At 40.4% G+C, this 144,179-nt stretch overlaps 4 protein-coding genes across 8 annotated transcripts in view; 3 read left to right on the forward strand and 1 right to left on the reverse strand.

Moving 5' to 3' along the window:
• The window catches only part of LOC140996810 (lysosomal membrane ascorbate-dependent ferrireductase CYB561A3-like), a 4,504-nt gene extending 3,590 nt beyond the window's left edge, over positions 1-914 (forward strand). For all 3 annotated transcript variants that reach the window (XM_073467304.1, XM_073467305.1, XM_073467306.1), the window contains 2 exons: positions 387-549; positions 640-914. In XM_073467304.1, the coding sequence (XP_073323405.1) occupies positions 387-549; positions 640-666 (190 nt within the window). In that variant the 3' untranslated portion in view covers positions 667-914. The remainder of the gene's footprint in view (positions 1-386; positions 550-639) is intronic.
• A 5,430-nt stretch (positions 915-6,344) lies between these two features.
• Positions 6,345-40,440, forward strand: loxl2b (lysyl oxidase-like 2b). The gene is made up of 14 exons (XM_073466505.1): positions 6,345-6,481; positions 10,375-10,731; positions 11,065-11,240; positions 21,698-21,909; positions 25,615-25,831; positions 28,030-28,213; positions 30,225-30,376; positions 30,785-30,952; positions 32,829-32,994; positions 33,349-33,589; positions 34,911-35,026; positions 35,337-35,473; positions 37,006-37,117; positions 37,733-40,440. The coding sequence occupies exons 2-14, from the start codon at positions 10,386-10,388 to the stop codon at positions 37,801-37,803; spliced, it is 2,298 nt and encodes a 765-aa protein (XP_073322606.1). The 5' UTR covers positions 6,345-6,481; positions 10,375-10,385; the 3' UTR covers positions 37,804-40,440.
• A 19,583-nt stretch (positions 40,441-60,023) lies between these two features.
• LOC140996803 (golgin subfamily A member 7) lies at positions 60,024-80,515 on the reverse strand. Of its 3 annotated transcripts, none has more exons than XM_073467296.1 (6): positions 80,428-80,515; positions 78,552-78,677; positions 74,304-74,456; positions 70,207-70,308; positions 68,481-68,533; positions 60,024-62,030 (listed from the first exon to the last, which is right to left on the reverse strand). In XM_073467296.1, exons 1-5 carry the CDS (start codon positions 80,434-80,436, stop codon positions 68,492-68,494), a joined length of 432 nt encoding a protein of 143 aa, XP_073323397.1. In that variant the 5' UTR covers positions 80,437-80,515; the 3' UTR covers positions 60,024-62,030; positions 68,481-68,491. The 3 variants fall into 3 exon arrangements, with proteins under 3 accessions (XP_073323397.1, XP_073323396.1, XP_073323398.1); XM_073467295.1 differs by having other exon boundaries at positions 60,024-62,033; XM_073467297.1 differs by lacking the exon at positions 80,428-80,515 and adding an exon at positions 79,848-79,934 and having other exon boundaries at positions 60,024-62,033.
• Positions 80,516-106,178: 25,663 nt separating this feature from the next.
• On the forward strand, positions 106,179-121,524 carry sfrp1a (secreted frizzled-related protein 1a). The gene is made up of 3 exons (XM_073466932.1): positions 106,179-107,022; positions 111,552-111,632; positions 118,272-121,524. The coding sequence occupies exons 1-3, from the start codon at positions 106,500-106,502 to the stop codon at positions 118,592-118,594; spliced, it is 927 nt and encodes a 308-aa protein (XP_073323033.1). The 5' UTR covers positions 106,179-106,499; the 3' UTR covers positions 118,595-121,524.
• The last annotated feature ends 22,655 nt before the right edge of the window (positions 121,525-144,179 follow it).

The following is a 144,179-nucleotide window of genomic DNA, read 5'->3' on the forward strand; positions in this document are numbered from 1 at the left end:
TTACTTCCTGCAACATTTCAAACTGATCCGCTGCCAACAAATGCTGCAAAATGACAGTTGTCTTGTTTTGTTGAAGCATTTTTGATTAATGAGAGTGGTTAAGTGACAAACACTCTGCATTTCTTAATAATAAAGTCAACTTGTGTTTCGCCAGTGAAATGCTTCTAATGTAAAAGGAGGAAATGTTTGGTTTGCATGAGCAATAACTTAATACAGCATGTCACTGCAGATACTGCAGATATATAAATGTTGCAATACATTCGTCAGTGGTCAATAGGCTCTGTCACCATTGTGATTTGGCAGTTATTTATTTAAATAAAATCTTGGAGATTGTTACTTTAAAGATAAACTGATAACATTTCCCTTCATAATGTGTTTTTCCACAGCAACGGAAAAAACAATGCAAGTTATTCTAACCTCCCATCTGAGGCTGTGTTAGGAAATTCATCAGGAGTTTTGATCGTAGCTTTCGGCTTGGTTGTCCTGAAGATTTTGTCCAACCACGAATGGCAGCGACCAGACTCCAGGCCTGAGGATATGGCTTACGCGGTGAGAATTATCAGTGCAGTTGATGTGGATTTGATAGGATTTATTTTAATCAAGTATTTCACAACCATCCTTATCTCCTCTCTCCCACAGCCGTTGCTTCAAGAAGAAAATGAGTGAAGGAAATTTGAAAAAATGCTCACTGCATCACACCCGTCCATGCAAAATCAGCTCAATCATCACAGATTACAAGTGGCCTTTTAAAATTTAAAAAGATTAGTTAAAGTTAAAAGCTTTGTTTTTGAATGTACAAGCAGCTGTCTGTACAGTGAGATTATCTATGTCTGTTGTGGATGTAAATATTTATTTGAAATTATATTTAAGAAAGCTTTTGTTGCCAAAGAATAAAAAAAATATGTTTGATCAAAGCTGTGACACTTTCCTCTCTAACACTGTGTAATGATGCACTGTAGCTTTTACATCATGCAGTAAGGCTCTAACTGGGCAAAGGTATTAAAGTTTGTAACAGTATACTGTCGGATTTACTGGCCCGGCTGTTCCCAAAAGGACTTTTGGAAGCACAGTTTGTCAATAGCTGGAACAAATATGAAGATTGCTTTAACGCCGCTTTATCATCTCAGAGTTTAATGTGGTTATATTACTTTTCAGTTTGAAGGAAGTTCACAAATGACTTCTTGTGTCATTATTGTCATTTAGTATGTGACTTTTACAGAATCATTGAACTCAAAGTGAAAGAAAAACAGATTCATTCTGATAAAATATTTTCTCGTGCAGTCCTTGTGAACAAGTGAGTAGGAGAATGGCGTAATGCATAAAAACATCATGAACTTACAATACATAATACATTTATACACAGTACATAATCACCTAACATGTAGGCATTATGAAGTAAACACACCCTCCACACATGTATTAAGGCATGCATAAAAACTGAGTTCCCGCCCCAGACAGCTTAACAACCATTCACACCTGGGCTCACCTAGCCCTAACAACCCACGTGAAGGCCGGTCGGGTCAACAACCCACAAGTGGCCCTAACGACTCTAAAACTCAGAGCTCACGTGTCCTTAACGACTCTGTAAGGACACTCCTCCCACACAGAGTTTAAAAGCCTGCAGCTCCCCTCCAGGTAGTTAGAACTGAAGAAGCCTCTTTTGATGAGAGGTGAAAGGCAAAGTCCAGTTGCCTACAATACAGCACCTAGAAGTTATAAATAATATAAAATAAATGTTTTTTGTCTTACACCAATCTGGAAATGTAAATGTTCTTATCCCTCTTGATTCTGTATTCATCACATTGTCCCATGAAAAGCGAACAGCTGCAGGCAAATACCACCTTCTTTCATTCTCTAAGGTGTTTCATGCACTGAGATCAATAAACCATATGAAGCCCACTTAAAGGAGTTTGTTCAAATGCCTTTCATCAGATTTGGGGCCATCTGCCTGAAGCATGCAATGTTTAGGACTTCCCAGAAAACCACGGAAACAGCGTTCATCTGCTTCCCACAAATATCATGAAAGCCAACAAGGATTTTCATATATGAGGCAGACTAGTGTTGAGACTCATGTACAGCTGATATCATCCTCTCAAAACTCCTGTCAGTGTTCCCCTCATCGTGAGACGGACTCAAGCTGTATAGTCAAACGTAACGACAGAACAAGGACAAGGTAACCTGAGGTTTGATTCTCTTCCAGGACATTTCCTGGTCCACCACAAGGAAACTAAAAAAGAGAGGAAGAGTCATTACATCAACGAATCTTGACCTACTCTCTCAAGTGTGGTCTTTCTTTTTCTGGAGGCCTCTCTTCATCAGAAGTCAAACCACGTAGATATGTCTGGTTTTAGTGTGTCTCTCCATGCATGTCCCATTGACTTCAATACAACTGTCACTGCAGCCCGGCCCCCAAAGCAAGATTCAGTAATGAACCTTCTTTCTTTTTTAGGTTCTCTGGTCCACCACACACATGCTGTCCAGAGTCTGCAGTAACAGCTGACCTTGATAACAAATCACTGCTGTGATACTTTGTTTACCAAAACCTCAAAAAGACAGAAGTGCAAAAAACCCCCAGAGGGGAAGTCTGCAATGAATGTGTTCACCACAGGGCACAACGTACGATTGTTTGAGTGCAACCACTGAAACACATCAGATGTCACGCTGACACTGAGATATCTATACATAGATATGATGTTGGACCAACTGACAATAGGGTTACGTGCTCTGTCTCTCAACCAGGTGCAGTGGCTTCCTGAAAACTTGTTGTGATTGTAGTATTGCCTGACAGCCAGTTTAGACGAGCAGCTTCCTCTGTAAAACCACAACTTGTCCTTTATTTTGCAGGAGATTCTGATTATAACGGCTGTGTAATGGGAAATCTGGCGTAGGTGCGATGCAGATTTGTGTTACATGTTCCTCTTGATCAGAAAAACCCCCTGTAAAATACGTAGCTATGCAGACATGAAAGATGAAAAGATGAATTGAATTCATGCAACGTTGATCCTGATCAGTCACGGCTTGATGTGTCATCCTGTTAACAGAATAACAACACACTGTCAAAGCTACATCGCAGAGTCACTAAAGTCTCACCTTACACATAATTATCACATTAAATAGAACATCTGCTGGAAATTGTTATACGTTGTTTGCCACATTGTTGAAGAAAAGAAATGTCTTGTCCTGTTAAACACAAGGTGGCAGCAGAGTCGAGGTCAGTCCGGTGAAGAGTTCACATTAAGGATACTTGTGCTGTACTGTAACATCATGCTGTAAGTCACGTACAAAATTTGCTACCAATGAGAGTCAAATGGGGAGCAGAAATACTCTTACCCATGGTGACGGGTTGAAGTCACCTCCATGTACTTTAACAAATATCGTTGAGGACAAATATAGGAAAATGATCATGTGTGATGTAACCTGCAGAGATATGACATAACAGACAGAGAGAGAACAGTGTTTATCAATTGATAGTTAAAGTGTTTTTTTAGTTGTTATTAATGTTAGTCATGTATTATGCCATAAATATTATTCAGTAGGAAGTAATCATTAAACTGCACGCCCGTTCTTACAGCTGAGCTCTGTGCCTCTAATTTCTAAAATGAGGCAGAAGCTAAAATAAGAACAAACTCCATTAGTTTAATTATCATCTTTCAGCCAGAAGCACTTGAAAATCCAACAAAGAATAATCAGAATGTGTTATTGTTTTTATGCTGTGTTATAATTAGTTAAGAGGGATCAAATTTCTTTTTAAAAAAAGAACAGAAATTCATACCAAATGTTTTCTTAACTGGACAGCGTTTTGTTTTTCTAGCTCGTACCAACCACTCACTTTTTTTTACACTGGTGGCAGAAGATACCATGCAAGGTGCCAGATACTCAATCATATGCACACTCACACACCAGTGTGAACAGCCACTGGGAGCATGTTGGGGTTCGGTATCTCGCCCAAGAACACTCCGACATGTAGACTGCAGGTGGACGACCATCTGCCTCGAGCCTGTGCCCAAAACAGACGGATGAAACTATCGCCAGGCTTATTTAAATACTGTTATTTAGATGTAAAGTTAAATGTTGATATGTTTTTTCCAATGTTAAGAAGGATAGTTCCCACGGTTTTAAAGGATCTGTGTGTTTTGGTATATACAGGAGAGAAAAAGAAAACCAATGAGGAAATGATCGTGCAGAATTAGCCTTTTTAACTTATGGATCAAATTATGAAATAGATTTTATTCTGTGATTTTTGTTGACACGCAATAGAGAACTAAGACTATAATATTTCTATAAAAGGAAACAGGTCTAGTGAGTCTAACTTGTTTGCTCACAGAAACAATCTACTAAGAAAAAAAAAACTGGGAATTAAAAAAACATAATTTCTTTACTTTTCTTTTGAACATAAACCATGTCAAATTAAACTTCATCACTAGATTAAGCCGACAATACATATATTTATTTTCATCTTTTAAGCTGATATGGCAAACTTGTTAGCAAACAGCTTTAGATTTACATATCCAGCAACCTGGACAGGAGGTAAACACTTGTCCCTGGCCCTGGGTCATTGGAGGGCCAAGAACGGGCCCTCTAACCCTAAAAATAATCAGCTGGGGGGCCTCAGGAGATCGTCATGTCGTCTGGCACAAGCAAGACTATCGGTGGCTCAGCTAGCAATCATTTTGATTTCATTTGTAGCCACCTGATTAACGACATTTCTTTGGCTGCCAGCGTTAAAATCTTCACTATTAGTTCACCTCCTAGTCACTAACTTTGTTGTTTGGTGCTGAGCAGGTAGTGTAGGTCGGCCTGCAGCGGTGCTAACACAAGCCTCAGTGAACCGAAACAATGCGCTGAAAGATGCTAAAATCAAACTACACCAAATTTTGTTTTCTGCAACCAGTTTTTGTAAAATGACACATAAAAGAACCCTGTAACCTTGTAGACGGTGGGTTCCCCATTATGAGTGACTCCTTAGTGTCAGAACAAGGGGCATCTTTAAAGGTGCACTACGTAGTTTTTCCTGCACAACTGCCGGCTTGGCTCTGTTCAGTTTGAGTCGATCACTTGTCTCGATCTCCGCAGTACTATCGAAGATTCTCCTCTAACAAAGTGGCTCCAATAATTCAGTTACAAACACGTTTCATTACCTGTAACTTCTTCACAATAAAACCCCTCTTTCATGTAGTCATTTAACAGCTTTTATTATGAAGGAGCATTACAGGAAACGTTGCGTTTTCACCAGCAATAACTTAACACGACTCCCTATGAAACAGTAAAACACAGCAGCTGTTCGAAAGTGAAACTAAAGAGATTCAGTTAGAAACTACACAAGTACTGAGAGCTGAACACACTGACTTTTAAAAAAGTCTATCTGTCAGGTTTCCTGCACAGACATGAGATGAGTTTTGATTTGCAACTTAAAAGTGTTTGAGGAAGAGACGGGGGCTTGTAAAAAATCAAAAAATGTAATATTTACAATATTAATGAGGTAACATCATAAATTCAGAAATATGTATTTTTTCCATCAGTGAATAAACCAGCTGTTCTCAGAGGAAAATAAGGTCCCAGAACACTGTTTGAAGCTAGAAAGATGGCAGGGTCCGCCACATATAAACAAAGTAAAACAGTATAAACTGTGTTGTCCTTTAAGGTCAGTTTGTTTATTCAGTTTATTCAGTCATAAAAACAAAAAGAGGTTGTTTATTTAGTGTGTTTAGGCAGAAAAAGATCTTTCTCTTCTGATTAAATTTTCTTCCCCCAAAACTACATAATGCTCCTTTAAGAGAATGATATTTGCCAATTTTATAAATAAAGTGACTTGTTCCTTTTTAGAAGTACATTTATTGTTTCTTATATAATCTTATGTGGAGAAAAGTTAATGAGAATAATACAGTTAAAGACAATTTCACTGTTTTAAAGTAGAGAGAGAGTTTGTTGAGGTATAAAACAGCTGTTTCTTGTAGTAAAAAAAAAAAAAAAACTTCCCCAAAACTACAGAGTGCTCCTTTAATTTTACCTACTTTTTTTTTTTATTTCCCAAATATCCCAAAAAATCAATTTAATGACCCCAGAATACAAAGTCTTATTCCCCTGAGGTCCCATCTCATATTTTTTACATTTTCTCTTCGGAGGCACTATTGTCGCTCTAACTTTCAGCGCTGTGTTCGGGTTGTGTTCGGGTTCTGGTCGGGTCCGTTATTTCCACGTCCCGGGCCATCTCCGGTGAGGTCATCGTAAAAAGGTGGGCGTCAGTGGGCGGGGCCAGCGCAGCTCCGGACCCGAGCCTGGTGGGTTCTTCATGAGAGAGGGAGTGAAAGTTTCTGGAGAAGGAAGAAGAAGTAGAAGAAGAAGAAGAAGAAGAAGCAGCTGACTTTGTGTCTCTGGTCCGCTCACACTGAGCCACAGTGAGTGTGTGTGGGAGCGTGTGTGTGTGTGTGTGTGTGTGCAGCCTCAGGACGGACAGACCTCAGCAGCAGCAGCGAGAGGAAAAGTAAGTTTAACAAGAGGCTGAGAATATGCGACAGTCAGCTGAACTCTGTCACTGTGTTACTCTGACTGACTGCAGCTCTGTGGTGTGTTTGTGGGCTTACAGCAGGTTTGTCTTTGTGTCAGGAGACTCTGAAATCTGTGCTGGTGTTAGTTTTATTAGTAGTTTGTCAGGATTTGATCAAATGTGAGTTATGGAAAACTTCTGTCCTCAGGCTTTTAATCATTTAATCATGTCTGTCAGTCAATCAGTGCGTTACATGTGTGCATTACATATACACTGTGCATCTACAGTAGATCTATATTTAGTCAATAGTCAGCAGTTTTGATTCTGGACTATTTCCTTTGTCGAGCACAAATATCCCAAAATTCATAACGAAGGTTTGCTGCTTTTCTCATATCAAAAACAAAATGACCGATCTGATGGCGTCACCTCAGCCTCCAGGAACTTGGATTAACCTTTATTTCACCAATTTTGAGTAAATGATAAGTAGATCAATTAGAAAAATAATCAATAGAGGACTTGATAATGAAAGTAATCATTAGCTGCAGGCTTTGTTGCATCATCAGACAGAAGTTGCATTGATTACAGGTGTTTGTATCGTATCTACATGCATCTATACAGTCTTCTCCCCCGTATGAAGGAGCTCCTTTGTTCTGCTTGTGTTGGTCAATGGAGAAAATGTTACAGTCCAAACCTTCAGTCTCTGAGTCCACTCTCCTCTGAGTGCTGCAGAGAAAAGGGCAACGAGAAGAGCAGTCGACTTTACATTAACTGATATTCTGACCTTTTCAACCGAAGCATTGATCCCCTGCAGCAGCAGCAGCAGCAGGTGGGATCCATGTGTCTGACTTCCATGAAGGTGAAGGCAGTTGTGGGCTTCCTTACAGCGTGGTGTCACTGGCACGAGGCTTTTTTAAAAAGAGGGGTTCATCAACAAAATATAGAAAGACCTGTCAGAGGTTTCAGATTTCAAGTTTTCTGCTTCGCTGAGGTTCTTGACATTTTGCTTTGTGCTTAAAGCAAAGAGGAGCCGGTGCATCGTGGATGTGTTGCTCTGTTTGAGGAGGCATTGCTAAGGGTCCTCGTCGTGTCTTTATGACTGAGAAGAGCTCATTTATACTTTGAGCTCGTGCAGTTGCGTGTGCATCGCCTGAGCTGAACCTTAGTTGTTGATATACATGCTGACGATGCTTTCTAATGACAACACCGCTGTTGGACACATTGCAGGCAGACCCAGAGGCTGAGGGCTTCATTCCATCTGCTCATTCTGTAATGTGTGTGTTGTTTCTAGCTTGTGTAACCACTGCCACGTTACAATGAGGAAAGTAGGAACCCTGCAGTTGAAGGATCATCTGTCTTCTGCCAGATGTTTTTTTTTACACAACACAAGATTTTTTAACTTCGAACACTTAATAAGTTGTGGGAACACAGCTGTTGATAAGTTTCAGTACTCTTTATATCAGTGTTTTACTTGGAGTTATGATTTATTCTTTTTCCTTAAAGGCAGCAGTAGTGGTCTACACATATATCAGTGGGAGTCTGGCATTACATCACCCTGCAGGTGTCGGGTTCAGGCCACCTTTTCCTCGACTCTTTTTCTGAACGTAGCTCAAAGAAATCTATTGGATGATCACCTCCTGACGCGCAGTAATTTGTGCAACTGTTTCGAACATATTCATATTTAGCTTCTCTATAATCTGTTGATATATCAGCATAATGATTCAGCTCCTAGCCACTTACAGAAATGTTTCCATTTCCAACTCTATCCCTCCAAAACTCCTCTACTGCATAGAAGTTACACAACCTGCAGTTTCTAGAAAAGCAACATGTATGAACGTTGTTACCACATGATCATCCATAAACAACAGAGACACAGATTAGCAGATTATTACTTTAAAGCTGAATTTCTGTTAGCAAATAATTGTATTTTTACGCTGCCAGCGGACACAGAGCAATGTTAGCATTTATAAGAAGCTGTCTGAGTCCAATATTCACTCTCCTTTTAGCTTTATTGTGGTTTCTGCCGACTCCTCGGGACAATATTTGGCTTTTTTTTGTAGCCTGTGTTCCTCAGCTAAGTTGCTAACTTTGTCTGCTGTTTGGAGCTGGGCCGGAAGCGTACAGCTGGTTTATCAGAGCCTTTTTCATCAGAAACAGCTGCCTGCTGCTGCTGGAAGTGATGTTGATGCGGGCGGAGTAAGGAATCCAAAAAACAGCACATTTGTGGGCTCTAACACCCCGGGGTGTCATGACTCTGCATCTGTGTTGGGCAAGTTACTTTCAAAATGCAATGTATTACATATTACTAGTTACCTTCATTTTACAGTGATATATTATGTTACAATGTTACTATCTGTGTAGAGTAATATATTACTTATTACACTACTTTTTAGTTACTTTCAACAAAATGCCCAAATAACCTATAGAACAGTTAAATAGCCGAGATCTTTTTACATTAAGGATGAGCAGGCAGACAGAGGATCACAGTCTGATATATTATGAGACAGGAATAAATATTTTTAATTGTAGGCTCAGTCATATGAAACACAGCAGACCTACACCTTCTATATTGTAACCTATAATGACACGACAAGACAAACATCTCTTCCTCTATGCCTTTTTATTTTAGTCCACAGAAGAAGGAACACATGGTGTGATTCATGAATGTAAATTAAAGTGTGCTCGGAGGATCAGGCTTCATCATTGGGCTCATTTCAGTCACACAGACTGAACACAGAACTTAGAGGCTCGGCTTTATTAAACATGAACAGCCTATATTAATGTGGTCATGTTGGTTTGGATGGGTTCTTAAAAAAACAACAATAAACGCTTCACTTCGGTCGGTAACGCTGATTGTAACACGTTACATGACATAACTGTAGTAATATATATCTGAAATAGTATTAGTAAGCCGTTATATTACTCTGTTACTACTAAAATAAATATATTACTGTAACCCCTGTTGTGGAAATTTGAGTTACTTGTGAGATATCTGAAATAAACTTGTAAGAAATATCAGTTTTAAGGATTTTATTCTTTATAAAGAAGGTTCAACAATCAACAGAGTGGCACGCAGTCTGCAGAAAGAAGAGCCATGAGAGACAGTTGACAGCCCTTTTTGATAGGGAGATAGGAATGCCCTGTGTCCCTCTCACACCTGTGACAGGTGCTGTTATCTGTGGCTAGACAACAACAAGGCCAGAGACGAGAGTCTTCAGTGGGCAACCTTCTGGCTTTCCATACATAGAAATAACAGTCTCTCATTATGCAGGTAGTACAAATACAACCTTCAAGGATCAGGATTCAGGATCTAAGAGTCTAATCATTTCTCATACAAGAGTCTAGTAATATAATTTTCCATTACACCCCCAACACTGTTCTCCATATCCATGTTTCAGTTTGACTTGCGATGTTAAAGGTGCACAACGAGTTTTGGAGAAGAAATTTAAACTCAAAATTTGACTCATTCATTGTCTGAGAAATGTTAATCAGAAGAGAAAGATCTTTTTTTTATGTCTAAACAAACTAAATAAACAAACTCTTTTTGTTTTCATGACTGAATAAACTGAATAAACAAACTGACCTTAGAGGACAACACAGTTGCATACTGTTTTACTTTGTTTATATGTGGCGGACCCTGCCACCTTTCTAGCCTCAAACAGTGTTTAAAGGGGCACTGATTGATAAAAAGGATTGGTCAAAATGGAAGAGGAAGTGCTTTCCAGACTTTTAGTATCCAACACACACCTGAGAGCCTCTTTAATGTTCCCTCCCGTGCTCGTTCTTCAGTCTGATTCCTTTCTAATAAACAGTAAGTACCATTGTGAAGAACCATCTGAGACAGCAGCCAAGAAATGTTAATGACTGTTCTTCTCTTTTCATCCTTTCATCAGTTCCCACCAAAATGTCGGCCACCCGGCGTCTGCCCTGCTTCGTTCTGTTCGTGCTATTAGAGCTGGCTCTCGCCCAGTATGAACACCTCGGCTACCCGCCGGGCTACCCCAACCCTGAAGCACAGGAACAGTACACCGCCCCGCAGCTGGCACCGGACACGCCGAGGATTCAGCTCCGACTGGCAGGAGACAAGAGGAAACACAATGAGGGCCGCGTGGAGGTTTTCTACAACAGTGAATGGGGCACTGTCTGTGATGACGACTTCAACCTCCACGCTGCTCAGGTCGTGTGCAGGGAGCTGGGCTACCTGGAGGCAGTCTCGTGGTCACCATCATCGAAATATGGGAAAGGAGAAGGTAGGTGTATTAATGCACAGCCGGGGCAATATTTGTCCTCTTTCAATATTGTCTTCCTCACAATAAAATGTGTAACATCTCAGTTTTGAATGTGAGGTCAGTACTGGCTGAACATCCAGTATAGTGATGTCACTCCTGCACATGATCTTTCAGTTTATGACTCTTCTGGACTTTCACTCCCAGGAAACTGGTTCATGGTAAATGCGTCTCAGCTTTCAGAGAAACTAGCTGAGCATTTATGAGAAATCTATTTTCCTTTGTAGTTTCCACTACTAAAGGGAAAATATTCCTCCCAAGGGAAGAACTGATGAATTTTTCTTTTGTCCGGTTCAGGACCCATCTGGTTTGACAATCTCCACTGCACTGGCAAAGAGAGGACCTTGGCGCTGTGTCCTTCCAACGGGATCGGTGTTTCAGACTGCAAACACACTGAAGACGTAGGCGTGGTGTGCAGCGACAAGAGGATCCCCGGATTCAAATTTGTCAACACCCTGCCCAACCACGTCGAGGTAAACATGCACTGAAATCTGAAATCCTGGTGAATGCCCTCACTTTTCAAACTCCACACACACATTTTGTAATGTAGACTTTGTAGGCTTCAAACTGAGATCATCCTGATGACATGAGCAGAGTTTTCTCTCAGACTTGACAAGAGATTCACAGAAAACATTATACAGTTGTTTTAGTAGACTTAGTAGTGCTCATAGTGCCTCTTTACATGATAAATCTTTCCTTGTTCTGGGCTGGAAACAGTCAATGACCCTTCTGCTTTAATGACAGTCCTGTCTGAACAGCCTGCAGTAAAAGTGTGTCAGTGAAAGTGCAGTTAAACTGGTAATTGTTAGTGTGCTGCACTCGTAAGTGTCAGGGTTGTCTGGTCAGATCATTGACGGGCTCTGCTGAACCTCTTCTTTCTGGGCTGGGCCAATAATCTTCCAGCTAATTGCCACCAAACAGCAGAATGTTATCTTTCTGCTCGCTGTGCCGACCTCATGAATCCACATTCCAATGTTCTGAGCAAACTGCAGAGCAGAGCTGCCTCTCAGCCTCTGTCTCTCTTCCTGACCCCACTCCTCGGCCTCTTTGCCTCTTTCAGCGAGTCCCCAACATTATCAGATTACTCTCTCTGACTCCAGAGTTTGTTAAAGCAGCTGTTATATATAGTTTTATAATGATGCTGCACAACCCTGATTCCAGAAAAGCTGGGATGCTGTGGTTCTTCTCACTCTGTTGCAGATGTCAAGTGAGATATATATATTGTCTCTGTACTGTATTTAGTTGCATATATGTTGGAAAGGATTTGCAGGTCATTGCATTCTGTTTTAATTTACGTTTTACACAGCGTCCCAACTTTTTTTGGAGTCAGTGTATCAGAATTATCACCTGAATCTGCAGCTCTTCAGCTTTACAGAGGGTTTTACAGTGAGTTTCAGCTCATTGTTTAGCCGCCTGGCTGCAACTAAACTGTTTTTGATTCACTCTCTCTGCTCTCCTAGTGATTTTCAGCCACAGCAGGCAGCTATTTTTTTGAGAAATTCCTCCAAAAACTCCCCTGGTTGAACACAGAGGAGCTTATAGCAGTTAAAGAGTCAAATATTTGCCTTGGCAGAGTTGGTAGAGACCAAAAACTGAACCAAAAGAGACTTAAATTCATCAGATGGACAGACACATGAATGATAATTGTCTCCATATCTACTGGTACTTGTGTTTGCATCACAGCCAATCACAGCTGGTGGCAATAAACACCCGTGACTGCAGAGTGAACACTGCAGAGTGAACACATTCATATTAAAGGCAAAAGATAAATGTTCTTGGGTATTTTTCCAGTGTGAAAGTGGAATCAGTGATATCATCTTTTTTATTCCACACATTTTGCTTCCATGTCAAGATCTGGCACCTGCTTTACCCACAATGCAACCCAATTGCTTACAGTTTTGTCGTGAGATCCGGGTGTGGTATAGGCTCGAGGGCACTCTATTCTCAAGAAGGCTTGTAGTCTGCAGCCCCTGCCGAGGCCGACTCGTGTGACATCACTTGACTTCACTCGGCTCCTTCTGTACAGTTTTTTTTCGCACAGTACCGTCGAGACTTGTAAACAGACTTGCGGACGCATCTAGCCGACTTCCCGTGCAGAGGTTTAGGACAAACAGTACAGATTATGATTCTCCAGAGAGCGCGGCTGGAGAGGTCTAGACGTCTGGAGTCAAGCTGGGATCAACAACTCAGCTTTTCCATTCACCGAAAGAAGGCATGTGGGCGCAGAGTTTGTAAAAAAAAGGCAGGCAACCGGGCCGGGGCCTCGCTGCCACACAGCCGGGCCTTATCATCTGGAAGTGGTAATCTGGTGACTCACCCGGGCAGTAATGGCATTCATGACGACATGTCGCTGGGGGGTTTTGTGGTATAGGATGATTAGTAGGTTTTCAGAGTGCTTAGGAGCCAACATACACAGGCAACGCTGCCTTCTCAGGTGATGGTGAGCTCAGTACAATGGGGCAGCCAGTCCAGCACTGAGGAAATACCTAGAGAGTGAGGTCAGAGGGAGGAGAAACATGAAGCCGGGCATGCACGTGTTGCTGACCTTCGACCTCTGCTCTCAGATTCCTCTCTGTGACCGCTTTGTCTTGTGTTACATTTTAAGCATTGCCAGTTTTTTTTCTGACGGACTTGTAAACTCGCATGCTGTGTATATTTAACACTGTGTCTCAGTCAGCTGCACTGTAAACAACACAGATTGGCACCCAGTGTCTCCCCGCTGTTTATTTATGTGCCGCTGTCGTGCTTTGAGGAAGTATTCTGCCTCGCCTCAACATTTCAGCGAATGCAGGAGCGGCTGCAGAGGACTCCTGAGGTCCGACCTGCGATCACGCGAATGCATTACATTCCACTTCAAACCAATTTCAACATGAAGAAAATTCCAGGGTTTATGAAATGTGATGTTTGGCATGGCCCTTTTCCACACGGGTCCAACAAGGACCCGCCTCATTTATCCAAATTATACGAACAGTGATGCAGTCAGGATCCTCAACCTGATTTATTCAAGTCAACACGAAAACAACCGTTAGACACATGTGAGGAACAGTGTGTGAAAGAGGAATATTGTTAGTCATCTTGACTTTATGGGGGGAAAATGTCAACTGATGTGGAGACTGGCTACACAATGGAGCATTATAGAAATGTCTGTCAGCTGTGAAGAAAAGCTGGAGGGATGTAATTAGAGCTGAGTATTGTAATCGTAGCCATTTTTGGTTCAAACGTCCGCAATTAAAAGTCATCAAATACTTTTTTAAAAAGGGGGAGAAAATGGGTCATAATGTCGGACTCACAGTCTTCTCTCACAAACAGTGACATTTTGAAGAAGGCTCTTGGATTTACGCTTGAAGTTTAAGCCTTAAGATCATTTCTGTGCTTAAGTTTGATTCATAAAGATACTGAGCCTTGCTTAAAGGAGCACTATGTAGTTTTGTGGAAGACTTTTCAATCAGAAGAGAAATGAATAAACAAACTGACCTCAGAGGACAACGCAGTTTCATACTGTTTTACTTTGTTTACATGTGGCGGACCCTGCCACCTATTTCTAGCTTCCAACAGTGTTCTGGGACCTTATTTTTCTCTGAGAACAGCTTGTTTATTCACTTACTGTAAAAAAATAAATGTTTCTGAGTTTGTATTATTGTAAATAGTAAAGTTCTGAGTTTGAATTTATTTTCCAGAACTACACAGTGCCCCTCTGAGATTATTTCTGTGCGGTTCGGTGCGCTCATGTTTGATTCATAAAGACTATCGAGCAGCTTCTTTCCTCAGGCGGTGAGAGTATTCAATTCATCCTCTGCACTCATGAAAATAAAAGTTTGGTGTATTAAATGGCCCATTGGACCTTTGATAATGAGCGGCATTTTATATTTGAGTGAACTGTTCCTTTAAGTTATAGTCATGTGCGTTGATTGGACAGAACAAGCAATTTGATAACATCACATTGGGTTGGAGACGCTGCGAAAGGCATCGTCATCATTTTCTGACGTTTGATAATTTAAATGATTAACTAATACCACATGACTAATTCTTTTGTAAGACTCAGCTGTAGTGAGAGCCATGTAGCATGTGATCGTAGCTCTTTTGGACGGTGGAAGAAGATGCAGATGCCTACAGGCCCACTCTGCTCCGCTCTGTTAGTTTGCTCTCTTGCTCTGACAAATCTTCTGCGGTTTGTCGTGCTAGAACAGGTAGCGATGTAATCTGGCTGTGGGGATTAGCAGAACCAAAGCTCGCCTCTCCAATTGCATTTTTCTCTTCTCTATTTCTTTTTTTCTTCTTTGACTGCAGCTTTTCTCTCCCTTCCCCTCCTTCCTCTCCTCCTCTGCTGTGCGCTCTCTCTCTCTCATAAGCAGATTACAAGCAGCCATGAAGTCACCCCAAGCAGAGTTTACAACTCCCATTTTCCTCCTCTGCAGTCATTTTTTCCCCTCTGAGGGCCCTAAGGTCAAATCTTCCACTTTCCTCCCTGTAAACCTCCGTGAATCGAGGCGCGGCTGCTGTAAATTGCCTCGTCAGCCCTTCAGCGCGTTTGCACTGTGATCTCGGATTAATACGCGGCTGCCCTTTGTGTCACCATTTCAAAAATGCTTTTAACTATTTAATCTTTTCTTTTCCCACCCAGCTGGTAGATGTTTCTGCAGCTAGGTAAAGGTTTTCAACCCGAGGCATCACATTCCCACGGTGCAACGCAGGCGGATGTTTAGCCTCTGGAGACTAAAATTAAGCGCTCCATCTGACATCAGTGTGAGCGGAGGATCTCACTCCAGGCAGAGCTTGCTTTCACAAGCAGTGGAATTTTTCTTATGTTAAAGTAGGAAACGTGAATTTGTAGGTCTTTTGTCTGTGTTAAGGCAGTAAAAGTACAGTTTGATCTTGAAGGGCTGACAAACAGGCATTATGTCAAAGGAAGTAATCCCTTTGATTAGTCTGACTGCTTTTATGTCCATGTGCAGAACAGATTTGTCAATATTAATTGGCTGCGCTGTGAGAGAGGAATGCAGTGTTGTCATTTGTCTGCTTGTTTTTTTTTACGCCTCTTCTCCACAGCTGGGTTCCTTTTGTTTTCTGCCACAATGTGTAACATGTGCTGACAGGAAAATACACGTGATACCTGACCATTGTATACAGTTTAAATTATATTTAAAACTCAGCTTCAAGGTTCATTCTTGGACGTTATTACCTTACTTTCTGTATTGGCAGATACAGAGTAATGATCTGATATCAATCCATTAAAAATAAACATTATAAGTATATGCCGTTATGAATATTGGCTACTTGTGTTGGGAAGTAGCAGGGTCCCATTTACTTCTGATTTGTGCACGCTGTGTATCACCAATAGCAAATCCAGCATTTAAGGCGGTATTGGAGGCGTTGTCAGATACTGGTGTCGGTATCAGAGCACCGGCACTGAGCAAAAACATATCCAAAAGACGACAATCCAACATCTTTGACGATGTTGTAAAGGCTTCCACTGGAGAGCCTGAACAAACGTTTTTTTAGACGCCTTTTCAGCGTTTGATGTCCATGTGACATCCTAACGGTTCAAAATTTACAATGTAATGTTAGGAAAAAGACTCCCGCACACTGTCCACTTCACTTGCAGTGAAGTTTAACCTAATTGCATGTGAAGTGGACATGTTTTTTTCGGCCTTTGGTGTGCAAAAGCTGCACTCTGACAGTGTAATATTCAGACGTCTGAAGAAGTTATTGTGGCTCAAACTTAAAGTTTTTATGACGGCCAAATTTTTTACTTCATGCAGCAAAAACTACAGGGTGGATTTGGCGTGTACGTTACCAGGAGAGCTTTTCATCAGCTTTGTTACCGTTACGACGACTGTAATGAAGAGATTAAGAGTGGCGGGGTCCGCCAAACATAAACAGAGCAAATGAGGAAAACACTACAGCAGTATGGATTGATTTCTGAATCATGGTACATCTGTCTAAACAGCTGTTGTTCATTCAGTAGGTGTGTTACTCTGTAAGCTTTGCTAAGAACAATGCTAAGAACTTTTACTTTGAAAAAACAAAATGAGATTGGCAGAACCACCAGCCAAATCCTTGTACTCTGAAATCACTCCCCAGCGTGTTTTTTATGTCAATTCAGCTTTAATGCCATTTATGAGCAGCTCATTTCCATTAAATCATTGTCTTTGGTAATTTACGCTCCAGCGTGGGGTTTGTCACGACTTGTTGAAACATCTGCTTCCAGTTTGTTAACAAAAAGCTCCTTTTAATGGGTCTGAAGGAGGAACTGCACACTTTGCCGCACAGTTTTTGTCTGCATTTCTGAACACACCGTCTCCGTAAACACATAATCCTCAATTTGTGTCGTAGCTGCTGTGATAATCAGCTCACAAGAATAGACTGTGCATTAATTAGACATGTTTTCATATCGGGACTAACTTGTTGACAACAGGAATACCTGCAAAAAAAAAAATGACTGCAGGCTCATTGAAATCCACAGAATGCGGTTACACACCACACTGCACATGAACCCAGTTTCTTGGTATTTTGCAGTGGATGTGAGGTGATTTCTGCTGGCAGAGAGTCGTTGAAGACCTCTATTGGAACCATATGTTCCTGAGCTCCTTGCACTCTTATTTTTGCTGGCAAATATAGTCTGTACTCCGCAGAGAAGTTATGGACTGTGTAACTTAAAACTGTGGTATATTCTGGGTTCATGCTTTTCTCTAGTAATCACACATGACTTTGGGCAAGATATGGTAACCAAAACAACAGTTTGTTAGTATGTAGGGTATTTATATTTTCTATTTTCGATGTTTAGCCATGTGGTTTGAATCCAAAGAACTGACCAGGACTGTAAGTGTTGATGGGCCTCTTCTGGCTTTAGCCCGATCCCCCTCATCCTGGTGTAGCTCGAGGGAACCTGCCCCCTTCAGGGTCACCTTTTGTCGAACTTTTTGCAAACACTTGACAAACAGTATGAGACCTCTTTTCATGTGTAAAACAAACAGGTTCCTGATCAGAGCATTGTTAATATTCCAATTAAGAGGAAGAATGGGGTCAGATGAATATTATTTCAATCATGCCGTTCCTGTTAAACTAAAAAAAAAGAAGATATTTTCTTGCTTTGTCCTTAAATGACTTTATTTTTGGAGTACACCCTCTTGGCTATCTCAGATGTGGATCATGGCCCCACCTCTTAAAGGAACAGTACATGTCAAAAATTATGAATTATCTACTCTCCCTCATGCTGGTGGAAAGTCTGATGAAGTTTCATAGTCCACAAAGTGTCGCAGCGTTCAGCTGAAGTAGACAGGGACCTGTTTTAAAACGTAAAACGACAACTTAAAAAAATGGCTCCATACAGCTCGTCCGGAGTAATCCAAGTTTCCGGATGCGCTGAGATCTCAAATTGATTTGAGAAAAATGAAATCCATAAGCAATAAAAGCTGTAGTACCGTGTGTGGCCACTGGGCAAGCCTGAGCAGCAGCCTATTATCCAGGTCTATATTACATTCAAGCAGCAGAGACCAGAAACAGACTGGACTTCAAATAAGTGTTAAAGTTGCTCCATGTCTGCAACTATAAGCTAACATGTTAGATCATGATCAATTAATGCTGCTTTAACATACAGATGTGTAACTACAGACTGTGCTACCACTACTTTAGTCTTAAGATTCAGAACGACTTCTCACAGAGCCACTATTTTCTTTCCATTTCTAATTTAATGTGACACGACAGCTGCAGTGTTTTAGGAAAACAACGGTTTGCAGCTTGTACCTTTGGCTTCATTTCTGCATATGGAAAGCTCAAAAAGTTTAGCGAAAGAGATCACATTACCACAGCGTTAGTGGTAAATCCAAAATCGAGGGGAACTGAGGCTCGAAGCAATAAAGAAGCTTGTGTAGAAAAATGTGTATTACAAAACCTCGATGTTGCAACAGATTGAGGCTCCTCTAACCTCCAGTACAACTCATCCCACTGATGGCTTTTCCATCTGTGCCACTTTTCATCCTGGACAAGCAAACGACTCAGGAAAGGCCTCCCCCCTTCCCCAGAGTGTGCTGGAAACAAGACACATGTTAGAAATGTCTCCTTTTCTGCTCTCAAATACCCGTTTTTGTCTGATAAAGAGACACGTGAGGACAATCTCAAGCTGCTTTTCTCAGGCTCTTATATAAGTTCTCTCTTATATGCAGAGTTAAGTGTTTGGCGTGGACGTTGTTTATCTCAACGAGATCTAGACTCATCTGTTAGAGTATTTTGTTCCTGTGTTTATCAGACACTCCATCTCAATATATGAGCACAACCCCATCTATAGCAGTCTCCGTCAGAACCCCGGCGTCCTGTTTGGTTGAATGCTTAAACAGTCTGGATTTAATCGCAGCGTTTGGCTCTGACTTGTTTTTCTGCATGTCAGCCACCGAGTCAAGTACTGTACATGCCGTAAACCCCAGACATGGTCACCCATCATCGCATTTCCAGTCATTATCATGTTCCATGATTTCAGCCTGTATACAGTTTTATATCCTCCTGCAGTCCAGACCTCATTGCCTCTGACCACAGTGATTAATGTGGTTGATCTCTGGGAGAAAATAGCAGAGAGACTGATGATTGGTAGTTTTCACTCTGGTGGCATCTGCCCTTCTCCCGGCAGCAAATGCCAATTTGGGAAACCCTTACTTTCTCATTATTTGATGTCTAGGTTCCTCTTGGCTGTATATGAGAGCAGTCTGTACCAGCCCATCTGTTGAGCGAAGCGAACGTATCCCCCCCCCTACAGCCAGCCAGACTGAGCTCCCTCCCCTCCGCCTGCACTGTCACGTAGCACAAGAATGTGGGTTTGGTCTATGGGAGAGGAAAATGTTTATTTAATCCCTGCTAAAAAGTCCAAGAGGAAAATCTCTGAGCTGAGTTTTGACAGCCTCACGCTGCCGGCGAGCTAAAAGGCCACAGACGAAGTTTTGTTTAGACACCCAGAGGACTCTTTTCTACACTTACATTCATAGTCTCTCCATTGGTTTCAGTCACAAACTAAGATTTAAAATACTCTCTAAAGTCATCCATGTTTCACTGGTGGACTGATATTCATGTCATACAGTGTAGTGAAGGTAGACGCCTTGCTAACACGTGCACCACTGGGTGAAACAGGGGCCCCTATCTGAGCATGGACCATGTTGAGTGCACATGTTAGCACTGCTGCACGGTCAAACAGTTATGGGTGTATTAAGATTTACAGTGATACATCAGTGATAAAACAGGATGTTACCAGGCACCTCTCCCTGCTGGTTTTAAGTGACTATTGTGAACGCTCTGATTAATAAATGTAAATAAATAATGCTCAGTTTGTGGTGACAGTTAGCCCACAGGCGTTGTCCATTGTATTATGGACGCAGAGTGAATGATGAAGAAGAAGAATCGATATTTGATCACATACAATGTAAAACATAGTGAAACTGGTACTGGTACATCTAACCCATCCCGAGGGAGCAGCAGGCGCCCGTACTCGCCCGGCGACCAACTCCAGGTCTTCACCAGTGCCTTTGGTCAAGGAGCTCAAGCACTGACCCAGGCCTTCTCATTTCATCATATCACAGCACGAACACCCACTTACTTGTGGGGTTTACTGTCATCACTTGCCAAATATAGACACTAAAAAGCATAAAACCACATGCCGGTTTAGCTTGCCTTATGTGCACAAAACTCCCAGCTTTAATTATGCTTCTGGCATCACTGTGCGACAGGACCGCTCCCTCTGTCTCAGATTCAAATGCATGCAAAAGAGGCAAACAAGCGATTTTTGAGGAACTTCGGTGGGAAATAAAAGAAGGACAACCTCGGAGGTCCTGGATCCTGTTTCGGCAGGACACTTGCACTTAGAGTCACTTACACTATTTTGTATTTACGATCAACCAAACATATGCACTCCATCAACATCGTTTGAAAGATGCTAAAATCATATAGAAATGGTGCACATACAGGCCTTAAGGAAGTCTCTTTTCACCACTGGAGAACAAAAGTGAACCCCCTTAGGGACACATGGAGGATCCTGGTGAAGGTTGAGCAGCAGAGCTCATGAAAGTCGAGCACAAACTGACTTGGTGTATTCTGTTTGGGTCCGTCTGCCGTCCTCTGCTGCGGAAGTCTGCGGTCCACGATGATGTAGGCGTGAGGCGTCTCGAAAGAAATGTCACCTTCTTTAATTGCTGCTCACTACACGTGCACTCACAATGCTGTGTTTGTGCATTTTTTCCTTTACTGACTGCTTTGCGGCGACACGCTAACATGTGTTGCACGTGTCACCATGGAAAACGCTTTGATACCTTTTAAAGACAAAAAAGTGCAGCGAGGCAGCCTGTCAGGGTGTTCAGCATTAACAAGGTGATTAACTGTAAAAATGAGAATATTTACAAGCGGCGCACGCAGAGCTGAGCGGCTGTGGTTGCAGCCTTGAGGGGGGGTCGAGGGTCTTTGACTGCATGTTATGTAAGACAGGAAATGTATATGTTTGGCCTGTTTACATTAAGTCAGATGGCAGAAGTCTGTGTGTCCAGAAAATAAGATCACTCTGTGTAAAACTAATATATTCCTCAACGAACATGTAGTTTGTCAATTACAGAAATGGACCAAAACATTATTTTAATATGTGTTTGGAAATTAATTACATATGAACACACGTATAGTTTTGCATATATAGCTGCCATTAGCTATTTAGCTCAGTTAGCAGTGCAACTAGTGGTTCGGACTGTGAGCTCAGCATATCAGGGGAATGTTGGTGTTTACACCGCAAGCTAGGGAGCTTTGGACCGGGGCTGGTTGGGGCTAGCTGGTCTGTAACTTAGTACATAAACGTCGTAACGTCAAAACTGTTATTTCTTCGCACTCTGTTGATAATTTTTTAATGTTTCCAACTAAATCTCTTACATAAGCAATTTGACGTATGTGTACAATTTTTTCTCGTCTACAGAACCTCGATATTCAAGTCGAGGATGCCCGCATACGAGCCATCCTGTCGTCGTACCGAAAGCGGATCCCTGTGACAGAGGGCTACGTCGAGGTCAAAGATGGCGGTAAATGGAAGCAGATCTGTAACAACGACTGGAACCAGCTCAACAGCAGAGTCATCTGTGGCATGTTCGGCTTCCCCGGGGAGAGGAAGTACAACGCCAGAGTCTACAAGTGAGTCTACAGCAGAGATTAAATACTGATTAGAGTAATGTATGTGAAAGCTACTTTCTGTCCATCTCCTTTTAGCTCTGTTTTGGTCTCTGTCAACTCCTCAGACAAATGGCTTTTCAGCTGCTAAATGCTCCAGTATGTTCACCAGCTGTTTTTGGGCAGAGCAGGTAGCACACACTGGGTTTATGAAAAGGAGGAACTGACAAGTCAGCTTGTAAATCTCTGGAGTTTCATCATTAAGCAGCAAGTTACCCCTCGCACATTACTTAAAGTCCTTTCATTCACTGTTAACGTATAAATATTGCAACTGTAAAGGGTAAGCATATCGTAGAAAGTGAGATGTCCATGTCTTTTTTTGATTATGATGCAGGTCTAGATGTTGTATAAATACTGTGAAGGTATCAAAACGTTTAATCCGCAGCCAATATGCAGAAAATGTTCTTTTAAAAGAGGCGTCAGGACTTACAAAGACTGTGATGTCACAACTATACAGTCACCCCCCAGGCAAGACTGTTGCAGATACATGGTGGGCTGTGCCTGCTCAGGCCTGTGAGAGCTGACCAATCAGAGCAGATTGGGCTTTTCAGGAGGGGGGGGACCTTAAAGAGACAGGCACTAAAAACGGAGCGTTCAGACAGAGTGTGAATAGAGACACTGCAGCAATGGACCGTATGAGAAAAAGCATGTGGACATTTTCTTGCAGATGCCTAAAATAGAAATATGAACCTGAACAATGAGCGTAGTATGGGAATTTTAGGAATGTGCACCATGTCCACACAATACCACAATGTCAGCTCCCCCTATAGGATCCTGGGGCTTTTGGGTGCCTCGCGGTCGGAAGTCTGGGATCCTGGTGTGGTTGACAGCTTTACACTTTTAGTGATGCAGCCTTGGTTTGCAGCCTGTCCTCCTCATGACTGCCGTCTTTGTGGTTCAATTTTGGTCAAAAGAGCAAATATCCCATGTGATGTAATTGAGGAAGAATACCACCATAATGGGAAATGAGCATTACAATCGTTGGACTAGCCCCAAATCCCTGTGTGTGGATTGCATGCTTGACATCACAGACCCTTATACCTTAAAACCCAACCCGACTCCTGTACGTTCAGCATCAGTGCATTCCACAAAGCTGTCGTGATGCGTTAGCATCTGCTGAGGGATCTAAATCTTGATTACATGATGGAGCTTGTATCCAAGCGGCCACAGGTTAATAGCGGCGTACCATAAAAAACTTCCAGCACTCAAGTTAGCCTTGAATTTACTGTCTGCGTCTGGACTGGAAGTTTCCTGTGCTTTAGGTAAACCACAGTCGAGCATGACGGCTCCTTAACTTTCCATCTACGTGTCAGCCGCCTCCCGCTTCAGCCCCATGAAACGTGCAGTGTGTTTTTTTTACAGGCTGTCTTTTGTAACAGCGATGACGCGGAGCCAAGAGCTGCTGCAGTTTCATAATCTTCCTGATGCTCCCATGTAGCTTCTAGTGTGGCTGTAGGGCCACTGTGTGAATGATGGCTTCAAATTAAAATGTCTTTATGAGTTAACTCTTAATGAGTGCATAGTTAACTGATAAGAAATGCACAATAATGTATGTTGATGAAGCAACAAAAAAGCTTGGTCAAGTGCATAAAAAGGTCTTTTAATCTAACAATAAGCTTGTTTATGATGCTATTATTACATTATATTGGACTATTTGTGTTAATAATCATCTTCTAGGGACTTGTTAGGGCCGTATTACCTATTAAGTTATTTTTATCACAAGAGCCTTAATACAAAGTGGAGCAAAGTAGGGTTTTGAGGGATTTACTGACCATCAACAGCCAGCATAGCACCCTGTAAACTGTCTGCATGCACGCCTTTCAAAAGTGAAGCAACAACAGTACCAGGTCCACTCCTCCTCTGTTGGCGGAGGCTAGCTGCTCTCCCCACACTTCAAGATCTTGTGTGCAAAGCTACCATGACAATGACAGAGACATTTGATATCAAGCCTCCAACCCAGCTCCTAGTTAGACAGACAGCAAGCCAACTCCCAAATTGATGAGATAATGGATGCAGATGGGAATTTGTGTTTAGTCTGTCACTGAGTTTCACATGTACTTGTACTAAAAAAAAGTAACCACTGCTCTAAACTGGTCCTCAGCATAGTTCAAGTTTCAAAACACTGCTGCAAGTTGACTCAAGTGATGTCACATATCATTTTCTCTTCACCACAGGAGACATTATACAACTGTTTTCACAGGCTGAGTAGTAATGTGACAAATAAACTGACATTGGCATGTAAAACTAGTAGAAGAAGTAACATTCACATTTATTAAAAGTGCTGGAAAACACAACTTGAGTAGAAACTAAACCACATTTAGATTCTGAGATTTTTCTGTGATAAGTCAACATTCACAGCCTCAGGACCAGTTTGTTCAGTCATAATGCTGTTTGAACGGTACGGATCTGCATCAAGACTGTGTTTCAAATTGCAATTTGAGGAGATAGCAGCGTCGGTCCTCTGGCTGCGGCTAAAAACACCAGTGTTGGACGGCTTCCAGTCTGGAGCTTCCCACTCACCGGCCCCCAAAATGAAAAACAAATGCTGCCTGTCCTCCTTTAACCTATTTTTTCCGGTACACCTCAGACATGAGACACAAGGATAGGATGTCGTTCAGCAAATGAGGCTCATTAAATCCATAATAAGGGCGAGTAATAAATGTGGAGGAAGAGATTAGCGGCCCAGCAGGCCTGAAAGAGTGTCATTAACCTCCGTTTGTTCAAGATCATATGGAAGACTGTGAACTCTCCAGCTGTTAGCTCACCTTTCACTTTTAAGTATTAATTATGCAGCATGCTGATGCCACTGCCCTTGTCTAGTTTTATGCCGTCAAGATAAAGCAGTCTGATGAGTTTAATAATTTTGCTTGATGAATTAATTAATTATAAGATGATTAAACGGCGTTTCATGTGTTTCTGGTGCAGCCGATCGAGAAATTCACCTGCAGGTTCAGCCCGTTGATGAGGTGTCCTTGAGCAAGTTAATGAAATCCTACTTTTCTCATCCACTCGCAAACTTCAGCCTGAAGTGAGAAACTGTAGATAAGAAGAGATTACAGGCATAATTATACCTGAACCATCACTTGCATTCATCCTTTTTTTGCCACCTCGTCTCCAAACTCACAAACTATGGCCTTAAAAGTTGTTCTGCTAATAAAACAGTTGCCTATTTGCACATTCAGCAGACACAGAGCAACATTAGCTACTGCTAGACAGTTAGCTTAGTTAGCCACGCAGCCAGCAGTCCAGACTGGGAGTTTAAATTACCGGAGCTGTGTGGGTGGTTACACATGCTGTTGATAATTTTAGTTATCTTTTAAACTAAAATTCTTACATATTGCACCTTTAATGAGACTATAGGATGAGCTTATTAGACGCCTGTAACAGCCATAGTCACTGGATCTTGTCTTCTTTTGTCAGAGCATTTGAGTTATTGATTGCTGTCGGGATGTTACAACATTTTATCGCAATATAAAATGCTTCTAGACTTACCAACTTACTAACCAACCCTTTCTTTTAAGGCTCTGTAGAACTGCAGTCTGGTGATAACATTAGACCCATTGTTCATAAATATTGATAAGTGCGGATTTAACTTGTAGCTCTTTTTGTTAGTCTAGAGACAAATAACCTCTCAAAGACCTCATTAATCTCTCTCCTCCATCTGTGCAGGATGTTTGCTCGCAGGAGAAAGCCCTCATACTGGGATTACTCCGTGAACTGCACAGGCAATGAAGCCCATTTGTCCAGCTGTAAACTGGGCCAGGGTACAGCAGTGAAGTCCAATGAGACTTGCGCTGGAGGATTGCCTGTGGTCGTGAGCTGCGTGCCCGGCAGAGCCTTCGCCCCGACATCTATGACAGGATTCAGGAAGGCCTTCCGACAAGAGGTAAAGTCCACAAGGGGAAATACGCTGTGGTTTAGTTAATAACTGGGTAAATCATGATCTTAAGACAAGCTGACAGAAATGATCTTTAAAAAGCCTTCGTGAGTTAAAATAATGCATGTCATCATCATGTGCTGGTGCCGTGTCCAGGGTGTAACCCGCCTCTCACCCAGTGTCAGCTGGGATCGGCTCCAGCACCCTGTGACCCTGGATGAAATCATATCACCATCTAGACTATTCTGGATCTAAAACACACGCAGCAGACTTTTGTTTTCCACAAATAATTAATCCTTCAGAAATAAAGGCAACAGTAACAGGAAGTGGGTCTGTGGATGGTGTCAATGAACTGAGACGGTAAACAAAGCTGATTAGGAAACGGCTGCACTGGTTCATTTCAGTTCACTGGCTCTGATGAAGAGGGAGGGACGTTGCATGTTTTGGTTGGACATCGTGCCAACACAACGTTCGATACAGACTGTCACTCTGTGAAGCGCAGCTGCATCTGCTTTGGACGTTTGTCATCAAAATAAATCATGGTCACATCGGGGGATTAAAAGATGACACAATGTCGTTAAATTCTTGGGACAGGGAAAAGGAAAAACATGGATGTTCAGAGAGCAACGCCAATATCAGCTCACTTTTATTCTCCTCACATTCTCCATTCATTCTTGAGCACGAAACTACACATTTTTACACATGAATGTATGTTTTACACATTAAGAAATTGAAGAATGTCAAAGAAATGGTGCAAACAAGCCGTTTTGTCCCAGTCTGTAACCGCACCAACCTCCAAATCAAGCGAGGAAATGTTACCAAGATTTACGGCACCACGAGGCCGATCTGAATTTCTGTGTGACTTCATGCACGTTGTGCTGTGAGCCTCGCCTGCTCTCTGTCACGTACCACAGAGTGCAGAGTTGGGAGTGTTGTGACTAACATCACATCCTAAATCTTCCAATATGCTTGGAAAGTCTGACTCAAAGAGATCTGATGCTTAAAACAGATATCTACCTTTTGGAAACAAAACTAAACTGAACAGGACTGAGCTGGTGTGAAAGTGGCTCACACACTGATACAGATAATCAGTGATATCAGATATCGGGTTATTATTTTCTCTTACTTGTTACACTGATATTCTTCATATTTGTCATGTTGTTGGTGTTGCCAGCGTCTTTTTTTCAATTGTTCCCAATGAGGAGCAGCGTCCAGCGTCTTTTTCCGAGCGCTCTGCCTTTTTTGTGCGTCCACTTCGACTGCTTTGAGTTTAAAATCTCTCAACTTTTCAGAAGGGTGCTGGTGCTCTTTTTCTTTTTCCAGGCCCAGGTGATAATATTCACCTGATTTTTGTCTCCTATGGATCACGTCATGCACCAACATCCTCCTCGATCCGATGTCCCGATGCCTATCATCATACAGCTGCGGTTGTCAAGATATTGTTGTCATAGAGACAAGACGCACATACAGCTTTACGCTTCATCTCAGCGCTCCTGAGCGAACAGCCAGCGCTTTTCTGCCCAAAAAAATAAAAAACGCTACATGGATACACCGACCCTTATCCTGCTTTTTTCCATGAACTCATTAGGACTCTCTGAGACCTAACACACTTAAAAGTATGAACTCTGAGTTGCCCCTTTAAGGCTTTGAATGTAAGCAGAAGGATTTTGAAATCAGTCCTGAACAGGAAGCCAACAACAGGTAACAGTGCAGAGTGAGGTGCCTGGTTTTAAGCAAGAATATAGCTATTTATTAATATTTATATGTCATTCCTGAAGAAACTGTGTCCAGCTGCATATATTAAATAGTAAGTATTATCAAGTTCAGATAGTCTTGGATCATGATCTCTGTCAAAACACTGTATATCTAAAATACAACTAGTTTACTGTCCTTTATCTTCTCAGACGATGTGTAGCGAGCCCACGCATCAGGACATCTGGGCTCTACCTAGTGATAGTGTGTCTGTGTCAGATGTCTGTACCTCACACTTCCAGTTTGTCTAAACCGCTAATAGGAGAACCGCATTAACAGCAGGTTCTATAAACATGAAGCCACCCAGTCTGCTGCCTCAGCTTTCTCATCACACAGAAGGAAAAGGTCCAACCTTTCAGCTGAGTCTGTTATTTCTAGAAAAATGTGGTTTTAGAGTTTGAACATTTTACTGTGACGTCTTTTTTTTACAATGTCTCCGTTTTTCCCTTCTTCAGCAACCGTTGGTTCGCCTCCGCGGTGGGGCCATCGTAGGCGAGGGCAGAGTGGAGGTGTTGAAAAACGGAGAGTGGGGCACCATATGTGACGACCACTGGAGCCTGCTGTCTGCCACCGTTGTGTGTCGAGAGCTGGGCTTCGGTACGGCCAAAGAAGCTCTGTCTGGAGGTCGCCTGGGACAAGGTATGTGTTTTTTTTACATTTTCACTGTTATTTGTGCAAAGAGCTGACTGTTTTTCCAGACGCTCCCCTCCTGCACATTCAATACTCAGGCAGAAAAAAGGAATATTTTAAGGATTTTCAAGGGCCTTTCGAATGAATTAAAAGAAGCCTAATCTAAGCTAGAGTGTAATGCATCCGATGAGAAGAGCAGGAAGAAAAAGCATGTACAGAAAACTCTTAAAACCAGCCTGGACTAAGAGCACAGTAGACCTGACAGTCCCGTGCCAGCGAGCTCAGAATGACAGTCTTTATAGTTGGAACAACTGTCCATGTATATTGCCTACATGCCCCGGGATAGAAGGTTATTACTGTGTAGCAAAACCACATAAGCCAAATATTTCAGGCAGTAATTCTATCCTTTAAGTCTGCTCATACCAGCCCTATCTGCCTCTGAGCAGAGTATCATGAACTCACAGACCTGATGGGAGAAAGTGCTTCTGCTCACTGGAACTGAGTTAGTTACATTGTGCAGGTCAGGGAGGATGAGAATCTCCTCCTGAGCTGGCAAAAAGTACGAAGTCAGATATCTTTCTGCAGGGAGATATATATGATTCCTTCAATTTGGAAGTTACTCTTTGCAGCAACAAGAGGAAAAAAAGAGACGAGGCGAGGCTCGCTCAGCTGCACTGTAGAAAACGGTATCTGTCTGAAACTTAAACCTCGAAGCCACTTTCTGCTCAGATGCTGTGACATAAATTGCCTTTGCACCAGGCGATGGCCGTGCTTGGAGGCATTTTTGTTTCCAGGTTGTCCGTCCATCCGTCCCATTCTTGTAAACGTGATATCTCGAGGACGCCTTGACGGAAATTCTTCAAATTTGGCACAAACGTCCACCAGGAATGAACCCGTAACTTAAACATTGTAGAGCTGCTCCTGTATATTAGCTACTCTGACCAGCTCTCCTTTCACAAAATTGCAGTCGTCAATATGAGCAGATTTACTGTGACTTTCACCTTTATTGATACTTTTTCCGTGCTGAGGCGGCGGCCATGTTGGAGGCAGTGTAGTTCACTGAGCAGCTTCACGCAAAACTAGACAAACTGACTTGCTCGGCTTGGAAAATGATCTTTTAAATAGACAAACATCATATGATTGTGATTCACGGCACAACTCATTCTGGATCAAAAATGTATTTGTCTCCTCATTGACGACTGGACACATTTTTTCCGATATGAAGTTCACCGATGGGGCGGTGACTGCGGCTCTCTGTGGAGGCCCCTCGCTCTGAGACGTCTCACTTTATGGTCTCCGCTGACAAGTTTCCTCCCAGACTGCAGGAGCAGGGTTATAACACCGACTGCACGGAGAGTTTTACACGGGTTTGGACCCGTCACCCAATTAAATATTCCACTGACCCACTTCTAAATTACACACTACTGTATATATATAATCTGTGTTAGACAGTGTTTTAAAGCCCTATAAAGGTTACCTTTCTCCTGGTTTACAAGTAAGAGTCCCGTACAGCGTGGTGCTCCTGAATAGGAGGTGTTTCTTTTTTCATAAACAGGGACATGCTGGACATTTTTGCACATTCCAGTGACATTAGACATGGAAAATTGTTGAAATGGACGGATTGTTGCTGTTCAAAAATCAATTTTCCATCATGATTCCTCATCAGTGGCACCCGACCCTTCATGGAAAAAAAAATCCAGCACCTGTTTTTGCTTAGCTTAGCATAATGACTGGAAGCAGGGGGACTCAGCTAGCCTGACTCCAACCGGCAAAAAAATTAACAAATTAACATGTAATACCTCGTTTATTGTTAACACGTGTTTCTACCATTTCTTGGCCGAGTCGGTAACTTCCTGAAACTTTGGATGGCGCCATGCCAGCTGTTTCCCCCTGCTTCCAGTCTGTATGCTAAGCTAAGTTAATCTGCTGCTGGCTGTAGCTTCATAATCACCTCTCAGTTTCAGTAGGAAGAGGAAAGAAAAACGTTGAGCGTCCCGTTTCTTTCATGTGTATTTTCCAGGCATGGGCCCGGTGCACATGAACGAGGTGCAGTGCTCCGGGTTTGAGAAGTCCATCACAGAGTGCTTCTTCAACAAGGAGGCTCTCGGCTGCAGCCACGAGGAGGATGCAGCCGTGAGATGTAACGTTCCCGCTATGGGCTTCCAGGAGTCGGTGAGCTTTGTTTTCAGTCAAACGCTGTAGCAACACACTCGCTGAGAAACATGGAGCATTGTTGTTCTTTTCAATATATTTAGTAGATATCTTGCACAAATACAGATCATTTTATAGTTTCTCACTGTATATGTTTCCTCAGCATTCTTCACTGCATGTATATTTCCCATCCTTGTATTGCTCCAATTCATAACTTTGTTTTTTTAATACCTATCATGCATGTGTTAGCCTTTTTTCAAAACTGCCTGAATGTACAGTATGCTGCATTCTTTGTCTTTGCAGTAACGTAAATGGCAATGTATCTTTACCTTAAGAAAAAAGAAGACACATTAACATCACTGATTTGTGTATAAATATGTAGATTTATCCTGTAAGTCAGCTCCTCTGTTGTGTTTTTCCTGCCCATAGCTGCGTCTGAGTGGAGGTCGTAACCCTTATGAGGGCCGTGTGGAGGTGCTGATGGAGAGGAATGGTTCTCTGGTGTGGGGGACCGTGTGCAGCGATGGCTGGGGAACCATGGAGGCCATGGTGGTCTGCAGACAGCTGGGACTGGGCTTCGCTAGCAACGCTTTCCAGGTAAGAGTCCCAGCAGTTAGAGGGTGGAAATCAGTTGGGTTTATCAGTTTATCAGTTAATCAGACCTGAAAAATAAAGTGTTACATACACCAACACATTTTTACTTACCTTTTCTGGTCAGCAGTAACCACCTGACTGAATACTGAGGAGCCTTTGCGTCAGTAATAAAAGGTTTTATAGTAACATTTTTACTCCACACAGAGGACTGTTGTTATCCAGTTTTAGTCCTCTGAGTTTCAAGGACTTGGAGATGACTCACAGCCAAACTATAGATGTTAGGACGCTGTTTTGTGGCCAGTGACTGCGAGGGATAACAAAAACAAAAACAGAGAAAGAAAGAAAGAAAGAAAGAAAGAATAAAGCTCGCCTTCTGTTCTGACTGGGCTGGAAGTCCATCTGGCACTGTGGAGTCAGTGGAGAGAGAAGACAGTGATATGAGAGCTGATCTCTGAATACAGAAGGTCATCTCCACTAAAAGAGCAAGCCAAAGAAAAACTCCTCCAAGTTTCTAAAGCCAGTGTCTGGTACAGCGACGATGTGTGATTCATTTCAGAGACTCTTCCTCTGCTTTGAAGGGATCGTCCTTTCTCTCCTTCTTTGGTCAAACTCAACTTCCTCTCTACCTCCCCTCCTACTTCAACTGCCTGTCTCCTATTAGGTGAAATGAGTGTTGACATCAATTAATAGCCCGTCTTAATTAGCAGCCAGGCAGCTGGGCTCTCTGGTGTAGATTAACGTCTTCATTAAGAGGTTTAAGAACAGCTTTTTATCGTCACACAAGCAGCATCACATGACGTAGCCCCGCGGCGCTGAGTTACAGACTAACTCTGGCTCTTTTTGTTTAGCTTCCAATCTGCCAAACACAGCGAGGTGTTTGCATTCAGTTTCCTGTGTAGTTTAGGACTTCTCATCCAGAAGTTTGTGAGATCCTTTAAAAAGTTTCCATCGAGGCTCATTTGAGCTTGGTGGCTTTTCGGTTTCTACGGTCCATCTGTAAAAGTATATACTGCATAAAGTGTTAATGAGACCGTAGATTCACAGTGGCACAGACACTTAGACTTATTGAGTACCTGCCTTTTGTGCAAGTGCCCGTTCATCACTGCTTGCAGTTTTAAATAAATGACTTCCTTTTAATATCATCAGTCATATACTCCCATAGCCTCCCACTGAGGACCGCTGTCACATTAAGACAAAGAGACCTTCTCCTCCAGCAGGGATGGATCGGGTGTTTCCAGTGCGTCATGATAACAGTAACAGAGGGAGTGGGAGGGGACTTCATACTTGCTGCCTTGCAGAGCCGTGGACCGAGGAGCAGAGCTTTATGAGTGGAAATTGCAAAATAATGGTTTGTGTGTGATTATAGGATGTCAGGTCGAGCAGGAGGCAGGAATGTGTTGTTATATGGGTGCAGATACATCGGTCAAGTATGTTAGGCATCCTGCAGCTCCGTTACTCATTAATATATTCAAGACTTGGGAGCGTTAGTGCTCAGCCCACGCACCACATGATGACTAGCCCATCCATGATGCTGTAAATTGGTAGGGTGTGCCCTCTGCTGGTCAGAGGGGAGAATCACCTTTCCATTGCTGCCTCTTGGTATCGTCACAGTAAAACTTTCAGTGGAAAGGTGGTGAGCTTACTCAGACAGTTTTGCGGGTTGTTATTCATCATTTCAGCATCCGATTTGTATTCTAATAATCCATTTTGCTGGTAAAGTAGTGGAGGATAGAAGCTGCACTGCATGGCAATAAAGGGTCGACTGAAGTTGACCACAGTGAACTGATTTAAGTTTATTTTTTATCAGTTCTACAAAAGATACTTAATATGTAATCAAATCAAAAGTCAGCTGTGAACCTTGGGTCGTGTTTTCCAACAGGAGACGTGGTACTGGCCGGGAGAGGTAAACTCAGACGCTGTGGTGATGAGCGGCGTCCGCTGTTCTGGTACCGAGATGTCTCTGTCCCACTGCCTGCACCACGGAGACCACCTCACCTGCCCCAAAGGAGGCGGACGCAACGCCGCAGGAGTCTCCTGCTCTGAGAGTAAGACGCTTACATTCATATGTTGTCGATGGTTTGCCCACAAATCATGTGATGTTACATTATTAAAAATGTGTCTGCTGCTCCTTTAAGATGCTGAGCCTGGTACAGTCATGAATGAACGATGAAAGAAAAGAAGTAACTGATGTTTTGATTTTAATTATACTTTAACTCGAGCCTTTGTTATTCACTTATTCCCGGGGAAGTTCTGCTCTGGAGGGTTCTGGAGCTTGAAACAGAAACTGCTTATTTACTTGACACACACCGAAGCCTGCCGATGACAGAGACTTTCTCTTTGTGTCTAAAACTGTTTTGTCTCCGTGGTTTTTATTCTCTTCTGATCCTCCTTGTCCACAGCGGCTCCTGACCTGGTGCTGAACCCTCAGGTGGTGGAGCAGACCACCTACATGGAGGACAGGCCCATGTTCATGCTGCAGTGTGCCTACGAGGAGAACTGTCTGTCCTCCACCTCCAGCCAGTCGCCTGCCAACTCCTACCGCCGCCTGCTGCGCTTCTCCTCCCAGATCCACAACAACGGACAGTCGGACTTCCGGCCCAAAGCTGGCAGACACTCCTGGGTGTGGCACGACTGTCACAGGTCAGAGTCATCGAGTACAAAGGACCCTTTAACATGTCCTCTGGTTTCATCACAGATTCCTTCATATAATAATAATTTTAGTCACCCGCTGTAGAGCCTTCCTGTCCTGGGCCGTGCACGAACCAGGCCAGTTTGTGATGTTTCCTCTGTGAAAGTTTACCTGGCTCTGGAAGTGAGCCTTCTTAAGTTTGTCTAAGAAGTAGAGCCTCCGCCTGATGTGCGATGATGTTTCAAAGATTTGCTCATTGACCATATCTTGCAATCAGCTTTATAGCCATAGATGCGTCTCATAAGTGGTGTTTGAACTACTAAATACCCAGAAATTAATAAACTATTTCAATTAAATGCTTTCAGTGATAGAAAAAGGTGTTGTTACCATGTTGATGCCGGATGTTTGGCCTGTGGGAAACGATGACAGGCAGAGTTATTGCAGATTCATATCTTTAAATATGATGCCATTTATCATACAATAGCTTTCTTAATCACAGACAGAGAGTTTGTGGTGACCAGTATATTATAAACCGGAAACATAAATCACAATTTAATCAGGAAGCATAAACTTCTCAATAAGTTTTTTTATATATATTTATATAAATAAGTCTTCACGTGAGGTTGTCTTCGTTAATTTTACCTCTTAATCAGGGGTGTAGTCCTATTTGTTTAAGTACCACATGCACGCTCGAGGTGACATTATGGCTCGTTTCAAAGGTCATGTAACCACCATTACTACCGTGACAAGTTGACATATCTTAGTCAATAATAAGTGACCACATAATGAAATGTTAGGCTGACTTCTCTTGCACAACAGATGCTTTAGTGATGATTGGATCTCTTAATTGAAGAACATATATGAATGATTCAGAAATCTTATAAATTGATGACTCGGCCCTCATGAATCGTGTCTGCAGCAGTTTTTTCCCTCCATACGTCCGGCTGCCCTGTAATTGACTGTGAGCTAAATTTACTGCAGAAAGTCCCACATTTTTGTGGTCCCTGTGTTGGCCGGAGGAACAGATCACTGTTGGCAGCTTCAGTCAGCTACCAGTTTTCAACATGTCAAACCTTTTGGTACCTTTGACCAGCAGAACTTGACGTAGCGTATCAGGCCAAAACAAGCAATTTAAAAAGAAGTTGTGGATTACAGGCAGCAGCCTGCGGTTCTTCATTTGAAGAGCGTCGGCACACTTTCTTCAGCAGAGATTGGAGCGACAGGAGACAACAAGAAGAGCGATTCTTGTACTTTCTGTGCTGCATTTTCAGGATGACTGGGTTTGTAAAACTGCATTTCTGTCCGTGTGTGTGTGTGTGTGTGTGTGTGTAGGCATTATCACAGCATGGAGGTGTTCACAACCTACGACCTGTTCAGCCTGAATGGAACCAAAGTGGCAGAAGGACACAAAGCAAGTTTCTGCCTGGAGGACTCAGAGTGTGACGAGGGTGAGAAAAAACTTTTACTTTTCAGAAACATGGCAGAAGTGCAATTTTTAACATAATCAACAACAGGCTTTTGAAGTTGCACTGATCAATATTAAATTTGCTGCTCAGAATAGTCTTTTCTTTGTCTCGTCAGCTCTTTGTTTTGGTTGTATGGCTCTCAGCTTTCCTGCACAGCAGACAGACGACGTTAGCACCTAGTCAGTCATAGTGGTTCACTTATCTGCTACAGAGACAGATATTTTCCTCAGGAGACCAAATCAGAGCTAAAGGAGAGTGAATATAGGACTCACTTTGTAATATTTTATTGCAGGTATTGAGAAGAGGTATGAATGCGCGAACTTCGGAGAGCAGGGCATCACTGTGGGCTGCTGGGATACCTACAGGCACGACATCGACTGCCAGTGGGTCGACATAACTGAGCTCAAACCTGGAGATTACATTTTTCAGGTAATGTTTCCCATGTTTTCCACAAGAACGTTTTTCTTTTCATGTGTCGACACAAGTGATTTTTTTTTTCAAGAGAAACTTTTTTTTTCCAAGTGTCAGGCCGAGTGAAAAAAAAAGTTTTTCACATGAACATTTTTTTTCATGAGACATTGTTTGTCCATTTGTGAACAGAGGAAAAAAAAAATTCCCGAAAAAATTTTTTTTTGAAGATGCATCTATTGTGTGTGGAAGCCCTGAGGGGCAAGTGAGAAATTTCATGAGAATTTGTTTTTGTTGTTCATGTGTGAAAGAAGAAAAACAATCACGATTCTTTCATGTGTTGAATCGAGTGAAAAAACAAGAACATAAAAGAAATTATTTTCCATGTGGCAAACACAGTGAATAAAAAATCCTGAAAAAAAAGAAATTCATGTGTTGAACCGAGTGAACAAATGTTTTTTTTTCTGTGAAACAGTGGGGAAAAAAAATATATTTTTTTAATTTTATAGTATTTATTTTTCATGTGTCGAGCTGAGTGAAAAAACAAATTTTTACAAGTTTTTTAATTTTTCTGAATCAATATTTCCTCGTTGTGTCATCCTCACATTCCCTCCCTCCCCCTCACGGCAAAACCTGACAAGAGGACGTAGAAAATGCATATTTCTGGCACAGAAAACGAGTTGTATGTGTCTGAGATGGAGGCTGGAAAACACTTGTTAATAATTCTCACTTGCCCCCCCCCAAAAAAAAATTTCCAACTAATAATTATTCCAGTCACATTGTCCTCTAGCAGTGCAAGGACAGTAAAAGTCCATGCATCCATCAGCATTATGCACAAGTGCCACTGCAGTATTTCTATGATTACAGTGATCAGACTTAGTTATTGAAGTTTAGTTCTGGTGAACTCAGCCTGACTTTACTTCCCCCCCCAAAAAAAGTTTCACTTGGTTCCACACATACGGAAAAAAAATGAATTAATGAATTTTTTTTTCTCATGAAAAAAATGTTTTCCACTTTGTTCCACACATAAAAAAACAACTTTCAGACATGATAAAAAATCGACACGTGAAAAAAATCTTTTGAAATCAAAATTTTTCACACATGAAAAAAATGTAGTATTTAGGAAATGCATCACCAGAAAAAAAAAAAAAAAACATATGTTCACCCCCTGCAGTGCAGGTCAGAAAATGAGGTGTGATCAAGCACACTGATGGCACATTGGTATCTTGAGGCAGCAGAAAATGACAGTGTGTGTTCCTGCTATTTAAAGGGCACATTATTCAGATAGAAATATGCTACTACACAGGCATGTTCCCAACATGTGTACACTCTGATGTTATAAGAGATGAGTGGGGTATTTACTAAAGTATGTATTGCTGTTGAGCAAAACTTGAAAAGCTGCTAACCACAGAGCTTATTTCAGGAACCTAACTAGAAACAGAAAGTGCAAAAATGATTTTCTTAGTTTTATCCCACAGCTCATTCCTGCAGCACTCTTTCAGTCCTGGCTTCTCACGGTCGTCCCTGACATGCTCATGTTCTCCCTCTCTCAGATAATAATTAATCCAAACTATGAAGTACCCGAGTCAGACTACTCCAATAACATCATGAAATGCAGATGTCGATACGACGGCCATCGTGTGTGGATGTACAGCTGCCATAACGGTAAGACCTCGCAGCCGTTTGACATTTACTTCCTTTTCATGTTGAAGGTCGAAGAATTTAAATTAATCCTACTGTATTTCTGTCAATGTAACATAGAAGTCATTAATAAGCACATGTAGCTGCAAACAGTAGTTTTGACATTACTGAATGCAATGTTGGTGCATTATGGGGGCAATCGAGGAATTAAAATACATTTATAAGCTTCATAAAAGCAATTTAAGAACACAAGATACACGTCGATGCTAAATATCAGTAGTCAGGGTAGTACAGTTACAATTTCCAACTCAAGGTGGACAACATACTCATTTTACTTGTTTATTTGGCTCACCACTGTCTCAGTAGGACAGATGAGGACTGAAATGAAACCAGTGGAAAAAGCTTGTAAGGTCTTGAGTTGGGAATATTTTCTTCTTATTACTGGTCTGTAGAATAAACCTCTATGCTCTTGTATCATGTGCTGTATATTATAATATTTATGGTAACCGCCACGAGAGACACTAACAAATTCTGACTCATTATCTAGTGCTACTGGCAGATATCTCCTCCATGTATCAGTGAAACTGTTGTGAAACCAGGACAAAGTGTGTGGGTGGTAACTCTGCCTGTCTCTGCTAGGTGGCTCATTAAGCACTGAATCAGAGCAGACGTTCCCCGGCCTCCTCAACAACCAGGTGACCCACAGGTAAAGACAGAGCAGAAGAGAGGAGTCAACTGGCCGTCACCCCCTCCGGCAGGGAGGCCGTCTGAAGCCCACCGACCCGCTTCACATCTCCATCTTTGTGGTGGACTCCTCCAGCCAGCCCTGCCCTGCTCCAAACCATCTTTTCATGTTCTCCCTCGGCCATGAGGCAGCAGCGTTCTCTGACCCTCCACCCTCCTTTTCCCCCCTCAGCAGAAAGAATATTTGATTCCCCCTCCTGTCTGAACAGACGCAGCTACAGCCTCAACAACACTTCCAACCTCCATGGTTCAGATAAAGAGACGGTGAAGCTCTCTGTGTCCCTGTGACTTTTCTTTTCTCTTTTTTTTTTTTGGATTGAGTGATGAAATAAACTTGCTGGGAAGGTGCAGCGTCGGAGAATGTCATCAAGAACGGGTTCTCTTTTGAAACGCAGCACTTCAACAGAACTCTGCTGCAGCACTTTTTGGTTGAAAGCTCACCCTGCTGGAGAGAGTTGGGATGTCAGTGTCAGGGACGCCTGAGGACTGAGAGGAATCATCAATAACAACAGCAGCAAGAGTTTCATCGAGTGTCTTCTACACACTAAAGTCCACATATACTGAGGTTATGTTAGTGAGGGTGAACTGAGTTTCTTCTGCATGTCTGAAGGCACAACTGTCACATCTTCACTGAGGAGTTCATGCAAATCCAGCTGTGGCACAAGCAAGTCATCAAAAAACAGCGTCCATCACCAACGACAAGTGCTAATTGCCTGATACTCTCCAAGGCCCGGTATTACACATGCATCTTGGGTGATCCGATCACAAGTAGACAGCTCTAAGTAAAGATGACCGCTAGGATGACAGACCACGTTTATTAGCGGTGTGTACACACGTGTCTTCGTTAACTGAATCCACCATGACACAAGAAGAAGCCACAACGATGAGCAGAGCGGATTACACGCTGTCTGATTTCCATTTGCTTCACTGTAATGAAAATTACATGTCTGGGCTGTCTTAACTTACCAGTGATAATCTGCCAGCAGATGTTTGTGAACTCACTGTCTGTTTCAACTGTTTTCACCACTGAATTAGTAACATCACCAGACTCCATTAAAAAAAACACACAAATTTGAGAGTTGCTGAGTAACGAGGAACAAATAAACTTTTGGAAAATGGCGACAGCAAATTCTCAATAATTCTTGCCTTTTTGTAAATTCGGCTTAATTCAACACATTAAGTTGTTTCTTTCCTTTTAAAAAAATACCAGTTTCTTGCGGCATCGCTGTACCGGCCTGTGTTGTGCAAAACTTATACTTACTTGGTTTTTGACACTGTTATAACTTATCTCATCATTTACATTGAATTTATAAAAGAAGACAACATTTTATTCTTTCTAAACATGTAAATAAAAATTAAAATAGCCTACTTACCCAGACTCCTTTGAAAAATTGCACAATTTTGTGAGTCGTTGCGTTAGGAGAAACTTTACAAACGTTGTGACATTTTTCAGTGACAAATTCTTAACTATTTGGGCTTTTTTGTGAATTCTGCAAATGTTCTACAATAAGTTTGTTCTTTGTGTGAAAAACATTGTGTCCGTTTGTCTCAATGATGTACGTGTTTTATTTGCAACGCATGAAAGTGAAATCCAATCACATGCATGAGCTGTCCGTCTCTCAGATCATCCAAGACGCATGTTAAGATTAATCCACCAAGTGCCTTCAAGTTATCTAAAGCTTTTTTTTTTCTTTTCTTTTTTTAATGACTGGAGCATATATATTATCGGAAATATACTTGTAGTACAACTGAAAACTAGTTGTACTACAATCCTTTGTGGGCATTTGTGTTGCAAAGTGTGTTGGAAGCAATCTCAGTCAGTCAGGTAGGAACTTACTGATCATTTTCATCACAGTATCTTTTATCTAAGAGGTTTTTAGTTTCGACCAGCTCTGTTCAAATCAGGTTTTGTCTTCTCTTTGTTAAGTTAGCTATTTCAAACTGACTGAGATCAACTTCAGCACCCAGACATTGTCTTGTTGTTCTGATATATTCATGACACTTTGCTCTCTGTGATATGTAGCAATATTTTTTGCTTTCCAAGCTATTACGGGACCTCACATTTCTCCTTCTCTTAGTTCAGTAAGTTACTCTTTAAATGTCATCCTTTTAATCGGCCCAGTGCCTGATCATGTCCCCAGTAGCGATGCTCCAGTGTTAATGACACTGTGAGCATATTGCAGATCAGATCATCTTCTACAGTCCACAGGTCCGCTCTGTAAATCACATGTCGTGTGGAGAAAGAATCGACGCTCAAGAAGTTTTCTGGTGTCAAGATTTTTTCTCTCTCTCTCTCTCTCTCTGTGTAGACAGTCACAGTTGCAGATATATTGTTTTTCAAAAGACAACACATGAGTAACTGAGTCTTATTGAAGTTTATTGTTACAGTTTTATTCCTCATTTAAAGAAAAAAATACATTATGTACAATCATTTGTGTGAATCTTATTTTATAATGGTGCTATCAAACTGGTCCTCTGTTTTCTGAGGGTACAGTACATGTTGAACAGCTACATTATGTATACTAACAGTATACTTGAACTGAGCGTAAGAAACAATGTGCTTTGTGTGTTAAGCTATAATAAAGGTCTGAGTTACGGAGCAACCACATCTTTCTTTGTTTTGTTTTATTGCAGCTCAGTGTTCGATATCTTTCCTCTCAAACAATCACGGGACACGTACACAGCTATACAGCACAAAACATTAAAATTCACTGAGTGGCTTCAGCTCACCACGCTGCCATCAGCTCGTGTCTGTGTGCTCAAAGATTCTCTTTCTTGTCGCAGTGAATTTTCCCAAAAGCCTTTGCTTTCTTCCCCCCACATCTTTTTTCCTGAGGTAGGAGAAACAATCTGTTGCATTCACACTGCAACGTGTGTGATTTTAAACCCCTTCAGGTGACAGTGAGATGTCGGATTCTGTGCACGTTCCTAAAATCATAATGGTTGTAAGGATTGTCCTCCAAAAGTACTCATTTCTCAGAATCAGTATCTGAAAACGAATGAATGGAGGAGCTGAAAAATGTGTGTTTGTACTGAATTTTTTTCAATTTATTTTTCTCAAAGCAACAACATTGTTCAGTCTCATTGAGGGATGCATAATCCGATTTTTTTTTACCGACAATTACCTGCCTCTTATGGCTGATACTGATCAGATATTTTTACATTTTTGTATTTTCAAAATAAGTTTGTACCCTATAGTTTTTGCACACCTCAGTTTAAGAAAGGCTAAGATGTATCGAGCAAAGATAAATGATTTCATAATCCATAACTCTTATAAGAGTCGTTGTGTTAAAAGAATTCAGATTTTGCTCTATGTGAGGGTCTAAAAGCTCTTTTCTGAGTGTGTTGTCTCCTCTAAAATGATTATTTTTGCTCTAAAAAAGTGTCAGATTTTAAACATATGTAGTCTAAAGAATGCTGAATTTCTCATTTTACAAACCTACAATGTATAACTTCAAAAAAGTCCCACAAAACAGCGCCACCACCCATCCTTCACTGTAGTGTTCAACAGGAGCCTAAAGCAGTGCAGCACTGACCTCTTGTGGCTTGAAACAGACATTACATTATTTCTCTGTAGCAGCTTCAGCAGAAGTGAGTTAAAGTAAACCATTAATTGCTATTTGTGACCCATTCATCCATTCTTAAAAGCACTTGCTAGCAATGTTATGGCGTAACTGGCGCCTATCCCAGCATGCACTGGGGGCAGAGAGGAGCACACTCTGGCCAGTCACGCACTTAAAGACAAACCTACATTCACAATCACACTACAGGTAATCCAGCTAACCTGCAGGTTTTCTGCACTGTGGGAGGAAACAGACACATAGGGAGCAAACAGCTGTGAGGCACAGCAGCCTCCCCAAAAACAAGAGGAGTGGTACATCTGCATACCAAACAATCTTCTGTTTCCCCATCTGCCACAGTCGGATCTCATTTCAAAGCTCGCTGGCAGGGGGGAGGGATGTTTACAGTAAAGTCCAATTATGCTTTTTCTGCCAGAGTACATCCAATAAACCATAAAGCCGATGAATTACAGTTGTCATAAGTACAGTCATTTAGAAACTGAGGCACTAAGCTGCCCCTGATCTTTATGCGGTCTTTAAATCACGGCTGCTTTCTCTGAAGGAGAACACTAGCTGTGGATGTTGGACTGACGCCAGACATTTCTCTGTTTGGGCAATCTGTTGTGCTGCAGAGTTAAACTGCTCTGAGTCACACAGTAGGAGGACCAGTGAACACTGCTGAGATACAAGGCCCGTCAGGTTTAGGCAAATGTACAGTGCAGTCACACAAGAGGGAACCATCTGATCTTTATCTGATCTTTTGTGGTTAATTTCTGAGTTTTTTTCACCACTCTTAGATAGAAAGAACCTAGTGTGTGCACAAGCTATACATACAGTATGTAAGCCTCACCATGCATGTAGCGCAAAGCTATCAGAGGGCTGATAGATTGAATGATTCTCTTTTGGTCTAATAGATTGTTGAGAATTTTACACAGAAAAGTTCTCAGGGAGAACCACTAGATATGTGGAAAAAGTAGTGTAAAGCCTTCTGTGGCTCCAGAGGAAGCTGCATGTAATCTGATAAAATTGCCTGACCGTGATGTCATTCAGTGGCTAAGTTGCATTATGGGTAATGTAGGCACCATGTTTTTGTTTTTTTTAAAGGAAGAAGTACTACCCACTTGCAACTAAGTGACAAAAGGCTTTAGATTACTTTTTTCCCATATGCAGTAGTACTACTTAAGACCTGTTAACACACAAATGAATGCAATTGATATTCATTAGGTTTGAAGGTCAAGGATAAAAAAAATGTCCACATGGAGAATGGAGTGAAAATTAAAAATTAAAAAAATTCAAGAGGAATTTTTGTGTGTGTGTGTGTGTTTGTTTTTGTAATACCCATTTTGACCACAATTCTTTTTTTCACATGGTACCACGCACAGAAAAAAAAAGAATTGTTGTGACAAAAACGTTTTTCTCGATTGATTTTCTTTTTCACATTCGCACAGATTGAAAGAATAATTAAGGATAATCAGGGGGAAACAATTCCATGTGTAGAACTGTGAAAAAAAAACATTTTAAGGATTTTTTTTGCGTGTTTGTTTGAAAATTCAGGATTTCTTTTTTTTTTTAGGTGAGTGTAGCCAACTGAAATTTTTCCTTTTTTAAGAGGAACATTCCTTTTAGTAAGGCTCATTTTCCCTGTTTGTTTTGTGTAATACTCATTTTAACCCAAAGAAAAACAAATCTTCACCCAGAAAAACAAAAAAAAAAAAAACGACAATTTTTACCCAGAAAAAAACAAAAAAAACGTGACAATTTTTCTTTTCTTTTTTAGGTGGGTGTAGCCAACTGAATTTTTTCTTTTTTTAAGAGGAACATTCCTGTCAGCCAGGCTGATTTTCCCTGTTTGTTTTGTTTAATAGTCGTTTTAACCCAAAGAAAAACAAATTTTCACCCAGAAAACCAAAGAAAACAGACAGTTTTCACCCAGAAAACAAAAAACAAAAAGCGACAATTTTTCTTTTCTTCTTTTCTTTTTCAATTTTCAGCCAGAAAAAACAAAAAAAGCGTGACAATTTTTCTTTTCTTTTTTAGGTGGGTGTAGCCAACTGGATCTTTTCTTTTTTTAAGAGGAACATTCCTTTTCAGTCAGGCTCATTTTCCCTGTTTGTTTTGTGTAATAGTCATTTTAACCATAAGAAAAACACATTTTCAGCCAGAAACACAAAAAAATACCAGACAATTTTCACCTTGAAAAAAAAAAAAAAAAACAGAATTTTTTTCTTTTTTTTTTTTTTTAGTTTTTTTTTAGGTGGGTGTAGCCAACTGAAATTTTTCTTTTTTTAAGAGGAACATTCCTTTTTAGTCAGGCTCATTTTCCCTGTTTGTTTTGTGTAATAGTTGTTTTAACCTGAAGAAAACCAAATTTTCACCCAGAAAAATAAAAAAATACCAGACAATTTTCACCCAGAAAAATGAAAAAAAAAAACCCAAAACAGACGATTTTCACCCAGAAAAAAAAACGACATTTTTTTTTTTTTTTTTTTTTTTTTAGGTGGTGTAGCCAACTAATTTTTTTCTTTTTTTAAGAGGAACATTCCACTCGGACAGGCTCATTTTCCCTGTTTGTTTTGTGTAATAGTCATTTTAACCCAAAGAAAAACTAGTTTTCACCCAGAAAAAAAACAAAAAAAAAAAAAACAGACGATTTTCACCCAGAAAAAACAAGGACAATTTTTCGGATTTTTTTTCTTTTCTTTTTTTAGGTGGTTTTAGCCAACTGAATTTTTTCTTTCTTTAAGAGGAACATTCCAGTCGGTCAGGCTCATTTTCCCTGTTTGTTTTGTGTAATAGTTGTTTTAACCTGAAGAAAACCAAATTTTCACCCAGAAAAAAAAAAACAAAAAAAAAAAAAACAGACGATTTTCACCCAGAAAAAACAAGGACAATTTTTCAGAATTTTTTTCTTTTCTTTTTTAGGTGGTTGTAGCCAACTGAAATTTTTCTTTTTCTAAGAGGAACATTCCTTTTCAGTCAGGCTCATTTTCCCTATTTGTTTTGTGTAATAGTCGTTTTAACCTGAAGAAAACCAAATTTTCACCTAGAAAAATGAAAAAAATACCAGACAATTTCACCCAGAAAAACGAAAAAAAAACACCCAAAAACAGACGATTTTCACCCAGAAAAAACAAGGACAATTTTTCAGAATTTTTTTCTTTTCTTTTTTTAGGTGGTTGTAGCCAACTGAATTTTTTCTTTTTTTAAGAGGAACATTCCTTTTTAATGAGGCTCATTTTCCCTGTTTGTTTTGTGTAACAGTCATTTTAACCCAAAGAAAAACTAGTTTTCATCCAGAAAAAAAACAAAAAAATAACAGACAATTTTCACCCAGAAAAACGAAAAAAAAACAGATGATTTTCACCGAGAAAAAAAACCCGACAATTTTCTTTTCTTTTTATTTTAGGTGGGTGTAGCCAACTGAATTTTTTCTTTTTTTAAGAGGAACATTCCTTTTTAGTCAGGCTCATTTTCCCTGTTTGTTTTGTGTAATAGTTGTTTTAACCTGAAGAAAACCAAATTTTCACCCAGAAAAATGAAAAAAAATTCCAGACAATTTTCACCCAGAAAAACGGAAAAAAAACCCAAAACAGATGATTTTCACACAGAAAAAAAGACGACAATTTTCTTTTCTTTTTTTTTTAGGTGGGTGTAGCCAACTGAATTTTTTCTTTTTTTAAGAGGAACATTCCTTTTTAGTCAGGCTCATTTTCCCTGTTTGTTTTGTGTAATAGTCATTTTAACCCAAAGAAAAACAAGTTTTCACCCAGAAAAAAAACAAAAAAAATAACAGACAATTTTCACCCAGAAAAGTTTTTCACCCAGAAAAAACAAGGACAATTTTTCAGATTTTTTTTCTTTTCTTTTTTAGGTGGTTGTAGCCAACTGAATTTTTTCTTTTTCTAAGAGGAACATTCCTTTTTAGTCAGGCTCATTTTCCCTGTTTGTTTTGTGTAATAGTTGTTTTAACCTGAAGAAAACCAAATTTTCACCCAGAAAAATGAAAAAAAATTCCAGACAATTTTCACCCAGAAAAACGAAAAAAAAAACCCAAAACAGATGATTTTCACACAGAAAAAAAGACGACAATTTTCTTTTTTTAGTTTTTTTTTAGGTGGTTTTAGCCAACTGAAATTTCCCTTTTTTTAAGAGGAACATTCCTTTTTAGTCAGGCTCATTTTCCCTGTTTGTTTTGTGTAATAGTTGTTTTAACCTGAAGAAAACCAAATTTTCACCCAGAAAAATGAAAAAAAATTCCAGACAATTTTCACCCAGAAAAACGAAAAAAAAACCCAAAACAGATGATTTTCACACAGAAAAAAAGACGACAATTTTCTTTTTTTAGTTTTTTTTTAGGTGGTTTTAGCCAACTGAAATTTCCCTTTTTTTAAGAGGAACATTCCTTTTTAGTCAGTCTCATTTTGCCTGTTTGTTTTGTGTAATAGTCATTTTAACCCAAAGAAAAACAAGTTTTCACCCAGAAAAAAAAACAAAAAAATAACAGACGATTTTCACCCAGAAAAAAAAAAGGACAATTTTTCGGAATTTTTTTCTTTTCTTTTTTTAGGTGGTTGTAGCCAACTCAATTTTTTCTTTTTTTAAGAGAAACATTCCTTTTTAGTCAGGCTCATTTTCCCTGTTTGTTTTGTGTAGTAGTTGTTTTAACCTGAAGAAAACCAAATTTTAACCCAGAAAAATGAAAAAAATACCAGACAATTTTCACCCAGAAAAACGAAAAAAAAACCCAAAACAGATGATTTTCACCCAGAAAAAAAAGACGACAATTTTCTTTTTTTTTTTTTTTTTTTCGGTGGGTGTAGCCAACTCAATTTTTTCTTTTATTAAGAGGAACATTCCAGTCGGTCAGGCTCATTTTCCCTGTTTGTTTTGTGTAATAGTCGTTTTAACCTGAAGAAAACCAAATTTTCACCCAGAAAAATAAAAAAATACCAGACAATTTTCATCCAGAAAAACGAAAAAAACAGATGATTTTCACCCAGAAAAAAAAACGACATTTTTTTTAAATATTTTTTTTTAGGTTGGTGTAGCCAACTGAATTTTTTTTTTTTAAGAGGAACATTCCTTTTTAGTCAGGCTCATTCTCCCTGTTTGTTTTGTGTAATAGTCGTTTTAACCTGAAGAACACCAAATTTTCACCCAGAAAAATGAAAAAAAATTCCAGACAATTTTCACCCAGAAAAACGAAAAAAAAACCCAAAACAGATGATTTTCACACAGAAAAAAAGACGACAATTTTCTTTTCTTTTTTTTTTAGGTGGGTGTAGCCAACTGAATTTTTTCTTTTTTTAAGAGGAACATTCCTTTTTAGTCAGGCTCATTTTCCCTGTTTGTTTTGTGTAATAGTCATTTTAACCCAAAGAAAAACAAGTTTTCGACCAGAAAAAAAACAAAATAAATAACAGACAATTTTCACCCAGAAAAGTTTTTCACCCAGAAAAAACAAGGACAATTTTTCAGATTTTTTTTCTTTTCTTTTTTAGGTGGTTGTAGCCAACTGAATTTTTTCTTTTTCTAAGAGGAACATTCCTTTTTAGTCAGGCTCATTTTCCCTGTTTGTTTTGTGTAATAGTTGTTTTAACCTGAAGAAAACCAAATTTTCACCCAGAAAAATGAAAAAAAATTCCAGACAATTTTCACCCAGAAAAACGAAGAAAAAAACCCCAAAACAGATGATTTTCACACAGAAAAAAAAGACGACAATTTTCTTTTTTTTTTTTTTTTTTTTCGGTGGGTGTAGCCAACTCAATTTTTTCTTTTATTAAGAGGAACATTCCAGTCGGTCAGGCTCATTTTCCCTGTTTGTTTTGTGTAATAGTCGTTTTAACCTGAAGAAAACCAAATTTTCACCCAGAAAAATAAAAAAATACCAGACAATTTTCATCCAGAAAAACGAAAAAAACAGATGATTTTCACCCAGAAAAAAAAACGACATTTTTTTTAAATATTTTTTTTTAGGTTGGTGTAGCCAACTGAATTTTTTTTTTTTAAGAGGAACATTCCTTTTTAGTCAGGCTCATTCTCCCTGTTTGTTTTGTGTAATAGTCGTTTTAACCTGAAGAACACCAAATTTTCACCCAGAAAAATGAAAAAAAATTCCAGACAATTTTCACCCAGAAAAACGAAAAAAAAACCCAAAACAGATGATTTTCACACAGAAAAAAAGACGACAATTTTCTTTTCTTTTTTTTTTAGGTGGGTGTAGCCAACTGAATTTTTTCTTTTTTTAAGAGGAACATTCCTTTTTAGTCAGGCTCATTTTCCCTGTTTGTTTTGTGTAATAGTCATTTTAACCCAAAGAAAAACAAGTTTTCGACCAGAAAAAAAACAAAATAAATAACAGACAATTTTCACCCAGAAAAGTTTTTCACCCAGAAAAAACAAGGACAATTTTTCAGATTTTTTTTCTTTTCTTTTTTAGGTGGTTGTAGCCAACTGAATTTTTTCTTTTTCTAAGAGGAACATTCCTTTTTAGTCAGGCTCATTTTCCCTGTTTGTTTTGTGTAATAGTTGTTTTAACCTGAAGAAAACCAAATTTTCACCCAGAAAAATGAAAAAAAATTCCAGACAATTTTCACCCAGAAAAACGAAGAAAAAAACCCCAAAACAGATGATTTTCACACAGAAAAAAAGACGACAATTTTCTTTTTTTAGTTTTTTTTTAGGTGGTTTTAGCCAACTGAAATTTCCCTTTTTTTAAGAGGAACATTCCTTTTTAGTCAGTCTCATTTTCCCTGTTTGTTTTGTGTAATAGTCATTTTAACCCAAAGAAAAACAAGTTTTCACCCAGAAAAAAAACAAAAAAATAACAGACGATTTTCACCCAGAAAAAAAAAAGGACAATTTTTCGGAATTTTTTTCTTTTCTTTTTTTAGGTGGTTGTAGCCAACTCAATTTTTTCTTTTTTTAAGAGAAACATTCCTTTTTAGTCAGGCTCATTTTCCCTGTTTGTTTTGTGTAATAGTTGTTTTAACCTGAAGAAAACCAAATTTTAACCCAGAAAAATGAAAAAAATACCAGACAATTTTCACCCAGAAAAACGAAAAAAAACCCCAAAACAGATGATTTTCACCCAGAAAAAAAAGACGACAATTTTCTTTTTTTTTTTTTTTTTTTTCGGTGGGTGTAGCCAACTCAATTTTTTCTTTTATTAAGAGGAACATTCCAGTCGGTCAGGCTCATTTTCCCTGTTTGTTTTGTGTAATAGTCGTTTTAACCTGAAGAAAACCAAATTTTCACCCAGAAAAATAAAAAAATACCAGACAATTTTCATCCAGAAAAACGAAAAAAACAGATGATTTTCACCCAGAAAAAAAAACGACATTTTTTTTAAATATTTTTTTTTAGGTTGGTGTAGCCAACTGAATTTTTTCTTTTTCTAAGAGGAACATTCCTTTTTAGTCAGGCTCATTTTCCCTGTTTGTTTTGTGTAATAGTTGTTTTAACCTGAAGAAAACCAAATTTTCACCCAGAAAAATGAAAAAAAATTCCAGACAATTTTCACCCAGAAAAACGAAAAAAAAACCCCAAAACAGATGATTTTCACACAGAAAAAAAGACGACAATTTTCTTTTTTTAGTTTTTTTTTAGGTGGTTTTAGCCAACTGAAATTTCCCTTTTTTTAAGAGGAACATTCCTTTTTAATGAGGCTCATTTTGCCTGTTTGTTTTGTGTAATAGTCATTTTAACCCAAAGAAAAACAAGTTTTCACCCAGAAAAAAACCCAAAAAAATAACAGACGATTTTCACCCAAAAAAAAAAAATGGACAATTTTTCGGAATTTTTTTCTTTTCTTTTTTAGGTGGTTGTAGCCAACTGAAAATGTTCTTTCTTTAAGAGGAACATTCCTTTTTAGTCAGGCTCATTCTCCCTGTTTGTTTTCTGTAATAGTTGTTTTAACCTGAAGAAAACCAAATTTTCACCCAGAAAAATAAAAAAAGTACCAGACAATTTTCACCCAGAAAAACGAAAAAAAAAAACCCAAACCGACGATTTTCACCCAGAAAAACGAAAATAAAAACAACAACCCAAAAACAGACGATTTTCACCTAGGAAAAAGAAGGACAATTTTTCGGAATTTTTTTCTTTTCTTTTTTTAGGTGGGTGTAGCCAACTGAAATTTTTCTTTCTTTAAGAGGAACATTCCTTTTTAATGAGGCTCATTTTCCCTGTTTGTTTTGTGTAATAGTTGTTTTAACCTGAAGAAAACCAAATTTTCACCCAGAAAAACGAAAAAAATGCCAGACTCTATTTCCTGAGGAAGCTGAGAGCCTTCAACGTGTGCAGCAAGATGTTTGAGATCTTCTACCAGTCTGTTGTTGCCGGAGCAATTTTCTTTGCTGCTGTGTGTTGGGGCAGCAGCATCAGAGCCAGTGACACTAACAGACTTGATAAAATCATCAAGAAGGCTGGCTCCGTACTTGGTCTCAGGTTGGACACTTTTGAGACCGTGGTGGAGAGGAGAACGCTGAAGAAACTTTTATCCATCATGGACAATGATCAGCACCCTCTCCATCACACAGTAGACAGACAGCGGAGTACCTTCTCTCACAGGCTGCTTCAGCTCCGCTGTCGAAGGGAAACATACAGGAAATCTTTCCTGCCACATGCCATCACACTGTATAATAAAAGCTAAAACTCTGGTCATAACATACAGTCTCTACGCACTTTATATGTTTTTACATTGTTCTGCACCTCATCTGTTCACTGCACCTTATATTTTATTTTGCACCACAATTAATACTGCTTGTGTATACATCAACACTGCTCATTTATACATTTTAATACATATTTTTTGTATATATACATTTTTTATATTACATTTTATATTGCTATGTTAATATGTCTAGGTTGTTCTTTTTATTTCACTGTGTTGTCATTCGTCTCTGTGTGTAATGCTGCTGCTACACCTTAATTTCCAAGCTCGGGATCAATAAAGTATATCTATTCTATTCTATTCTATTCTATTCTATTCTATTCTATTTTCACCCAGAAAAAAAACAAAAAAAAAGACAATTTTTCTTTCCTTTTTTTTTTAGGTGGGTGTAGCCAACTGAATTTTTCCTTTTTTTAAGAGGAACATTCCAGTCGGTCAGGCTCAGTTTGTTTTGCGTAATAGTCGTTTTAACCCAAAGAAAAACACATTTTCACTCAGAAAAACAAAAAAAACAGACAATTTTCACCCAGAAAAACCCAATACATGCGACAATTTTTCTTTTCTTTTTTAGGTGGGTGTAGCCAACTGAATTTTTTCTTTTTTTAAGAGGAACATTCCAGTCGGTCAGGCTCATTTTCCCGGTTTGTTTTGTGTAATAGTCATTTTAACCCAAAGAAAAACAAGTTTTCACCCAGAAAAAAAAACAAAATAAATAACAGACGATTTTCACCAAGAAAAGATTTTCACCCAGAAAAAAAAAAAAGGACAATTTTTCGGAATTTTTTTCTTTTCTTTTTTTAGGTGGGTGTAGCCAACTGAATTTTTTCTTTTCTTAAGAGGAACATTCCAGTTGGTCAGGCTCATTTTCCCTGTTTGTTTTGTGTAATAGTCGTTTTAACCTGAAGAAAACCAAATTTTCACCCAGAAAAACGAAAAAAAATCCCAAAACAGACGATTTTCACCCAGAAAAAAAAAACGACAATTTTTTTTTTTTTTTTTTCTTTGGTGGGTGTAGCCAACTGAAAATTTTCTTTCTTTAAGAGGAACATTCCAGTCGGTCAGGCTCATTTTCCCGGTTTGTTTTGTGTAATAGTCATTTTAACCCAAAGAAAAACAAGTTTTCACCCAGAAAAAAAACAATAGAATAACAGACGATTTTCACCCAGAAAAGATTTTCCCCCAGAAAAAAAAGGACAATTTTTCGGAATTTTTTTCTTTTCTTTTTTTAGGTGGGTGTAGCCAACTGAATTTTTTCTTTTCTTAAGAGGAACATTCCAGTTGGTCAGGCTCATTTTCCCTGTTTGTTTTGTGTAATAGTCGTTTTAACCTGAAGAAAACCAAATTTTCACCCAGAAAAACGAAAAAAAATCCCAAAACAGACGATTTTCACCCAGAAAAAAAAAACGACAATTTTTTTTTTTTTTTTTTCTTTGGTGGGTGTAGCCAACTGAAAATTTTCTTTCTTTAAGAGGAACATTCCAGTCGGTCAGGCTCATTTTCCCGGTTTGTTTTGTGTAATAGTCATTTTAACCCAAAGAAAAACAAGTTTTCACCCAGAAAAAAAACAATAGAATAACAGACGATTTTCACCCAGAAAAGATTTTCCCCCAGAAAAAAAAGGACAATTTTTCGGAATTTTTTTCTTTTCTTTTTTTAGGTGGGTGTAGCCAACTGAATTTTTTCTTTTCTTAAGAGGAACATTCCAGTTGGTCAGGCTCATTTTCCCTGTTTGTTTTGTGTAATAGTCGTTTTAACCTGAAGAAAACCAAATTTTCACCCAGAAAAACGAAAAAAAATCCCAAAACAGACGATTTTCACCCAGAAAAAAAAAACGACAATTTTTATTTTTTTTTTTTCTTTGGTGGGTGTAGCCAACTGAAAATTTTCTTTCTTTAAGAGGAACATTCCAGTCGGTCAGGCTCATTTTCCCGGTTTGTTTTGTGTAATAGTCATTTTAACCCAAAGAAAAACAAGTTTTCACCCAGAAAAAAAACAATAGAATAACAGACGATTTTCACCCAGAAAAGATTTTCCCCCAGAAAAAAAAGGACAATTTTTCGGAATTTTTTTCTTTTCTTTTTTTAGGTGGGTGTAGCCAACTGAATTTTTTCTTTTCTTAAGAGGAACATTCCAGTTGGTCAGGCTCATTTTCCCTGTTTGTTTTGTGTAATAGTCATTTTAACCTGAAGAAAATCAAATTTTCACCCAGAAAAATAAAAAAAATACCTGACAATTTTCACCCAGAAAAACAAAAAAAATCCCAAAACAGACGATTTTCACCCAGAAAAAAAAAAACGACAATTATTTATTTTTTTTTTCTTTGGTGGGTGTAGCCAACTGAAATTTTTCTTTCTTTAAGAGGAACATTCCAGTCGGTCAGGCTCATTTTCCCGGTTTGTTTTGTGTAATAGTCATTTTAACCCAAAGAAAAACAAGTTTTCACTCAGAAAAAAAAACAAAAAAAATAACAGACGATTTTCACCAAGCAAAGATTTTCACCCAGAAAAAAAAGGACAATTTTTCGGAATTTTTTTCTTTTCTTTTTTTAGGTGGTTGTAGCCAACTGAATTTTTTCTTTTCTTAAGAGGAACATTCCTTTTTAGTCAGGCTCATTTTCCCTGTTTGTTTTGTGTAATAGTCGTTTTAACCTGAAGAAAACCAAATTTTCACCCAGAAAAATAAAAAAAATACCTGACAATTTTCACCCAGAAAAACGAAAAAAATCCCAAAACAGACGATTTTCACCCAGAAAAAAAACCCGACAATTTTATTTTTCTTTTTTTTTTAGGTGGGTGTAGCCAACTGAATTTTTTCTTTCTTTAAGAAGAACATTCCAGTCGGTCAGGCTCATTTTCCCGGTTTGTTTTGTGTAATAGTCATTTTAACCCAAAGAAAAACAAGTTTTCACCCAGAAAAAAAAAAAAGACAATTTTTTTTTTTTTTTTTTTTTTAGGTGGGTGTAGCCAACTGAAATTTTTCTTTCTTTAAGAGGAACATTCCAGTCGGTCAGGCTCATTTTCCCTGTTTGTTTTGTGTAATAGTTGTTTTAATCTGAAGAAAACCAAATTTTCACCCAGAAAAATAAAAAAAAAATACCAGACAATTTTCACCCAGAAAAACGAAAAAAATCCCAAAACAGACGATTTTCACCCAGAAAAAAAACCCGACAAATTTCTTTTTCTTTTTTTTTTTTTGGTGGTTTTAGCCAACTGAAATTTTTCTTTCTTTAAGAGGAACATTCCTTTTTAGTCAGGCTCATTTTCCCTGTTTGTTTTGTGTAATAGTCGTTTTAACCTGAAGAAAACCAAATTTTCACCCAGAAAAATAAAAAAAATACCTGACAATTTTCACCCAGAAAAACGAAAAAAATCCCAAAACAGACGATTTTCACCCAGAAAAAAACCCCGACAATTTTATTTTTCTTTTTTTTTTAGGTGGGTGTAGCCAACTGAATTTTTTCTTTCTTTAAGAGGAACATTCCAGTCGGTCAGGCTCATTTTCCCGGTTTGTTTTGTGTAATAGTCATTTTAACCCAAAGAAAAACAAGTTTTCACCCAGAAAAAAAAAAAAGACAATTCTTTTTATTTATTTTTTTTTTGGTGGGTGTAGCCAACTGAAATTTTTCTTTCTTTAAGAGGAACATTCCAGTCGGTCAGGCTCATTTTCCCTGTTTGTTTTGTGTAATAGTTGTTTTAATCTGAAGAAAACCAAATTTTCACCCAGAAAAATAAAAAAAAAATACCAGACAATTTTCACCCAGAAAAACGAAAAAAATCCCAAAACAGACGATTTTCACCCAGAAAAAAAACCCGACAAATTTCTTTTTCTTTTTTTTTTTTTGGTGGTTTTAGCCAACTGAATTTTTTCTTTCTTTAAGAGGAACATTCCAGTCGGTCAGGCTCATTTTCCCGGTTTGTTTTGTGTAATAGTCATTTTAACCCAAAGAAAAACAAGTTTTCACCCAGAAAAAAAACAATAGAATAACAGACGATTTTCACCCAGAAAAGATTTTCCCCCAGAAAAAAAAGGACAATTTTTCGGAATTTTTTTCTTTTCTTTTTTTAGGTGGTTGTAGCCAACTGAATTTTTTCTTTTCTTAAGAGGAACATTCCTTTTTAGTCAGGCTCATTTTCCCTGTTTGTTTTGTGTAATAGTCGTTTTAACCCAAAGAAAAACAAGTTTTCACTCAGAAAAAAAAACAAAAAAAATAACAGACGATTTTCACCAAGCAAAGATTTTCACCCAGAAAAAAAAGGACAATTTTTCGGAATTTTTTTCTTTTCTTTTTTTAGGTGGTTGTAGCCAACTGAAAATGTTCTTTCTTTAAGAGGAACATTCCTTTTTAGTCAGGCTCATTTTCCCTGTTTGTTTTGTGTAATAGTCGTTTTAACCCAAAGAAAAACAAATTTTCACCCAGAAAAAAAACAAAGAAAATAACAGACGATTTTCACCAAGAAAAGATTTTCACCCAGAAAAAAAAGGACAATTTTTCTGAATTTTTTTCTTCTCTTTTTTTAGGTGGGTGTAGCCAACTGAATTTTTCCTTTTTTTAAGAGGAACATTCCAGTCGGTCAGGCTCAGTTTGTTTTGTGTAATAGTCGTTTTAACCCAAAGAAAAACACATTTTCACTCAGAAAAACAAAAGAAACAGACAATTTTCACCCAGAAAAACCCAAAACACACGACCATTTACTTTTCTTTTTTAGGTGGGTGTAGCCGACTGAAATTTTTCTTTTTTTAAGAGGAACATTCCTTTTTAGTCAGGCTCATTTTCCCTGTTTGTTTTGTGTAATAGTCGTTTTAACCTGAAGAAAACCAAATTTTCACCCAGAAAAATAAAAAATACCAGACAATTTTCATCCAGAAAAACGAAAAAAAAAACAAAAACAAAAAACAGACGATTTTCACCCAGGAAAAAAAAAGGACAATTTTTCGGAATTTTTTTCTTTTCTTTTTTTAGGTGGTTGTAGCCAACTGAAAATGTTCTTTCTTTAAGAGGAACATTCCTTTTTAGTCAGGCTCATTTTCCCTGTTTGTTTTGTGTAATAGTCGTTTTAATCTGAAGAAAACCAAATTTTCACCCAGAAAAATAAAAAAAATACTAGACAATTTTCACCCAGAAAAACGAAAAAAATCCCAAAACAGACGATTTTCACCCAGAAAAAAAAACCCGACAAATTTATTTTTCTTTTTTTTTTTAGGTGGTTGTAGCCAACTGAATTTTTTCTTTCTTTAAGAGGAACATTCCAGTCGGTCAGGCTCATTTCCCTGTTTGTTTTGTGTAATAGTTGTTTTAATCTGAAGAAAACCAAATTTTCACCCAGAAAAATAAAAAAAATACTAGACAATTTTCACCCAGAAAAACGAAAAAAATCCCAAAACAGACGATTTTCACCCAGAAAAAAAAACCCGACAAATTTATTTTTCTTTTTTTTTTTTGGTGGTTTTAGCCAACTGAATTTTTTCTTTCTTTAAGAGGAACATTCCAGTCGGTCAGGCTCATTTTCCCGGTTTGTTTTGTGTAATAGTCATTTTAACCCAAAGAAAAACAAGTTTTCACCCAGAAAAAAAACAATAGAATAACAGACGATTTTCACCCAGAAAAGATTTTCCCCCAGAAAAAAAAGGACAATTTTTCGGATTTTTTTCTTTTCTTTTTTTAGGTGGTTGTAGCCAACTGAATTTTTTCTTTTCTTAAGAGGAACATTCCTTTTTAGTCAGGCTCATTTTCCCTGTTTGTTTTGTGTAATAGTCGTTTTAACCTGAAGAAAACCAAATTTTCACCCAGAAAAATAAAAAAAATACCTGACAATTTTCACCCAGAAAAACGAAAAAAATCCCAAAACAGACGATTTTCACCCAGAAAAAAAACCCGACAATTTTATTTTTCTTTTTTTTTTAGGTGGGTGTAGCCAACTGAATTTTTTCTTTCTTTAAGAGGAACATTCCAGTCGGTCAGGCTCATTTTCCCTGTTTGTTTTGTGTAATAGTTGTTTTAATCTGAAGAAAACCAAATTTTCACCCAGAAAAATAAAAAAAAATACCAGACAATTTTCACCCAGAAAAACGAAAAAAATCCCAAAACAGACGATTTTCACCCAGAAAAAAAACCCGACAAATTTCTTTTTCTTTTTTTTTTTTTGGTGGTTTTAGCCAACTGAATTTTTTCTTTCTTTAAGAGGAACATTCCAGTCGGTCAGGCTCATTTCCCTGTTTGTTTTGTGTAATAGTTGTTTTAATCTGAAGAAAACCAAATTTTCACCCAGAAAAATGAAAAAAAATACTAGACAATTTTCACCCAGAAAAACGAAAAAAATCCCAAAACAGACGATTTTCACCCAGAAAAAAAAACCCGACAAATTTATTTTTCTTTTTTTTTTTAGGTGGTTTTAGCCAACTGAATTTTTTCTTTCTTTAAGAGGAACATTCCAGTCGGTCAGGCTCATTTTCCCTGTTTGTTTTGTGTAATAGTCATTTTAACCCAAAGAAAAACAAGTTTTCACCCAGAAAAAAAACAATAGAATAACAGACGATTTTCACCCAGAAAAGATTTTCCCCCAGAAAAAAAAGGACAATTTTTCGGAATTTTTTTCTTTTCTTTTTTTAGGTGGGTGTAGCCAACTGAAATTTTTCTTTTTTTAAGAGGAACATTCCTGTTTAGTCAAGCTCATTTTCCCTGTTTGTTTTGTGTAAAAGTCGTTTTAACCTGAAGAAAACCAAATTTTCACCCAGAAAAATAAAAAAAATACCAGACAATTTTCACCTAGAAAAACGAAAAAAATCCCAAAACAGATGATTTTCAGCCAGAAAAAAAAACAAAAACGACAATTTTTCTTTTTTTCTTTTTAGGTGGGTGTAGCCAACTGAATTTTTTCTTTTTTTAAGAGGAACATTGCAGTCGGTCAGGCTCATTTTCCCTGTTTGTTTTGTGTAATAGTCGTTTTAACCATGAGAAAAAACACATCTTGTGGATCCACACAAAAAAATACAATTCTCGTTAAAAAGAAATTCAATCAGTTTCACACATAATTCTATTTTTTCACATTTTCAATGATGGAAAAAAATATATAATTATAAACACAGTACAGAAATATAATCTTAAACACAGGAGAGAAAAAAATTAGATCAGATTTAGAAAACGGATCATCAGAAAAAAAAAAAAAAAATCTCACTTGCCCCTCAGGGGCTTCCGTAGTCACATGAGGGGTTTTTGTTGTGATTGGGCTTTTATTCTGATTAATAGTGGAATAATAGAGTCCATGTAAACACAGCTATTGTTAGTTGCAGCCCTAAATGTCTCACTGTCACCTTCATATCAGATCCCTTTGTGTTCTACATTTGTCACACTTTTGGATAAGAAACTATAAACTAACCTCTATATGTACTTTTTCTATGAACGGAACACAATGAGATTACAAAGTGAGGAATAACTGCGTGATATGTAGTTATACAATGATATCCCTTTATATTCCAAGGATTACTCCTCAGGTGTTTGCTCCTTCCAACAACAGAGCTCTGAGAAATGTCACATATTTTTGATACGCGGCCGCTGTGATCATGTTTTATATGCGTGTGGTTGGCAGGAAGCAGAGGACAGGGGGTCAGGGAGTTTTTAAGTTGGTGTGCTTCCACATCCTAAAAGTGCTGATCTCTCCTGGCTTGGTGTTTCATCTCAGAAATGTAACAATGCATGGGAATACCAGTGAAATACAGAACATCCCTTCACCTTGTGATATAAACCATTTCTAGGATGATTTATTAAATTACCAGTTGCTCTGTCAGGGTGCCATGACATTCCCCAAAAAACACTGAGGGCAGCAAGTCCTGGTCGGGAAATATGAGTGGCATTATTTCTATTCCCCTGGTTTGGCAACTTTTACACAATAATGGAGCGTTTGATAGAGTCTCAACCGAAACTTCAACAATCAGCGATCAGATTTTCACAGGAGGAAAGAAAAACAAAAAAAAAACAGAAAACAGTTTGTTCCAAGTTCAGGTTGCAAACAGGGTTTTATGGGTTTGTTAGTCAAATAAAAAGTAAAGGCAGTAATGAGGTGAAGCACACGCACAAACCAGTATGTGAGAAGAAAACCCTCATGAAATAGAAAGCAGTGAGGAATGTATTAACGGCAAAGATGTTGGCAGCAACACTTTAACAAAGAGAAGATGAATCTTGGTCACATACAATAATACAGAGTACAACACAGTGTAGTGTTGTTAAATATATATATATATATATATATATGTATATGTATATATATATATATAATACATAGCTACACAGTTCAGCAAGGCAGCCTCTAAGCACTACACAAGCATCGAGTGTGGCCAGCCTGCTAGCCTCACTTTGGTCTTGTGCCCCAGTTTAAAACACACAGTAATGATCTGCCTGGCGTCCTGGTTGGTTACTGTTATTTATGTTGTGGACAAAAAGTCACTAGCAGGACTTACTAGCAACACAGCAGCTTCGCCTTTCGCCAAACTGATCAGGGGGGGTTCCCAACACGTCACACACACGGATCAAACCGCACCACTTGATGTGGTCTGAATGTAGCCAGGATTTGAACCTAGGACCTTCTTGCTGTGAGGCAAAAGCATATTTTTCATTTTTTCCATTCACCAAGGGATTCAACAGCACAAAGTCTTTGCTTTCACATTTTTAAAAAACAAAATATGTGAATTGTGATCACTAATCATAAAAGTTTATCTTCATACAGGTAGGACTGGCAGTCCCACCCATCAGTCACCATTTGCAATCCTCTAACATATATGTATAATCTGAACATGGAATAAAGAACTAAAATTCAGCAAGTGTTTTTTTTTCATTATGAAGTATAAATCATTTAACTACATATTAACTTACCATATAAAGTAACAGATGTCTGTTCTCTGTTACATACAAATGAGCAGTTATTTAAATTGCAGTAACGTCTTTTCCACACAGACACTTTAGTGCAGCTGCAGTTCTCTTTGTCTGGTTTGGTAATTCAGCCTTGTACGCAGTCAATATCCTGAAAGTGTACTGCAGTGATCTTGATATAACAGAGGAGCTGTTTGTTCATCTCAGTAAGAAGACGCCTTTTGTTCCTTTCTACAGAAATTATTAAGGTTTCTTGGAAACCTCAAAGAACACTAACACCACTAGAAGCACTCAAGGGCATGGGCAAGATACTTCTCTTCTACATCACCATAACACTTATCAAAGGCGCTGAGGGCAATTTGTTATACTTTATCATTAAATCATCTTTTTTTGGCATCTCACTGGTATTTTTCACGAGGCGTTTACCTCTTCAAACACTTGCATGTGGTTTTCATCTCTTTGGGATAAGATCTTCAGAGTTCAAATGTATATCATGTCTTACTTTGAAAACTACACTGAAGAATGTGGAACATGTTATATAATGAAACTTCTCACAATTCTGGTCCTTGTTAGGAGTTTTTTCCCTATCTTACTCTCTCTACAAAGATCAGGGGTCATAAAAACATAGACAAGTCGACCGAGGATTGGTGGAAACATGACGTCTTACTCAAGCAACCCTTCTGCAGACCGCATATCTGCAGATCCACCAGCTGAACTCGGGTTCATGCAGCTGAAGGATGGTGCGGCTCCTCAATGCATCACTCTGCCGCTCCTGTGAGAATAATAACTTCATCTGGTCAGGGTTCACCTCCGCTGTGAGAAATAGTGCAGCTCTGGTGGATTCAGGAGAGCTTTCCTGCTGTATAACTCTTATAGTCAACACAAAATACCGCCCTTGAAAGCAAACCAAGTTGAAATGGAGCCCTGGAGTTCGTTCAGCACTCGGTTCTAAACTTTTTTTGTCTCCAAATCATAACGAGCACCAAGACTTTGTGTCTTCTCGCTCTTTTCTCAAGTGTGCAAGTGTGTTTTTTAAAATCTGATATGTGCATTAACTCTCAACACCAACACAACACCAGAAGAAAAGCATGGTTTAAAATATGTACATTTCATTTATTAGCATACAAGTATTAGATTCATAAAACATCAGATTTCAACTGAAAAAACAAACATATAAAAGTTCAGTTAACTGAACAGCAGATAGATTAAGTACAAGCGAAATCAAAATGATTAATGAAACATTATTTACATCATTAGAAATCAAGATGATTGTTGATCTTTAAGCTATGGCATTCAAAAATCTATACTTGTATATGTTGTTATTTCATAATTAAACATTAGCCATAAACTCTACAGTATATTTAACCTTTGTGAAGGTTTCAATAACATAATATGATAATCTTAGGTTTTCGATGCCGAGATGTGACTCACATGATTTCACAGTTAAGGCCCGGTCACACCACAATCTGTGCTTATTTATGATATATTTCATTTTTGGAGCTCAGTGACAACTTACAGAGCTAGTTGTTAAACTTCAGTAGCTGACTAGCTAACCAATAACTCCGGTACGAGCCCAGCTAGCTGGAGAACCAATTTAAAAAAAATCCATTGACTTTGAGTTGAGGGAGCCGGATGTACAAAAATGCTAACTCATTTCCGGGTTTTAGGATTACAAACTACACCACTCTGTTTCCCCTCTAAGCATTCTATTCAATTAAAAAAAAGTAGCTGAAGAAGGAAAATAAAGGTCTATGAGCTAACAAGCTTGCTAATGGTCTGTTAGCTTAGCTCAGTCACTAGTGTGATAGTAATTTCCCAAAGTTTATTTAAAATGTCTGTTTTTAACATCAACTGATATCTTTCAAGTGTCTGCAAACCACTGATCTTTTGTGGAGCAGTCAATACTCTGACAGAGGAGGTCAAACAAAAGTGAATCAGCTAATAAGTAATGGTAGCTCCCTCCATTTTTAGCTCTCTGTACCCTCAAAGCTCAGCACTATCCATCGTCAACAACGCGAATTTGAGGGTCAAATTCACCCGATGTGATCGCTGCAAAGTTTGGCCGTTGTAGATCCTGATGTGACCGTGCCTTCAAACTTTAACAAAAGGCAACATTCAAAGCCATTACAGGCACTGTCAACTAACAAGAGCACTTTTAATACTTCGGTCAAAGGCAATCTCACAATACATGAATAAATGCTTATTAGATATGAGTCAAAAATCCACAGTAGTCACCGAACACCGTGCATGGCACAGCTCACAAAAAAACCCCAAAAACTAGACATGAGAACTAACATTAACAATATTACATGCTAAATACAGAGCGAGCACAACTTTTGGTTTTTTCAGAAAGAATCTCTTAAATCAAAGATGGATCTGACTCTGACAGTTTGACTGGAATGTTTGTATCCTGACGAGGTTCAGCTTTAAGGTCGAACACTACAAAGCAAACATGCAGGAAAGGCGATAAAACTAGCAAGCACCATCGCAAGAATACATAAATAAGAATAAAGCAAACAAACTGAGGTGTGGCACATGCAACAAATCACACTAATAACCTGGGTTATCTGTTTTTTTTGAATAAGTTATATCCTCAGTTCGGCCAAGACAACCACTTAAAGCATGGGTGTGAGTGAGTTCTACAGTCCTTCATAAAAATAAGTTACCCTGTGTGCTGACTTCATTATTCAAAAAGGAGTGTCCCCAAAAAGAAAACGTATATATACAAAAGTTCATCATTCAGAAAAAGGTTTAGATTTTAGTTCAACATTAAGGATAATTAGAGTGTCAATCAAAGTGTGTGTCAGTCCACAACAAACTACAAGCCATAAAACAGACTTGAACCCTAATCTGATTAAAGGGGAAAAAGGACGTCACAAATAATAACAAAATTACAGTTGATTAAGTGTTTGTGTGTGTGAAATCTCAAACTTGGTCATAAAGTATACTCTACATGGGACATGCACATAATAGTTAGAGGACAGGGATAGATTGTAGAGACGCAGTATTAAGGGGTGCAGGTCTGGGTGGTCCCCTGGAGGGAGGTGGGCACTGGTGCTGGGCTGCTGCACGCCCTTGTAGCTCCGTTCAACCAAACAGCTGCTGCAGACACAGAAAGATTAGTTAATGACACGACACCAAGTGAACATGAAGTAAAAACAGGAAAATCACAAGTGTGACTCATAATAATGATGACTGTTCCATGTAGGTGCACCAGTAAAGCAGATCTCGTACTTTATAAGAGAGTTTCAGTGATTTAACGGTTGTTTGCTCTTTCACATAATAGAAAAAGTGATTTAGTGATTAAACTTTGACTGATGCATCAACACGTTCAGCTGAAAACACACAAAATAATAAATAATAGGGTAAACCAAACAAACAGCTTTAAACCTGCTTTAACTTTGACCGCTGTGGGGCCAAAACAATCAGTACTAAACACAAATCCAGCAGAAATTGCTGCATTTTCTGGAGAAAATGAGCCTTTTCCAGTCACACTTGCTTTTATTGCTATTTCAACATGTCTGCCATGACAGAGCTTATCCTGTTTACTTCTACTAAACACACCAACTCATTTGAAATCTCACTCAACATCAACAAACATATCGACAGTAATCCACGAACACTTAACTGAAGCGTTAAAGTCCTTGCAGTGCTTACACTTCAGCTGAGGCTTAACTAGGCTTTAACTCAGTAAGTGCTTCAATTTTATGAAGGCATTTTGAATTTCCTCACTAAACTTTTGCAGTTTATGCTCACTTTAAGAACTTTTATATATCAAATGTCTTCTCTGGCAAGACTTAAGCATTTACAATTAAATCAAGGAGACAAACTGACAATTCAGCTGCGTTCAGTGCTTACAAGACAACTTTCAACATTTTAACTGCCTTCATCTAAAATCTTCAGGAGAACGTTCGTTTGTTTGCTGTCAGGGCTCACACTTCAACTAACTCTTCAACTTTTTATTGCCCTCACTTGACCTAAAACTTGACCACTTGACGGCTGCTTCCACTGCTGAGACTCCAACTCTTTTCCATGCTCATACTTCAACTGATGCTTCAAACATTTCAGTGCTTCTGCTGACATTTTGTTCTTAAATGTTTTAACTGTAACTAAATGGACCGTCACGCCTCTTTTGGTTCCACAGCGCCGGCACGCTGTATGAAATTACACACTAGAGCGGTGCTATTGCAGAATCTGTCTGAAAAGGGCTACAGTTACCGTGTTATTGCTATGACATGTCAAAATGTCAGCTGTGACGAAGCTAATCACTCTCCTGACGTGCATGAGATTAAAGTTAAAATGTGGATTGAATTTCTGTATTCACATAATTGTGAAAATGATAGCTCTGGATCACAGCATCGTCAGATAAGACACCACTATTTTCTATATTCATCTACAGAAACTTTTGTTATGGCTGTACTTTACCTTCACACTGAACATAAATCTGAAGGACCATAAACAGTACCAGTTACTGAGGATTTAGTCTGTTTGCTAGCCTACTAGCACTCAGTGAGATAACGTGGCTTACACAGCTATTTTAACTAATCTCCATCACACATACATTGCAAAACACTGAATTGCAAAACATTAAATGCAGAGAAATGTCTATTCTCCTACAAAAGCGTTGGTATCAATATCAAGTATAGATCTTTCAGGTATTTATAGAGAATGTATGAGACATTTATGTAAAAAATCTCTATTGGCCTGGCCTGTGAAAAATATTCTTGGCGGGTGAGGGAAAACTAATTTCAGACAATGAAAAGAACAGCAAAGTAATGACGAATACCATTTATGCATGAGCATTTTCCAACATTCCCTACTGACACTAAATATTCTCATGTGTGCAGCCTAATTTACAGGTTTGTTGGCGTGCTGCGGCCGGGCGGCAAGTTTCTACGTGGAGCCTGAACACGCCTTGTCAGAGGCAGAATGTCTTCTGTATAACATGCCAGGACAATGACTTGGTGCCATCTGCCCCCTGAATGAATGCTCAGCAGTCAGGAGCTGCTCGGGCCAAGTCTGGTTTTTCTACAGTGCAGCCATCCCCACTGGAGGTTGATCCATCATGCTGTACAGGCCTTCACCTGGGAGGCTGCTAGCCAAACAAAAAATCCTGCCTTAATCCTGCTAGGCCTTCAGCCATAATGGGGAAGGAGAGAGAATGTTAGACGACAGATTGATAGATACGTGATGAAGGTCGACACCAACGTTTTTTATTGTTGTGGAGCAGCCAGGGGCACATCATAAGTCAATGTTCCTTCCTTCTTTTTTAAATTTTTTAGCCAAAAAAAAAGCAATTAAAACAAAATAAATTATGAGTTGGAAAAAACTACTTTTTTTATGAGACAATTTTTAATAAGAGCAGAAAATCCCTCCAAAACTCTTCGGATCATGGGACACTAATAAATATTTTATACAGATTGGATGAATGTAGAAGTTAAAAAAGTTTGTGATGAACTCAGAGACTTCCCTTCAGCTCTGCAGAGTTTATCAGCTAACTGTTTTTGTTTTCTGGCCTGAAACTTTACAGTTTAAGTTTAACCTTTACTGTTTGAATCAACCTCATTTGCCGTCTTCAGTGCACTTAATGTCAAACAGAGAAAATGAGCTACATCATGGGAAACACAGGAGGGTCATCAAGCAAGCCAACTCACCAGACACCTACGCTAGGCTAAAAACAAGCGACGGTTTCTCCTTGACAATTTTTTTAAAAGGTGACAACACGTCGGTTGTGTTTTAAGCTGAAAACACAAAAAATAAACAAACCTGGTTTAACTTTGACCACTGTGGGGCCAAAACAATCTGTAGCAAACACAAATCCAGCAGAAACGGGTCAGCACTCATCTGAACTCATGTTTCTGGCAACCTAATAAAAGTTAAGTCCTCTTTAGTAGCTTCATTCTCCATCATGTTCACCAGCTGGTTGTTAACTGTGGTTTAGCGCCGGGTAGGTAGCGTCTGCTGGATCTTTACTAGGGCTGCACAAACTTAACATCCACTTAAACCCTGTTCACACAGGACTGGTACTACCAGGGGACCTCGTGTGATTTAGAAATAGCCCCCCACATTTGCAAGGGATAAGTGAAGTCTGTGTTTTCCCTGTATTTACTGACATTATCCCCAGGATATTATGTCAAGGACTTCAGAAGCGGAGCATCTGTTCTTCAGCAGCCACACTCCTTATATAGTTATTGTGCCCACTTCCTGCATGTGTTAGAAGCATAAATACATATTTGTAGGTCATTTTGATCGAGTAAAAGATGCTTTGTGGCTCCACTTGACAACCTTTTTTCCTAACCTTCTCTGTCATCGCTTTTTAATATAGCCGTTTATTTTAGCCGTTCAAACGTACGAGCTAAGATCAAGTTTCTTACTTCAGCTGTGTGACAGCAGAAGAACAGATGTTTGAACAGAAATACAACCCCAAATCACAGACATGGGATCGCCCTGTTTACACAGGACTAATATTATCACATGAACTCTGTGTTTAGCAAAATATGGTCGGTAATATTCTGCTGAATTTTTGCTTTTTACAAGTAACATGACAGATTCGCACAAGACTAAGATTTAAGACGACCTCTGCAATTATTACAAATGACTCGAGGTTCCCAGGTCGTACGAGTCCCGTGCAAATATGGCTTTAATCATTATATCCACATAACTGATGATTATCTATCAAAAATCTCATTGTGTTCATATTTTCCAAATCATCGTCCCTACAATACTCAAAAATCGAGGTATTTAGTTGAAAATAACGTGATTCTTGATTTTGTTGCCCGATCGTAGCATTTATTAAGTGCTTTTGAGGAGACAAGGTATAACCCGATATCACAATATTATTTTAAGGTCAAGTCGCGGCTGTAAAACCAAAACAGTGACTACAGAATGACATGAACTATAACGCTGCATAGAGATGAGTTGAACTGCAGAGAAAACAGGGAGGTCTCTTTGCAGATTGCCACTCCTGAAGATGGTCAACGAGAGGAAGCTTTATCACAATCACATCGTGGCAGAGCTTAATGACGACTCAATGAGTTGCATGAGTCTGATACACTGATATATCAGTCTAATCCTGATGGAGACAGGGGAGAAGAGACCCTGGCAGGATAAAGAGGCTTAGACACGGAGGAGAATTGATACACTGTATGTGCGCTCTGTCTGCTCGCTGGCTGTGGTTTACCCTGTCTTTGACCATGGCAAAGCTCCAACGCTCTCTTCTCTCAACAGCTACTTATAAAAGTCCTGGGTTTACATTCCTCAACAGGACATGTATATGTATCGAGGAGCTCGGCAAGGAATTTCAAAACGAGAAGATTAATCCCTGTGTGCGTCTGTACGGTAGTAACGCAGTGGTTTATCCATCCAGAGGGGTCTGTGGTCTCAAACATACTGCCAAACACAACATTTCCCATTGGTAAAGTATTTATGGGGTATATCTTGTCTGCCCCTTATGGTAGTGTCTATACTACAGTGCAGACTGGGCTCCCGCCAGCATCTACACAAAGTACTTTTCAGTATGATTTGGGCCCAGCACATCCTGGGATGACACCATGAAAAGGAGCTCCGTTGTTTTATTCTGCACAGAGGAGGAAAAGTAGGGATTTACTGTCACAGAGACTGGAACAGTTTATGGGATGAGATGTGCTCCTGAGGCGAAAAAACCATGAGGCGTCTGCCAGGGTAAAGATCTGCAGATATATGAAAGCAATCTGTGGTTAACGATCGCTCTCTGCTGTGTCAGAACGTCTTAGCAGTCATGTGTAACAAACTGCGGCTACAAAGGAATGATAAGTATTGAGGAATGCTTTAATAAACAAAAAATATAATTGCAACAATTATATAAAAAATATATAAACCAGGAAGAGAATATTTTCTCAGTCGGGAAACTTTTCCCAGAAAATGTCTTCTTTGAAATCGACGACATGTCATCGTATTCTAGTAATTCTTAGTGACATTTAGCCTTAATAAGCTTCTCTTTTACCAGTGTAATAAACTTAAAGCTCACGAAGGAAGACTGGATAGAGAGCAGTACTGTTCGTGCTGGTAGATAGGAACATATATACGTCTACGAATGAAGTGCTTTGATTTGAAACACTACTTGTGCCTAAATACACTCTGTGTACTGGCTGGTACGTCTGCATGTTAAGCACCTTGTATGGACGATGCTGGTGAAAGAGAAATTAAACCAGAATTCATTTTGTCAATGAAAACTATCGATCGTATATATCCAACATATATTTGTGGGGAGCCAAAAAGCGATTCTGAATAATTGAAACAGTTTCCATTTTCTACAGTATTGATGAACTGGTGCCAGCTGCACATTTGAGGCAAATTAACAAGGCAAGGCACAGACACACCGACCTCCATGAAGAAAGTCGAGAGGTTGGTAACAGCTTCTGTCTCAGCATCAGTCAGCTATTAAACGAGATGTCCCTGTAAACTGACGCTTTTAACTGTGCTGTACTGTTGTTGGCTCAACATTTGTATTTTTCAAAGCTAAGCCAATCCCCCTCAGAGCTGTCAGGCCTGAGGCATCTCAGACAGCAGAGTTTGAGTTGATAGGAAAATACTTGGACGCCCTTCAACGAAAACTCACAATGATCACAATACAGGGCAGGAGTGGGGGCGCTATGATTGTAACTGAATATTGGAATGTAAATGTGTTCAGGCCAGGACTCTGATGAAACACGTGCCGACTTCCTGTTTGGTTTAGATCAAGGCACCAAGAAACATATTTGTACGTCTCTATGCGATACACGTGTACCGAATTTCATGCATATAGGTGAAAGAAGGCCCAGGAGCTGCGTTTAAAGCCATTTTGCTCGACACATGGCCAAAGCTCGACTTTTGTTCAAAGTTTCATGGGTTTAAGCCCTCAAAAATAAAAATACCTCACTGTAGGATGAGCAACTGAAGCCATGAAACCCGACTATGCCAATTCCTCCGGTGTGAGAGGAGTGTGGTAGAAGCCCGGCGGCCAGCAGAGTAAACAAGGAAATGGGCTATTTGAACTAAAATGTGATAATTGTTTGATTACAGCTACTTAAGGACATGAGCCTGCTGTTGTGCTGAAAGGACACTTAATCGCAGCTGGGTTTGGCTGGTTCATGTGTTCTGGACGGTAGCGCTCCATCAGAGCTTCATGTGCATACTGTACAGCCTTCAGTGAAGTGAGTGACAGAAGAGTGAGCACTGTGCAACGTGAAGTCATGAAGTCCTATAAAAGCTTTAAGAAACAGGCCTCCTGACTGTAGAGCAGTTAACTAATATTACTCACAGATGAAGAGGCTTTTAACTTTGATGTGGGATTTTTCTTTGAATGCAGAGGAGGCATGAGAGAAACAGCACACATAAAGACTGAACCCTCTTTTATTACTGCTTGAGCCCTTTTTCTTTACTTCCCAAAAGTTTAGAGGAAAATGTCTGTTTCATAATTATTTTTCAAAATGTTGTTTGTGTTGTACATATCTAACAGCCCAGCATTGAATCTGTACTCGTAAGAAAAGTGTACATCCTCTTTATGTGTGAAATATAAAACATGAGACTCACCGCTGCAGCTTTTATCTCGTCAGGCTTCTGTCTTCAAAGATGGTGACTTCAACCTTTAGATGATTCAGTCAAGGAAAAGCACTCGGAGCAAGTTTGGGTTCATTTCATATTCAATTAAAGCCAAATAAAATATGAAGTCACTTCACTTGGTACCTAAATATAAAGTTTAATGGTTCTGCAGCTATAGAGCACATTTTTTTCCATTTTTGTACATCGGCTTCTTCAAGCCTCTGGGTGGGTTGGTGCTTCTCATCGCAGTGGCTGACTGACTTTGGAGGGCTGGGATAGATAAATCATAGCCCTTTGAAGGGTACGGATGTTGATACAAGACACACACTAGCAAACTAGACCGACCACTAACCTTTACTTTTGAGCCACGGCAAGTGACCCAACTGTCAAATACACTGGGACACTTAGTCCTTTAACCTCAGCTCTCTGCGCTACACTTGGATTTCAATGACGAACTCGTCTAACTCGTCAAAAACGGACGCTTTGGGATAGCGGTCGACCCCAAAGCGTCAGTATATATTGTCATAAAGGATTAACAAATTATCACATACTATTTGACACACCAGCCAGACTTTTTTTTTGGTATCGGGGCTGTAAAGTGCTGCGTTGGTCTTAAAGAGTCAAAAACCTGATAGCTTTTGGCATAAAAAAACTTTTCATATTCGTTTTTCTTTAAAGAAAATCACACTCCACTGTATTGCAGGAGGAGGGACTATTAAATGATTATAAAAAAAACTTTCAAACCTCAGACTTGGAGGCGAATATAAATACTCAGGTGGTAGCATTAAGCAGTCACATCATCAGACAGTTACAAATGCAGTCATCATGTTTCTTTGGTTCGAATGTTAAAACAACAGTTCAGGTGAGACATTCCTGTCAATCTCCCAGCGCTCCTGTGCCAAAGTCAGCACAGCAGCCCGACAGTGTCGGAGAAATAATCCAGATCACTGTCAACCCAGTAAAACCAGAGACAAGAGGGGGAACCAAAAGCTCAGCTGTGAACAATTTCAGTCATATTTTGTTATCCCTAATCTCCCATTGCTGCCCAGTTACAATTAATTGGCATGTTGAGTCACCCCCCCCCCCACACACACACAGATGCTGGTACAGTCAGGATGTCGGTGCACACACTGATTTTATACAGATGCTATGGATTACATACTAACTTTTATCTGGTGTTTTTACAGGGTATCCCTACATGGCGCTGGATTTCCTGTAAGCTGCCCGGACTGCTGCTTTCCATTTTCATCCTGCAGTTACAGGCAGAGACGCGGTGGAGGCAGAAGGCCTGTAAATCACTAAATCTATTAGGTCATTGTAAACGCTCCTTGTTTTACTTAAAGCTGTGGTGTGATTGCATTCACATGTCCTCATCTTAGCGTATGTTTAACAAGTTATCCGAATTATTCAACATACCATTCCTCTTTCCCACACAGGCTCATTCTTGTGTAACAAGATTTGTTTTTTATTATAAAAACATCGACTGTGCTTCTAATTTGTTTGTAAGGCGGGCAATCTGAGTTTAAGTTTACTCTTACTATTGTTTTCATTGTGTTTCCCATGAAATATGGAGTCAGACAAATGCCTGAAATTAATCTATTTAGGGGATCATTGTTCACAGTTTATTTACAGTTGAACAAGGCTCGGCAGCTCAGCCTGTGTGAAAAGAACAAACAGCGTTTCTTGGCTACGACAGACACTGAAAAAAGTAGGATACGACTCGCAGGCCTCTCTCGATGGGATCGGTGAGTAGAAGGCCTCGCGGTGCGTAGATCTTGTCGTTCTGCTCCTGAATGTACTTTGCAATCTTCTTCAAAACCTGAAAGAACACAGCAAACACAGGAAAATGTAGGCATGTTGTAAGAATCTCAACTGTTTACCACAGTATTTACACAAGACAAAAGTTTTCATTTTCTATTGATTGACTTCTCAATTAATCATCTTTTCTGCTCTAGACAGATCCCCCATATTGTTCTGTTTTATTAGTGTAACGTAATGTACTAAACAAATCACAGCAGCAAATCATATCAGACTGGATATGAAAACAAAGTTGAAACTGACTGATCTTTGTTCAGAGACAGTTTTGCAGTATTAGCTAAGCTTACAAATCCTTTATCCTCCTCATTAGTCTGTGTCTTTTTTTTTTAAACCATCTACCACTCAAAAACACTTTCCCCCAGTTTATCTGCCTGGACAACACTGGCAAAATTCATAAAAAGTAGAGGAAAGTTATCCTCTAGTAAAACTCCACTCCTCCAAGGACGTGTATTCAGTATTTATGTCTAGATTATTATATTGACCGAGTAGACTCTCCTGCCTTTAGACCAGGGCTGGGCCTCTGTGTTTCTTTGTCAGCATACTAGTGGCTTAAGGCACAGGTATGGCTAATAACATCCTCACAGAGGATTTAATAGAGGAGGAAGATTATATAAACTGAGTTTATATTCTTAAAATTAAGCTATTGTAAAATATTTTTTACTAAATAATTTTGTACCAAAACTCAGATACTGCGTCGGCATAAAGACTACTAAACATTTTGGCTGTAAAACGTCAGAAAATAGTGGAAAATGCCCGCAGTGACATCTTCAAATGTCTAGTTTTGAGCAAACCAACAAAGCAAAACCCAAATATATTCGAACTGCAATTATATAAAAACAGAGAAAAGTGGCAAAACTTCAGATTTAAGAGGCTGAATCCAGACAACGTTTGGCATTTTTGCTTGATAACTTACTTATAATAATAATAATAATAATAGAATAATTGACAATACTGCTGCAAATTAATTTTCTGTCCATCAACTAATTGAGTAATTATCTGATCACATCAGCTCCACAACGTCCAGTTAAGTGTTATTACAATTTTTCTGTTGTAAGGTTCTGTTGCTACCTGGAGTCCATCTAGCTAATCTTTGTTTGGCTAAGTAAGCAACCAGAGGATCCATCCAGCCAATCCAACGCATTCTTGAACTGAGAAGTTGAACAACAGACTCAGTTTTTACTTTGGTAATGACCAGTCCCTTCAAATTGCATGACTTTACGAGTTCTCATAAAACCCAAACTAAGCCAAATGTTTTTTTATCGCAGTTCTCTCCTGTCCACTGAAAGACAAATTCAGAGAGTAGAGAAAGACCGCTGACATACGGATCCATTTATAGTCAGCATGAAAGGGGCCAAAAGGGATTTTACATGTACACAAATCATAGTTATTTGCTCGCTCTCATAGAGGTCCAAAAATTATTGATTTACAGCCAAACTGTGAGCCTCCACACAGCAGCAACATAGCTTCTGACCGTACTCGTCATCTTTAACCATCTCCAATATCATCTATACACCGTGTCATTGATAAGTATGCATGCAGCATTCAAAGCCAGATCCAGGACCTCTGCAAAATGGATGGTGATGTTTAGGGTTGGGTAAAGCATCCACATGATATTCGCCTCTATGAGTTCTGAGTATGGTACCAATACCAGTTTTCTACATAACCCTTTTTTAATCGAGCAAAAGAGGCCGAACCTCTCAAATGTTGACTCTTGTCTCAACACAAGCACTTGAAGAAGAACTGTGAAAAAATAAAAAGCCTGAAATTGAAAATACACATGATAGAAATCAGGAACTAGCTAATCAAAGAATGAGTAAACAGGATTATCAATCTGACCAGACATCTGGTGGCAACTTGTTAGTCAAAAACAGTTGAAAGCCTCTATGCCAGTGTTTTTGGCATTTCCTGCCCTGCATGTTTTAAAAGTTTCCCTTTTGTTCAGCTGGTCATCGAGCACTGATAGCGACCAACGCCAAAGGCTGATAATGACCCATTCATTTAAATCATGCGTGTTGGGGAAGAACTACGACGAAATACTGTACATTTCTGGACGACTTATTTTTCATGGCAAAGATGGTGGTGAGAGGAGGATTTAAGAAACAAAAACTGTGGCTACATCTCCAAATAATAAAAGAGCAGATACAATTACAAAGACTTTTCTAACGCATGACTTCTCCTCTCACGTGGCTGGGTTATCTTCCCAGCAGCAGCACAGTGCCAACAGAGCTGGACCTTGAATGTAACCCCACCCTGAAGTGAAGCAGGTGACAAAAAGCTTTGACAGCAGCAGCAGGGCTCTGCAGAAAAACACAGGATATCTGGACAAAGCTTTGCTGTTGAAAGGGTGAGCGTGCAGCAGTGTTGGGAGACATGCCGAGCTGATTGTTTGTTAGGACTCGCAATCCCATCAGATTTATTCTGATCCTTTCAGATGTTTCAGTACAGGGAAAATACAGTTTTTAAACAAATACTTTCAGGAAATAACAATGAGCTTCTTTTCTGGATTTTATTGTCTTTCGATCTTGTTGTCATGTATTGTTCCGTAATCTCACGACAGTTTTCAGCGAAAAAAGTTAGCACATGTTGGGGAAAAAGTTGCAGACCTCGAAACTATGCCTTCTTCAGAGTGTAACAGTCCCTCAGTTTCAGAGCTATTCACAAACTATGAGTTTCACTAAACATATAACTAACATGTGCTCTAATAGGCTCCCTGTAGGTTGAGGCATCCTCAGACCTGCCTCACTGAAAACCTCCAAACATTAAATCATAATTAATATACTGTAAATACCATTAATTACAGAGCTACATAATGATTTTACAAGCAAACAGATGGTATATCAATCTGAGGCATATGGGCAAATATAAAGCAATTTCTAACCAATATGGATGGCAGACGTATCCGTGGTACACTACGATGTGAACATCCATCGTGAATCATCGTCGTTTACTAAAGCATAAATGTTGTACAAGTTGTTACAGGAAAGGTGACGTCCTCATTTCAGTTAACTGAGGTGTGATCCCATCACAAGACGGTCTCTAGTTTGTGATCTGAGAATCTTTTCTCATTTGGTGATAAATCAATTCATTACGTAGTTGTTATGTGTGCACTGGATATCAGACTGAAGACTTGACCACCCAAGTATAAGATGGGTGAGGCTGCTAAGATACATCCTACATTTGTACTTTTTGATCAGGAAACACACATTTTATACTGTGACACTGAGATGTTTCTCTACTGGGAATGACATAAAATACAGCCAACAGCAAGGAGAGATTGTTGTCTTCCTACCCGAAACTTTCAGCTCCCTGGCAATCTCCCACCAGCCAGCTGGCACCTTATATAGTTTTTTTGTAATAAAAGGAGACAATATTGAATAGATAACTCATTATTTTAACATTACTTCAGCTTCAACCTTTCCTCGTCCATGTCACGCTTTCAACTCAAGCAGCAATATTAAAATTAGAAACAGGACATCAGGCTTAAACCACATGCCGTGTCACGCTGCGCAGTGTTAGGAGGACACAGTATGAAGAGGACATAGATGGAAAAGTCTTCACAGTGCTAAATTGTGACACTGAAAACTGAATGTCCAAGCCGTTTTGGATGAGTCAGAATTTTTTAGAATCTAACTTTGGTTGCACACACCCCCGCTCTCTTCTTGTCTCTGGTTGAGTCCAATGTTTTTGGCTAAAATGCTCATATACTTGGTCTTGACTGGAACTTGGCTAAGATGTTCACAAAGTTTTTGACAAACACTTGAATTATGAAGTGTTTTTATCAATGTATGAGTAAAATGATTTACCGTTTCCCCCTACAAAAACAAAAGAGGGATAAAGTCGAATATCACTAAAACTCAAATGGATTTGAGATTTGACAGCTGACAAAATTAAATCTACATGATGTGACCTCATATTGGTATATTACCTAAAGGCTGTTTAACAACCAGCCATATTCATTCTACCTGTATGCATCTATGCAGGTGAAATATCTCTCACCTTCTCATAGTGAGTCTCCATACACAGGAAGACGGTGTACGCTGTGAGGCAGGCCAGACAGCCTTCAATATACGACTGGCTTCCCAGCTTCTCCGCTTCAGCATACAGGTTATTTAGTGTCCGCACCGTCTCCTCAAACTGCTGTTTGTCAATCTGAAACACATGGAAACATCAAGAAAGATCCGAGGGTTAAAATCATGAGACAGGGCACACAGCCAGGCATGTATTTGGACAGTAGTGTGTGAGTGCTTTCTGCCTCTGTGGGGATATTCAAGTGGAAACCGGTCTTATTAGCACCAGATCGTTTTTCTCCACTTCTTTCCATCTCTAGATAAATGAGGGGCTGACTTTTCTTGGACTGGTCATACATCAGGGGAGTGCTGGGCCTCCTTCCCACATTGGAAACACCTCCTGGAATTATTAGGATGCTTTGGCCAAACGCTCCGTGAATGTTTTCACTTAATAGCTGACTGGACATACGCGCTGAAAGCAGGACACACACGGTGACACCAGGAAGGAATCTTTCTCCAGTGGCACAGGCTCACCTCGAGTAAGATAAAGACGTACTGTAGCTCTGCTGTTCTGCAGACTGCTCGCAGCTTTTGGCAGGAAAACTGGCTGATCATCAAACCAGAGATTCTCAACAATTCCTCAAATGAAGGCCTGCTGCAGAGAAGACGGGTGGATGTGGAGAACTGCTATACTCAGAGGCTGTTTAGACTGGGTGATGGTGCCCATAGTGGAACTGATGATCTCTCTGAGGCTGTTTACACTTGGTCTCAACATCCGTCATGAGTGATCCGATCACAAGTGCACATCTTTACGCCCGTCAGTTCACGGTATTAACATGTGTTTTGAGTGACCACAATGTTTTCTGCACAAATAAAGAAATATCTCCATGTATAATGTTGCCGAATTAACAAGAAGGCCCAAATAGTTAATGATTTGTTGTAGAGAGTGTTTCACAAAGTTTATCAAGTTAGGTTAAGTTCACAACCCACAAAGTTTGGTGACTTCTTAAAGGAGTCTGGAGACTTTCTCCATGGGCTTTCAAGGACATAGCCTATATCACTTTATTAGTCACTGTTTACCATTAATAAAATGTTGTCTTCTTTCATGAATTTAGTGTAGATGATAAAATCAGTTCAAAAGCTGCTAAATGTTCGCAGGTCAGACGCTCTTTAGACACAGACATGGACGGGCTGGTGAAACGATGCCGCGACAGACTGACACTTCTTACAAGGAAAGAAACAACTTGATGTTTTGCGTTAAATGCCGAATTTACAAGGTGGCATGAATGTTGTAAAATTTGTCACAGCAAAGTTTCACAGAGTTTGTGAAGTTTGTCTTCTCTCTTAAAACAACGTGATTTGTAAAAGGAGCGTGGGAATGTTGCGATCACTGGTTCATGGTTAGTTGAAACAGACGTGTTGGCAGCTTAAGAGAGCCCTAACACTTAATTTACATTACATTGAATAACATGAAAATCAGACAGCGTGTAATCCACTCTGCCTGCTGGTGTGATTTCTTGCTCTTGTTTCACGGAAGATGTCAGTTGAGTTCACAATGTGGCTCACATCACCTCCGATGTGCTCGGAGTGATCGGATCTCAAATGTGTCCTCAAAGCTACTTGGAAGTGTTCACACCTGTACTTTAGAGGTGTCCATCCACTCGTGATCAGATCACACAGGACACATGAGGATACCAGGTCTGAACAGCCTCTCTGTGATACTGAAGGGGGGAAAAGAAGGAGCCTCCAGACTAGACGAGGAGCCAGCCAGGGACCTCCTGAGCCTCTGTAAACCCTCCAATGTTCTGCTCCCTTGTGCCTGAGGAATGCAGCAACAAGCTCCAGCACATCAGTGGTCTTAGGCGTGTTTGGTACCAGCCATGGAGAGCCTTTGTTCTCCTTCTAATTTTCCAATTCAGAGGCTGCCGTTCAAACCACATCTCTCCGCCTGAGCATCTTTCCATTACATCTGACGCAGCCATATTTGCATTACAAAAATGAGTGCAAGGCTACAAATTCAAGTGAGGAAGAGGATATTCTCTTAATTGTTTCTGTCACTAAATATAACGTGAACAGAGGAAATAAGTATTAGACACAGGTCAGTGAAAATTACCAGCTCTCAATTAATGAAACGCTCTTGAATGATTTGGCAATCTGGCTGCCAAATACATTCAGAACACTGCGTGCTTTCCCTGTTCTTTGGCACAGTCCTCCGACAGCATTACAACAGGAAAGAGTAACCAAAAATAATAAACCCCACAGCCTGAGATAATTGCCTGCAAGAATGTGATGTTACTGCATGCAAACTGCTGCAAAACAGAATCTGAACTATATGGCAAAATCAAACGCTGGTGTCAAAAAATGTCAGCTCATTTTTAACAATAGGTTCTGCACAGTGACATAAATGACTGTCCTACATATGGAAGCCACTAAACAGTTTGTCATTATACTGCATATTTCATAAACAGGGACTCCAGCAGAACATTAAAGAACATATGTGGAAGGATCTTTTTATGATAAGGGGACGTATGCTTTTAAGCATTCTCCATTTGTCCAGCACTTCCGTGTGTTTGTGTTTGTGTGTGTGTGTGAGCGCTGAATCCGACCAGAAAACATGGGAGACCACCCAATCAAGAAGGGAAGTGCCAATAAACCACCAGTGAGCGGATGAAGTGTTGTGAAGCTGCTCGTTTCATGTGGTGCGTGCATTTCAAAAACTTAAGCTTCCTGTCCTGCGAACTATGAACCGTTTGGCTGGCACCGTCTTTAATGTGGCGAGGAGACTGTTCGGTCTCAGCGACCCATTCTTCCTGCTCAACATCATTACCGATGCCTGCTCTGAACCCACTTCCACTGCGGTTCACACGAAGGCAAAGTCCAGCCGGGTTTCTCTGGAGATGCTGCTGAGAGTATTCTTCACTTTTGGCTTCATTTTCCCTCTTGATTAGAGACGCCTGTTTGTTTCCTGTGCCAAAGCAGCGACTGTTCATCCACTCTGATGAAGGATTATTTTCCAGCGGCGAAGGCAAAATCAAATGAAATTATAATATTTAATTTATTTTCCATTTTCATTTTTCTCTTTTCTTTAGAATAGTTTTGCTCCTAAATAACCTGGTTTTTGGCAGCAGACTCTGTGAAACAGTAAACTGATCACACCAGGTGGAACAGTGGCTCAGAGGTTTAGACTGCTGCCTCAAAGCAAAGAAGTCCTGGGTTTCAATGTTCAGGAAGTTCACATGAATTTGCAATAATGGACATGGATCACATTATATCTGGTGCATAAAGAGGAAAAACACATTTATAGCACCCATACTTGTACAAAATGTCTCAAAATGGGCCTATTTAGTGTGCAATACTTGGTAAAACACTTTTACACTATTACACAAAGTGTAATATAAAACACTGATGAAACACAACTGCAATGAGATACATTATATAAATACATAAATAAGGAAGGAAATATCAAAGAACTCATAAAACACCACCATAAAATTGACTAGAGCTACAACGATTAGTTGATTATTCAATTAGTTGATTAGTCTGCCCAAGAGAAAATAACCAAGCCAACTAACTCAATAACTGATTAATCGTTTCAGTCACTTTTCAAACACTGGTCACTGGTTCAGCCTTTAACATGTCAGGATTTGCTGCTTTTCTTTGTCATTCATGACAGTAAATGACTGGGGGTCTTTGGACAAAAGAAGTAATTTGAAGATGTTTTTCACAATTTTTTGACATCTTATAGACTGAAAAATAATCGATAGTGAAAATAATCATTAGTTGTAGCCATAAACTTGATGAGAAATTATCTCAAGAGGTGAAGATAGACCATTGTGTAGATTTGTTTTCAGCTGCCTGCTGGGTAGCTAGCACTGATGTCAAGTCAGCTGTCTGCGTATCAGGATGATGTGAAAAAACACAAACATCCGAAGCAAATGAATCTGCGTGCAGACTTGTCTGCTCTATATGTGGATGTCCTTGCTACAGCTCATTGAAGCATGTAGGACTGACAGTCCACAGTGGTTTGGTACAACCTGTATTGTTCTGAATATGTATAACAACGACAGCCCTGCAGGTGGTGCTTCTTGTACTACCCTTTCTTAACTATCTGGCATTAAAAAAGGTCATGTTGTAATATTCTCGCATTGGTCATATCGCCCAACCCTACTGCTTAAACCGGTCTGAACACCAGTGAGTCAAAGACAGGACAGAGATGTGTTAGTGTAACTGAACCTACCCTGGTCTCCAGCTCAGACGGGAACTTGGTTTGGAACTGGCACACAGTGCCGTTGGTATAATCTCTCTGAATGAAGACTTTGGCAGCGACGGCTGCCTGTTGCCTCATGTCCTGCAAGCTGTGAGTCTGTGAAGAAAAAACAGGAGATTACAATTCATACAAGCTCATATCAACATATGATACACTCTGGACTCTGGAGTCTATTAATAAGTGAATACACTGAGTGTGTTTTATCTATTAGCAACATGACTTTATTTATATACCAACTACAGACAAGCTGAGAAAGCTAGTTTAAAGTGCTGATGTAAGGCTTTCACAGAGTGTCTCATTTATGTCTGTAGAGCATAAACATTTCATAGAGATAAATCTGAGACTTTAATCACAAGGCCTATTTGTCATTTAAAGGTGCACTATGTAGTTTTTGAGAAGAAGATTTGATCAGAAGAGAAGAAGCTTTTTTTTATGCCTGAAGAAATTAAATTAAACAACCTCTCTTTGTTTTTATGACTGAATAAAATGAATAAACAAACTGACCTTAAAGGACAGGACAATTTATACTGTTTTACTTTGTTTATATGTGGCGGACCCTGCCACCTTTCTAGCTTCAAACAGTGTTCTGGGACCTTACTTTCCTCTGAGAACAGCTTGTATATTCACTTATGGAAAAGATAAATATTTCTGAGTTTGTTTTATTACTTGGGGATACAATATTATATTGATTCTCTGGATTCTCTCGATATTAGATGATAGATGCCCATTTAACACAATCAGCTACATTTATAACAACTCACAAACAGCAACTAAAATATGATTTGACACTTTTATTACTGAACTCTTCAGTGGAAATATTATTTTATCAGTGGTTCCAGACATTTAAATGGAAAACAATCTATTGTTTATAATAAAAAAAGAGAGCACTACAGACAGAAACTGTGACACAGAGGTGCCATGGGAATTTCAAAATAAAGGCGTATCTTAAGGATGGCGGCCCAATGAATCGATGTTTTCACTTTGCATCGATGCTATTGAATCGCTGATCATTGAATTGATTTATCGATCAGGATCGATGTATCATTACAGCCCTAATTATTACCTCATTAATATTCTGAGTTTGAATTTCTTCTGCAGAACAACATAGTGCCCCTTTAAGATTTCTACTTAAATGTGTTATATGACTACATGAGGCCTGTCAGGCATAGATAAATTAATGTATGGACTTTATTCAGCACTAAACCACATCTGATGTACTTGTCCACAGTTATTTTGTCTCTGTTGTCTTTGTTGAGTTGCACTTACACTGGTTTTATCTGCCCCTATTGATCAGTTGTGAGCTTGTGTTTTCACTCTCAGAGGATCAAGGCAGCTCATAAATACTGTCAACAACTTTCCTCATTATTTCACCATCTTAAATCATCTCAATACTGTCAGGAGGACGAGTTTTGACAAAGTACCAGAGCCTCCTCCCTCTTCTTCTTCTTCCTCCCCTCATTGAAGCCAATTACTCCCCTATGGTTTCATCGTGTAAAAAAAAAAAAAAAAAGGTATGTAATTAGCACGCTGCTAATAACTCATGAAACCCAGCCGGCACTTAACTCCCCGGATAAATAACACTTTGCTGACACTCCCGCATACATGAGTCGTTTAGGAAATAACCAGGCTCGTTAGCAAATTATGCGACTGTGCTACAAGTGAACATGACCAGCCAAGTTACCGACCGACCGCCGAGCTAGCAGCCGGGCTAACGCTCGTCAACTTTCCTCCCGTTTTTCTCTCCGACAAACTCCCAGAAAACACGAACAAAAGGTGACACCGAGCCTGAATAACTCACACACGACCGACCGCTGAGAAATAAGGTTGAAAATCCTCGTTAGCTTACCTCTGCCATGGTGAACTCGGTATCTGTTTATCTTCCGCTAGCAGCTTTTAGCACGTACTGCGGAATAACACTTCCGGGCGGAAACTTTTGTGTCGGAATAAAGGTTCCGGTTAAACGGGACTGACAATCGTGGACAAAAGTAACTAAATACTTGTGCTCTAAAAATCAAGGCAATCCTGAGGTACTTTACTTGAGTATTTTGATGTTATGCTTTTTCATACATCTGCTCCGCTACACTCAAATGGGAAATATTGCACTTTTTACCCAACAGTATGACTTCTACTTATCTGCAGATGAATATTACGTATATTTAAATTTCTCTCCAGGCGTTAGTAGTAATAATTTAATGTCATAATAGACTAGATAATAAAATAATCCCGACGGAGGGCATTTTGCATGCTTGGTGATTTATTTTACTTTGATATTTAAAGGTGCACTATGTGAAAGATCTTCACTTACTGATTTTTTTCTGCCTAAACAAACCAAATAATCAACCTCTCTTTGTTTTCATGACTGAATAAACTCAATAAACAAACTCACCTTAAAGGACAAGACAGTTTCATATTGTTTTACTTTGTTTATATGTGGCGGACCCTGCCACCTTTCTAGACCCTTCTTAGAACAGCTTGTTTATTCACTTATGGAAAAAATACATATTTCTGAGTTTGTATCATTACCTCATTCATATTGTAAATATTAAAATTCTGAGTTTGAATTTCTTCTCCAAAACTACAGAGTGCACCTTTTAAATTGTTCTCATACTACTTCTGTACTTTTATATAGTATATAAGTACAATTTTGGATGCAGGACTTTTACTTATAATCGAGTGTTTTGACAGTGTGGTGTTGCTACTTTTACTTAAGTAAAGGATCGGATTCATCCTCCACCAATGTGTAACAGGTCACTGTTGTGTGGCAATGCAGAGTAGGCTTTACAAATCAGACTCAACTTGCAACTTGGTGATCATGCATCAATTCAGTGTTACGATAAAACAGTGTGACATGATTACTTTATCTCAAGCTGCAGCAAGTCTCACAGTTTTGCATGATGAGTGACAAACATCAAACAGGACAGAATCATCTTAAAGTTGTGAGAAAACATATTTGTAGTTAAAGACACACAAACACTGGTATTGTCTTTTTAATATGACATGACCTTTCTGTCTCAGATTGTTTTTTTGTTTGAAATTTAAGTCTGAGGGCAACACTGAGCTCAGATTAGGTTTCCACAACAGCATTAAGCTGAAATACCCGAGAGAGACAGATGTTCCTGGCCTCAGACCATCACAGACCTCAAAAGCCGCAGTTGTGCAAGCAGATACATTTGCAAATATGAATAGAAATTTGTCTTTTTAAGAAGAGCTCTGGGCCTCGAGACAAATAGGCTCCCCGCGTTTGAGAAAGTCCAGACAAAAGCCAAAATATTCTTTTACACTAATATTGTGTAAAATGTGAAACATATTGTGACCATCAAGAGCGGGTTGTTATTTGAGAGTCAACTGGCTACTTAACCCCTCCACACACAGCTCAAGTCGACAGATAGCAGCAGAAAAACACGCCTGTAAGAGTTATAGAGCATCAGTATAACAACTCTGGCAAAGTCAGGACGGATTTTCACAGCCTGTCAGGAGCTGGTGTGAAGTTTGGAGGGCTTGCCCTTGAGGAATGCATTCTTCACAGCCATCCCATGTGTCACGAGGGGACTGAGCCGGGCTTTCAGAGGGTAATTAGTGGATCTGTATAAATGTAAAAATCCAACTATTGCTCCCGCACTGGGCTTGTTTGTCTCCTGACAAGAGGGGTGGGCCTTTAAGCCCCTCAGCTCTGCGATGGCCGGTGTGGGAGAGCCCACTAATCAGCACCATTTGGGCCCTTTCGTTTACAACACATGCTGGTTAACAGCCCACGACAATGGCTTTTTACTGCTGCTCAGGCCGCTCATGCTGAAATGGCTCTCTAATGGAAACACTATACATCCTTTTTCAGATGATCGCTTCTGGGCCAGTGTGCTATTTATAGAGAGAAGCGGCACCTGGACCTTCCAGCTCAGTGAACGTCACTCTAAGAGGGATTATATAGAACATATACATGACAATCATGTCAATTAATGAGTGCAGGTATTCGATGCAAACAAAAGGGAGAGTGGTACGAACACTGACGGCTGTAATGGGTTTGATTTTCACTGAAGCATTGCCACAAACCCTGCTCTCTCACACTGTGAGGTGGAATAGAAACAGCACTGTGTGAACATTAGGGGCGAGAGGTTAACCTCAGTCTGTGAGGGAAAATCTGCTCAATTACATTTTTATGTTTTTCTGGTCATTTCTTAAGTTTTGATGACTTTGCCTGGAGCGCCTGTGTTTAACCATAATTACCCACATCTTGACTCAACCGTTGAGCATTAAATGCCAAAGACGGAGGCAAATTAAAGAGAACACCTCACACCAAAGATGAAAAACTAAACAAGGGGATTTTTCTCATCACTTTTTAAAAGCAGAGCAGCTTCTCCAGACTTCAGACAGCAGGCCCGACAGATATCAAGTCACTTCTTGACATAATTTTTTTTTATAAAAAGAAGCGTACTTATGTGCAATTTTTAGGCACTTATTAAGTATTTTTGGTTTTCAACTACTTTATACTCATCACATGTTAGAGGGAAATGTTGGACTTTCTACTCAACCACATTTAGCTGACAGCATCGTTACTTTCAGATTAGAGAGATTTTTTAAATGGCTTGATAGGAAATTTGCATTTTCTCCATCTGACTTCTGTTTCTATGCAAATCTTATGTCTCAAATATGTTTGGTGTCACAATGACATAAAGCTTTATTATTTCCTCCAATATAATCAAACTTATGTTTTCAAAAATCTACATATTTGCTGTATTATTTGCTTTCCAGACCTCTTTTGTCGTGTGTGACGAAGACTGTTTCCATCACTGCTCTCTTGTTGATGAGATGAAAAGCACATTTTTGCGCGGCGGAGGACTTAAAATAACATTTTGAATGCAGAACTTCTGCTCGAGAATGATGATCTCCATACTTCTCATCCTGGCCTCCTTGCTCTGCTTCTACATTTCAAGTTGAAGCGATCCACGTCACCCTGAGGCCTTTCATGCCTTGGCTGGACATCCACGCATACAGGAGTTTATCCACACACAAGCTGGTTCCTTTCAAACTGAGATTTAAAGGCCAACTGACTAACAACTGAGGATTTACAAGTGGAAAAGCATGTCCTTGACAGGAAGTTAAAGCTGCTTCTTGTGCTGCTTTGTTGAAATCTTTACATCCTTTAATGTCCTCGAGCTCCGAGGCTTTAAACTGCTTCCCTGTGAGCAGCCAAGCAGAAACAGCAGCAGCAAAAAATAGTGCTGAGCTGTTCCTGACAGCAGCCAGCGTGCTCATTTGTTCCAAGTATTTTTTACTATATTAACATTATACTGGAAATACTGATGAAGAAATCTGTGCCTGTCAGTGACCTCAGTTGGCAGCTTGTGGGAACTGCAGCAATTTAAACTGAATAAACACAGGGATCATTTATCATTTTTGACTTTAACCAGGTCACTGCGTCAGTTACAGAGGAAAATAATAAATAACTTAATCACTAAGAAAGAGTAGAAACATCGAAATACATTAATACATTAAATAGAAATGATGAAACACAAAAATAAACGTTATTTAAGAAATAAAAGATAATATACTGAAAGTAATATTGAAATAAATTAACATATAAAGTATATGAAAAACAAATGAAATTGATCAAGACATAAATAAATGTCCTCTATTTATTTTAATGCATTTAAATGTATTCATTGCTGTACTTTGACAATCCTATTTCTTATTTATGTATCTATTTATTTATTTCCATTGCCTTAGGTTGAGGTTAGTACCACCTGCCTCAAGACACATTAACAAACAAACAAACAAATAAATTAATGAATAAATAAATGTATCAAAATGTTAAAAAGAAACGAAGATTATATTTATGTCACAATTCATTTCAAGCCGTGTTTCTTGCATTTAATTATATTTATCTCTGAGTTAACTTTAGCAATCATAGTTTTATTTATTATTTATTTATTTATTTTATATCATTATTATTCATTTTTCCTCCCTCTGCTGCTGAGCAGTTGAACATGTCAGTGTGTGGAGGAGTGTGTTGAAATTCCAGCGAGTGTGGATCTTTTTTTTTGTTGTCGGGCTGCTAAATGAAAGCCAGACATCGCAGCACCTGCCCACATAATTATTCATTCATTGCCATTCATCAGCACCCACATTAACCACCACAGATAACAGGCAAATTAATCATATAATCTTATAATTTAGGGTTTTTTAAACAGTAAGTACAAAGAGTTGGGAACATTTCTTCAAAGCTACGTATACATCCAAGCTTTGAATTTGCTGTATTTCATGCATGAATACCTCAGTCACACATGGTTTATGTGCACCACTCAAAATGTCCCTCGTGCCACCCCAAATTACCAGCGTAATGACACGACGTTATTACCTTACCTCCATATGACTCATTGCATCAGATGTGGTCGACAGCATGCATTGAACAGCCCGTGGAAATTCAAACAATCACTTTCCACAAGATGGCTGGGACGATTTAAAGGGAAACATACATGCCTCTAAATGTTTATTAGCTGTTTAATATCCTGTTTAGGGTGTCTTTTATCAGTTTGGTGTTGTTAAGTCCCTCGGTTAAGTCACCGTTTCCTGTAGGGGACCGGTGTTTCTCCTCCTCCTGCAAGCTTTGCACCTTAAATCTGTATCATGCACTTTATTTTCTGTTGGCAAAAAAATGTAACTTTTTATTTTCTGGTGAGACACAGAATGGCAAAAGCTCCCTGTTCATTGTGGCAAACTGTGTGTTGCCCTCATGTTGGGCATGTTTTGACTGGGACCGGGGGAGTCAGATTACCTCATATTTCATTCAGCAGTCTGAGAGGCATTAATCATCCCGTTAAATCGAGACAGTTTTATAGTGTTGTGTGTGAGAGTGCTTATAACCCACATAACTCTACTGCTCACTAAAGACCTATGTACCCAAATGTCCAACTTAACAAGCAGAAATCTTTACAGCTGGGCATTCCTGCACAGTTCCTATGACCAAAACGTTCCTCCACAAAAAACCAGCGGCCAAAACCTTCTCGCTAATAAAGTCATTTCAATTCTGTTCTCTCTTTTCTTTTTTGATGCCTAACTGGTTTTGTTGAATATGAAGACAATAGTGGTTTAAGTGGTTTAAACTATAGAACAAAGATGTGAAACAGATTCCATCATCTGCCAACTCAGGAGGCACATACAGCAAACTGTTTCCAAAGCGCTTAAAGATAATTATAGATTAAAAAATATATATATATTCAACAGTATGAACATCAACCCAAATCAAGGAAGTCCAGGACTGTGATCCAGATAAATGTTCAGTTATTACTTTGAATATTTTACTCATACAAACTGTCTTTCTTATGGATTTTAGCAGGGCTTCAGTCTAACTGTGCACAGACCAAAAAGACTCCATGCTTGCAAATAATCTGAATTAATTAATTGGACATTGTCTCCATTTTGCCTGTAATTAGTGCCAAATAACAACATTCTCTCCAGAAAACTTATGAGGATACTGTGAAAAAAATATTTGGAAATGACAGATTTCTGGACTAATGAATCAATATTTGGGTTATTTGAATGTTTTTCCCATTTTTCCTACAATTACAACTAATTTTACACAGTTTTTTCCCCCCAGAAATCTTAAAAAATGGGTTATGCTATCAATTAATTAAAATCAATTCTTTGGAAATGTATGAATTGAACACTGTCTCTGTGATGTTTGCAAGATCTGCTCAGAAAATGTTGAAGAAAACTGTCAGGAAATGATTTGGAAATTACAACAAAAAAAAAACTTTTCTGAAATACCGAATAACTGTTTGGAGTTAGAGCAGTTACTTCTAAATTTAGATGTTCCCACTTTCTCTATTATACTGATAAATTACATTAGTCTTGAGGGAAACAACAGACCCATGAAACAAAGCTTTCCCAGAATAATGACTGAATTAAAACTTGCATTCAAATTGAGCTTTTTGCTGATTTTCCTTGTGAATAGTTCCAAATTATATGATTCTTTCTAGCAGACGTGTTACAGAGTGTAAAGTTATCTTTTATGTGTCATGTTTCGACTCAATCAAGGAAGTGATTTTATAGCAAAATCAGCTGAACCGTCGTGTCAACGTGCCTGAAGGGCAAGAAAGTTCTTGACCTTGGAAACTCAACCTCAAGGACCTCCTGTTACCTTTTCTCAGAGCTTTAACCTGCAGCCCAGTCTTCCTAATCTGCTGAGGAAGCCCACTAAACATGGTCGAAAGCTAGTCAGGGGACCTCGAGTAAAAAAATGTTGTTTTTATTTATCACTTTTAATGAGTTTTTCAATGCATTGGCAATAAGTTGTGCAGCTGTATCGCATGCTGGACTTAATAATTTCAATATATTTGGGAAGAGAGTTTTTGGTCACACCCTTGAAAATATAAATATTGCGTTTACAGCGTTACACAAATGTGCTGCGTGACAGAACTCAACTTTATTGGAAGAAGAGAGGGCAGGACTGAGCTAGCACTGTATCTGAAGGAAGAGACCGAACGATCACGTGGCGCTGATTGGTTAGATACACACAGATGTTGTTAATAAAAGTTGTCGTCAATAGCAACAGGCTTACCCGCCCTTTAAACAAAACAGACGCTGGAACTCGAGCTGCTCGAACTGATTGTACAATGAAATCTTAATCAAAAGCCGTATTTTCCTCATTAAATGTGTGATCAGAAACACACATATCTCGTTTGCATTGTCTGTTTCACTTTCATTTAAAACGTGAAGGTGCTCCCTGCAGCAGGTAACGTGACTGCAGACATCACTGTCAGTAGAAACAGCGTGGGAGTGTTGTTTTGTTTGCATGTTTAGTAAATTGGAAGACAGCCACAGTCACAAGCAACACATCCTCAAACCCAAACGACTGAATCGATTGATCACCAGTGACTCTCTGAGCGACACTTACCACTGTTCTCAAAACAACATGATGTCGCAACGAACCAGCGACAGGCGTACCAGACCTTTGTGTCACGGGTGCAGCTGGTTGGGTTTTATGCACTAACACGACTTGGTTAAGCTGAGGAAAACATCGTGGGTTGGGTATAAAAAACCTGTTATGAAGTTACTTTATGAATGTAACGACGTTACGTACATATGTTTATCAGCTAGAGCTCTGATCAGCTGTGACATGATGCTATGATGTGTTGGATTTAAGGACGCTTCGTGATGATGAACATGACACACAGGAAAACAACAGAGAGACAAACTAAGAGTAAATCCCATATTTTAGCATGTTTATCATGTGATTAAAAAAAAACCACGTGTACATACTAATTTTGGTTTAAAAGTGTAATAATGAACTTACGTACAGACATCAGATGTCAGAGCCTGCAGTAAGCTCTTTGTTTTTGGTGACCTTAATTTCAACAAAGGTTGTTCCATTTTAGTTCGATCAGTTTGGTGAAGTTTCTCCTGATGTATTTCCTTTTCTTTGTCTTTTCTTTTCCCACTGCTCAGTTTCTATTCTGAGCATGTCTAATCAGATTCACAGTGGCATGAAAATGTTTGGGGTTTGTTTGTTTTTTTGTTTTGTTTGCTGTTCCACAATATTTTTTGGGTTACGAATGACCGGCCTGTTATTTTATCTCAGCCAGCCACAGAATGTGGGCTACATGCATGTTGTCCACGAGCTGGCTATCGCTGCAGTCTTTGTGGTGGATTCAAGTAAATACAGGATGTGACTGAAAGCGTTTGATCAGTCAGTCTCTGTTTGCGCTTGTTCGTTATGGTCAGGTTGCTGTAAACGGGGCCTCTACTGATCATGGAGATGTTTGACAGGGATGAAAACAGGCAGGGATAAATCTCTCAGCATGGCCTGTGCAGATATCTGTGCAGCATCACCTCTGATGGAGGTGTGTGAACTGTCTGCAGCTATTAATGTACACATACGTGAGCCACGCACTCGTCTGCGCGGGAGTTGCCATTGCGTGCCGACACTGCAGTCAGTGCTGCTGATGGTTTGTTGTTTATTGCCTCCATAATATTTATAAATATGTCAGTTTGGTTGGTGTGTTGGGGCCCTGCAGTCTAAGCTATATATTCAACAAGGAGCCACGTGCAGATGACTACAATGTTTCAGATTTTGTAAGAGTTCGCACGCTGGACAGAATTACACAATTGTGGCAGTATGTGTGTTTGCAGAGGCCAGCGTAAGAACCATGCAATGGGCTTTGGAGTCCAATGTAGCAACTTAGAATGCTAATATGCTCACAGCAACAATGCTAACATGAATGTATCCTGTCTACGAGACTGCTGCCCAGCGTAGCTTGCATTTCTGCCCAGAGGCCACTTGCGGTAATGCAGCAAAAAATTCCCCTGCAGCCTGAATAGCGAAAAACATTCTCCCCCCAACACGACTTTGCATCGTCAGTGAGCCTCATAACCAGGAAGTAAACCCAGATGCTAGACTGAATGGACACCATCTTTGCTTAACTATCTAGAAAATGTACTGACTAACCAGCCAATCATCATCAAGGAGCCACATGCAGTCAACCACAATGTTTCAAATTTAAAGAGTTGCGCGGCCGCTGGATGCAGTTACTTAATTGTGAAGGTGCGACAGCCTGCACGTGTTTGCTGTGTTAGCTGGCTCACATTATGATATAGAGCCCTAAAGACAAAGTACAAGTCATTTAGCACGGCAAAAAATAAATGATTGGAGTACAGAGAAGCATTTTCAGGGGGTCTTGTTTTTGTTTTGTCGATAGTTATCTGTTATTGTGATTTATGTACTTATTTTGCCCACCACTGTAAGTGTAAACCCTGACAGTAAATGTATACCTGTTGCACAATCTGAAATACCACAAGGGATTAATTGCGTTGTGTCTTTAGGACGTCAGGACAGCTCTGTTTCTACTCGTACCAACTGCAACCACTCGTGCAAATTCTCACCCCTCTCTCGGAGAGAGCAAATTAGACTGATCAAAGCAAACCGCAGTCTTTGTACAGATCTCCCTCCCAACACTGTTGTAATTATGAGCCTCATAAGACACATGATAGACAATCAGAATGAGTGACTTGCGCAAACCGAGCTGTCTGGAAGACCGATTGTGTTTATCCCTCAGAAACCGCATGACATCACATGGTCCAAGATTGAATCGTCTTCTCGCTCCTCTGGCTCTAATTACCTCGCCTCTGAACTCTTATGTGGGGAAATAGTGCGTTCCTTGTAATTTCATGCAGCGATTGCCAAACAATAAGGTGCTGGAGAGCCTGTTGTCACAGCAGGGCTCCTATAGGGCTATTGTTATAAATGACCACCCTTCAAGAGGCCCCTCTGTATCTTGAGATAATTTGTTTTTTATTCTTATTCATCAGTAATGTTAAGAGTTCCCTGAGGGGAAAACTCGAAGGGAATCTTTTTTCTAAAGTGCTCTGTTGGATCTAATAAACTGAAACTGGTAATTTTGAGGTGTAGCCATGTTTCCAATATATTTACTGCTCCAAGATGAAACCAAAAGTGATAAAATTTTATGGCCAAATCTTGAATAAAAACCAATGGTGCAGCTATAATTTCGCCCTGAGAAACTGTTGAAAACACACTGAAAGAAATGATTCCATTTAATTTGCTTGAAGAGATTCAAGTCAAAGTGGTTTGAAGGACCTCTTCAGATTTTCTCAAGCACTCACATGCCAATACCTGAAGAGTTATTAGCTGCTGTGATCACTTATTCTGTCCATACTGGTCGTAAAGTGATCCCATCCAGCCTCCAACACTGTAGGAACCTACACGCACTCCTTGTTCCATGAAGGAACATGGACTATTTTCAAAAGGTACTATCTGAAACGCTCTGTTTTAGCTCCTGTCACTTTAAGGTAGTGTGATGTCAAGAAGTCACAGAATTATAGACAGGACTACTGACGAGGCGTTTCAGGCACAGTGTTTTCCACGGGAGAGAGGAGCTTCTGTAGCTGTGGACGTTGGCCTTTTTAACTTTAACTCTTTTACACGCACAAGAACCTACAGTATATAAAACACTGAAGGAAAGGGAAAAAAACAAAATAGCATAACAGGTCTCCTTTAAAAATGAATGTTTGTGCCGACCAAAACAGGAAATTTAAGCCAAAAAATGATTCTTTCCGAACCCGAACTAGTGGTTTTTGTGCCTAAACCTAACCAGAGCATAAACAAAGGTTAAGCTGCGAAATCATGAAACTTAAAGTTGTATCTTATTACTTTGCCAACATTTATTCTGGCGCTTGGGTTGCTGAGGGTCAAGGGCGCTGCAGCAGGGTGGGTGCCTGCCTTCCTCCTGAAACACTGAACCTCTCAGGTGATTGGTGGTTCACTGTTCATGATTCAACTTTTAAAATAAAATATACAGTGCTCGACCCTGAGAGTTAATTACTGATCTTGGAAAACGTTCTGTGTCAGAATCCCCCAGACGAGGTCCAATTGCGAGCTTTCAGCTGCATCTTCTTCATCAGATGTCGAGGAGACGGCTGTATTTTTCAAAGCGCTTACTTCCAGGACAAGTGGGCAAACTCCATCCACAGACGAAGACGGTAAGCACGGCACCTTGTGTTGATTATTTATTCAAAATGCAGCATTTTCCTGAGATGACTGTGTGGTGACTCACGTGGCACCAAGCACAGAGCCAGAGCTCAGAGAAGTAGGTCATACCTGTTTCTACAGACCACACCACACTGTGACCGTGTTACAATGCAAGTATTTTGTATTTATTTATAATTTTTAAAGTGTTCTGTGACAAAATCACCAAATCAAACATGTGGAGAGTCCAGGCTGCTGCTTGCAGGTAAAGTTGGAAACAAACTTGGCCTTATAGCTGACAGTATATACCTTATAGGGAGCAGTTAAGAAGCACCTCAGTGTTCTGCGGGTAAGAGAAAAGTCTCATTGATTGGTCAATGGTTATGGAAATGCCATGTACAATGACCCTGAGATCAGCCACCCTCGAGCTCCCAAACAAATCCATGGGGTCTGACTATGGGGAGCTGGATAGCAGGCAGGGGGAGCAGAGGAGGAGGAGGGGGGGTTATATCCATGTGAAACCAGCCCAAACAAAGACTCCCTGTTTCTGGGGCCAGACAACCCCCACCTCTCCGAGCAAGATAAATAAATAAATACAAATGGAAAAAGAAACCATATACGCCCACTGAAAAGGCCTGTAAGAGAGTGACTGACAGACAATTGAAAAGACAAATTGTTACATTGTCTTTGGGAGGGGGTGGCCGAGGGGTTGATGCGCAAAGGTAATTACGAGGAGACGTGAACCAGGGGGTCAGGGGTCGGAGTATGTGTCTGACCCCAAGTTTTAGGCCATCACTGGGGAAGAAAGAGGCTCTGAATTGGGCCAATGTCTCTCTCTTAACCCTTCAGCTAACTCCTGCATTGGTCACCGGGTGACACAAAATGTCTTAGCTCTCTTTTGGAGGGTTTTTTCTTTTTCACTTTCAATACTCCTTCTTTCAATACCCCATAGCTTTCCTCTGGCAGAGCTGAAAAACGCTGACGAGGCATTTGTCCTGTAGCTACTCACCCATGTTTGATTTAATTGCTTTTCCACCCCTCTGTGCCACAGCTCTCAGCAGCCCGGCTCTGACGGACAGTGCTGGAAGCCGGAGGGGAAGGTACTGTTATTTTGACAGTCAGGCGAGGAGACAAGGTTGACCTGACCCACGCTCACTTGGCTGGCTTTCCCATGGTGCTGCAGGGGCTGGGAACTGGAGGGCTGGGAATTGCTTAAGTCATCCCCATGTCTCTGCCTCTGGTACTTGGATTTAAAGGGCCTCTGTAGGTTAAAGGAAAAGCTTGAGTCGAGTCAAGGGGACATTAACATTAAGTTGTCTCCATTCACACCGCCAACTCTCTATTTCAGCACCGAGCCAACGTTTTTCTAACCATATTTGAGCTTTTTTCAGACCTTTTAAAAATCAGAAACCAAAACATAAACCTGCCCATTCACAGTAGGAGAGAACCTGTTGTTGCCTCCACTCCTTCTACATGTCGGTATAGCTGATCACAGAGCACAGCTGTTTACATTAACATGTATTTATGTTCATGATGATCATAAAACAGTCATGTCATCACCACAGTGCAGCAGAATTACTGCCCGGTTAACATGTAGCGTTCATGAGGTGTGATCAAATGACTATTTCATTCCAGCCCAGTCACCAGGATGAAATGTTAGCAGTTAAAGTTTCTGCCAACCACTGATAAGTTTAAATGTGTATGTGTCATAGGCTACATACAGTATTGACATTTCTACAAAATGTGGGGGATGGTGATGGAGTTGCAGACGAGAAGGCTGCCAAGCCAGTGACCAAATTTCCAGTCAGCATTTCGACATTAGTAAGTGGGAAATCACTGGTTAGGTATTTTTAGCCAAAACATGATGTTTTCCAAACCCTAACCAATTAGTTTTGAGCCTAAACCTCACCAGAACATCAGCACAACGTTGTGACGAGAGAGAAATATAACATAACGAAACATAAACTTTGCAGAAACGTACTTACAACATGAATCCTGGTGATTGGGTTGCTCATTTAGTTGCTTGCCAACATAAAACAGAGGAATCTGTAAATGAGAGGAAATAAAATGTGATCTAACTTGGACTGAATAGAAGTTTAACCAGCAGCAGAGGAGCCGTGCTACGAGCCACTCTTTCTCAGATGTTTGGCTGCGATGCACAGTGCTGGTGATGGTCGACTGAATTGTTCTTTTAAAATTTCTAAACTGTCGCCAAAGGTTTCTGAGAAATTAGCACCGACGGTTAAAATCTCAGCTCCTGCGCATTCAAACAAGTTTGTTACTTTTAAACTTACATTCATCTATTTATTAGCCTCAAAACCAGAAACGTTATCATCCGTTTGGCGTTTTGTTTCAGAGGAATGTAAGTCCAATATTATTTAGGTCTCCACTAACCTCTGAGGGAACTGCCTGGCTCATTAGCAGCTAAACGCTCCACTAGCTCGATGATAACTTCGCCTCCGCTGACTCCCAAGAGACGAATCTGCCTCTTTAGTTGCTAAATATTCACTGTGTCTAAGAGCGAGTCTTTAACTGGGTCGGTCTGCTGTTTAGTGCAGCGCCTTTATCAGAGCTTTATCGCTGAAAAACAGGGAGCAGCGAGACTGAAGCAAAAAACAGTGAAGATGTGGGTCAGAAAACCGAAATAATGAGCTGCAAGGCAATGAAATGATCCGTAGAGCAGAGGGGTACGGAAGCCCTGAGGGACAAGTGTGAATATTTGGTTTTTCTGAGTCTGATCTAGATTATTTCTACTTCTGATCTGGTGGAAAAATAAAGTTCCTTAAATTTTTTTTTCATCTGTAAAAACATTCGAAAAAACAATTTCAGGAGACACAAAACATTTTTTCAGTTTGAAAACAAGTGATAAAAATATTTTTCTTTCAAGATGAAAATATTTTTGTTGTTGTTTTTGTAATACTCATTTTTACCACAAACGTACTCTAACTGCTGCAACTGACACTGACCATATGACCGTAAACTAACACGTAACATATATCAGAATTTGAATTCTGCTACGTATAAGGACATAAAATGTAAATCCTTGATCTGAGTTGCACTAACGGCAGATTAGCGCCAAGTATGGCACATTCCTCAGCGAAACAAAGACATGACAGTCATGTTACATAACCTGCCAACACATAATAGATGCATCTTGTGTTTAGAGTGCGAAGACAAATTAAAGCTCACTCTGAAAAACATGGATGCTTTTCGTTGAAAATACAATTTTTTTTACCACACGGGAAAAACAAACCTCGACTCACTTTCACACATGAAGGGCTTCTGTGGAGGGGAACTACAGCGTCGGGTCGTAAATCTCTGCGGGTTCATCACTGCCAGTCAGATAATGATTCATAGTCATTTCTTCCATTGTTGAATTAAAAATATTGATTAAAGCAGCTTTAATGCAGCGAACACAAAATAAACTTGACTGATGATGAAAGGGGGAAAAGTCGTACTCTTAATTGTCGTGCACAAGCACCGCTAACACGCTACAGATGTTAGATTCATCAATCAACATAACGCTGTGAGCTAAGCCCTGGACCGCGCAGCTTCTCTCAACATTCAAAGCACGTCGTTACCCCAAAACACAGAGAACAAATCCAGAACAAGTTTGTGTTGTATGACATACTAATAGAAATGCTGGAGTTTAGAGTTGAGGGGATGGTACAGATGGAAAAGGGAGAGGTTGGGGAGGTTGGGTTGGGGGGGGGGTTCAAGTGAGTTATGAATTTGATGCATTCCCATCAACAATGAATGTCATAAGGGGAAAGGGTGGAGTGGTGCAGAGTATCTCCAGTTGTGGAGGATGGCTGAACTCAGGGCAACATGCTTTCCTGATTAACTGCAGTGGGTTCCTGTTGAACCCACACTGGGGTCGGTTTGGGGGGGGGAGGAAAACAACTGGAAGGATTCCCGTTTGGTTGTTCTGAGATGAGAATGATGCATTTTGGCTTGCATCACCCCCGCTAAGGGCAGCAGCTCATGATAAAACAGTTAAAAACGCGCTGACGTAAAGGCGCTCGGCTCACCGCTGTAGCTGCTCTTACCTCGCTATTTTAATGACGCTGTTCTTCTAATGCTATAACAACCGAATGGGTCATTTGAGTTAGATTTAATCAAATGTAACACGCAGACTCAGCTAATTGCAATTTGTGGCTTTACCGACATGTGATTGTCTTACATGCTGCCAGCATGTGAGCTGGGAGCACCGGTAGTAATGATGCAGGGCTGATCTTTTGCATTTGAAAAGCTATCGGCTATTCTCAGTGACCACAGTGTAGGCACTTTCCATTTCTTCAGTGGGAGTGAGAACAAGAAAAAAGGCCCCACACAGTCTCTATTTGGGTAGGAAGCAGAGCCATGGTCGCTGAGCAGTGTGTGTGTGTGTGTGTGTGTGTGAGGGAGGGAGGGAGGAGGGGGAGTGCAGCTGGGTTTGTTTATCGTCGCGCGTTGCAGTTGCAGCGTTACTCGACATAATCGATCGCGTGAAAAATGGCTCTAAATTTGTAATGGAGAGGGCGGGGTGGTGCTGGTGGTGGTGGGGAGGCATTTAGCTCGTGCTGTCACAAAGGCTCATTAATTGTAATGTTTATGCATGTTAATGTTAGCCAGAACACCCCTGTGAGCCCTGCTTTGTGTCAAAACAGACAGCATGCATCATGGGAGAGCCCGGAGGGCCGGTGTGTGTGTGTGTATGGTGGAGAGCTGGGTGCCACAGAGCCCCGACTCACATCGTGCCCAGTGCATCGACTGCTTTCACTCAAGTGCTTTACCTACTTTTCGAGAGAGAGCGCCGCTGCAAAGATGGAAAAGTTGCTGAAAGGCCACTGTAAAGCACCTCCAGAGTGCTATCCATCTCAGCTGTAAATACTTTTCTTAAGTCACGATGTTTAGATGTGAAGTCAAAGTGGGAACACGTTGTAAGAGCGTGTAAAAATGGAAAATAGAGTGTTTAAGCTTTATTTGACAAGTAAAAATAAACTCCATTCTGTAAGCCGACATCACAGCCGTGGAAATCACGTCACAGCATTCTGTCGTTAATAAGTAATAAACCCACCCCGTACACCACAGTGTCCACATTTCTTAAGAAGTGAGGAGTGAGCAGTCTGTTTACAGTTTTTCTTAAAGTATTTAGAAAACTGAGGTAGGATTGAAACAGATCTATAATTTGATACAATATGCTTGTCACTATTTTTATTTTTTACATATATAAGTAAATGGTTTGAGGACACAGTCTATAACTTCTTTTATAAGTGACACGTCACTCCACCAAGGAACACTGAATTGTTGTTATCAAACTTAATATCTTTCATTTCTCAAAGGTTAATTTATTTTGAAATTCGAGCCTACATCAACAAAAACATCATTGGACTCATTAACGATTTCCTCTATATTTTGAATAATTGAATTGTAATTTCTGTCAATGTATGTTGGAAAACAGGCACACTCCAGGGTTACTATCATTTTTATGGGTTTGTAACAGCTGATCAAAATAGCTTTTTTTTAGCAATCTCATAATAGATGTCAATCTGTTTTTATATGTTTTGTACTAACTTTGTAAATTCCCTTTATAGCCTTTTTACAAGCTTTTTCCAACCCCCAACCATGGTTTTCCCCCTGTTTTTAGGATTTTGTCCAATTTAATAAAGCATCAAGAATGTATATAAAAATGCATCATGAGTGGTTAGTGTCCTGTACATAAACTTCCTGCCAATCATAATTTATATAATTTATAATCATAATTTATTTATAAGAGCCGTGATTTCTTTTGGTGATTTTATTCTAAACAAATTATGAGTTGATTAATAGTCCACTTTTATCTTCCCATCAGTTATATTTACAAAAATATTGTCAATCAATGTCGCACTATCCGTAGTTATTCTGCTCGGCTTTACAATGAATGGATGAAAAGTTGAAGTTGTCGAAGTCACTGCGAACTAAAATCACCTTATCATGTTTTTCATGTAACTCAGAGATCTTCTCATTAAACTGATCAATGCAGGACCCCGTTAAATACAATTAATTAATATGTTTTTGGATCGTTCAACCTTAATTTCAGTGGTTACCCATCCCATCAATTTGTCAATAACGGTTGTCATATCACCAATAAGCCTGCATTTAAGAGCAGACACCACAAACAAGTCAACACCGCCTCTAATTTTGTTGCCCTGTTCTGCCAAAGCGTTTCATCGCCCTTTAATCCAACCTGCACTTCTTTCTCATCACTCAGCCAAGTCTCTGAAGTTGCTATTACGCTAAATCTTTGCTGAAACCGTTGAAGGTAATCTTTAATTTTGGAGAAGTTACTGTGGAGACTCCTGCTGTTAAAGTGGATCACTGAAAAAACCCCTTCATTTAAACCGAACCTGTCTTCAGAATAACATTCACACGTCATGTTCATGTTCTGGTAGAAGTGACTCTGCAATTTCAGCATTTCTCTTTGTGAGATGCTCATTTACATTAAACCCCATGTGAGCGTTCGCACTTCAGTTTTGCGTTTTCTGCTCACAAATCGAGTGATGATGTTTTGTTTTTGGGGTACGGTGTGACAAGCAGTTATATCTTTACTGTTAAGACGAGACAAACTCAACTGTTACTGTTGAAGAAGTGAATGGCTTGTTGCTCAACTGAGTGCATCTCCCTCCTTGTCACCTCCTGTGGGTCGTCTCCAGTCCAGATATCCCCGGGTCGTCCATTCTTGTGTACTGTTCCAGATCTTCTTCTTTGATCGCAGCCTTCAGTTGTTGCACTTCATCAATTAAATCCAGTCGGTCCATCTGGTTTTTTTTAGCCACCTTGCTTCGTTCCTCTGATGTGAAGTTCAGAGAATTTTTTTACTTCATCCATTTCTTCCGCTAATTTCTTGTGCCAACTTTCTTGAGAGATTCCAGGTGATCCAGAATTGCAAATCCAAAAGTGCCCAAAACTTCAAAAAACATCAGAAAATAAAACTACAAGTTGAGGCTTAATGTTCTTGTCAAGCTAAAAAAAAACTTAACTGACTGCTTAGATGTCAGGTGACTGACATGGTATTTGATGGATTGGAAGAGCAGAACAACACAATGCAGCTAACCAGCAGCCATCTTGGAAAAAAACCCTGCATTTGTAAATGTTAATTTTGATGCAAAAATGGTAGAAGAGTGGAGCGATATAGTAGGCAAGGTTTCAACCACTTTCATGTGTGCAGAGTCAGTGGAAGTAGACACAAAATGTCATGTGGCGTTGCTAATTGATGATAACACACAGGAGTTACGTTGAAATTAAATTCAGCTAACACAATAACTACCCTGGTGTTCAGTTACTGCCTCAAAGCTCAGTACTGTCACTGTGCAATTTTGCAGGTCAAAGTCGTTCAAAGTTACAAAGTCAAAGCATCTCTGATTTCTCCACGAGTAAATCCAGATTCCATTTAATTTTGGTTTTTACACGAGACCAGACGCTAATAGCAGAAAAACAGGACTCTGTCAAGGGAAAGTTGGACTCACCAAAATTCCAAGTTTTTCCTTGATGTGCAGAGTCATACAACGAATCACAGAACCGGGGCCCGGTTGATGGACCAGACTGTTATGTTAGAAGACGTCTGATGTCACCTCACCACATTTCCTGATACCGGAGATCACTTTTTCCAAGCAGTTTTCCTCTCAATGCCATCCAAAGTGCAAAAGTCACCATGTAACTACATTTTGATTAATTGGAACATCACACTGAGTGACTAGAAGATAATTGCCCAATTGTGAATTAAAACCATGAATTATGATGATGAATGGAGTTTTGATGCAGCTGAAATCAAGTCCATGTAATTATGAACACATGGCTGACTTTCAACTACAGTCCCAACCACACACACACACACACAGCACTTCCCTCGCTGTGATGTCTCATTTTTCAGTGCTCAATGTCTTTCAGGATGATCATTCATGATGGTTTTCTCATTGACTTTTGGCTAGCAGCTCGGAGACGAAACCATTTCATGGATGCAGCTACATAACTACTGTGGACACGGCCAGCATCTGAAGAGGAAGGTTGGCTCAGAACATGGAAATCTTGCGAGTTGCAGAAGGGATGCACATATTGAAAGTGGCTTGGCCCTGGTCTGCGTTCTGAGTAGTGTGGTTTATGTTGGACTGCAGCAAAAGCATATCTCGCACATCAAACCAGCATATATGGTGGTACATGTGTGAGAGAAATGCAAAGCAGTGTAAGTTTGGCTGTTTCATTTTCTTTTGACACAAATCAATCTGTCATTTCTGGCTTGCAGGCAGAAAACACGCAGGTGAATGTGTGACAAAGAGCTCAAGAAGCAGCACGTATCACAGTGCAGCACACTGAGGTTTCCTCTGGGCTTTATCAAATCTATGGGTGCGCTCATCCAAGGTTCAAGGTTCATTTAATCGTCATTTTACAACACAAGGTTGTACAACGAAATGTGCATTCTAGTCCTTTTATTAAAGATCCAATTTGTAAGATAGTCGATTGTCGAGTCTCTTTCGCCACAAACCCCAAAGCATCAGTATTTGATGAGTTGGGAATTAGACTCTACAATCAGCGGTCTCACAAATTGGACCTTTAAACACAACAAAAATATATTTTTCATGGTGGAGTGTTGAGGATAAATTGAGGAGTCTCACAGCTCGAGGAGTGAAGCTGCTGTGTAGTCTGGTGGTACGGCAACAGATACTTCTGTATCTTTTGTCAGATGGCAGCAGGGTGAACAGACTGTGGCTGGGTGGGTGCTGTCTTTTAGTATGCTTTGGATGTCACTAATGCTCTGTAGATGGTACCAGTGATGTTCTGGGCGGGTTAATCACCCGCTGTAGATCCTTCCTCTCCTGGGCCGTGATGAACCATGCCAGTTTGTCATGTTTCCAGTCAGGATGCTTTTTTATTGCTCCTTGGTAAAAGTTTACCAGAATTGAAGTAGAAATAGAGCCTTTTCTCTGCTTTTTCTGTTGACTTGTCGAGACCTTGATAGTTTCTAAAGTGTTGATTCCCATTAACCTAAAAATGCTCCACCGATGAAGACGGGGGTGTGCGTCTTTGCCTCCTTTAGTCTAAAAACAACGATCAGCTCCTTGCTGAAGCTGAGCAGTAGAATTTGGGTCATTGCAACAAAAAACCTCTTTTCAGATTAGCAGTGGTTACTTCAACTCTTCACCGAAAGTCAAAGTATGAAAAGAATTTGCTCAAACAAACAAAACTATATCAGTGTGGGATGCAGCTTCATGACATTTCGAAGCCTACAATGAGCTGTCTCGGAGAAGAACTCGCAGCTCTCTGTGGGCCAGATAAGCGTTCACTCTCCCCCCCCTGCTGAGCGGTAATGCCGCCTCTCCAGCATGAGGTATGAGTTATGTGAGAGGTATTTTGGCCTCAGTCTTCAAGCACACAGAAGCATCATTAAGCTACAGTAACTGCGGCTTGTTTTCTTCCCGCTTTCCTTCTCCTCCTCCTCCTCCTCCTCCTCGTCTGCATCCAAATGTCACAAATTGCCCTGCATTAGTCATGGCGAGGGCAGTGCACCCAGGCAAGTCATCACAGGCAGCCGAGCGCTGCGGCTCACCTTCTTTGCGAAAAAACTCCCTCGCAGGGTAGCGCTCGCTTTGATTTTGGAGATCAGAAGTGGTGGCTGCACAGAAATAAATGGGGCATCGGTGCACCTTCTTCTGAAACATAAGCTGTTAACAAAACAGCTGCAGCAGTCTGGTACTGAGGTCATCACGGCACGGACCTCTGGTACGGATTAACATACAGTAGAGTACAGTCTGCTCATGAAAATCATGTGTTTTCTCTGCTCTGCACGGCTAAGTGAGACGGAAAGTTGTGTGAACAGGACAGCGAAATGACAACTTTGAAAGTCAACAACAGGTGGACACTGTTGTCTTTGGACCACTGGTAAAAAAAAAAAAAAAATGATCAGAGCTTAATCTTCCTTTAAGTCATTTTTCAGATTATACTGTCAAGAAAAAGCTAAATATTTTTAAGTGTAGCTTTGTTTTGACAGAACTTTGCTTGTATAAATACTTTAAATGAGTTAACGTGCCGTAACAGGGCTTCAATCTGTGTTTATTATTTTAGGTTTGTTCCCTACAAACTACAGCAGAAGTAATGTTAATGTTTAACAGTCATGTCACTAAACATGTAAACGTACCGGAGTTAAGACAAATAGGATTAAATGCCCGTGTAGCTTGGTTCTTCTAGTTTTTTATCTATACTAGTACTCAGTAATGTTCTCCATGTGTGCAAAATAGGTGTAGTGGACCTTTAATAAAAAATAAACTCTAACAACTCAAGAAAACAGCTTCAATAGTTGATACATCTGCATTCTCATACATTTGAGCTCGCCTTCAGATAAAAGTTGCAATGACGTATATTTTAAATAGCTCCGATCAACTTCTCCTCTACTTTATACTCACCATCTGTTAGTATTACTCAGGAAACTAAGTCATGAAGAAAAAAAAAACCATAAAGCAAAACAGGCACACAGATCTAAATTGGCTGTTGAAAGCCAATAACCATGATCAGCCACGGCCAATGTTTTCAACTGACAGGCTCGCTGACCACCCACACACATCAGCCGAGCTTCCTCAGACGCTCTGCTGTGGACCGAATGAAAAAGTATTCACAGAGCTGCAGGTGACCAGGAGAAATCAGGATACACAGCAGATCAGACAACATTTCTTCATGCACTTTAATGTCAAATCCATGTTTACATGCAGGAGGTCAGCAAGCCAATATCTTCCCTACGTCTGACTGGGCTCAGACTGGCAATCTGGAAATTCTGGCAAAAGCCAGATGGGCCAGCCCACTCAGTTTGACTGCCACGCCGCCACTAGCAATGTTGGCTGCTTGATGTTGCAACAGCCCATGTGATTGGGAATCAATACACCGTCTATACTGTGCGACAGGTACAGGAAGTAGTACCGACCATGGTCACCCCTTCAAGTTGAAGCAGGAAAGAAATGAAATCAAGACAGAGAGAGCAGAGTTAAAAAATACTGTATGAATGGATAAAGGATCAAAAAAAGGTTTAAAGGTGGAGAGAAAAAGAAAAAACCCTCGAGCATGATGCTGGAAATGTTACAATATATGCAATAATAATAATATATATATGGATATCTTATTCATTAAGTTACAGATACCAGTGTCAGGCAAAATCTAGCTGCAGTGATAACATGAAAAAAAAGAACAGATTAGCAGCAGGGCAAGGCAGGCGCCAAACATCCAAACATTCCCATGCCGGGTTTAAAACGGGGGTCCTTTAAAATCATGATGTTACGATGGTACAGGGCTCAAGAAGTCGATGACTATCAGCCATCAGAGATCTTGACGGTTGCTTAAATAAGTACAGTAATCTGGTTTTTTATGTGCGTGTAAAAGCAATCATTGAGTTGTGTCTTTACAACAATAAGGACTGAATGAAGCCAAGAGGTCAATGTTTATACCTGTTCTGAGTGGGAACCAATGGCTGGCCAAGAACCTGCACGGCTTCATCAGTACCACTTTGAAAATGAGCACACGCCTCATCTAAAGTGGGTGCATGACCTTGATTGCGTCTCCATAAATAACATCTTTTCAAATCGATTTGGGCTTCCAGCGACTCAGATTAAGCTGTGTGGAGCCATTTTATATTGGGACTACCAAACTCCACCTGACTTTCCATCGCCATGAGGGTGAGTAGATAATGTCTGAATTTCTCCTTTGAGAATTTGCACAGTTTCATCACAGCCTGGAGCTCAAATTGCCCACAATGTAGCAATTATCAAATCAGCAGCACACATCCTTTCATCATGAAGCATGTCTTAAGAGACTTTACAGAAAAACAAAATCAAACCAGTCGATTGATGTCGACAAATAAAAATGATACCAAACAGTCTGAGAATGAAGAAAAGCGATGGCATACGCAGCTCTCTGCACTCTGCGGTTGTTACCTGATAGAAAGCAGGTGTGCTTGTTATTTTAATATTATTTTCTTATAATGGAGCTTTTTCGCTCTCAGCATCCTTTCTCGTGCACACACCTCGTTAGTACGTGGCCGCCTTTGTGCTCTGGAGCAGATCCAGTGTTTAGCCAATGCTCGCTGACGACAGACGCTTAATGACATACATGTTGGTTCTGCCAGGGACAAAAAAAATGCCCTTTCATGGCAATACATGCACATGAAGGGGCAGATTGTGACTTTAAACAGTGGTGAATATAGATGGATGGCCCGTCATTGGGAAACTCCGTCCTCCCAGAGGCCTGAAAGTCCAAATATTTAGTCTCTCTATTGTTAGTCACACACTGTTAAAGCTTAAAGTTTGGAAAGTGAATGTGGGAGTGATAACACCGACGTCCACGTCTCAGCGTTCATATCTGCGTTTGTTTGCCGTACACTCATGTGGAAAGTGAATCCAAAGCTCTCCGCTCGCTGCATTTCTTTGTCCTCGCTGAGGTTTTTGGCTTGTTTCTGTTCCGCTGGTGGTTTTTTTTTAGCCGGCCTATCGCTCCTGACAGGAGGCTTCCTCGAGGACTTGAGCAAAGCCAGGTCTAGTCTGGAGGATAAAAAAGAAAAATCCCTCCTGTCTCCTGAATCTGAAGTTTGCTTTAGCAACCATCTCTGCACAAACTGTTGTTGGATGCCATCAGGCTCATAAAGCAGTCTGAGTAGCAACCGCCACAAAAGACACGCCACCCTTATTAAACCATTACTGTCTAACAGAGGTGTCATCTCTCAGTACTTTGGAGAATCAGATGGCCTTCTTTTGAACACACATCACCTCTCTGGCATGCTGAGGTCCTCGTTAATGGATAATTGTAACTAATGAGCAAACCGAGGTTGTTATTTTTTCACCTTCATTCTGATTTTGATTACAGCTCCACAAATGATTTACAGCTATTTTTTGACACTTTAATTTGTCAGGTCAAACTTTTGCGCCTCAGCAGATTACAGTCAATCTTTTGATTACGGTGCCATCTGTCACCATCCATCCATACTGCATAATGCATTTAACAGCATCTCGGCATGCCGTTGCAGAATGTTTTCTCCTGGCCGCAGTTCAAGAAGTAAAAAAAGAAGAAGGAGAGAGTGTCTAGGTGAGCGGAGGCCTGCGCTGGAGACAGCTGTAAAACACATTGATTTGATAAATAAGTTCAACAAAAGCCAGCACTCTGAAGAGGTCTGTGTTTGCTGCATCCACACTCCAAATCAAATTAGATGCTTTTGTTTTTTCTGTTGCTCTGCAAGAACCGTTACCGATGCATTGGAATGCAAATCGGCATCCATTTAAATGAAGGGGGTTTCACACCTTCGGTCTTATCAAGGAGCTGGGGGGGCACAGCCGGGAGGAGATGGACACTCGGGGCTCAGCAAACTGACTTCAGCCTGCAGTGAGTAATTAGGTTGGATAAAGAAGCACTTCCCCAAACGTTTGCATGTCCAGCAGGCACAAACAGAGCTGTATTAAATCACCAAACCCCCCGTTTGATAAGATAATGTGCAAAAGAGCTTCTCAAGACAACTGTTTATTGTCAAACACAACTTCGGCTCAGCACTCTGGAACTTTATTGCACAACTCTGATCGAAGCCAAACCCCAATGTCCAGAATACGCGTTGGCAAAGTACGTTCCTGAAAAACCGCAGATAAGTGAAACCTTTTTGGGGTTTTTTTGGTTCAATTTTTCAATTTTTCTTTTGTCAGGATGTTGTGCTTATGCTGTGTTAAGGTTAAGGCACCAGAGCCACATGGTTAGGGTCAGGAAAACATCATGTTTTGGCTTAAAATAACCTGTCTTGGTTGCGACAAACGACCAGAGAAAGATGGCCCAACTTTCCCTCAAAATGTCTGCTTTTTTGTCGTCACAATCGGCTGGAAATTGTCCCGAGGTCTGTTCAGACATCCAGTGGTTTTACACATACGAATGTTGAAACACAGACTCGGCTGTGTTTACCAGCTTGTCAGCCTCGCTGCCTGCAACTCCACCACCACCACCACCACCACCTCCTGATATGACAGTCAGGTAATGACCATGCACTGTGAACATGACGTGTTGTACAAATGTCATCGTGCTACAGTGTGTAGCCTCTGACACACACACATTACAACACATCTGTGGTTTGCAGAACCAGATCTACCACATTTAATTCATCAGTGAAAGTACCATCTCCTCATTTTATGTGTGTGTGGGGGCTTCTTTCAGTATCTTCACTGACTCACTGTCTAAACACAATTTGTGAATCACTGAAATGAAAGCGAGCCGTTTGTGCCTTCTATCTTTGCATCAGTTGCAGGGCTAAGCATCGGATTGTCTCAGAAAACAAACACAGTAAAAATCTTTTGAAAGAACCCAGAGGGTACAGTTTAACAAGATGTACTGCAGTGCTGAATATATTTCCAGAGCCCTCAAACCTCTTTCTAAACATCTGGATGGAATAATATTTGTCTGCTGCGAGATAAAGAGGATTTTTTCGCTCATTTCCCAAGTCGCCCCTCCATTATTTTGCTAATCCAAACAAACACACTAACTGGAAATGACATATTCTCTTGTTTTATTTCTACTAAGTGAACCACCCTTTAAAATCTAAATCATTTACATTTGTCTTTTATTGTCCAACAAATGATGTGAGCCTTGTGCGAAAAGAACCATGAGATCACAATCTTGACTTAATGGTTAGAAAAGTCTTCTTCCTGAAAGCAGAAGGTTCTGGTGGTTCTGTGATTTTCAGTGTTTCAGTTTCAGTTATTTATCCTCCTGTTGGGACATTTCTAGTTAATTAATATTGATGACATTAGGATTTCCTCATTTTACTGCAGGGGGGGTGACTTCATCATTGTCACTGGCTCATGCTGCTCCCTGCACCACACTTCAGGAACTGGAATGAAATTAAATGATCCATTATATACTTTCATTCTGCAAAATCTTTCCAATTCAACCACAAACCGAGGATTGTTGTCTATATGCGTCTCTTTTAGTCATTTTATGATCTTTTTGATTTATTCAGTGTTTTGTTTGGACAAAGGAAATACAAGCAGGGGGCTGAGAGGAGTGGTTGGGAGGCTCCTGCAGAGTTTTTTACACTCTGGGTAATTAAGCTCTTTGACTGACAGCAGAGTGCCAAAAGGCGCACACGCACTCCGATTGGCCGGAGCGCACTTTACAATCTCCTCTTGTTTCCAAGCTCCGCACAGAGCAGAGCGCTTTACCTCCCCAAACTCTCACAGGAGTCAGACGCACCAGAGGAGCGCGACGGGGCTGCAAGCCAGAGGAAAGGAGAGTGCCTGTGGACTTTACCCAAACCAGAACACGCAGCACGTTTTTACGCACCAGCTTCTTTTTTCTTTGTTTCTCTACATTTATTTCTGGTTCTCACTCTGAATTTTCTTCATGCAGTGAGTGTTGAATCGAGTCTGAGCCGCATTTGAGCTGCATTTATTCCATTGTTGCAAAAAAAAAAGAGAGAGAAGATGATATCTGCTTCTGGGTCCGTCTGGAGGATGATCCGGCTCGCTGTGACAGTGGCGCTCATATCAGCGTGCACGGCGTCAGAGTACGAGTACCTCAGCTGGAAGTCGGACATGTACAACGGCGGCCGCAGCTACGGCAAGCCTCCCCAGTGCGTGGACATCCCGGAGGACCTCCGGCTCTGCCATAACGTGGGCTACAACCAGATGCTGCTGCCCAACGTGCTGGAGCACGAGACCATGGCCGAGGTGAAGCAGCAGGCCAGCAGCTGGGTGCCCCTGGTGCACAAGAACTGCCACCCGGGCACGCAGGTCTTCCTCTGCTCGCTCTTTGCGCCCGTGTGCCTGGAGAGGCCCATCTTCCCGTGCCGCTGGCTGTGCGAGGCCGTGCGGGACGGCTGCACCCCCATCATGGAGGCGTTCGGCTTCCCCTGGCCGGAGATGCTCACCTGTGACAAGTTTCCCCAAGACGACGTGTGCATCGCCATGACGCAGCCCAACGCGACCGAGGCCACCATGCCGACAGGTAACTCACACATCTGCGTCACTGACGGATTCCTTCACGTCAAAGTGGTTTTTAAAGGGGCGCTGAGAATAAATTAAAACTCTGAATTTTAATATTTAAACTATTAATGAGGTAATAATACAAACGTTTCTCCATAAGTGAATAAACAAGCTGTTCTCAGAGGTCCCAGATCACTGTTAGCTAGCTAGAAGCTAGAAAGGTGGCAGGGTCCGCCACATATAAACAAAGTAAAACAGTATGAAACCGTGTTGTCCTTTAAGGTCAGCTTGTTTATTCAGTTTTCAGAGTCATTGAAGATTTTTCCCTTCTGATCAAAACACTTTTTGGCGCTTTTGTTAAAACTTTTCTAGAGACGCCGGCTGAGCGTTCAGGATCATTTACACCAAAGTATTATTTTAATGTAGCTGCTCAGTGGAGGCAGCGTGCTGTTGGTCACTGAGGACATCTGTGGGGTTGATGTTTGGTTCAAGAGCGCAATAATTCAAGTTAATGAACAGAGGAGAGGGCTTTCTTCTCCCTGTCCGCTGTGCTACGTGAAGAGGTATATTTTCACTTTGACTGCAGCTAATAATCTGGTTATTTAACCTTTTATTTTTAACAATGAACTGATGAATCCTTTGCTGTGTAAGATTACAGAAAATAATGACAAATATCCATCAAAACATTGACAAAGCCCAGGGCTGTAACGAGAAGTCCTGAGGACATGAGTCATTCATATTTTCTGTAAAGTGTGGCGTAAAAGTAGTTCAATATAAATGTATGAAATCTAGTCTAAAAACACAGCATACTAAAAAATATACACACGTGTAACTTTAATTTGAAACTTAAACTGCTCGCCAGGTTCTTTAAAGGAAAAGTTCACCCAAAAATGAAAAATTCAGTCGTTATCTCCTCCCACGCAAAACAGCGTAGTTGTTCTAAAATGTAAAGGAACAAAACAAATATGTCTCCATACGGTTCGTCTGGTGCGATCCGAGTTTCTGGAAGCCAAAAGTGATTTGAAAAGACGTTATTTACACACTTTTGTAAGCCATAATCTTCACTGTAGCCGCTGAGCTAAAGGCGTCAGCGTGCACCTCGTCTGCAGTGGGCTGCAGGAGCTCGACCACACGTTTTTAAGATGTAAACAACGTCTTTTTGAATCTATTTGGGATCTCGAGGCGTCCAGAGATTTGGATTACGCCGGACGAGACATATGGAGCCATTTCATGTTTTATTTGATTTGTTGTTGTTGTTTTTAAGTTTAAAACAAGTCTCCAGCTGCTTCAGCTGTTTAGGAGAATTGCTGTGAAGCTCCTGAAACGTTTGGACTTTCCATCCGCGTGGGGTTGAGCAGATAATGACTGAATTCTCTTTTTTTATTTGGGTGAACTAATCCTTTAAACCCCCCCCCAGAAAAAATTCCCAGTAAAAATACAGAGGGCGTGAACCTCAGTGTCCTCAGTGGTAGCAGCTGTCCTGCTGGAGCAGATGACAACTCGAGTATCTTGTTTTCGTCGGACTAATGGACCAAAAATTCAATGATTCACTTCAGAGTGAAATAAAACAGACAGGCTGGAAAATATTTTGCATTTTTGGTTTGATAAATGACGCAAATGACGAATCAGTTGTTGGGGATGAATGTCTGTGTTTGAAACTGTCAGCGACTAACACAGCCATTTGGGATTCACTAATACAGCCGTGCATTAAGTACCTAACTCAGAGTAAACTACCTGACTGAGAAAACAAACAGAAACCACTTTTGCCGCAGTGTAAAAGTCGACACCCGGGCAGTTAAATGGGCTTGAGAATGTTGTTTCAGGGGTGACGGTGTGTTTGCAGATGCAAATCCCAACACAAACAAGCCAAACATAACCTTTTGGGGGTTAACAACTCGCCTCCTTCCCCTGTTCTCCTTAAAGAAAAGTCTTATGTGGCTACGATTCCTCTTCCTTCTGTAATCTGCTGCATAAACTCTGGCTACGATCTGAATTGCGGGAGTTGCTTGCTTGCCATTGACCTGGAGTGATGTTGTAATAAAGGAAAAAAAGCTTCAACAGATGGTAGTCATTTATTTCAAGGTGTTTGTTGAACTGGGGGGACAATGCTGGGAGGACGTCCAGCAGCGAAAAGTGTTTACTTGCATCTATTAATCGCAATGTTTTTCTCCTCCCGCACCATTGCTGACAAATGAATCAAATGTGATGAAAGACAAGGAATGAGGAAGACGCTATCTGAGAAACACATTGTCCAAATAACACTGGTTAAAATCCAGTCGGATCCAGCAAGTTTCCAAACAAACCCTGCCAAAGACAGTCCCGTCAGACACCTCATGTAGCATCAGTGAAGTGGGGGGGTTGAGTAACATAGAGCAGAAAAAATGCTCCTCCAGCAGTAACCTGATGGGCCAAGCTGACAAATACCAGAGAAACCCTGAAAAATGCACTGAAGCTCAGAGGAAGACGAGGCTCAGGCTCTCATTCTGAAATAGTTTTGGTTTTGAAGCTTTCGGGCTCGGCGTCCTCGCCGGTTGCCTAGGTGAGGCGTACGCCAGGGAAGGGAAAGTACAACCACCTCATTCACTCTAACCATAAAACAGAGGGGACTTTCCATCATCACATCATCAACTTACTTATATTTCAATCTTAAGCTGTAAATGCACCACTTGAAGACGTGTTGGCCTTAAATGGGGGGTTCTGTGGATCATCCAGCAAATACACAGTACCCACTGTATGAGGAGCGAACATGTCCCGTGTGTGTAGAGGTGGAGGGGGGGGAGGCGGCTGCTGCTGACTGACATGGTGGTATGGACCGAGGCCCATTTCTTCTCAGAAAGACTCCTTTTTCAGGGTAAGGGTGGACCACACAGAGCTGTCCAGACATCACCTGTTATCATTTGTTGTCAGCGCTGCCGGTGATAAATAAAGAAGCCGTTCTCTCCCTGCAGGACGGTCGGGCCCGTTAGAGCCGGACTCGGTCCACCTTAAGTCCACTCTGTCACTGAAGGTGCATTATGGGGAGTTTTGGGGAAGAAATGTTAATCAGAGGAGAAAGATTTCATTTTTTTTAATGACTAAACAAACTAAATAAACGAACTCTCATTGTTTTCACGACTGAATAAACTGAAACAACTACTTTGTTTATATATGGCGGACCCTGCCACCTATCTAGCTTCAAACAGTGTTTCCTCTGAGAACAGCTTGTTTATTCCTTTTTGGAAAAGATAAATATTTCTGATTTTGTATTATTACCTCATTAATACTGTAAATATTCAAATTCCGGGTTTGAATTTCTTCTAAAAAACTACATAGTGCCCCTTTAATATCTCTGGTAGAAGTGCTAATATCGGCTCTTGAAGCAAAAAGCAGCCTAATCTTCTCAGTCGTTCTCCTTAATGATTGTTAATAGAGGTCAGCTAACGGCGCTCACCACCAGCACAGGCTGCTGATAATTGATTTAAAGGAGGAACCAGGCTCACGTAGGCAAAGGGACCCTGTGACTCTGTAAACAGTGTCTGTTTTCACAAGCTCTTAACACCTGGGCGTCACTTTCACAAGCTTTCGTTAAACACATGTAATGGACAACTGGCAATGGAAGAGAAAAACTATTTGTTTCCCTTCGCTCGCCCCCCTCCCCCCCCTCTGCTCACTGGATCCACAATCCGGCGCTGTGGCATTGTAATGCAGTCAGTTTGAATTAAATGTTGCAAGGACGCTGCGATCACACCGCAGGTCCAAGTCTGTTTGGAAAGTGAACTCGGCTGTTGGCACGAAGTGATCATTTGCGGTATTAGAAAAAAAATTGAAAAATCTTGTTGGTAAAATATTCGCAGATATGCCTCGAGACTGAATTACTTTTTGGCAAAAACACATTTTGGCTCTTTGTCTTCAGTCGGCTTTTTGTCTTCCAGGCGGCTATTATTACCTTTTTTTTATTTTTTGGGAATGTCAGAGCATTCCTTTAAGCTTGGATTGAATATCATTACCATTTATTTCTTCCACATTTCTGATACTTTGTTTTTTTGTTGTTGCATTTAAGTGTGTTTGAATTGCTGCTACAGGAAAAAAGGTCCTTTTTTCTGAAAAAGTGTCTAAATGTAGCAGAGAGCGAGGAAGAGTGTTTACTGCAGCTCTTAGTTACAGCTGGCTATAAAAGCTGAGGACATTCCTCACTGAGGTCAGGTCATCAGAGCATACGAGCACCAAGAGCCCAGGCGACTGACACCAGACTCTAGATGGGATCTCTGCCTGCAGAGAGGGGGTTAGGTGTGTGCAGAGATTCACAGGATGAATCATTTTGAAATTGGATTTTATGACAGTGTGCTGATTTTTTAAAGACTTTGAGTCCCTTTCATTTCAAATGAGGAATGACTGTTTTATTTTCAATGCTCTCGCTCTTTTAAACCGCATCCCGAATGGGTGGTGATGTGAATAAATCCCATGTTAAGTCCTGTGAATGATTCACTGCTTGTACTATTGCAACCTACATTTATTATTTTTGCCTCTTTTTTTGACTGACTTCCTAACCACGCCTCTTCTTTTTATCCATAGGTTACTCACCCATCTGCCCTGCATGTGACAATGAAATGAAAACAGACGCCATGCTGGAGCACATGTGTGCCAGCGAGTTCGGTAAGTGTCCTCCCTCAACGCTCGCCGCGCCCGGCACAACGTGCGAAACTGCTGTCCACACACACGCCCGCTCTGATTCGCCTTGACGTGTATCACGGCGGTCCCTGAAATCAGAGCAGCATCAATCATATCTTCCAGCGTCAAGCTTTAAAACAGGCAATAAATTCTTAACAAAGTATGTCAAAGGGCCGCATTTTTCTCTTTCCTGAAGCGCGCCCTGCGTCCGACCATACTTGGCCGTTTCCAGAACTCGTTTCATGCCAGCGATGTTCTCGGTTAAAAAGCTACATGTGAGGTTTTTTTGGTCTCTCGTTCAGATGTAGCAGGCCCCGTCTGGTTTGGTGGAGGACAATGTTACTGTGACTAATGAATTGGGGTCATTAAAGTCTTTATGTGGCGGGTCATCGCAGTAGTAAACTGAGATGTTTGTTCTGCTGTCTGGGCTGACTGTTGTTTGCAGAATACCTTTTGCACATGGAGGGAAAAAACCCACATCAAACGTCTTCCTCAAATTATGTCGTTAACGTTAAACCATGTATTTATTTTTCTTAAGTAACACTGATTTTTAAAGGGAACGCTGTGTTGTTCTGGAGAAGAGATTCAAACTCAGAATTTTTATATTTACAATATAAAATCAGTCCGTTTTCTGATTACATTTTCATCTCCAAAACGACATTGTGCACCTTTAACAATCTCAAATTAGAATATGAAAAAACATGATAATATGACGGGTGTCGCTATTATCACCTGAACCTGAAGCTCCTCTTGGCCTCGTCTTATTTCGTGAGTTTCAGCTCATTGTTTGGTACTGGCAGCTGTCTTTTTTTAGCGAGAAGCACCAAACAACAGACGTCGTTTGCGATTAGCTGGTGAACAAAGTGGAACATGAAGCAGCTAAAGAGCCAGACATTTCTCTCAGGAGTTGGTGGAGAACAAAAACAGAGCAAAAAGTAAATGAAGTCCTGACATTCATGTTATGTCATTGTCGTGTATGGCGAGTTTTTTCCGATGCCAGGTTTAGAAAACACACAGTCATATTGTTCATTTTGAAGGGCTGTCGTGGCCTCTGCCGTCATGTTCTTAGGTTTCCAGTGGTTATGAAATTTTTGGAGTATCATCAAATTTATCTGGAAATTTTTAGAGAAGGATCCACTTCGTGAAAATGAACTAAATTTCATTAGTGTGTCTCTTCAACCCAGCTGGACGGGAAACCACACTGAAAACAACATAAAAAAAAAGGAAAGGAGGAACATCTTTAGCTGATTGGGGTGAATTTAATTTAGTTATAGAAATTTGGAAATTTAGCATGAGGAGCTGCGCACTTAAAATATATATATATAAAAAAAGACATCGGAAAGCCCTGGAGTTCAATTAAAAACACAAACATCATCTGAATCGCAGTGATGAGGACTTCCAGGAATAATATGCGCTTGATGCAGACAAGATGCAAGATGTGAGGCTTTCATGTTTTTTATTCGCTGGCTGGACCAAAAATTTGTGGCAGCTTGGATTCCAGGTGCCATGCCGAGCAAACATAGACTCGGACGCACATTGGAAACAGACTTTTCTTCCAGTGCTCAGAAAAAAAGGTTTGAGTTACATTTGTTTAACGAATTGTCTTGTTGTTTATGCTGCGGTGATGGGAGTCGCCTTTTTTCAGTCTGCGTCCTGCTTTGCCAAGAGGATAGTGGCACATTATTGGCTTGTTTCATGTCAGATGAAGACAGATGTTGTTTTGCTTGCTTGTCATAAGCCCCCTTAAGCAGCTGACATGTGAGGATACACAGACAGATTTAGTATCAGAGCTGAGGATGGGACACTGCTCGCTTATGTCGAAGGCTCGAACCCACAGGGGACCGACCTCCTCAGGAATGTGGCTGTGATTTCAGTGTGGCACATGAGTTGATTACAGAGGGTAAACTAATGCACAGCCTGCCCAGAGATACCATCACCGGTTATATCACCAGCGAGACTAAAGATTTGTTTGTTGCTTTTTCCAGTAGACCAGTGGAATTCAGTTTAAGTCTGCGGAGAGAGCTGCGACTATAAATATATCTAACATCAGCCGAGGCCAAACATCGGTTAATGTCTTGTCTTGGGGAAAAAAGAAAACATGCAGATGGAAGAAACCCCCGGCTTTAATCACGATGTGTCTCATCCCACCAACCAAAGATAAGACCATCATCCTGGCTGCATTCTGCTAGTTGTGACTTGACTGGAAGTGGACAGATAGCGTCGGTAGCAGGAGTTACAGGAGCAGACGAGCCTTAACCACAAAAAAAAAAAAAGATATGATAGATAGATTTCCTGCTCTTCCCCAGTGGAACGAGAGGGAAGGAAAACCATGCGGAGGCTTGAGGAATGAATCAGTGATTTACAATGAAGTCTTTATTAATCTGCGCGGACCAATCATATGTAAAATATCCCCACCCTGGCTGTGAATTAGCTTTTTACTGGAAGTTGCGAAAAGTCTGTTCTCACTCGAGGTAAAAGTGAAGTGTGAGGTTGTTTTTTGTTGTAATAAAAGCATCTAAAGCATGTGAAGCTCTGTATAACCGCTTCCCATCAGTCGCACAAGCACATTTGGACTTTTCCAGGCGGTCTGATCCTGATAGAAAGCAGAGAACGAAGCAGATTTTGTCTTCAGGTGGTTGGATGTGAGGGGAAGATTCTTGTAAGTCAGACGTGCACATCAGAGTTGCCCTAACAAGTAACAGTCTCTCAGTCCGGCGCTGTTAGTGAGTCCACTGAGGACTGACACTCCTTCGAACACATGTGTACACACACACACGGCCCTATTTGCGGCACTCAGCTGGTAACAGATTTACAGCTCATCCCACTCAACACTTTGTTCCCACCGCAATTTATCTCCATGCTTAAGGTTTTACGGTACCTCATTGTCCCAAAAAAAAAAGTCCAGCACCCTTCAATTAAATCCCTCCTCTGCCTCGACGGCTCACTTTGTTGTCCTTGCCAAATTGCTCCTTCCCCTTTGCAGGTGCCATAAAACAACAGGGCAGCCCCGCGGATCACTTGAGCTTATCGGATCAGTTGTGTTTCCATTATTGAGAATGGGGAGCGGTACACACCCACCCTCCTGCTGGGTTTATGACACCCTGAGAGCTGGAGGTCCCGTCTGTGTCTGTGAAGTGGCATCAGAAATCAGGTCAGGGGTCAGGGACCAGAACAGGACAGGGAAGGTCAGAAAATGAGTGTTTTTAATGGAGCATGACTGATATTATCGGTGGTTATTGGCCCATCACAGATATATCAGTGTCGGTGACTATGTCGTCTGATATTATAATGATGAAAAAGATGCTTTAATGTTTGTTAATTCAGTTTATTCAGTCATGAAAACAAAGAGAAGTTGATTATTTAGTTTGTTTAGACAGAAAATAATCAGTCACTGAAGATTTCTTCCCAAAAACTACATAATGCACATTTAAGTCATCATGTTATCTTTTTTATAAAATTCTGTTTTTACAAATTAACGTTTCCAGTCAATTAAAACACAGCAAAGTGAGTTACTGAGGGTTTCTCTTCTCCACACACGTGCACCGTTGTGTTGGTATAGCACACAGCTGATTGTATGAAATCAGTATCAAATCTGTAAGAGAACAGAATCATTACCTGCAAAATGTACTTAATGCACAACATTAAAGTTAACGTTAACTACTTTATACTGTATAATATTACCTGGTAGTCTAATCCAGTGGTGCACCAGCGGTCACGAGATGATTAGGTGGATAAGGCACAGACAACTCTTACACCAAATTCAGTGTATTTTTTCCTAAACTCTTTCAAATCTGTGTTTTTTGAAATACTGACTAAAAACTTGTGTCCATGATATTTTCATTTTGAGGTTTTACAGGCCTAAAAGGTTGGATACTATAGAGTCTAATCTATATAAATGCATCATATTTTATTAGAGGATCATATAATTGTAAGTAGAATCTGACTCTGCTCCGTAAGCGTGTAAGCAGTCGAAATATAGTGAAGTAAAAAAGTATTAGTGGAGTTAGAACGTGGCAGAAGATGGAAGTTCTCAAAGGTATAGTACTGCAATATAGTAATGTAATCATATACGAATATTTATTGATACTGCAGATTTGTTTTTTATCTAAAATCGTAATCATTTCAGTCGGATCGTGCGGCTTTAAACTATAATATTTAGGTTCTTGCTTTGTTCAGTGAAATCTCTTTATTCTCTGAGCACAAAGCTTCGGTTTGAACAATAGCAGCTTACTGAGCTTTAAAGCTCCATGTTTGATACATCCTGTACAAGGAGAACAGCAGCAGACGAACGTAGACCACCTGCTTTTTTACTGAAAAGAAAACAACTGTTTAACATCTCAGCGCTCTGATGCACATTCTCATTACTGTATGTTCACCAGCCATACGCACAGGACAATTAACTACAAAGAGTTCAATTACTTGGCGTTAACTTCTTACTGTACGCGGCTGCTGAGGAGATTAAGCCCTCGAATAACACGAGGTGCAAAGAAAGTTCATGGCGTCAAAGGATTACGGAGGATGGAGGATTTATCAAGATGAAGTCCTTTCAGGGGTGGGCCGGGCCGGGCCCTCTCTTTTTATGACTCACTAATTATGAATGCTGCCCATTCTGATTTCTCTGAACACTAAGCCTCCTCATAGAGACCATTTGAGAGACTAGAGACAGAGGATGAAAGTCTTAATCCCTACCATGTGCACTCCTAATACTGGGAAAAACAGGGCGGCTCTTTTTTTTTTTTGTTTAACGCTTTAATTAGCAACGGGGAGATACGGGTGCAAAGGGAAGAGATGAAACGTTTGGGAGTTTCTTAAAGTGCCAGTTCTGGTTTTTATGTCAAGCATGATTGTGTGAAACGTAAGTCATGAGGGATTTGGTGTCTAAAACTGGAGAGAATGAGACAGAGGTTACAGTTTTATCAGTCCAGATCTCTCCTGGAGTGTGAAATGATTCACGCTCAATCAGGCTGTTCCCTGCACAGTAGGTCACAAGACTTCATCTCTGACATGACTCAGTGGTTTATCCCCGCACCAGCTCTGTCAGCTAAGATTGGACGTAGCATGCCGCACTTTTTTTTTTTCTCCGTGTCACAAGGTCGTCCGGCCGCGCAAACACAACCGCATGTCGGTGGAACCCGAGAGGACGTAATGTGTGCAGGCGTACGGAGGGAGTCGGACCACCAAAGTCCGACTCGTGCTCCGTTTTAAGGGTGAACTGGAGGAAACAGAGAGATTAGAAAGGTTAAATAGAGTTTAGTGAAAGATCAGGGGTATTATGGTCAAGCAGAAAAAAACAGCCTAAGATTCAGAGGGAGGTCAAAGCCAAAAACAACGCGCCGCACTTCACTGTTGCAAGACGATTCTGAGTAAAAACTTTCGAGCAACTGCTGATCCTCACCAGACAGATACAAGACTTTCATTAAATAAAAACAGACTGTAAAGTCAAAGTCGCTGACATGGATATTCCTTCAGTAGACAGAACATTTAAGTAGCTTTGACTTTAATTTAATTTGGTATATTAATACCACAGAACAGAAACATACTCTGAGACTACAAGACTCCAGTAGTAGTTTTTTAGAAGATTGATGTAAAACAAAGTAAATATTGTTTTAGTGCCATACCACCAGGCTACAGAACAGCCTCTTTACTCACTGTGACCCTTCAATGAATCCACAGCACTTCGCCTTAAAAAACACACTTTCAATTTCATGACTTATCCAACACAGATGTATTGATATCCAATCTGGTGACAGGCATTAAGAAAAACTACTTATGTAGGTTATAGATGCGTCAGTATTAGATTTGAGACTGTTTCATAAACGAAGTACATTTGGAGAACAAACTTGAGGAATGACCATCAGCCAATATATCATTTGTGGATTGGATTTTGGATTAAAAACTGAGCTACAGGTAGAGTAGTTTGCAGCTGAAGTCGGCCTGTAAAGATGGACGTTTACCGTCCGTGACAACGTCTGTAGTCTCATTTAGACGCTTGTTAGCAACCGCAGTTTATCAGACATTTAAATGCGTTATAATTCAAATGTGTATAAAGCTCACCAAAGACCTTAGTGCAAAAAATGCTAACTTATTTCCGGTTGTAGCACTCAGTCCTGCAGCACATTACATGCCAGAAAGTTAGAACCGGCGCAAAAAATGTACCACAATCTGGCTAATGCATAATTTTAATTCTGGATAGTGGACTCTTGGTAACTGTGGTGTAGAAAGTCACACATTTACACAACTATATTGGAGGGTCCTCTAAACCTTAAGCCTGGCACTCATGTGGATGTGTTTGGTGGCTATCAGCTGTTGTGGTGTTGAAGTTTGAACGGTACAAAAAAAAGAAGGAATTGGCTTTGAGTCAAGAAGCAAAAGTGCATGCTCCAATATGTAAAAGTAGGAAAACTAAATCCTAATGAAAAATAAAGGAAAGAAAAATCCAGTATAGCTGCCATTGATTCCCACCATCATGTTTCATTCCACCAGCACAGAGGCTGAGACACTGCATGTCTGGCATTTTATAGTCATAAAAAATATTAACTAGATCATATCAAACTTTTTGTGTGAGAACTCATCCACCTTTATCTGTGAGATAACTGTTTTTTTCCTCCTTTTCTCCATCCACAGCTTTTAAGACCAAGATCAAGGAGGTGAAGCGAGAAAACATGGACCGCAAAGTGATCCTGCAGAAGAGGAAGAAGATGTTGAAACAGGGGAACCTGAAGAAGAAGGACGTTAAGACGTTGGTGATGTACTTGAAGAACGGTGCGGACTGCCCCTGCCAGCAGCTGGACAACCTGACAAACCAGTATCTAATCATGGGCCGCAAGGTGGATAAGCAGTACCTCCTCACGGGCATCCACAAGTGGGACAAGTCCAGCAAAGAGTTCAAAAAAGCCATCAAGAAACTCAAGACCTACAAATGTCCCGCCTTTGAGAACGTCTTCTAATAATGTGACCCCTCGACCTCACCCCATTGGTCGCATCTCATCCTACATGAAATGAACTTGCACAAGCATTAAAAAATCCCTTTGCTTTCTATTGCCCTGTTTATATATCTATATATATCTTTGTATATTTACAGATATACTTTGAAAATGTCCATTGTTAAGTTTTAGTCGAATGTGGTGAGTGATGACACCACAAAAAAAGGGGTTTCCTTTTGTTTCTTCTGCTTCAGAAAAAGGACATTGTAGTAAAGCCCTTCCTCACTGAAATCATTTCCACTCTGTGTATGTAGATACTGTGTCACTCTTTCACTCAGCAGGTCAGTGCATTTTTGCTTAAAGTAATAGTTGGAGATTTTTAGGGGCTTTATTACTGAGAGTGAGAAGAGAAAGATTGATACCATCCTCATGTTGTACACGATGAATATAAAGCTGGAGTCAGCAGATGGTTAGCTTAGCTTAGCCTGGCCTTAAGACTGGAGAACAGCAAGGAAAAAAGCTAGCGTGGTACTATCCAGAGGTAAACAACCCATTAATTGTCTTTTTTTTTTTTACATTTTGTTTTTGTACAGATTAAACTAGTTCAATACAATGTGTTGAATGAGACACATTATGCTCAATTTGAGTCTCATTCTTTTATTTTGGGTTACTACTAGAACAGGTTTATATGCTTTAATGCTCAAAACACACATCAGTTTTCTCTTTCTGTCCAGAAAGGCTCTGTTTTAGCTCCTGTTTAAGGCCGACCTTCGGAATACCAAGTCTGCTCTCATTCGTCATCTCACGCACGCCTGAGACCCAACACCACCTTCCTACGAGCCAAACTAGCCGCTCAACATAAGTTATGCAGATGTGTTACATGGTGGCGCAGTGTGATGTCTTAAAGATGAGACTACTGACGAGACGTTTCAGGAGCAGTGTTTTCTGTGGTAGGGCGGAGCTCCCGTTGGTGCAGACTTTGGCCTCGCGATAGCGCCACAACAAAAGGCTCGCCTCTACGCCGCCTTTGTTTATTCACACTGAACCAAGCTGCGCTGGCATAACGCCGCTCCAGTGCAGTCCATTTCATACGCCATGCCAGCGTTGCGGAACCAAAAGAGGCGTGACGGGACACGTCATAACGTTGAGATCTGTGGGGGGTCTTTTAGCGTGTCTCCACCTGTAAATCTAAAGACGTCTCTCTCGAAAACTGTTTTTAGTCATATGGATGCTGTTATAATGTGTTGTGATTGAGATCCTGACGCACCATGCATTGTGGAAAGATACATTTTTTGCTCTAAATTACATCACATAATCGGCATCAGTAAATAGCAGACTCTGTCTGGCCCTCACTTAACAGAAGGGGATAAAGTTTTGACTCGGTAGGGAGGGCTGACAGGGTCCTGGTGTATTTTCCACAGTAAGTTGCCAAAGACCACAACAACACCAACACAATAGTGGAAGGCGACAAAGACATCGGGGCTCTATCTTACGCCTGGTGCAAACCGTCATTGCTAGTCTCAGAACGACGCAGTTGTCATTTTCATGCCCAGCGCTCATGTTGTGTTAAGTAGCAAATGTACCGGCGCCTTGATTGGTCTTACAGTGAGGTGTGGTCTGGTGCACTGATGGCGCACTGCTGTCTTGAGGCAGCAGAAAGCGACTGCACCATAGACCAACAACAAAAAGTCAGACTGAGGTCTGCGAACACTCAGAGGGAGGTGCCGCAGCGCTTCTCCTCCTCCTCCTCAGGTAAATATCAGTCAAATGGAGCTATTGATCAGATAGATGATTGTGAAAGATTAGATTACTTGGACCGCCCTAATCGCACCTGCACCACTCGCTTTAGACGAGTCGCCACAGATCGTTTAAACAGGGCCGATTCTGAGTTTAAGTTTTTTGCTCGAAATCAAGTCACATAATCACCGCCTGTAAAAACAGCAGGAGCTGCCGGCGCCAGGAGACGGGAGCTGTTTTCCGGGCAGATGACGTGTTGGTACTACAGACAGGGCGACTTATAGGTGCAACTTCACCACATGACTGTTGTTTGGTCTTGTAACGTTGGGTTGAAGTGTGGGTGTTTCTTTAGTTTTGAGTGATATATCCAGTGAAGGATGTGTTTAGTTGTCAGACTGTGAACGCCATCAGAAAGTCACACTCCTGTCCCAGGCTGCTGGCTTACCTTTACGCACAGACGTAGGTTCTCCTCGAAAAGGCAGCGTTAACGGGGCTACAGTCTAACCATCTGCTGGGTCTACTTTATATTGAGTGTACAAGCAAGATATTCATGTCGATCTCCTCATCCAACTCTCAGCAAGAAAAATGTTCATATAGATCTCTCTGATTCTGATCATATAATAGCAAAATCTTATAATCAATGGCTACAAAATTGGCAGTCGCAGGTTACTTGGAGCTTTAGAAGCCGAGCTGTGCAGAGCAGCTCCGTAGAGGGTGTCTGTTGAATAACTTATTGACAGAAGTATGAGAGAGAATGCTGCCGTCAGATGATTGTTTTGTCAAACTAAAGACTGCACTACCAATGATTTTGATCATTTTATTTTCATTTTTTTCGTTTTCGTTGGTACATTTCTTTTTTTGTTACTTGAAAAAAATCGTAAGAGAATCATAACCACCAATCTGCATCATGAGATAACGTGTAGGCCCGTGTGGCAGACATCTTGATTTGTTGTTGTGCATTGTCACCTGACATTTGGCTGAATTTTTCTTTTCTGTCTCTCTACATCCAGACTGCATTAATCAGTATTCGTCAATATTGGAAAAAAAAAAAGCCTTGTAGTCAAACATGTTGCAAAGTACACAAGTGCAAAAAGTTATCAAAGTTCAGACTCTGTGTTCTGGTTTGTTTGACTTTAATGTTGCAGATATGAATGTCAGCGGTGCATTGCTGCCTGTTACATGTACATACAAATTTTACATAAATATGGAGAACTGAATGGTGTCTTTTTATATTTTTTAAGTTTTCTTTCAAGGATTTACTTCGACCGTTTGCCGTCGGTCGGTCCGTCCACCAGTGAAATATGTCAGCATCGACATAACGACACATTAAGTTGGTTACAAAACATTTATGGCTCCCGTGGTAAAGTAACAGTACTCTGCCCACGTCTTCCCCCCAACGTCCCAGCATATTAAACTGACAGCTCTCAATAAGACAGCTAACAGAGATTAGGAGAGACCTGACTGTGTGAGCATGAACTGCCAAAACAGACCGTTTTCTGCTCTGACAATCACGTCAAACAGAGAGCGCTTTCTGCTCGCTGTGCCAAACGAACATTGTCATGCTCATTGGAAAGATAAAGTATTGCGTTGCCAGATCTCAACACCAAAGGGATCTCTCACGCACGCATGTTTTTTTACTCCCCCCTCTTGTCTGCGTGTCTTCTGATTCATGTTCATCTCGGTTTCACAGGCTGTGCATCGGTATGTGATTTGTGACCGCTAATCCTGAGATATACATCATCAACAAGCTTGTGCTGATAGTGAACTTCAATGCTTTCTTAACCCAAAGTCTAATCAACTGCAAACTAGAGAGATTTGTTTTCACAGTCTGTGCTGATGGATACGGCTTCTACGCTAAACAGGCATGACTTTACCATGCTATTGAATTTGAAAAGCGACATGCAAATGTGCACAGAGTCCATAAACACAGCCGGGAGCAAGCTTGAATCACCACCGCACAAGAAAAAGATTTGGGGAAACTGGATGATGAATGTTTTAATGTAAATACTTTTATAAGCTTTAATCTCTCATGTCAGTACAACATGTGTAAACAACATAAACATGAAACCATTCTGTCAATAAAAAGCCTTGTTAAAAACCAGGAAGTATCAAACAGACCAACGTCTCGGCCATCTGGTTCCAGTAATGCCATTGGTATTGGAAAATATATCTCAGATGTGGACTTTCTGCTTTCTAATCATTACTTCAGCTGCCTTCAAAAGAGCCCCAGAAAACCTGGAGCCAAGATCCAGCTTTGTCCTATTAAGAGATGATGTGCAAAAAACATCCTGTTGGATTCGTCGTCTCACTGGAAACCTCAAATCGACAAAGCTGATGAAGTACCATTTTGATTAGTTCCTTGTCGGAGTCTAGGACGGTATTCAATTATCCCTCCAGCTTAACACCACACACATGATTCTGTCCGTGTGATGAACACACTTCAAAGTTGACAACTGAGAAGTCGGACTTGAGTTATTTAACTGGGAACTCTCCAGCAGAGCCAGTTTAGACCAGAGCCAGCATAAATGTGCATCTGTTAAAGCAAATACCTACTCCCTACTTTAGTGTATTGTCTACTCAACATCTGGTAAATAATGTAGAGCAAGAAATGTAGCTCCCAATAACAAATGATTTATACAACACACAGTAAAATCATCCTGATTCACTGACAGTTCTGATGTTCAGGGGTCATTTATCATCTCAGTCTCAACTCAATTCAAACATCAGATACATCATAAAGGCAGAATTTATACTGACGATGAATCAAATGTGATATATGTAAAAAAAAAAACTCTGCAGCCTCTCTGCTTTATGAAGCATTTTAGTGTCTTATATCTCATTATTACCTCTGTCTAGAAGGTCATGTTTTCACTCGTGTTACTGGTTTGGTTCGTTGGTTTGTCAGCAGGATTACACAAAGACTACACAACACATTTTCACCAAACTTGGATGGAGGACGGGTCTCAGCCCAAAATAGACCCAATTCACTTTTGGTGCGGATCCACATGAAGGGACAGATCCAGGGATTTGTCTGACTTTATCATTGCAAGATGTTTTATAACATTTTTATTAACTTCTGAAGGAATATTGGTGAAAAAACTCAATGGTAGATATCTATGGTCTCTGGTTAGCTAGTTAGCTTCCCTTTTAGTGAATATATTGGAGGTTTTAACAGATAAAGAGCCAGTTATAGGTACAGTGTTACCAAGTCTTCTTTACTGAAACAAACATACACTGGCACCAACACTAGGAGGAGGCCTTTTAGCTTCATTAGCTGTTAGCTCCATCAACACACCGCAGGACTGTAGCTTTAGCTCCCCTACTACTGACGTCCCTCGTCCCTCCCCCTAACCGCCCAGTTGCCGGCACTGACTGGTAGCTCCCAGTTAACACAGCTGAACAACGACACAACAGCACAGCCTCTGAGAAGACGATGGCCAATCCGATGAAGGGAATATAGTACTATAGTACCGCTCACCAAGCTAAGGCAGCTGACTACATTTAGCAGCAGTAAGAGTTTACTTTGGTACTGCAACTGGCCTCAGCTGTTGTTCTCGTCCGGCCCCGGTCCGGAGGTGTTCATTGAGCAGCTCCTGGTTATCATTACGTTAATTAGCAACAAATAAAGCTATCTGTCCTGTGTTGCTGAGGGCAGAGCAGTCCCAGGGCAGCAAAGAGAAAACCAGAACATATTTTCTCCGTAAATCATCACCCAGTTTCACCCAAATGACTGAATAAAGTAAAAATGGCGACATTCTTCTGTTTGTAGCCTACATCCATGGCAGCATCATAAAATAAAAGAAAGCGTTTATTGGACAAAAGATGAGTCATCAACATTTTTAATGAGTTTCCAGGAAGTTACAAACTCTGAAATACCTTTAAAAATACTTCAGTCAGAAACACTGTCGTCATAGTTTTAACTACTTATTGCAACAAATTGAATACAGTTATGCTCGGCGCTGACGGCTCCGCTCTTAAGATGCTCCCTGAACTGACTACGCAGCCAAATTAGGGAGCACGATATAGAAAAAACAAGACAATGAATAAAGGACGAAAAACAAAGTGCAGGCTGGGGTGGTGGTGGCAAGCTTTCAGCAGCAGTGTCCACTGGTGCGGAGGGAGCCATATTTAAATGGACCGCCTTGTGGTGAGAATAGCTCTGATCGGTTTGAGACTGATTGGTAATGATGATATAATCGGCAGGCTGTCGGCTGATGACAGCTGGAGTGTACGACTTCTGTGTCCTGCATGAACTAACACTCAGCTTCATCTGCTCAACTGCTGTTTCGCCACTGTTGGGCCTCATCCTGGCGTAGAGGTGGGATATGCACTTAAACAGCAATTTTGACTTCATGGGGACTTTAATGTGTCACAGTTTTGTTCTAGCCAGTGACTGTAACTAGCACTGACTCAGTACTGTAGAAATAGAGAGAGAGATAAATATTGTAACAGCATGAGAGGAGGCTCAGTTCAGTTTGATAGTCATACATACTGTACACATGTAAAACTCCTTTTCATCCCTGAGGTGTCCCGGGGAGAATCAATGTCCGTCCCAAACACATTTTCTATGACCGCTGGGAGGACGGGAGGCCGTAAGTCTCCAGCCGTGCACATCGTGTTACTTCCAAATGCCTGATTCTGTGATTTACCTTCCAGATCCGCACTGCGACTGGGAGTGCTCTGGTTTTAGACTATTTTAATTTACTTTAGCTAAGTAACTTAAGCGTTTCACAGTCTGGACCAACTCTGCTGAGAACAATGCAGGAAGACACTGTAGCAGTTTGTTACCCACAAGGTTCAGCCGGTAATATAAAGGCTCAGAAGAACAAAATCCCCCGCTGAGGCCTCATCGTGTTAATCTAACAGCAAGAATGGATGTAGGCTATCATAGGCTAAGCTGACCTGGCCACTGTAAAACAGCCACTCTTGCATATTCTACTTTTAAATTGTATTTTCTGAAACTCTACAGTTTTAAAAATACTCCCTATTAGAGGTTTAGCACCCTAACATCTGAGAAAACAGCTTCACACTCTTTTCCGACCTCTGAGATCACAGTAAACGTTGCCTGTGACTAATAACCCCATACCAGAGGAGGCTCTACTTATTTACCTCTCCCCCCCTCCCCCCCTCTGCATTTCAAAGAAACATCTGGGGGACTTTTGGATACCACTGTCTATTTAAGATGCAACTCCAAATCCTCACAATAACAGGCGGAAACAATAAAGTGTTATTAAGGATTATAGTGCAAATATTTGGCAGCAAATAAGCCATCGTAAAATGACTTTTTTTCTCTTTCTCCTCTCTTCACCGGGTCCAAATGTTTCATTTTATGGATCTGTGAACCATGGCTGAGCCTTGAGGTTTTATAAAGGAGGCACTACTCTTGTTCTTAATCCACGTATGTGCCTTCAAAGCTGCTGCCATTTTCCCAACTGCTGTAAAATCATCCATGTATTTAATCGTATAGCTGTATTCTCCGTGTGGTGGTGCAGCATCAGTAGCCAGCAACGTCACGGGTCATTTTTGGAGCTTTTTGTGTAGGCAGCCATGAAACAGAAATATGCAAACAAATGACATTCAGATTGTTGCACTGAAATGATTTCCTGTAGTTTCTAAAATATGAAATGAATCATCTTTAAACACAGTTTCGACTCGATTTTTCAGAATCCAAAAATGCGAAATTTGCATGACGAGAGCTTCTCCAGAGTGTGTGACTGCATAAATTTTACAAAGTCATTTAAATACAGATGTGTTTTTGGCTCTGTGTTAACCCTGAGCTTCAGAGCAAACCATTAATGTCTCTGGGCCTGTCTGCAAGATTCAGGAAGAGGGATGAGTCGGCACACTGTGTCTCGCTGTGTGAGACCAGGTTCCTCTGGAATTCTGGGATCGCAGTCAAATTGGCAGATTAGTCATATCAATCTTCTGGCTGTTAACCGCCCAGAACCTCCGGCTGTTTGCCTCTCGCTAGTGCAGCTCGCATAGTGCGATTACGACTGTAACAGCTATTGAAATCCTGGGGGAGAAGGGGATAGCCAGAAAATAAAATAAAACAGAGAAACAATTGTTTTCTTTTTCGCGCAAGTCCACAAAGGGGCAGGAGGAGGGGGGTGTGGGACGGACTACACATGTGGCCGGCGGCCATGTGTTTTTGAATAATAGCCATTAGTTTTAAGAGGATGATGTCATTGTCGGTTTGCTGTTCCAGTAACTATATTCCTGCAGTCCTGGATCGGATCCCTGAAATGACTCCTGCAATCCATGATTCTTATTCTGAGCAAGGTGAGGAAATATTTGCAGGGAACATGAATTGATTGGTGAGTGTACTTCCTCGGCCCGATCACATCAAGTTACGATCAAATAAGGCTTGTGCTGCACATGGGATTAGTCACAATGTGGACGGAAAGATCACGTCTCCTTCCAGTTTTTGTCTTACTCCAATTTTAATTCATAGCTTTCAGCAAGCAGTTAAACCTCTTCCTCTCACTGAGTCTTATCCTCTTTGCCTGTGGACTTGGGCAGGGATGTGAGCGAACGCAAGTCTCTGGATAAAGTTGTGTGGTGCCAGTGTCAACATGGCCGTGCTGTTTTGGGAGCACTTCACTGACTATCAATCACCAGTGACCAGCCACAAGTCGTAAAAACATTTCGTAAAAAAAAAAAAAAAAGAGGATTTATGAGTGGTCATTAAAAACCACGAAGACCTGTCAGAAATAACCGCGGAGGAAAATGCAAAAGTTGTTGTGCAAATGAAGCAGCTGGTTCAACTTTGGGGACTTGAATTTAAAATGTTGTGGATGATTGACTATTGGTTCATGCTTTTAACAGGAAGCAGACATTGAAATGTAAAAAAAAAAAAAAAAAAAAATAATGGTTAAATGGTTAATGGTTTTCACAGCATTCTTAGTTGGTTTTGCAGCTCATCAAAAAACAAAAGAAATCCATTCTACATTCCCACAAAGTATTTATTTGTGTATTCTTGAATTCTCATAACGTCAATCACTTTGCTACTTCTGGCTATGAAGATTTATAACGCAGCAAACTATTCCGCACATAAAACTGTGGGCGAACTGAGTTGGGTGGGTTTCCCTGTTTTCAACACACATAAGGCACTATTACAACAAATTCTTCAGCTGCATCAGCCATACAAGGCTTTAGTTGATGCATGAGGAGAGCTCCACAGCTCCGGATCAGCCAAATCCATCATGACAGCCTGTTAAAAGTTCAGTTGTTGCTCAATGAAAAGCCTCTCCTTCTTCCGAAGCCAACGATTTTTAGGTGAATATCATAAATTGTTCCCCTAATAAATCACAAGCAGCTGTTACTTAGCAAAGTTTTGACCAGGATGTACGGGAAAGTAAACCCATCTAAACTCATTTTCACCAGGATTTAACTGCACACTGGAGTTTACTCATTTCCCTGACGTGTATCTTCATTACCTAAGCATACTGACATTCTTTAAACTACCATTTGATTTCAAACAGCTCATCAAAATGACCACTTTTGCCTCAAAGCCATCCACACTTTGTGCTAATCTTTTTAATGCACTATTTTTCAGTAAACTAGGACTGCAATAAGATGATAAGATGGGGAGAAGCTGCAGAACGTCCTCCACATTGTTTTTCCATGCACTCCAGAACAATGATCTGATCTGAAGCCTCTATCAGCAAGACATCATTTTTTTTTTCAGTTCCTGCCAAAACCTTGACAAATCACTGTTGGAAAGATAAATCATTTTTCTTGGGTGGACCTCAAGTTTTATTGTAACATAAGACCGACAGTCTGCAGCCAGCTGGCGGCTCTGTGAGGCTGCACCTGAGATAAATGCTCAGGTCAAATGTTTACCGTGTTGCTTCAGCATGTTAGCATTCAAATATTTGCTAATTGGCACTTAACCACAACAGTACAGCTGATGCTGATTAGACTGTCTATAGTTGTGCAGGTATTCAGTCATCCAGCAAAGTATTGGAGAAAAAATCTGATTGTGTCCAGATGATGGTGGTGCTACGTCAAGTCTGGAGATAAACGTTATTCCAGTGCTTCCTGCTCGGGACCATGAATGGGTGTCCTACATTTCACAGTAATCCACTGAATAGTTGTTGAGATATTTCAGTAGAGAACTAAAAAGTCAGAGGATCAGTATGAGAATCTGTCCCACGTTTGGATCAGCATTTATATTTAAAAAGGGGCCCGATGTAGTTCAAGAGAAGAAATTCAAACTCAGAAATTAAATATTTACAATATAAATGAGGTGATATTAAAACTTATTCCATAAGAGAATAAACAAGCTGTTCTCAGAGGAAAATAAGGTCCCAGAACACTGTTTGAAGCTAGAAAGGTGGCAGGGTCCGCCACATATAAACAAGGTAAAACTTTAAAGGTCAGTTTGAAAACAAAGAGAGTTTGTTTAGTTATTTTTTTTAGGCAGAAAAAATTAAGATCTTCCTCTTCTGATTTCTGACATTGAATTTCTTCTCCAAAACTACATAATGCCCCTTTAACTTTCTATTTTTATGATCCATTCTCCGTTACTGGAGTCATCACGCTACTGTCTACAGTGACCTGTCAGGAAAAGGGTTACAGTTTTTTGTTTTTTGACAGCTTCAGCACTCAGTTTGTCTTTGTCGTTGCCGCCGACAGGAAATGTGTTTAAAAGCCTTCAGTTAATGTGCAAATAAACAGCAGAAGAAGTGGGCAGTAAACACGAGCAGCGATTACCACCAACTGTCAAACAACTAAAGAGTCTACAGCCACGCTTAGCAGACCTGAGAGGCGGCGGTGTTTGGAGCTAAATGCTAACGTGCTGATGTTTAACAGGCGTGTTTACCGTGTTCACAATCTTAGTTTAACACGTTAACAAACGCAAACATTCGGTGATCGGCAAAATAAACACAAAGTGCAGTGGAGCTTTGAAAGTTTATCCTGAGAAGTCTTGAACGTGTGAGGCTAATTTAATGGCGAGACATCGCACTCAAAACCACAAATGTCGACCTGATGGTGGCGAGAGAGGAAAAACTCACCAGACTGAGTAGGATTCAGCATCTGGGAATTATGAATGTTGTTACCTAATTCTGTGCTCATCTATCCATCAGGTGTTGACTAAAGTGGCGGGCTAACAGACAGACAGACGGGCCGACAACGCCAACCCAGAGCCATGCCCCTGGCTGTACGATTGCTAAAAAGTTCGTTAACATCGAATACCAAGAAGAAGGATACAACAATGCTTGATTGACAAGTGCCTCCTGGAAGAGCACTTCAAGACATCAATGAGAAAATTCACAAAGCAAGGATCCCTCGGCTAAACAGCCTGCTGCAAAGTCAACAGTGTACCCATCAGGCTCGCGGTTACTGAATGTTTGTTACTCATTTATAATTGCAGCCTTCACTGACGACTGTCTCTCTCCCGGGTTTGTTCTATCACGCCCTCCGTACCTCCAGCACATTAGTAGTTATTCTCCGGGTCGACTTTCTTACCTCACTCCAGGGCCTGACTTTGAACTGTGGCCGCCTGCTTATTATGTTATCATGATATATTTATGCAAAAAAAAAAAAAAAAGACAGCTTCTGGAGTTTTTTCCACACCTTGTGTATAAAGTTTTCCTGGCACGATTCCCGTTCGGAAAATGTTGAATGTAAAGGTGGTTTTTGGAAAATGAATGCACATATCGAGGAGCTGTAATTATGAATGTACTCTCTACTCGGGTAACAAGTGAAACTATTTATGCAGGAGTCACTCAGAAAATGACGACTACGTGTAAACTATAACACTGAGATACTTTGTCTTGTCTTTGCAGCAATAAACTGGATGGAGGACGTAAGGTTTCATTCAGTCACTGAAAACACCTCAATTATTGAGAAAGATTCCTGGATTACTTAGAGACGAGTGAAAGGGCAAAGTATCATGATTGTTAGATCATACGCGCCGATAATTTAGTAAATTATGGTTGATCATGGCTGCAGGTGATCATAGAAAGACAGTCTAGTGTCTGTTTGCTCAGTGGCCTGCAATTAAGGGTTTTGAGGCGTGTAATTCTGATCGTTGCAAAGCAAATTAAAGCTAACTTGACTATTGTGACTGTGTGCGTGGGTTGGATCCATCCTGTGAGTCATGATGTGGGTTGTATAAAGTAAACAGTCACTCTAAATGTAATTTTCCCAAAATCTATGGAAGCACATGTTCGCCAGAAGAAAATAATAATAAATGAAGTGTTAGAAATGACAAAAACAGAAGCACACAACACATTTGCTTTGTTTTACTCACTGATGTGAAGTCACGTAAAGTCAAAATTATAAGAAAAGTCATAGTTGTGGATAAAAGAAGGCCTATGAGTGCGTTGATACTAGTTGACAATTTAGGGAAAAGTTGTGTCGGGTGCTCTTGGAAAATGGGAGAAAAGCTCAGTCCAGGCACTCAAAAAATAAAAATATCAAGAAACGAGGAAGGAAATATTAAAAAGTCTTTATCGTCATGGCTAAAACCTAAAATCATTAAAAGGGCAATCATTTAAAATATATATATATATATATATATGCCAAGCCGATATGTTTTGGTCTTCATCAGTGCTCCAAACAAACAAACAGCACCGTATGTCCCGCGCCTATATGGAGGCCACAGCCAATAGGAGGCCTTCACATGACCCAGATAATGACACACCAGGTGAAACAAATTCAAGGTAATGAAGCGATGAAACAACAAGAGATGAGAAGACACAGAAGGTTTACATGCTTACAACATGCAAAACAGACACCCGTGTAGTAAGTAAAGATCTGGACCTGGTGGGTTATCTCATTAGTTTGACAAAGAAAGTCAAAAATTTGGACTGTCTCATAATTTTCTTCACCATGAGTCTTTCGTTCGAGGCCTTCCCTGCTTCTGCTTCAGAGGTACGATGTGACTTTGACCCTTTTACCCCAAAACCAACTTCAATCCTCCATAACCAGCCGGAATAAGGAGGCGAAGAAAGATTACAGCCATAAACAAAACGTAGCCTAATGGAGTGTTTACTGTGTGTGACAGGAAATGAAAACGGTCGCTTAACAGGCATGATGTAATTGGTTTGTTTTAGCTGTATGAGCAGTTCAACCCCCCAAAAAACTTCAGCGTAAGTTGAAACTTTTCTCCTCGGTCCTTCTTAAGTCGTTATGAGCAAGCACCACACTGGAGCTTCACAATTTTGGTTTGTCACTTCTGGGAATATTTTAAGTGATAATTTAACAGTGTAGATTTCAAATATGGGCACTGATACCAAAATTGAAGATTGGAAAAACTCCAACTTTACAACTTGTAGATTTATAGTAAACGCTACTGTGATGTAGTCCGTTTACAGCTTAATGTTAGCATTTTACTTCGAGCAATTTCCTTTAAATGTGGTGTTCATTTGTGAAGATTATCTTGCTGAACAAAAAATCATAAACTTGTGTTTGCCACAGAGCTGATTTTTGCAACAATCCAAAATCCAACTGGAAAACTCCGCAGGCTATTTGAGAGGCAAAGCTAACTTCTGGGTTAGCCTCCAAAAACACGTCATCCCTGCGACGCTGCACAGTCTCGGCTCATTCTGTCAAGCTGGTGATGTTTAACCCGCAACTGTTTATAGTTTGTAGTAAAATGTGCCTGTGAAAGAAGCTGGAAACTGAAATATTACACAAAACAACAATTTTACAACATTTTGATTAAAGTTAGCTGCTAAGTAGCCTAAGGCTACATGTCACTGTGATTCTGAATGAACCCAAAATAACATTCTTTCTGAATTATTACATTATTTTACACGGGATAGACGCCATCTCTTCAGTTCACAACACACACAAACAGGTTTTCTTTTCGTTTTGTCGGTGTTTGTTCACAGCCTCAGTTCAGTTCACACAGCGAAGTCGCTGCCAAAGTCAAAGCTCGTGAAAAAAAAGAACCTGAGGCCCGTTGGCACCTTGTGTGACTCTATCAAGTCCAGGCACGGCTTTTGACAGCGGTTTGTTCGCAACATGTCTGATGATTTGGGCTTTTGTGCACGCTGATTAAATAAACTTGACATCACAAGCTGCTAGGAAAACACTCATAAATTTTGATGTTGAAATGATATTCCAGTGGGAAGATTTTTCCAGCTCTATCTGTTTATATAGTACACTTGAGCACCAAAAACACACAGAAAAAAAACATTCCCCCGGGGGTTTGTGTTTCATGTGTGTGGGTGCTCACACACACACACACACACACACACACACTGAAGTGGAAGCCATGCCTCATCGACACGTGTTATTCTACCCTCACCTCTCGGTATACTGAGAGTATACACTGGGTTTAACAGTCACAGTCTAGTCTCAACCTTTTCTGACCTTACATACCATTTTGTCCACAAATTGGCCTCATCTAGTGAGAGAAATGCGTCATAAACTGGATGTAACGTATTTACTTGAACACTTTAACTTTCTTGCAGCACTTTTTAAGAGTAGAGGTTGATAAAGGGGATAAACTCCTATCGAGGACGCGATGACACGCTGTCTTGATGAGAAAAGATCCACAGCGTAGCGTTCCTGGAAATTATAATCATAATCATTTCTTGGGAAAAAAGTGTGGAAGGCTCCGAGTTGGATGGTGTGTGTACTGTGATCTACAGAGGAGTCTGTTTCACAGCTTTGTTGTGGGAAGTGGAAATTTTCTAATTAATTTAAATTTACAAGTTGTTTTATACATTTTGAAGGAATTTTTCAATCATGAGAAACAGATTTTTTTCTCACTTACTTCTCACTGTTATCTTCCTCTACAGATGATTTTCATTTTTCAGATATCCAACTCAGGATAATTATCTCAAAACCAAAAACCATCTGTGCAGCTAGAAAAATAAATAAGACCAGCCACAATGTTCTCCCTTGTTCTTCACTTCAACTTTAAATAAGACATATTATGCTCATGTTCAGCTTCATAATTGTATTTTGGTTTACGACTGGAATAAGTTTACATGCTCTAATGCTCAACAAATGCAGCAGTTTTCTCATGCTATCCAGCGCAGCAGCACTGTATTCCCCCTCTGTCTCACACTATCGCAGCAACGAAGGCTCACCTTAATGCCACCTTTGTTTTTTCACTCTGAATCAAGCAGCGCCGGAAATGTCATTTCATACAATACGCTGGCATTGCAGGAACCAAAAGAGGCGCGACGGTACACATCATGACAATCAGATCTGTGTGTTTCCACCTGTTAATCTACACATGTATCCACCGACTGTTTATAATCATATGGATGCTGTTATAATGAGTTCTGATTGAGATACTGATCCAACATGCAAAGTGACAAAGTTACGATGTTTGCTCTAAATTACATAATTACATAATAACCAGCAGTAAATAGTCGACCCTGTCTGGCTCTCACTTGCGGTTTTCTCTGGGAAATTTCACTGAAGTTTTGGTCCGGAGGACTGTTTTCTGTATAAATTGACAGAGACAGTCACTACAACAGCACAATAGTGGAAGGCGACAAAGACATGTGAGTTAAAGTAATCACCACCATTCAACTGCAGGAGCTGCCTGGCTCTCGCTGCCAGACAGAGTCCTACAAGAGTCGGTAGGACAGACAGGATGACAGACACTTTTCCACATATAAATTTGGTATTTTTGTCCTCATATAAGATGCTGAAGACACTTTGACAACTAAACAGATCCTTCACACTTCAACCCCCAAAGCAACGGTACAGGACCAAACAAGCCAGACTGTGAACGCCATCAGACCGACACACCCCTGTCCCACGCTGCCGGCTTTTCCATTCACACAGACATCGATTCTCCTCTGTTGCGGCTCTGGACCTGGCGGATCAGAGGCAGAACAAAACTGTTTCCCGCCTTGAAAAGGAAGTGTTAATGGGCCTTGAGACGCTCTCTTTCAGCTCCCGTCTCTTTAAGGCCCTCCCCCTTCATGCATATCCAGTCTTCTTTGATTGGTCAGCTCACACACGTCTGAGCTAGCACCGCTCACCGTGTCTCTGGTCAGCTCTGTTGTGTTTTTAGCTTCAATTCTAGCATAAATTATGCAAATGTGTGACATGGTGATGCATTGTGATGTCACAATAAAAGGCAGGACTATTGACGAGGCGTTTCAGGCACTTCAGGGGCAGTGTTTTCTGTGGGAGAAACATGCACAAGAACCTTTATAACACAAAACACTGCAGCAGAACAGGTCTCCTTTAAACATCGCACATTCAACTTCAAAAATATGCCCTCATAGATACTGTTTGAAGGTAGCAAAAATGCACAACATCACAAATGGAAACACATGAAAAAGCAAGTTAAATACCAAATTACTTGCAACATAACCAAGATATTGGCCTTCTTCTCCCCGAGACATCTAACCGGAGATCAGGTACTTCTTAACATTACCAGGATTATGGAAGACTGGTTTCTCAGATTCAGTACATGATGTTTAAAAATGGAAACATATAAACTGTTTGAGAACCCCAGGAACTCAGTTTCAGTATTTATAGGTATGGAAATAGCCCAAAAGTGCACTTGAGCAAGACTCTAAACTCCTACCTGCTGAGATATCATTCATCATTGTTGAATTTCTGAAGCAATAGAGCGATGATAGACGACAGCCGTCGATCCAAGAATCCTTGATGAGTTCCGGGTGTGGTCCTTGCCTTAAAAAAACACATTCCCCTACCAGGAAAGGAATAAATGAAAGAGATGTTGAGAAATAACCAGCTTGGCATTGAAATGAAAGCAAAGTTGAGGAGGTTAAATGGATGGATCAGTTTACTCTAATGTCTGATGATCTGTTTTTAATTCTAACCTTATGACAGGATGTTTTCCTTTGTGACTGAAGTTTACAATTTTGGTGTTTTTTTGACCACAAGGTTACACAACAAACATGGCATAACTGAAATTGTAGCTGTCAAAACATAAACCACAATCCTAAACCTAATCTTGCTGCTAATTTCAATTTAAATTGTACCAATCAAGATAATTTCAGTGGGTTTTTCGCCACACTAGGCTCCCGACTGAGACGTCTCAACAACTGATTGATGGAATATCACGAAACGTACCCAATTATATGTACCGTCTATTCAGTTTAAATTAGCAAAAAGTGAGCATCCTAACATGCTAATGGTTTATCATGTTAGGATGCTCACTTTTTGCTAAAAGTATAAGAAAATCCAGTCATCATCTCTCACCCCAATGCCAGAGGAAAGTCTGGTGAAGTTTCCAAACCTACTAATCATTTCTGGAGCTTCAGAGCAAAACAGTGTTGCAGCGTTTTCCTTAACAACTGAAGTAGATGGAGACTTGGAAAAAAAAAACAACGAAAAGAAACGTAAAATGGCTCCATGCAGCTCGTCCAGCGTAATCCAAAGCTGAAATGCTGCTAAGCTAAAATCGTTAGCGTGTGGTTTGGTCTACATGTGACGAGCTTTATGGAGCCATGTTATACAGCCAAGATCCAAATTATTTTGAAAAGACCTTACTTACACCTTCGACACACGGCCGAGCTTGTGCACTCAGATGGGATGTACGCTAATGCTTTTAGCTTAGCAGCTACAGTCAAGATTTCAGCCTTGAAATATTTTGTGGATTTCAAAACTTCGCCCGACTTTCAATCGGCATGGGGTGAGTAGACAATAAGTGAACTTAGCCTTTACCATCACATCATCGTAAGCATGTTGGTATACTGATACTAGCTTAGCCTCATACAGCTGCTAGCATAGCTGCAGACTGTATGTTATTCTTGTTTCACGTGACGTGCCTGCAAGAGAGAATAATGTGTGTCCAGCTCATTCTACTGTCAAAGAAACTGCATAATGATGTGAAAACCATATTTTGTATGAAGGCTGACTTCAGAGATTAATCATTTTTGAGAAATCTTTTGAAACTGTGGCCTGGAGCAGGAACACACACAGCGTTGGGCTGAAAACAAATTCAAATAACAAAGATGAGATCCTTCACTGAGCCCCAGACACTCAATTTATTTTGAGAAATATCTTGATTGAACTGAGAATAAATCAACTCCGTCCCTGTTAAGCGACTTCACTGGTATAAGGAAGGGTAACTCTGGTTTAGGTTTTTTTGTTTTGTTTAGTTTTTTAGCAAAATATACGACACAGAAAGCTTTTCAGCATTCAACATCCCATCCTCTCTTTAGAAAAATAAATAGCATCTGTTAAAAAACTAGAGCTGGTTCCCTACATAATGCATACCTTGTGCTGCGATGGCCATTATTAACTGGGTTACAGTAGAAATAGAGGGACGTCTGTGCAAACTGTGGACAGCAGGATAATCCGAAGAATGAGTCTGGAGAAAAGGGCCGGCTCGTATTTCACTGGCCCTGAATGGGAGATTGAACTGCTATTTGTCCAAGCCTGCAGGGCTCATAACGAACGACATGGTGTTTCTGTTAGGGGCAACAGTATCAGGTCATAGATCAGCAGTGTCAGCGTAAACTGAGAAGGGTTTCTGAAAGCCGAAACGGGTTAATTTTATACAGAAGCTGCTGATAGTAAATGTTACCATTTGTAAATTTATAAGAAAGTGACAGACGTGTCTCTTAAAGGAAACATCCGTCAAACGGATAGTTGATGGCACTAACCGGCGAATGTCTGGCATTTACTAAAAAGGTCAATACTGGCTTGCTGATGTCAAACTAAATCCAGAGAGAGAGAGAGAAAAAACAGCAGGAGGCGGGCCTGCTGTCATAAAGATGTATCCCTCGATGGATTTTGTGGCAATAACAGCTTAAACAGATTATGCATGGGATTGGCTGAATAATCATTAAATATAATCACTGTCATAAATATCCTCATATGCATCTCACACTCTACCAATCTCTCAGTTAAATATTTTATTCTTTCCTTTTCAAAGCTCATTTCACCAAAGCGAACATTTTTCCATCCATCTCTGATGTAGACTGACATAGTGGGAAACCCCGCGAAAAAATCACTGTTCCTACCTTAAAGGCTGACATAAATCTTAATTATTGGATGGCACAGCACACATCCCACTAAGTACAGTCAAAGGGGTGCAGGCTGTATGAGGACAGGAGGGGAAAAAGACATAAATCATGTTTTCTGAAGACTTTTTTGGATTTCCCAGTGACTTACATCCTTTTCATTTCCAGCTATATCACCCAGCATAATCAGTTACATCACATATTTGATAAAAAGTACAATATACTGTTCACTGTTCACAAACTGCTTGTATCTGAAGGTCTAAATACTGCCAGCAACCAACTGCAAACATTCATAAATTATTAATTGGCCTACTTGCAGTGTTGTTCACAGGCTCAATGGGCCTTTTTTGTCCTTATATTGAGCCAAATATAATGGTACTATTATAGATGAACTGAAAAGAGTTGTTATAAGTCAGTGTGTTATTATGTCCATTAGTGACTACTCCAGGGGGGATTTCATTCAAGGAGGCCTGAGCAGTCTGGTCTGAGAAGCTGGCACGGAGCTCCCTCTAGTGCTGCAAGAGAGTTGGTGTCACAACGTGACACAACATGGATAATGAAGCCTTATTGCAAAGCCTTGCTGGGGGACTGGGATGAAGGGACGAGATTAATTGATTGGTGCCCTAAAGGTTGGGGAAGCAAGTTTTTGTGGGAGGGTTCAATGGTCCGACTGGCAGGATAAATCTCGCCCTACCATCTTACCCCACACAGCTGCTCTGCAAACCAGACTGTGTTTGTATTAGGCAGCTTCCAGGTGTGGATGTGTGTAACTGTGTGAATGTGATCAGGGCGTTTCATGATAAAGAAAGCACTGAACCCTCCCTGAATAAGTAAAGCTTAAGAAAAGAGATGAATCCCATCTTAAGTGTTAAATAAACATCTATTTCATGTCCTCAGCATGAAAAGGTTTCTAATTATAATATGAATATGATTATTGAATTGAATGCCTGTTTGAACACAGATCTGAAGAAGGGGAAAAAGGGATAAAATCCTGATTAGAAGTGTATATTTGTTTATATTTATATACTTTTGTATATACTTATGTTTGCCTTTTTAAAGCAATCAGTGCTTTTATATGAAAATCACATTGATTATTTCTGGAAATTACATGTATTTATCAGATTAAGGATAGAAAGTTGACACCATTTCAATTTAAGATGTTTTTCTTCCTGACAGCTGAACCCCAACGTGGTAAATCCCTCCAAGCCGTGACTCCAAGTAGCTTAAAGTAAATGATGAAAAAGATTCCCACATACCGCCCGGCCTCAGGTCTGGTCTCTGGATGCTGGCTTTTCCTGCACTCAGGCCAGGAGAGGATGAGGTGAGATGCTGTTGGACAATTACACTGATATTCAATCCTCTGCTTGACAGCACAGGAGGTTCCTTTATTCTCCATCCGCTCCATGTCAGGCTGCCAAGACAAACATGTAGCTGACTGGCAGCCCTCCATCTCTGTGAGCACAGAGACTGGCAACCCGGCCACGTGTGTTCACATTTTCTTTCCCTACCAAGGTTGGGCTTTTTTTTCATGCCTTCTTTCCTCCTGGAATCTGGTTGTTAAGTGGAAACAGTCCTGATTGCCTGCCTGTGGTTGTTGGAAATGGGTGGCAGTGGTTTGGGTTGAAATGCTATCTAATGAGGTGTGGAGGGGTGAACCCTGATATATTTCTCCTCCTTTACTCTTTACTTCCTCCGCTTGTTTCTGTTCATCTGAGGAGAAGTGATGTAAAATTGACTGAAATACATAAACTTCATTCAAGGTTATAGATAAAATAAAGGCCTAGATCAGTGTTTCTCAATGGGGCGGTACCAGGGGATGCTGGAAGAAATACTTTTGAAAGGGGGGGTGTTGAGGTGTTCTTGGACGGCGTTAGTTTAATTTGAGATTCACGACAATTGGAAAAGGACTTGGCCCTAACTCCCAACCTCGCCAATTAATAAAACCATCTTTTCTATGACCACTAATACAAATCTGCAACTCAAGCAATGTAAAACTATCCACAGAACCCAGATCACCCAACGTAAAATGTTTAAAACGGGAACAGATATTTGTTCACAATGCACCATGGGTAGTACAGACGATTATTTTCACACCATCTGGGCCTGTCAACCAGTGCACTTTGTATGCTGGTAGACGCAACACAAGTCGCCCTTCCAACCCAAGACAGAAGCCCAATTTCTCTCACTACCTCCAAGAAAATAATCTTTCAAAACTGTAAGGTTCTGAGTAGCTCAAGTCAACGCTATTAAAAGACATGAGCAGCGGGCAGGCTTCAGAAGATGTCCGTCTGTTTCAAGCACAGTTGGAAGTCCATCTGTGACCATCTCAAGACATTTTCCACTCCAGCTGCCGCCTCCAGTTTACTACTCCGGGGATCCAGGAACCTGCTGGTCCTTCTTCACCCAGCGTTCCCTGACCTTCCAGCTCCAGTCCGGGAGCGAAGGAGTGGGTAAGGGCAGAGTGAGACAGACAGACTTTGCAAAGTCTTCGATCATTCCACTTCAGGAAAAGAGGCAGCACGGGGTCTTTTTAATATCACACAAGGAGGAAGAACCGTGGCCGACTACTTCATCGAGTTCTGCACTGCTGAAAGTAAGTGGAACGCTGCTCCATTATTCAATGCCTTCTACAATGGGCTGTCCAACTGCATTAACGATGAGGTAGCGGCACAGGAACTCCCGGCAAACCTGGCTCTCGTAGCCCTGGCTGTCCACATTGATGGCCATCACCATGAGCACAGGAGGGAGAGACCCTTGTCTGATCACTTTAAGGGGTCACCCCAGCGGCCCTGTGACTCACTCACCCAGTTTCTGGATCCACCTTCCAGCATCCCCATGAACAACCCTGAAACCATGCAGCTGGGCTGGGCCGGGCTCTCTGCTGCAGAACGACTGGCATGTACTGTGGTCAGAGCTGCCTCCTGTCCTCCTGCCAAGGCTCACCAGTAATCCAGGGGTCAAGCCAAGCCGAGCCTTGTACTCTGATATGCCCTCTCGCCAACTTCTCCATGGTCAATTACTGCAATGGACAGACGCACACCATTGCTGTTCTCAACTTTTCAGACAGTTCTCTCGTCACCCAGCTGGGCACTGGCAGGGAAATTTTGGCTAAACCCATTCCTGCCACCACCCTTGATAATCGACTTCTCTGCATTGTAACCCACCAGACTACTCCTCCCCGCCTGGACATGTCAGGTAATCATTTTGAATTCATTACCTTTCATATCATGAATGCACCTAATCAGCCTGTCATCCTGGGTTATCCCTGGCTTAAGAGACACAATCCCCACATTGATTGGGCTACAGGAGCTATTTTGCAGTGGAGCAGTCATTGCCATGCAGTCTGTCTCAGGTTTGCACTATCTACCTGCCCCCAGTTCCTCTGTCTCCTCAGAATATCTTGACCTCTCGGAGGTGCCACAGGAACACCTTGACCTCAAGGAGGTATTCAACGAGGCATGGGCCACCTCACTGCCTCCTCACCACTTGTATGGAGGTGAGCAGGTTTTTTCTTCGTGGCCAAAAAGACACTTCGACCCTGCATTGACTACAGAGGACTCAACGCTGTTACAGTCAAGAACAGTGTACCCTCATTTCTTCTGCCTTTGAGTCTCTTCAGGGGGGTACCATGTTTTGCAAACTTGATCTTGGTGGATGCTTCTGATTCAGGGATTGGGGCTGTCCTGTCTCAGAGGTGTCCTAAGCTTTCATCCCACCTAGCTTGCCACCTTGGTCATGCTGAGTCTATCGATAAGGACACCAAGGAGTTCATTGCTGCCTATAAGGTCTGTACTCAGCACAAGGACGTCCGCAAAGCTCCCTCTGGTCTTCTGCAACCCTTGCCTGTCCCTCACCAGCCCTGGTCCCACATTTCAGTGGATTTCATCATGGGACTTCCACCCTCAGTGGAAACATTGTGAAATGTACAGTAGTGGACCGTTTTTCCAGTTCTGCTCAGTTTATATCTCTTCCTTAGTTACCCTCAGCCAGAGAAACAGCTGCGATAATGTTAAAACATGTCTTTCGGTTGCATGGTCTCCCCAGTGACATTGTCTCTGACCAGGGGCCACAGTTCACCTCTCACTTCTGGTCTGAATTGCCTTCTTGGAGCAACTACAGCCTGTCCTCCAGATTACACCCCTCGATCTAATGGACAAATCGAACGCAAGAATCAGGAAATGGAGACTGCTCTGTGCTTCATCGCCTCCAGTTATTCCTTTTCCTGGTCTAAGCATCTCCTCTGGGTGGAGTTTGCGCACAACACCCTCCCCAGTTCAGCCACTGGCCTCTCGCCTTCTCAGTGCTCCAGAGGGTACCAGCCACTGCTCTTTCCAGACCAGGAATGAAAGGTCAGCATCCCATTTGTCCAGGCCTTCATCCGTCAATGTCGACTCACCTGGGGTCAGGCCCACTCTGCTCTTCTTTGCCAAGATTATGAAGATTTTATTTGTCACATAAACAAACACTGTATGTGTGTTTGTCAAAAATAAAAAGGAATCCATATACTATAAAATAAGTATTAAAATCTTAAGCTCTAAGTTGTACGTTTTCTTGGTGTAGATGGGCTGTAAATTTATTAGGGCATTAAAAATATAATGCAGACAAACTATAAAATAAAAATATTGCATATACCTTTTTTACAGCTTATTTTTTCAACTAGAATTAAACTACTTTTCTGAAATATGTATGGCTGTAATTTAGTGGAGGAGGAAGAAAAAAGAGGCAATAAACAGATTCAGTTTACTTCAATAAAGGACACAAGATCTGCATCGCCTGCATGGCTTTTGGCCAAAGTACCTCAAGATGGTGCTGTTCTCCAACACCAGTGAAGACACCGTCAGATCTTTATCAATCATCCAGCACTATAGGCACAAACACTATATAGCCCCTTATATTCCTCACTGTATCTCATTGTTCATGCAGAAACTACACAAGAAAGAGAAGAGGTACCAAAGAGCACAGTCATTAAAGACAGAATCCTTTGAGGTTTGGATGGATCGTCCCCGGAGTCATACTTTATTCATCATCATAGATGAGGGTAGGGGGAGGCACTAGGCTTCGGGTCCCATGTGTCCGAGTGATTGATGGTATGTTTAACTGTGGACTATTGATCTGTTGCTACACGTAGATGTGGTGGTTTCCCATCCTCTGTTGACTGTATCCTCCCCAGAGGACCACTAATCCTCTAACAACAAGCCATTCTGCTGGGTGAACTGTTAATCACCAGCTGCGTGGTCCATGCTCACCACAAGTGGAGGCAATATCTTGGGATGTTTGAGTCGATGATGGAAGGAAAATCAAGGGCATTAAAGTAGATGATTTAGGTGACTGCTGTTGTGGTTCGCTGAGTCCTGGACAATTGTTGCTGGTTCAATGTTAATTAGAACAATAAAGATAAGAGATATCCACTGTTCCTGAAAACTACTTCATATCATGTTTAAAGCTGCAACAAAAGGATCACATATGTTAGAGCTGGGCAACATATTTTGATTTGATTTTTGTTGAACTGATTATTTCCTTATCATGATGATTGATTGATGATGCTGATTATTTTTCTAATATGTTTTAATGTGTTGGTTTTTCCACTTCCAATTGTGATCATGTAAAATGTCTTGGAGGATCATGTTATAGCATAAGTGTTGTGTGTTCCCTGATTTTAAAGGCTGCATGCATTTTCTTACCAGACTGTTCTGATCATTTCACTTCACATCGCTGATGATTATTTATCAAACGTCTCATTGTGTTAATATTTTCTTCACTACCCCAAGAATATTGGTATTGATATTGATATTGAGGTATTTGGTCAAAAATATTGTGATGTGTGATTTTGTCGTTCAGTCCTCGCATTCATGAAACTGTTAAAGTCCCTCCAGGCTCTATAGAGCACTTCAGCATCTTTCAGCTTGTTTTGGTTTTATGGCCAAATGTTATGGTTTTGGTTCTCAGCACTTTCAACAGTAATTTTCAAGCTAGAAAAAAAGGTGAACTAGCTAGCAAAAACTAAAAGTGGGTTAACATTTAGCAGCTAAAGAGACTGATATTTTTAGGAATTATTAAGCACTGAAACAGAGCTAAAAGAGAGTGAATATTGGAAAAATATTTGCTAGTTGGACACAAACATGACTCCAAATTAATGCTCATGTTGCTTTATGCCTGGTGGATGCATTGACAGGCAACAGTTGGCTCACATGTTTGCCATACCGACAAAAAACGGAATAAAAAACAAAGAAAAATAATTCTGCTCAGTTCACTTTTGACCATTGTAGACACAGCAGATCGACATCTCCTGGACAATTTTTTTATATTTCTGTTTTATTTTGCTGTTTCCTCACTTTGCTCGTCACATAATCTAATGAAGAGACTGTGATGTGGTTGGAAGTCCAATAAAAAGCAATGACTGGGACCTTGTGTTAAGATTTTATCAACAGAATCTTTACCTCGTCCTTCTGCTTATGTACTACCATCAATAATGATGATAATAATAATAACAATAATAATAATAATGATACAAATAATGAAGCTCATTACATGTGTGGAACTGTCATTGATTTGATGCTGCAGGATTTACTCTTGCTGATGGTTTTCCTACAGACAGCCAGTAAAATATTGATCATACTACAATCTATACATTACCGACCGCATCTTATTAGTCACATCAGAGCTAGTCGACACTGACAGGCTGATATCAGATCTTTACAAAAATGCCAATATCTGACATGTGGGTGTATAACCCTTAATCAACCCAGCTGATTCATTTTGGCCGCACTGGAAGCGACGCAAAGCCGCAGCCTGCTTTGGCTCGTGGCAGCTTGTCCTCTACAAAAAACGTAATCAAGTGAATTGAAGTTCCATGTTGCTGATAAGCAATGATCAGCCCTCTGTCATGGCTGAGAGCTGGGGGATTTTCCCTTTCTGCCTCAGTTATCTTGCTTTGAGGTTATAAT

The sequence above is a fragment of the Pagrus major genome, chromosome 5 (assembly GCF_040436345.1).
Source record: "Pagrus major chromosome 5, Pma_NU_1.0".
NCBI classification, from domain to species: domain Eukaryota; kingdom Metazoa; phylum Chordata; class Actinopteri; order Spariformes; family Sparidae; genus Pagrus; species Pagrus major.

Coding starts and splice junctions, on each gene's coding strand:
- loxl2b (XM_073466505.1), top strand. CDS start 10,386: ATGTCGGCCACCCGGCGTCTGCCCTGCTTCGTTCTGTTCGTGCTATTA. Junction 28,214..30,224: donor TGGAGGTCGCCTGGGACAAG/GTATGTGTTTTT, acceptor TGTATTTTCCAG/GCATGGGCCCGGTGCACATG. Junction 30,377..30,784: donor CTATGGGCTTCCAGGAGTCG/GTGAGCTTTGTT, acceptor TCCTGCCCATAG/CTGCGTCTGAGTGGAGGTCG.
- LOC140996803 (XM_073467296.1), bottom strand. Junction 74,457..78,551: donor CGTCTGAGCTGGAGACCAGG/GTAGGTTCAGTT, acceptor CATGTGTTTCAG/ATTGACAAACAGCAGTTTGA. Junction 68,534..70,206: donor TCGAGAGAGGCCTGCGAGTC/GTATCCTACTTT, acceptor AATCATCTAAAG/GTTGAAGTCACCATCTTTGA.
- sfrp1a (XM_073466932.1), top strand. CDS start 106,500: ATGATATCTGCTTCTGGGTCCGTCTGGAGGATGATCCGGCTCGCTGTG. Junction 107,023..111,551: donor CGAGGCCACCATGCCGACAG/GTAACTCACACA, acceptor TTTTATCCATAG/GTTACTCACCCATCTGCCCT. Junction 111,633..118,271: donor CATGTGTGCCAGCGAGTTCG/GTAAGTGTCCTC, acceptor CTCCATCCACAG/CTTTTAAGACCAAGATCAAG.